A 132,194-nucleotide genomic window follows, 5' to 3' on the forward strand; every position below is an offset into this window, starting at 1 on the left:
ATCTGCTTGAACTTTTTTCCTGCACTTCAGGTAGTTACAGAGTGTCTCTTCCAGGTGGATTCTCTGGTCTCTAGTAAGAGGTGAGCTCACAACAGTTCTTCCTTCAGCTGGGAATCTATACAGACTGTCTCCTTTACTCCCCCCCCCCTTTTTTTTAAAAACCTGTGGAAACAATTATTTGTGTTATTTCTACCATCTGTCAAATTTGGCTGAAATTTAGGTAATGAGCTCAAAAATTATTGTGGGCCTGAGGGGTAGAGAGAAGGAGAGAGAAAGAAACCAAGAAAGCAAGCTGTGCTCCTTCAGGATCCTGGGGCTCAGATGTCTGTTCTGTCACAGGCCAGAGAAGCTTTTCAGATCATTCCTGATCACTAGATGTTTCTACTCCCAATTCCAGCAGTACTAGCTCTCAAAGCAGCTCAAGCAGTTTCTCTGAAGACAGATTTGTTAAAATGTGGATATTATAGTGCAGTGTGCTATGAAGCTGGCTGCTTACTGGGGTTTCGCAGTAATGCAGTTTTAAAGATCCCCTGGGCGAACAGTATTTTGATGTATCTTGAAATTACCAGTGATTAAAAGCAGAAGCAGAGATTTAGGTTAGGTTAGTATGAAGAAATGCTTTAAAAGTTTTATTTTTAGGTAGTAAAAAATGACTAGCAGCAGCTATCAGATCCCCTTTTGCTATCCAGCATGTACCTCAAGCTATGAACCATTAAACTTCACAGGCAATGACAATGCCTTTTTGAAACCGCTAGCCTTGCTAGATATAACTCAGTGCTGAGGTTGAAAAGCTCCATGTCGCACTGGCAGAGCATTGACTCCTACAGCTTTGGAGTGTGCTGGAACTGTAGCAGCAGGATCTGAACTTTTTAACCACTGTTTTCAGATCTGTGCACTATGACTTGTGCAGAACATCAATAAAGGGTTTAAGGCAGTCTGCCTTCTTTTTAGAGCATGTACCTTATAGGGAGTTGTGAGTTTGTGGATCCAGATTGACCACAAAGACATTCCCAAAGAGCTGGACGATTAGATGATGTGAGTTCACTATGAAACTTGAATTGCTTGAAAATCAAAAGGTTTAGAGTTCTTTTTTATAGCAGGACAGACAGGTCCTGGAATTCCAGATGGAAGTGTGAGTTTTGTGATCAATAGACTGGCTTTCAACACCAAGCTGCAATGCCTGTGTGGAAAGGAGAAGGTCAGCATCTCCCTGAAAGAAAAGTAGGGAAAGTGGGATAAATGTATAGGCAGTTACAAAATGCTGCAAAACTCAGGATAAATACACTTCTCTAATTTCATGGACAAGTAAGTAAAACTTTGATGATGTTAGGGCACTTAAAACAAGCTCTTATACTAAGGTGAAGTAGATCTGGGAATAAAAGAGGATCTCTGAGGCCCCAGTCCTTTGCTGCAACATGTTAGACTTTCCTGTCTATCTCTGCACTGGACATTTTGTAGACCAAATGCAAGCCCGCTGATTACCAGTCTCTAGTGTGGACAAATTGTAGCCTTCAATGTGGTGGATTCAAAGGTATGCAACGATGGGATTTCTGGTGTCAAGTCTGCATGAAATGCCAAAACTCATACAGGAGGAAATGTGACCTCAGTGTGGATTCAGTATTCTCTGTCTAGCAGCATTGCTCCTTGCCTAGCGAGTAATAAACCTACAACTACCCTTTCTGAAAAATATAGCAAGTGCTGATATTCAGGTACAGCTACATGGTATTTATGGCATCTACTCACTCTCAGACACTTTATTTCACCAGCACTTCATTCCCTTTCCCTGCCTGCACCTCTCTCTTAGTTGCCTAAGAGACAAGTGTAGTCAAACACATCCAGCTGTTTTACTTCCTTTAATCTGCCAATGGAAGATCATCAGAATGACAACATTCTCCTGCACTTTAGAAAATGTATGTCAAATATGTTTGCAAATGATCCCTCGTATGCACAGATCAAAGCACCAGGCTGGTCAACAAAAGCAGCAAGAGTATCATCCGTGCCAACTGCATCAATGCTGCAGCTGGAATTTTGGCAGAACAAGTCACAAATCCAATGTTTTGGCCCAGATCCTTAGCTGGTGCAGTGTAAACCGGACTGTAAATCGGTAGATCTGTGCCAGCTCCCTTTAGCTGGTAGTCTGAATGTGCAAGTTACAGAAACTACAGTCCCCACTATGAAGAAAGACATGCCTGTCGCTGTTCATCCCCTGCAAGGCTTCAGTAGGCTGCCTCAGGGTCTCAGAAGAGAGTGTCCAGGACTGGAAATACACCCCCAGCAGCTCCAGCAAAAGCTGGAAAGGAGAAATCTCACCTAAGACCTGGACTGATGCAGAGTTATTTGGCATGGCCTTTCGTACCTCTGGAGATCCATTTTCTTCATTTTGGTGCTTCCCAATTAAAATATGGCTTCATGATGAGCTAATAAACCTTATCCATTTGAGTCTGTCTTGCTGAACAGGATTTCTTGATGTGGCAGCAGAGAAAGAGGCAGAGGGAAAGAATATTTATTGTGGTCTTTGTTAACACTCCAGTAAGTTGCTTTAATATTTCTTTGAACTAGTTGCCCATGTCCTGCAGGTGGGAAGCTACTTCACCCTAATGGAAAAGGTTCAGATTATTAGACTCAAAAGAATCGGTTTTCTTCAGGTCTTTGACACTGACACCACTAAATCCATTTCTTCGCATGGTGAAATAGAGATATTTTTTTCTTACCGTACAGGTGAGACTTAAATCATTGTTTGTGAGTTGTGTGGACAAACACCATAGAGAGTATACCAGCAAGATGCATGAAATACTGTTTATATTTGATGTTTTAATACAGGGTCTAAAAAGTCTCCCCCAGGCTAAACTCTTAACTGCTTATATGTCCTCATTTGTATTACTAAATATGTCAAAGAGTTAAAACAGCAATGATATTTTATATGTTTGCTGCTTCTTCATTTAAGCTTCTGCATTTCTGACTTTGGGCAATACAAATAGATTGGTCATATTTACCTTGAATGAGACTGATTTCCCCCCCCCCTTCATGAAGTATATGTTCAGTAACTGTTTTACTGTAGAGAATGTTTAGTAAGAGTGTTCTAAAACCTGCATTTTGGGTTCATTTTAATATTGTACTGTCTGTTTAACTGCAGTATGCCGAATAAAACTTGATGTAGTTGTCAGAAGCAAAGCTGGCAAACTATTTACAAGAAGGGCAGGGCTTGAAGGCTACAGAACTGATTACAGAATTGTAATTCTAACAAGTCCAAATATAACCCTAGCTGATTATCCCTGAAAGTTTTAAGTGCTTGAGGTTGTCGAATGGTCTTTGCAAAACACTACAATGCTGTCAGTCCAAGGGTGCCTCCTTTGCTCAAAACTGTGCCATATCTGTTAAAAGAAACAAATGAAAAGACAAAAATGAAATAGGCCATAGAACCAGGATTACTCCTAGACTTTGGACCTTTTGGATCAGGATTGAGACAAAGCAGAGAAGCATCAAGTGGTGAATGGCTGCTGCCCACGCTGCATGAATTTTGTGCCAAATCAAAGTTTTTTATTTTCAAGGTCGGTTGGCAGGCACAGGACTTAAATCATAACATATAGTATCTACTATTAAGCTTGCAAATGTTCTGAGGAGCTGCTTTTGTGCAGCAGAGTGATTTCTAGTTTCTGTGATCCTCAGTGTTTTTAGAGGGGAGACAACAATGTAGATTTGTAAGTGCATTCTCTGATTAGCCCAGCAGCTTCCCTGGGATTTTAAGGGTTGTGAGGTGCCGGCCTTAAAGGTAGTGCAAGTACATAGCCAAGCGCAGCTATGCAGCAAATGTTATTTCCAAGGTTGGAATTTTGAAATTTTAAAACATTAAAAGATATTTCATTTACAAGAATCTGAAAGTACAGTGCAGTAATTTTAAAGCATCCCCAGGGAAGCAGAAGCCTGGAGATCCTGGAAGCCTTGGGATCGGGGTGCCGCAGCGTCCTGAGGGCACACCTGACAATGCAGTGCTTGAGGCTTTTACAACTTCGTAATGGAGATGTACAACCACTTAATGGAGACCAACTTAGACTGCAGTGAAACCACAGAAATACAAGCACTGCACTACAAGTAAAAGGGAAAATTACAAAATTCACATTTTTAGACAGAGAAGGTGAAGTATGTTACAATCTTTCAATTTGGAGGAGTTCATTAAGGGATCAGAAGAGATCAGATCATGACTGGAAAGTGAAACAAGAAACTGACACTACAAACACTGCAATTAATTCTTGATAAAAACTGTTAGACTTTGTGAAGCAGAAGCAGTCCTCCAGCTCACAGAGGCTCCTGCAGAATGGCCAAGGCTATGACATCATGGACATAACGGAGAATCCAAAATACAAAAAGAAAAGAAGGCTTGCAAAACCAATGAAGAAGCTGCAGAAAAACACAGTGGTTTCTCATGCTGCAGCAAACAGCCCAAGCCAATACTCAGCATTTTGAAAAAGATGCAAAAATTGCAACAGATTGTACAGCTGTACAAGTTTCCTAATGCCAGCACTGCGTGCACAGACAATGACAGCAGCATTGCTAGCATAAAGAAATTCTTTATGGGAAAAGGATTAGTGGGCCCTGTTGCGACAAATGAAGTACGTGGTCCTCATGAGAACACATTGGCTACTAACGGCTGGTAAACATGGACGTGAGTCACACAGTGAAAGCTGAAAAACTAATGGGACTGTGTTTATGTTGGAAACTGGCATCCGATTGTCTGGATGTCAGTTAGAGCCAGATGTGGCAGAGTGGAAAAACCCTGGTGTTCTGGAGTTCTGGGACCTGTCACTTCTTTGGCACCGTCTATGTGCCAAATACATAAATACACACATACTAGGAGATAACAGTCTGAACGGTAGCAACGTCGCAACAGGTGGCCCCACTGTCAGGTGAGCTTGTTGCCATGAGTGGAAATAAGCTAACCAAAAAGGTGATGTTTTCAAGTCCCACGTGGATGACAGCCCATTTTGCCCACAGAGTCAGAATTCCCACCATCTCCCTCGATGAAGTTGGCATCTTTCTCGTCAAGCTGGCCATCGTTCAGTTCCAGGCACGCAGTCCCCACAAGCCCTCACTGAGCACTTTCAGAAGAGGCTGTTTGGCTCTTCAGGGACAGATCTCTTTGACTGTAAACATAGAAAGAAGGGAACGTGAACTGTCAAGGGGGCATAACTCAGTATCGCATTTGTGACGCCAGGTATTGTGACACTACAGACGCTGTTAGTCATTATCAGACGGCGAGAAAGGAGTGTCTCGGTACCGCGCTCCCAGCCTCCAGGATATGACAAAATGGCACTGATTCTTTGTATTCCATTCGCTTTTGTATGCACAACCATGTCAGGGACAATTTTCCAGGGCGCTGAGGTAAATTACTTAATTGTTGTTTATCCAAGCTGATTTCAGGCCTCCCAAACCACATTTACTTTAAAAAGCATTGAAACATTTCCCAATGTCTGTAATAAATTAATCTGCTGTTGGAACTTACAGGAAGGCGGTACTAGAGGCAAACTAGAGAGCAGTTTCTGGAGGTTCATACTGAAAGCAGAAATGGGCATAGTGCACCCTTTCAGTGGGTGAAGCTGCTATCTTTTGCTTCAGAACAAAGAGATTTGAACAGACACTAGCAATATAGTACTTTCCAAAAAGGGAAACAGCATGCTGAGAAATGAGTTAGTTTTGTGCAGAAGACACAGAGGCATTTATTGCTCCACTTGGTGTTGGGGTGGCCTCAGTGGAAGGATGGTGTCTAACTCTAGATACCATGTTTCAAGAGAGATAGAGACAAAATAGAGAGAGTCTAGAGGAAACGATGAGGTTAAGAATGAGAAAAACTGACCTGTGAGGAGGCAGTAAAGGTACAAGAAACGTCGTTTAATCAGGAAAAGAGAAGGCGTGGAGACAAAATTTTAATGTTCTAATATAAAAGTTTGTTGAAAAAGAGGACAGAGAGTGATTATTCACTATGTCTAGTAGGAAAGAACTGCATAACCACCTGATCACAGTTTACAAGGAAGTTTTAACTAGTATCTGCCTCTATTTTTTTAAACTGCCTAGCAACGTTTAAAATTTCTATGAAATACTGAAGCAAAAGAAATGTGCTCAGATGTAACCTGTGTATCTTAGAAGTTCAATTATTGTTGAAGATGAGTGAAAACATGTTTTTATTTACTTATTTAGTTTGCTGGTATACAGAAATGTCTTTAAAGAAAGCTGTTCTTACCAGCAATCCAAAAACAGTGTATGAAAAGTTTTTAGTGAAATTAAGGTTATATTTTTTTTCTTTGGCTTTTAATCCTTTCATCAAAATTTGATGGTTCTCAAAATTAAAAATGATAAAAAGTTCATTTTGCAAAGGGAACATGAAGAACTCACCTCACTGATGAGGAGGAAATAACCTTATACAATTCACCCGTTGGGTAGACATGTACTTCTGATACAGTAATGATCCACTTGATAAATATCATGCTAGTATTACCAAAAAGTATAGATTTCAGCAATCACAGGAGCTCTATCCTGTGTTTAATCCATTAATGGTCTGTTCTACCCCACAGGCATTGCTTTGTGAAAGCTTTCTATTACATAAAGTATGAGCAAAAAGCTAAAACAAAGGTTCCCTGATTTCCGCAGTCGTAGGCCTCAGCACGCATTCCTCAGGCTCCTTTCACTTCAAGGGGTGTGTTGAGCATGCACAGGGTTCCCAGGCAGACCACTTGGCCAGAAACATGGTTTCACAAAATGAAAAGGTTTGAAAAGGTTTAGTAAGTGCTGTTTTGATCTCGTTTTGGAAGTTCCCTTGGTGATTTTCATGGACTGTACCCATCTTAATCAGCTTAGTTGAATGACAATTCCACAGGATAAGGAAGCCTGTAATAAAACCATGGTGTTACTCAACTGGGATGGAGTTTCTTCCAGTTCTCTCTCCTGCAAACAAGCACAACCATACTGAAATCAGTAAAAATGCTTTTAATTCCTTTTTTTCCTTTTAAGTCTCATTCCATGGTACTACCACTTTCTCTTTGATTTAGCAGCTTGAAGCTGGTATTTCTGTCTATGGGGACTGCAAGTACTTAGTCATGGTGAAGGGCTATGCTAATAATATAGAAAAAAACACTGGCAACAACAAAAGCTTTTCTGCACTCAGTTTAAAGCTGTATTTGCTTTAGCTTGGTGAGCTGGTGGTCACTTTGAACCTGGATATGTGTTAGCTTATTAAAATGTAAAAGGTAATCTTTTTTAAAAAAAAACACACACATTCTACATTAATGGGACACAAGCATGGTGTAAAGTTTAAGAAGGTGGTTTTTACTACATCTTTTCTAAAGTTACTGTAACAGGTAGCTGGAAACTCTAGGAGCACCACTGTGGACTGTAGACATGCATCTGTTTACACTTCAGTCCTAAACAAATCACATTTATAATGGATCTATTTCCGGATGAAAGTGATGAAGCATGTTCTGTTTCAAACCCATTCTGCACTAGCCTGTGTTCATTCATACTTGTCAGTCTGACACACAGGCACTTCTTCACTGATTCCCAAACAAGTTCAGGTACTACTGGAAGGACTGGGCCTAGCATGTCTTCTGTTGATTTTCTGATGATTGTATTTTATTACACTTAATTTACATGTATAACCCGTGTTTTTTTTTCTTTTACAGAGCTTCCTGTTGGCAGTGTAATATTGCGTGAATGGCATATAATCTTGACTTCTTTTGCAATATCGTGTGGTCCAATGCCAACTTTTTGTTTAAAAAGGGTGTGAAAGGATTTGGCCTATGAGAGAATGATGCTAAACATTAGCTGTGACGTCATTTGAGCACCTGACTCATGAATAACCCCGGATATTCTCACAGATGCAGAGCAGAATTGAAACTTAATTTAATATTGTCTGCCATAAAATCACATGTCCTTTCTGCCTTTAGTTACTAACTTAAGTTTTGTTCTTGTTCTATGAACAAAGAAAGAAAAGGAATTTTTAGCTGATACTGAGTACCTAATTACTGTAAACTGTACACTCTGGACAAAAGCCAACAACTGTGATAATCATATTTTGCTTTAGTAAACCTCTAATTCATTTCATAAACTGTTTAACATGACTATCTTAATCTCCCATCTCCGGTTGTTGTGCAGTGTTGCTAGGTTCTGTTAAACACTCAGGATTCATCTCTACTCAGCTGATTTTGTGTTTTCCTCTGAGTATAAAAAGCTTTAAAACTATATAGATTGTGTTACAACAATGAACAAATCATAACAAAATTAAGAGTGCAGATGTTTTGCAGATGATAATGAGTATGTAGCAGATTTTGCCCAAAAGTTTATTCTCCAATTTCCCCAACCTTCTGCCTTGGAATGAGTGTTTATTTAAATAAAAAAGTCAATAGCCATGAGTGCTTCAACGTTTTAGCATGTGAAGCGCTGCATGAAAAATGGGACAGAATTAAAAGTGACTTAGTTGTGTACTTACTGTCAAGTTCTCTCAGGAGCTGTCTTCTTGTGGAATACACAAAATAAGATGTAATTATTTGGCTCCACTGCTAATTTTTTGTAAAAGCCTTAGGTCTTCAGGTAAGGTCTCAATGTGAAAAGCTCTGCATTTTCCAACCAGACATTATCACACAGATTTGCTGTAAGTGTTTCTTTCTGTACAGCTGATGGGGAGAAAGAGAATTGCATCCGACAGTGCAATTTTTTCCAGTTGCTTTTAAAATAAGACACCTCATATATGACACTCATTCATAACAAACTGAATTAAAGACAGAACTAATGGAACTGAAAATATACTATGGGGAGTGGGGTAGAAAATTCTAATTACATCTTGTCATATTCAGTCACTGGAGACAGGGCTGGGGAGCTCAATAGTCAAAAGGCACACCAAAACTGTTGTTCATAACTGAAAGTTAATTTTTCTGTGTTTCAAAATAAACAGAAACTCCAGTAGTGGAACTGCCCTCTTTGAAAACAGCTTCCATCCCCAGTTACTCTGGACAGTGTGGTCAAAATTAACTTCAACTGTGAGAAGGTCTCTGTCATACTCTGTCAAAGAGACTGAGGAAGGTGGCCCCTAATCAAGACCATCTGAGCTTCACTCACTTGAAATGAGAAGTAGGAGCCATTTTAGAAGACAGCACCTTTTCTGTCGGGATAACAGCTCTCGAAACCAATGGAGTTACTTTTGAAAAGTAACTTGTAATGCTATTCCTCAGATGATATTTATTTTTTGATCTTCACTGACATATAATCTTTGTATTATGAAATTACAGGATCATTAATTTTATGGGGTTTTTTTGATAAACTCTTCATTGCACTAGGTACATTCCACAAAGAAGGACTAAGAAAGAAGCGGAAGACTTAAGAAAAAGCCATGCCTAGGTGAATACGGGGTAGTAGAAAGGGATGTGTGTTTGTGTATGTGTGTGTGAGGTTATGCATTTGGTTTATGTGTGCGTAGAGACATGTACAGGTAGAAGGGACTGTAGAAGAAACTGATGGAAGGACAGCAAGATAGCTGTGCACAGAATAAGGCATCGGGAAGAACAGAAAAACACAAAAGGTAGCAGAAAGCTGACATATGGGCAGTAGAGCTGACCTTCACTGGACATGTGTGCTACCTTGGCTGTACCAAGTATCTCTGAAAACTATTTGATTCTTCAGTGTGCTACGGCTGCTTTAAGATGCTCTGGAGTGCATCAAAGCTAATATAACCATATTTATAACTGAAGTTACAGCATGAGATGGCAAAATGGCAGAGATTTAAATCATTTTCATGCTCAAATTATGTATTTTCTGTATCTCTAATGTGCTGGATTTTCATTAACCTTCTAAATTTCCTAGGTTTACCGTGTTTAGTTTAAGATATAAGTGATAATAAGAATATCACTCAAAAATCATCTGGAAAAAAAACTGTCTGCATTTTGCTCTACCTTATGAAATCCATTTTAAAGTAGTTTTGTCCAGGAATATAATTCCTAGCACTGGTTTAAATGGTTCTGGCGGAAAATTAGATTTTTATTAAATACACATTTTTAGACGAAAAGCCTGTTTTCTGGGGAAAAACTTGTTTTCTTTTAAATTAACTAATCAAATACTCAGAACTATTTTTTTTAGCCAAAAGCTGAAAAGTTTCACTTTGGAAATACTCCCACCTTTTCCCATAGGAGTTGTAGCTCAAACAACTTGTTGTCCTCTGTTAGGACTTGGTCACTCTAATGAGACTACAACTCCAAGGAGGCACTGCAGGCAATCAACAAAACAGGACACTGACAGACACAGTCACAAGCCAAACTGGTATTCTGCATTACAGCTGCCAGGATCCATCAGGCTGATATTTTCTAGACTTAAACTTCTGGATTTTGGCTGAAGGTCTTAGGGAATAGCTGGAAATGTGACTTCCCGTTGTGTTCCAAGATTCAAAACTTTCTGTAACATAAAATTTCCGAGAGCAGTGGAAAACAATCACCTTGTCTTCTGCCTTGCTCCCTAGAAAATACAGTCACTTACAATGAGATTGTAAGTGGCCTCTACCACTATTCATATATTTGAACACGGGAATCATACATAGTTTTGATGTGGTGAGCCTTTGGCACCTCGCAGTACTAGTCCCAGTATCTTCCAGAACTGGCAGCTGACAGTTGATTTAAAATATTTTATATCCAGTGTCTGAAGTTTGAGTATACCGATTAGCATTTACATAGCCCTTAACAATATTGCAAAAAGTTCATCCACAGAATACCCATCACCATACAGCCTTATCTCCATTTGCATTAGGTTTCCTGTCTTTCCCATCCGAAATATGGTTTCATTTTGAAAGAGCAGACTTACAGTAAACTGTATCATAATTGCTACACTGGCACATGCTGTAATTCGTAACAGCACATCTGTTTGAGGAAGATTTCCCATACTCAGTGAATGTTTAAGGGCTTTTAAAAATAATAATTTTATTTATACATTTCTACCTTGCATAATGTATATGGGAAGAGAAATGAGGATTCTTACCCATCTCTCCAAGAATTTTAGGTTTTCATTTATTTTACAAGTCCAGGCTGACATTTGGAGAGAGAACAGAGGCGTCAAGCTCAGGATCCTTTGTACTTAGAGGCAAATGGATTCTTAATTCTACCTCAGTCCCCCTGGGTTTGCTACTCTTGTAATCTGGTATATTAGATGTTCTGAATAGCATAATTTACATTTTTGAAATGCAAGTGTAGTGGGATCACCAGATCCCACAATAGGAGCTGGAAGTTTTCTGAAAACCTACTGGCCCAGATCCCAGATGAAGACTTGGGCCTGCCCATATGAAGCATTTTGCCTGGAGGTCAGCCGAGCTGCAGGAGTGACACATGCCATTTAAGCTTCTGAGGTTCCTAGTGATTTTTTCCCCTTTCTTCCTTTCCTGACTCAGCAAAGCTACACATCCCAGTCACACAGATGATTAACAGGTGAAGAAATCAGTTTATACTTAAGAGTCTGCAGGAAGAAACTCCTGGCTCCTTCACTAGGAACTGCTCAGTATGCAGACCTGCTCCTGGAGCTTCTGCTCAAGTGCTAACTCGAAGCAACATTTCAACTCCAAGTCTGACCCTACTGAAAAGATACAATCCAGGAAACAACCTAATCATCAACAAAATAAAATCTACATGTAATCAGGCTTTGTCAGTTCTGCCTTTTGAAGAGCAACTTGAGTAACAAATTCCTCACCCAAGGAAGCAAGCTGGCCTGGGATACGTACTCCTGAAAGACAGACACTTCTGTTATCATGACCAATAGTGAAGATCAGCATTGAATACTGACTTTGAAACCTACAGAGAATAATGTAAACAACCCACTGAGATGATGAGGACAAGTTCACCCTCCTAGTGTTATTGTTTTGAGCTGGCTGTGGACTGAGAAAGTTGACACACTTGGTTAATCTCTCCATGATTTCCTTTGCAATCGTAAGAATGGTAATTTTTTTTTCCTTTTTTTTCTAGTAGATTTTACAGTAGTTTATAGTTTCTGTAGCAAATTCTACAGCATCAAAATTGCAATATATTTGAATAGATGAGTAAAAGTTACATGTTTAGTTGGGGAACACACCACTGAGTGTTAAGTGCATCTCTGCTTTTCACTTTGCAGTGCACAATGAAAACTAGCTTCAAAGGACTAGCAATTTAGAGGATCATGTAAAAAGGTCGCATGAATGAACAGGTCTTTGTAAACTGAGTAAACTTATAACTCATAACTTTAAGTAAACTTAAACTTATAACCTTTTTTTTCCCTTACTCTAGGAACTTTCATTTATTCCATTTGGAAATTTATGACTCCTTTGGCCAGTGACAGCTGGATTATGGTTCCTCATTCCATGCACAGCCAAACTTCTCTCTCAACTTTTAGCCAGAGGATCAGACATCCAATGAATGAGGTTCAGTCTTGTGACAGTCATTTGTTGCAGCAATACTGTCTTTAGTTGATCAACTGAGCTTCCTCACTGTTCTTTCCTGTTTAGCTGCCACCTGTATAACCTGTATCTGATGCAAATTTATTGCTTGTACAAGTGAGGAACAATCTTTCTGTCAGGCCAGCTTCATCAAATTCTTTTTAGCGGGTAAGTAGCCCCATTGAGACTAATGCCCATATTCATATGCTTGAAATACATTCTACATCTTATAAAGCCCAGGCATGGTGCCTTTCAGGACTAAGATCACAGTTCTGTAAGACTGTACCATGAGAAATGGAAAACAAACATTTTGGCCATTGAAATACAGCACAAGTCAGTAAGACAGAACTTATCCTCCAAACAAGATATTTAAGGCACAGATTAAGGAATACCTAAACATTCCTAGAATAAGCAAATAAAGAGAAGGGAACAGTTATATTTGCCTTCTTTAAATATGTCATTTTGCTGGGTTTTCACCAAAAATATTTGCTTAAAATTTTGATCATGTTTCCTGAAAGTTTTGCAAATCCATGCTGGTGTTTTGTGCCTTTGCTTTTTTTCATCGTCTTGGATTTCAGTATCAATTGTTCCCATGGTTATGTTCAACACTGTTCTCTAAACACAGCCTGATTTTGCCTGAAGAATGTTTTGACACAATGAGTTTAGTTAAGAGAAGTAGGTTTGAGTTGTTTTGTTTTTGTCTTCTACATAGTTAAGATAATGCGCTGTGGCTGCAGCTTATTACACAAATTATTTCACAGACAATCATAATTGTCTCTTTTACTTTGTATTACCAAACTCTGTTTGTTTCTGCTGTCTACAAGCACACTAAGCAGGGGCCATCTTGTCTCTGTATGTACATGATGATTATGTCAAGGAGGTCCTGACTCACTTCTGAAACTTTTCATGTCAAATACAAAATTAACATGATAAAAATAATATTACATCTATTACTTAAACTTTTGATCAAGACAGATGCTGTCAGTAACCCCATGCGACATCTATGTTAAATGATGAAGTGGAACTAATTAAAATCCTGCTTGTCCTTAGGACGTACTCTTTGCTGTTGTGTTGGTAACAGCATACTGGCTTTTCAGTTTGGTGGCCAAACTAAACAAATGAAAAATAATTTTGGTTTGGGAAGAACTGAAAACATTTTATTCAAGCCAAAAAAAAAGAAGCATTTAGTTTGATTTCTGCTTATGCATCCCCTGGAAAATCAAATTTAAAATGAAAATGTAAACTAAAAGTTTTGTTCAGAGATTGCAGCAACAACACACATCGACCTTTCTGTACTATTTTCAGTTTTCAAACAAACTTTACCATCAAATTTGACGTGAATTTGCTAATAGTTTAGACATTCTGAAAGAAATGTTTTTCAGCAGATCTAGTATTTGCTAAAAATAGGACTCCCTGCTCTGTTGTGAATATGGATCAACAAGTTTTCTGTTGCTTTGAAAGGATACTGGACTCCAGGAGGGGAGAAGCAATTTAATATTCCTCCCTGCACAAACAGGAGCTCCCTGGAGCTCTACTTACTGTCTTCGGGTGAGGGGATTATTTTTTAAAGCCATTTGGATTGCTCTGCCCTTCCCTGCAGCTCCCCCCCGCTTCAAAGGAGCCTTGTGAGGCGGGGCAGCCACGTTCAAACCGGCCACGGGTGGGCTTCCCCCAGCTTAAAACTGACGCCAGCTGCTGGGTGTGCCAGCTTAACTGCAGGAACGGCCTTCCCCGCCTCCTCCCAGGCCGCTCGGCCTAGCTCAGCGCCCGCCCGTGGCGACCTCGTCGGTAACCGCTACCGCTCCGGCAGCGGGGCGGGCCCGGCCCAGCTCCCGGCGCCCCGCACGCCGACAAGATGGCGGCAGCCGCACGCAGGCTTTCTCCGCGGAGCAGACTAGCCTTGATCTCTTCTGCCACACAGTGGCTACTGCGGGGAACAGCCGGAAAACCATACGGCAGGCGGCGGCTGCACGGGGAGATGTGAGGGGGGTTGTTCTTAGCGAGGCCGTTCGGAGCGTGACGCGCCCGCCCGTCCCCCAGCCCCGCCGCGTCCCCGCGCCCGGGCCCCAGAGCCCGCTCCTCCTGCCCGGGCTGCTCCCAAACTCCTCGGGTGTCCTCTCCCTTTGAGGGGAAAAAGCAGTAGGCGGTTTCATTAATTCTAACCCCGTTTTTATCTGGTAAACGGACCGTTTGAAAACCGGTTAGCAGCCGCAACGCAGCCCGCCCTGCTCTGTGCAGCTGGTGGCTGCCGCGCGGGCGACCCTGTGCTAACCTTTCTCCGAGGGGAGAGGACAGATATCTCCACAAAAAAGCTCAGTACACGGGACTGTTTAGCCCGTTTCCACACTAAGGGGGTTGTGTGGCTCCTGGGATCCGAGCTGGTGTGTCTGAACAGTTTTCCATGCCAGTTTGCCCATTAGCTTCTTAAACAGGATCATACACTGAATCGCATAGACCTGCCTCGGCACTGCCAACGCTGAAATCAAAGACAACCACTATTAAGGAGTTGCTGACTGAAGAAAGCAGTGCTAGTAGATAAATAAGTAGCACTATAGCCTCTCATTTAAAGGGAAGTAGATCTTCTCAAATTAGCTTGGCCATTCCAGCAGGGCGTCCTGCCGTCAGTGGGATGAGGGAAGCTGCTCTCCTCATTGCAGCGGGGGTCAGAGGAGCTGCTGGCATTGAGCCCCTTTCAGGTCGTAATTCACAGAAGCGGATTTACGGCGTCCACAGGGCCGTTGGTAAGGAGCACAGTGAAGTAAGGAGCCACCTGATGCATTTGCCTGGTGAGCTGGAAACACACGGGTTTTGCCACAACGCTGACCCACCTCAGAATGGACAGAGATGGGGAAGTAGCTCTCTTTACCAGCCCAACTTAACTCCTAAAGGAGCTAGACAGAGAAACTGCATTAGATTACATCAGATTTTCCCCTAGTGGTCAGCACCCCCCCCCCAGGGTTGTGTCTCAGGCCCTTGCTGGTAATACTTGGCAGAATTCCTGATTTTCCTTGAAAAGGACGACTGCATTTAAGGTTACAAAATGTATGGTCAGATGGAGTTACTTTTCATTTGCACTGTTCAAGAAAATTTTGGTTTGAAAATATGGCTTTGTTACACCATTTCCTTTGCTGAAAATTTTGAATTTCCGCATTATTCAAAAAGGAAAAATGATGGCCCTGTGCAGCTTCCAACACAATTCAGTTCATGCTTGCACACATGCAAAACAGCTGTTTTCTGGGTTGGCTGTTTGACCACTCCATCTCTCTAGGATACAGAATGACAAGAGAAACTCATCATTTTCATCCTTATGGTCAACATGCATAACCTGTAGGACCCTGTCTTCAGGTGTTACTCCCTGAGCATTATTATTTATATGTATTTATGCAAGGTCTGATTCATTGTCCATTGAAGCCAATGGCAAATTCTCCTTTGACTGACCCACTGGTCACAGATGAGTGCCGGCAGGGAGCAGGCCTCTGTTCGGCCAAATTTCAGCCAAAGACACAAAAAAAGGCAGCACCTTTCCCAGAGAACTTACAATCTAAATATAAGATAAAAGGTAATAGTAGTCTGCCATTGCTCTCTGTTCCTAGCAAACAACTTGAGTGCTCATATATTTCACAGATTCACTGCAAAAAATTCTGCAGGTTTAACATAACTGTGCCAGTATAGTTTGTCTGGGACATCCTGAAAGTTTTCTTTCCTCCATCTGCTGATTGACATTCCTGAGTTAGTTGCACTAAGTTATTAGCACTAGAATGAACTTCTGAAAAAATTTCTTTTTAAATCAATGCACTCGGCCAAGCACTTTCTGTATTGCCTCTGCTAATTCTGGAGCTAAGTGTATTTGAATAGAAATGTGTCTCCTTAACCTTTGTTTTCTCAGTTGGCTGATTCTACAGTGATCCTATGTTCTATGTTTGCAAAATGAGATTTGCTGCTACAGCTTTACTGCAGGGTCAAGTATGATGAAAAAGTATGTTGAGAGAGAGCCAAAGCCTTGTTTAAACACAGATGTTTTAAACATTACAGATGTCTTCCATGTTTAGCAAATAGGATAGGGGGCTGGATGGGACTGATGATGAGCGAACCTTTCACTGTTAAATCTCCAGTCCCAAACAAGCACAGAACACAGAGAGTTACTAATTACATGTTTGTATCTGATTATTTGAAATAGGTCACAATGAACAAATGCTCAATTCTTAAAAACCTACAACAACAGGAGAACTCATTGTTTTATCACATATACCAACTAGTAAGAACCCTTTTTTTTGTCAGCAGCAGATCCTTTAAATTAGGATTGGGAGGGAAGCATGTGTTGCGCTTTCTTATGCTGCACCTCTTCCGCTGCTAAAGAGTTCAGGCCTCAGGAATGTAAAGAGAGCACATAACAGTAGCAAGAAATTTAGAAAATAAAAAGTCAACCAAAACTAGTTTATGGAAACATAGGGAGAACAGAGACAGGGACACCATTGACCTTTAGATATTTTGTGATGGGAAGGGAGTGTGCTATTTACAGTAAGTATTTGGAAAGCTTTCTCAGTTTCTTTGAGACTAAGAGAAATGAGCTTGGCAGTATGGACTGCACTACAACCTTTTTATCCTTCCCAGTAATTGCTCTTTTTTCATGATTGACTTTCTGATGAGAACTGAACTTAGCAGAATTTTATTACACCTAGTGATTTCTTTATATGGATTAAAATTCTCTTCTTCAGTATGAGCCTTCATTTCTGTTTTTTTTTTTCCTCTTCAAAGATTTATTTTAAACAGTAATTGCAATTACTAAATACAACTTTCCACTGCTTGTTTTAATCATCTTGTTTCACTGGCTTGTCATTGCTTTTGCCCCCACAATGCTTGGCAGCTATTGCTCTCCTACACTGATAACTTGTTGCTGTCCTTATGGTAAGATATTTTTAAGATCTCATTTTTAAGAGACTGATCCAAAGGCTTCTGTAATACATAGAATTCTTTATACTGATTATGGTGTGCTTTGGATCAGTACTGGATATCAAAGCTGACATACTGAGATCAAGAGTCTTTTTCTGGCTATGTCAGAGACATTTTTAGATGCCTTAGGGACAACACTGTTCACCAGCAAGTCTTATTTTCACCATCTGCTGTGTGATTGAGCCAGTTTCTGTCTCAGGCCTGTTGGAAATCAGCTTGCTGGCATTTTTTTACTTTAATATCTTTGCAAGTGCAAAAAATTATTTATAATTCTATGAGCTGAGTATTGTAATATCTAGATGTTTTGTTCTAATGTTTATATCGCATGATAAGTTAGACTGTAAAAGACTTGTTGCTGTTATCTGTTGCCACTTTCACAATCCTACTGATTTAAGGGGCTGTTCAGATGCTTTATATATATATTCTTGTATGTAGCTATGTGTATATATTAATATGCATAAGGCATATATAGGCTATGTAGGGCAGTAATGGCCCTGAAAAAGAGCAGTACTGTTTTTATTTCTTCAGTCAAGTTTGCTTCCATCTGTTGAACTTCTTCATTTTTTCAGTTTGCTCCAGTGGACATTTGCCTTGAATTATCAACCATTCTCTTTTATTATTACCTGTTATTTGAAGTTCTCTCCTCTGAGGTTTGGGGATCAGGCTTTACTATGGTTTTGCCTTTGGCCAGCAAATAAAACTGCCTACAATCATGTCTACATTATATTGCTGCACAACTGTTTATGGCACAACAGCTTGTATCCATGCGCATTTCCGTGTGTGTTTATTCCATAAGAGTGGGGAGAAAAGGAGAAGCATTCAGAGCTGTGAGATCAGCTGATACCTTATCACCTGGATTGATGCTGTGACCTTTATTCACTGTCTGTAGAAGGACAAATACAGATACTTGTGAGAGAAATGACATCTTTAAAAAACAGGGACGTTAGCTATTCTCTTTAGATTTTGCTCTTAGCCATGTCTGCTCTGGTCTGGGGTATAAGGAGTCTGTGGCAGGCAGGCCAGAGGAATCATGCAGCTCATGCCAATGGTCAGCTGATCCCACGTAGCTGTGTGAGGGCTGGTTCGGATGCTCCTGATCCCTGCCTGCAAGTGCAGTAACTGCAATGTGTTTGCAATGTGAAGTAAAATATGCTAATCCACGTGAAACCAGAATTTCCTCTTGGTTGTAGCTCTGGCTGTCAAACTGCTAAAGGAAAAACCAAATAGCTACCGCTGGTCTGTACCGGCTAAGAAGTGAAATGGAGGTGAGCCTGAGCTCTCTGGCAACTGAAGCCATTGAGACAGGAAAGCTGTCCGGAGGGTGAAAGGCAGCAAAGATCACAGCCCCTGGTTTCGCTGTCAGGCGGCACCTCCTTCCCTGGCGCTCAGGGAAGGCGCAGGCAGGCGCCTGCCGGAGGAGACAGTTGGAAACACCAACGACCAACGGTCGCCTCCAGAAGCCTCCGGGTGCCCCAAGCTGAGGAACTGCAGCTGCTAACTGCCAGCAGAGCAGTGCCCGGGGAAATGCGGGTGGAGAGGTCTGCCCAGGTAGGGTGGGGAAAGGGAATAATCTCTCTTCCGCTGGGCGCGTTACAACTGCACATGAAGGAAGTGCAGAATACAGGGGGAAAAACAGGAATAAAGCTGGAGAAGTGAGACACACAGAGAAAAGAAACAGGTATGTAAAGGAGGAATCATCAAAGGAGAGAGTGCATCAGACTTTACATTTGTACAGTGCCTTCTCACCTAGACCTCAAAGTACTTTATAAGTAAAAGCTTTCCTGGTGCCTCCTGAGGTGGATGTGGAGCATCTGATACACAGAGAGTGAATTAACTTGTCCACAGCTACACAGAGGCAGTCGAACGCAGACTGAATCCTCACTCCTCTGCTCTATCAGCGACCACTTCCTCCCCTCTCCTCGTCTCACTGTTATTATGTGGTGTTGCGAGGCAGGGCCAGATAGACAACATAAACTGCATTTAAGTATAGAAGCTGACTGACTTGCTCGCAGTCAGCAAGATGTCTAAGGTAAAAATCTCAAGCAGAATCCAGAAGTCCTCCATTTCAGTAAAAGGTGTTGTGAAATATCCTTATTTCTTGTAGAGCTGGTAGAAACTCTTTCATATTAGATTGTTAGACTGTAAACTCTGGGAGATTTCTTTTATTTTAACAGATGGGATCATTGATTTTGTGTATCACAGCTGCAACAATTTTAAAGATGTTTCCTCTCTCTTCGGGAGACGCACATTTTGTGAAAGGCAAGTTGACCTTATTATTGAGTGGTCAGTTCTGATAACTTGTTGATTAGCCACACAAGTGGTAGTTACAGAATCACTTTGGAGACATAATATTTAAATTTAACCTTCCCCTTCAAGCGTTTCATTTTAAAAATGTTTTGGAACACTGCGGGTAAAACATGACTTACAAACTACTTTATAATAAAATGGTGGGCAACATATGATTTTTATATGCATGAGGACAGTTCTTTCTCTTGCTCACTCCAGTTTGATTTACCTTTCTCATGCTGGTTCCTAGTTCCTTGCTGTTCCCCAAGGCTCATGTCCCTTGCCTATGTCATGGCAGGCACTGGAGGTGCTTCATCATCTGAGCAAGATGCAAGTGCCTGCTATTCTGATGCTAGAGTCGTTTCCAGTCCTGTGATGGTGTTATGATAGGCTCTTCAGCAATACGCTGAGAGTCAAATGTATGTCCTTTCATGTTGATTGACAGCCAGCTGGTCATTTGTAAGATGTTCCTTCCAGCCCTCTTTTTTTGTGAGTTTTTCCTGGTTTTTTTTTTCATTAGAACATCTGGAAATAATCTGTTTTCTTCCTTGGGGAAGCAGATGAGCAGAAACTAGACAGATTACAAATATAACCTGCTAATGTAGGTTGTTTGAAAGGTATTTTGAAAATGATATAGTGAGGTTTTTTCAACCTTTCAAATTCTGAATTTGAGCTTTGGCTTGTTCAGTATCATCATGGGACTTGGAGTTCCACACCATTAGGATCTATATTAAAATCCTGTTCTTCAAACCAAGCAGGTAAGTTTTCTAGGGAGATAAAGAGTAGAACCTAATCTGAATGCCTGTTACAAACAGAACCATATCTAACAACACACATCAGTCAGTCGTCTGGATGGATGAATGATGCGATGGATGGACTGAAGGATAAAAGGAGCTATAAAATGCATTCTAGCATAAATGAGAGAGTCAGCAGGAAGTTTGCATTCATATTAAGGAACTAGATCTTCAGAAATTTCTTTAATAATCACAGGAAAATTTCCTGATGCACAAGGGTGATTTTCTTTCTTAAGGTGCTATTTAATCTGGGTTAATGTATTACATGTTTCTTTCGCAAAATTAGTATTTGTCTTATAGATATTTTTGCAAGAGGTATTTCAGTAACTAAAATGTATTTGTTACCTCTCCCACTGAAAGGTAATTTAAGCTTCTCATGCTTATCGAACAAAATGGATGATGAGAAAGCAAGGTTTAAAGCAATCAAATTGTACCTAGATTCACAAAATCTGGTAAGTTCCTAGTTATGGGTTTGCATGTATTAGTTGCAATTTGTTCACTTCATGTAGATAGAAACACATATTGTGGTTTATTACCTTATATTGTATTAGGAAGATTTTTCTAGAGATGGAATAATGGATTAACCTAGTATGTAAATGATGATAATTTGGATTTCCTTTATATGCTCGTTCTTTATTGGAGTAATATTATTAATAAAGATTCATTTAGTCTATTGAGAGGAGTTACCTAAAAAAACAGTTTGTGTTCTATAATTTACAAAGTGTTTGAACTGAGGAATGCAATTCATTGAACTGAACAGAATCACTGAATTAAATGTCAGTCATTGTTAACAAGTGACCTTAAAATTTGCACACATTAATGCATTTCACAAATGGTATTTCTTTGAAAAATATACCTGGGAACCTGTGGAAACATGTACTTGGTGTTGACCGTCAAAAGGTTTTGGGCACATTTTGAACATGCTTTCAGCTTGTCACCATAAAAGACTGCATTCCAGTTTCTTTTCTGTACCAGGAGCAAGCTCAGAAGCTATCATAGTCTTGCAGCCAGATTTTGATTCTGAAACTTATATCTCCACTTTGTAAATGCATATTTGGCACCTTCAGTTAATTGCAACCTATCACTTCAAATCTGATTGTTTTCTGACACAACTGGATGATCCTAAATATTCTCCACGCATAAGTTTCTCTTCATGCATAAAATACATTGCTTCGAGTCTAACATTAATATATGCAAGTTATGATGCATGCAAAGTTCTTTTTGTTAAAATAAAAAAATACCGTAACGTTGCACAAATTCAGGGTTTGAATTAATTAATTGTAAATATCTCTATCAGCTGACCTCATTCTGCTGTTAGTATTTGCAACCACTGCAAGTGACAAGAGCAATATTTATAAAACAAGAGGCTCTCACTCTCCAAAATTGGCAGGGATGCAATATGCATTATAATGATAACTCAGAACCCTCTATGATCCTGAACTTATTGCAAGATATCTGCTTTCAAGGACAAATAGTGTGGGCAAACCAATTCAATGAATTTTTTGTCTATAGTAGTCTGGTAAGTGTTTGACTAGCTTAATAATTGCAATGGAAAGGATAGCAGAAGATTTCTTAAGTTAAAACATTTATTTTTCCTTCCTTTTCAAAGAAAATCAGCTGTTATTTATATGATGTAGAGGGGGAAAATAGTTTGGAAGCAAGAAAGAAGTTTCTACTGACATATAACTCCGCAGGGCTTGCTCCCACCATTGAGATCTTCAACAGCACCTATTCTCAGTTCTTCTATTTCAAAATGAAACTGGTAACATTTCGTTTTTCCCAGTACATGTTTGGTTAGCATGAGTTATAAAGTAGTGTCAATGACAATACTAACCCAATTGTTTCATTAATTCTCTGTGTTGTCGCAGAACCTGTGAGACCCGCAGTCATGATTAGGAGTAGGTAGATACCCTACCTGTTCTTTATTCTTTTTCTTGTCTACTAGGCAGCTGGGTTAGCTTTGCAATTCTTCAGAATTAGAGTCCAATACAAGAGAAACATGTTTAAATAAGGCTAAATGCACTTTGATTCATTCATTGCTGATAAAGTATTATGAAGTTCAGAGCTAAAATAGGGAACTTGATGCTTAATGAAAGGTCAGGTAAGTAGTAGCAGGTGGTGGCTGTTACAACAGAGATGAGTTGCAGAATTTGAAGAAATAGTGGGTGGCAAGTTGGAAGCTAGAACTTCCAGATGGAAGTACTGAATCTCCTTTGCCCAGAAAAGGAGGAGTGGTATAAGCACTGAAGGTTTCATGATCTTCTTCATATATCGTTTTAGCTGAATGGAGGAATTAAATACAGAACAAACATGGAATTTAAGTTTGGGTTGTTCAAGTAGCTCTCCAGATTTTCTTTAAGCTTCAAACAGATCTCAAAGCAGTCTTGACTTCAGTTGAGGGTAAGATATCTAAATTTCAAGAAACTTCTTCCACGTCATCACAAAATTGCATAAGAATCTGAAATTTAGTCTTAGCTCCAATATATCTTCAAGACACATCTGGTGCTGTAACTGAGGCCTGTGCACACCTGGATGCTTTGCTGCTTTATTGACCCTGGTATCATTACAGTAGTACAAACACCCTCAGGTAATGAAGTTTATTCTTCAAAAGCACATTATACTGCTATAACTGTTCTCATACAGAGAGAAGTTATTCTAATATGGATCACCTTCTGAGTAGCACAGTTGTATCCCCATCAGTGTTGAACTGGTCTAATTGTTTTTACAAGTGATATATTAGCTAAACCTAAAGGTTAGGCTAAAATTTCACTGTATGTTAAAGGACTGGTGAAGGTAGTGTGATGTCAGATCTATCAGCACAAGCTGTTTAAAAAAGAAAAAAAAGAAAAAAAACAATTTTTATCCAAGTGCTCAAGAGAATATATCCAAAGGAAGGTATTTCTCTGATCAGCTAAACAAAGGCTTGGTATGCAGTCAGGGTTTAATGGGACAGATACAAAAGCATAAATGACTCCAAGAGTTCTGTGAATCAGCTGAGTCCTGGCATATCCTTATTGGCTTCAGCCAGAGGTAATTTGAAGGAATTTGCTCCAAGGAATTTTTCATCCAGCAGCTCTTACCCTCAGCCTTGTACCCTGTAATGGTGCAGTGGGTCATGGGCAATTAGGCACATAATCTGGGAAAGGGGGTGTTTTTAGATATGGTCTTTGCAAGAAAGTTTTATAATCTCTTCTAAATACTGTTTTTTCCTTTCTAAAGCAAACTGAAGGCAGTGCAAGTACTTGGAACATTGATATCCCCAGAGTAAACATTACATATAATACTGGTAAGAATTTTAAAATCATACTTCATACCAGCACATTTTTCTTTGGATTCAGTTGAGCTTTTTCTGGATCTTTGATGTTGTCCCATAGTTAATTAACTTTCCTGTGTGTTCTGCTGTGTTAAATACTGTTTAATTTTTGCTGCTACTCAAATATTGCAATTTTTTTTCCTCTTACAATGCTATTGTACCCATTCTATAGGTGGTTGGTTTTGCTAAACTTCCTTAAAATATAGTATTATCAGTGTATTTCCTTTCATTTTTTGTTATTTTCCAAGATTTTGCTGGTAGGAATGCAGTTATTTATTGATGGATAAAGGCATTCGTTGCTTACTATAGCAGAAATGACTGGAGTTCAGTCTTAAAGAAAGTCTTTTTTAATAACAGCTCTCCCCACTTGAGAGTTCATATCTACAGTCACAGTGGCATATTTGGTTTCAGACTCCTGGGCTTTGTTCATTAACACCCTGTTTCTTTCAGTATCCTTGCTGTTCGTGTTTGTCTCTTATAATATACCTGGTTTTCATATTACTTTTTGTGTAGATTGTCTTTAACTTTCCTTGATTCAATCCTTGATAAAGAAGTCCTTTAGATGCTTTCTCTGTGCTCCTTTATGCCTGCAATCTCTCCTAATTTAGTATCTGGTCACTTTAACACTTTGCTGAGTCCTGCTTCCCTGACATTATTGCAGATGTTAAAGAAATCCACATGGCACTGATCACTGATGTTGCATTAAACATCCTCACAGTCTAAGCTGTTGTCAGCTTACTCCAGAGAAGTGGTTTTCTGTGTCTATTGCTGTGCTAATGCTAGTACACTGCCATTAGGGTTAGAAGGAGTGGGACTACAAATGCAGACAAGTTTCTGAAAATCTTTGTCACTATGCARTTGTGAAAATGCGCAGTTGATTTGGAGATCTTGATACTAGTCTTCTGCCTGAACTAATCCTCAGTAGTGTGACAGGAGTCATTTTGCATAAAACTGGGCATTCATATCTCAAAACCGTTGGTGTCCCAAACACTGTAGTTTGTCACCTTCCTTACCTGATACTCTTTTACCTAACTTTTAGCTGATGCAGCCAAGACGTTTCCAGTGAATATTGAGAGTAAGGAAACACTAGCTTTTATGTGTAAAATATCCAGGTATATGACTTCTTATATTTGTCATATTCAGCTAACTTGTTATATGAACTGTTTAGCTCTGTGTTTTTTCTAGCCAGCTCCTGGTGTCCTTGCTCAGTAATCAGTGGTTACTAAAAAAGGCTCAGTGAAGAAAGTCCCTTCTGTGAGTATTGTTCTTCTACAGTATTTCATAAAACTGAAAGATATCATTAATATTCATTTCATGTTCAAGCAGATGTTGCTCCAATAGAGGAATGGTTTGTAAAATTCAGAATGCATCATGGACTAAATATGTTTACCACTGAAGGAACGTTACTGGATATTCTCAGAGGTGAGAATAAGAGAAGCCCCATTTCTGTTATGTTGAAATGGAGACTGAATTCAGAATACTATCCCAAACATCTTTCCATTGAAACCTAGTCCCAGCCACAGGAGACTTGCAGCTGGATTTCAGATCCTGCCGCTCTTAAGCCTAATTTTGCAGTCTTCATAGTGTTCTTTTCAATACAGGGGCATGTAAAACATAATTTAAGAAATAATAATTAAAAAAAAAACTCTCTTAAACTTTACACAGATCTTTTTGTCACAGTACATATACTAAATACTTTCGCACAAATGTGTTTAATAAATTTTAGTTCTTCATGTTAAAAGCATAGTCTTATTTTTCAGTGATATTTTCTTTCTTAAAATGTGTCTGTTCATGAATGTATTCTTCCTTTTGTACTAGAGGTAAAGCTATCTAATCAATTTATTTTCTTACATGCTTACTATGCTTAACCTCCTGTCTGTTATATTTGTCGTCTTAGTCCCCAAATCTGTAATGCCTGAAGACTGTTTCATATGCATACAGTTTATTTATGCTTTATCTGTGTTAAGCAGCTAGACTTTTCTCTTCCACAGAACCAATTCTTCAATGGGAACTTGGTGAAAAAATATCTGCTGAACGTCTTGATGCTGTGATACCTCATGTAATAAATATCACATTGTCAAAATCTCCTTGTGCTGATGATGTGGCAGTTATTGCTCTCATCTGTAATGCTACAGCTCAAGGTAGGTATAGATCTCTGGGCTTTCACAAATGCAGAGTGACTTTGACAGGTGAAAAGCAGTGAACGTGAAAGAAGCAATATTTTCTGAATTAGTAATAATTTCTCAAATTGCCTTCTGCAATCAGCTGTGTTCTTCTTCTAAAATGAATTTAGCCAATGAAACAGTCTGGTATAATGCTTTAAATAAAATTCAGGCATAGCCAGAGATTAAATAGAAGTATATTTGCTGTATTTCTATATATTTTATATTTTATTGATATATTCTCACCCTGCCTATTGAGTTTTATTCCTTTGTTTGGGGGGGGGGGGGGAAAAAGGCAGAGCATAAAGAAAAAAGATCTATAAAGGCTAGATGAAATGATCTGAACCAGAAAAGGACATTCAGAAATCTAGGAATGTTTAATTTAGAAATAAATAAAGGAGGAAAAATTGGATATTTCTATAAAACAACAAAATTGCCCAGGAAAGGCCTTTTAAGCATATGCTTCCAGAATGAGGGCTCTCAGTGAAGAGCTTTTTCTTTTGTTTTAAGGCAGGTTGTAAATACTTAGACATCAGTATCTCATTATGTGTTGGAACAAAGAGTAATCTGGTTTTCAAAAGGTCTGTGTGGCTTTTTATACAGACAACAGACCTGATCTCTGTTGTTCTTATATCCTTAATGGGACTCATCTCTCTCGATTTGGTTATGTACAATGTGGGCATTATTTCTTGCTTTGTTGCCTAAACTCCTTTTATAGTCAAGAGAGAGAAATAAGCCTTTTTAGGGTGCAAAGTTCATCTCACCTAACTGTAGATGGATGGCAGATAATTCACATGCTGACATTGCTTCTCTCATAAAGGAAATCTAGACAATTGGTTCAGGTGAAAATACTTACATGGTAGATATTTAGGGTTAGATGAGAGAAATTCCACCCCATCTCATGTCCGGATGAAATGTTGACTTCTCTCTCCAACATTCCTCCCACGCTTAAAATGATTTAAAAAATTCTCCTAACCTCCTCACCTGCTTCTCCCCAGATCTCCTTGCAACTTCCTTTCTCATTTAGACAGCACCTGCCACTGTCCTGTACCTCGTATTTTACTTTGTCCTGCAAGATATCTGCATTTTTTTTTCTGCTAATGTCACAAGATTCAGCTTTTCCTACCCTTTCACAGCATCAGAAGTCTCATCACCTACCTTCTCTTGGTTATTACATCTTCTGTATTAGGCAAGGCCAGAGGAATCTTACATTTTCACATACATTCAGAATGCTGCCACACAATTTTTTTTTTTACATTTCCTTGCATCTCTCTGTTAACTCCGTTACTGTTACTCCAAACATAAGCTGTTTTTCTTTAGTATAAAAGCTCTCACAATAGCCTCTCCTTATTCCACCTTTTCTCATTAAGGGTTTATGATATACCTATGATGCCCCTGTCTCCCACAGGGTTGTTGAATTTTCTGCTGCACACTTTTTTGTTATTTTTCCAATGCTGCCCCTCACTCTTGGAAGAATTTGCCAATACTTTCAGACCTGTCTTCTTATTGTTCTTCAAATCTGTCCTCAAGGCAGTCTGCCAAGCACCAACAGCTCTAAAATTCAGAGTGTATTTAGATTGCTGCTATGAGAAACCATTGCCTCTTATGCTGAACAATATCTCATTGTTTCCTATCTGCAGGTATTCATTGTGTCTCTTGCTTAGTAAAACAGGGACCATTTTACATTTTTGTTCTGTGTTTATACAGCACAAATCGAAAGGGGACATCCCGGTCCTTTATTAGGATTCCTATACACTGTGGTAGTACAAATAATCCATTACACCAATACTGAAATTATGAGAGTTACTAATAATACTTAGCATTTTTCATAGCACTTTCCAAAAGTGCATAAGTGCTCTTTTCCTCATTTTCCAGATAGGCACCTGAGGCACTGAGCAGTGATATACCTGGCTTCAGTTATTCAGTATGTTGATGGATTTTTATTCCAGTATCTAACAAGTGGTCCCTGCCTCAGACTTTGTGTTGATCATTATCCAGGTCCAGGAAAAAGTCACACTGCACAACAAGTATTATGCAACTGACGACTAAAGGCTTTAAAATGTCCTGTGAAAGTGGATGTGATGAGCTATTACTGGAGATAAAGGTTATGCTAGATAGTCAGTTGACAAGTAGAATGGTTGAATGAACCACAAGTCATAATGTTTTTAAGGGTGATCTTTTAGTCTTACCTGTACACAGGCTATGGAGTTTTCCAGCATTACTTCTAGAGAAAAGTAATAGTCACATTATCTCTGTGTCTCTCCATACTAGTTTTTCCAGGCATTGGTGAGTTCAGCCATGCCATGCAGACCAGTGGAGCCTAAAAGACATTATGTTTCTATGAGTTTTAGAAAATAAATGGCTGGGTAAAAAAATTCATGTGCCAGTGAGGAAGAAGTAGCAACCTGTGCTCATCCTTTAATAGACACCACACAGGAGGCCCTCAACATAAGTTTTCTATCTCATGGAACTACTTATTTGCTGTAACACGGTGTGTTCTTTAGAGGCAAATCTTTTACATGTCTTATTAACATGAACAATTTCAATATTTAGCAAACTAGTCTTACATACCCTTCTATGTTCTGCTGAAACAGACTTTACAATGATATACAGGCTCTAGGGTCGGCAAGGCCAATAAAAGTGACTGCTCCCATCTAATGGCAAATGAAAGAACAGCAGAAAAATAAAAGTAAATGTAGTTTCTGCTTTTTTACAGCAATAATTATAGACATGTAAGAAGGCATGTTCCTAGATCCAGAGAGTTCCAAAATAAGACCAAAATAGGCCAGCAAGGGGAAAGGTAACATGAAGATAAAACTACTAAATCATTTTAAAATATTTTTAACATGCTATCTAACATTACAACAGTACAATTTTAAATAAATATTGACCAAACTTTTCATCCAGTTTTTATTCAAGTTGGCTTTGAACAGAGCTTTGACCACACAGCAATTTTAGGATTTGACTGGTTCTATTAAAATGGTAGTATGTGCTGAACAAAATGTGCTCAGAAGAGAAATGCAAAAGAGGGTAGGTATATGGCACAGTATAATCAGGTATGGAAACTATTCAGTCATCACAGTGATAGAAAATAAGAGGCTTCATGAGATGGCAAAGTCAAATCTTCTTCCAAATTTACTTTTTAGTCTTCCTTTTAGTAGTTTCCTTGTTGCCTTTTGGCTACAAAAAGTAGAAATCACATGACAGATATCATTTAATATTACTAGTCCAGACCCAGATGATTTATCAGAACTGCCATACGTTCTGTTAAAATTTACACTGTGTTTTTCAGAATTATTTTACAATTTCTTACACGCTAGTTGCAATGAAACATTGTATTATAAAACATCGGGGTAGAAACCCAGCCAAAAGCAGTTGATAGGAATTCTTGTTGAAAATTCCCTGAGAACTTTTCGACTTTTCATTACAAAACCTGACACATTCACATGGAAAAATAGCATCTCATAGATATGAAGGCAAAACTGGCTTGTGAGGGACCAGCATTTGATCATTAAACTCAAGAAACTTAGGGCCAACTAAAAGTGTGTGTCTGCTTACACCTTCAAATTTCATTTTTTAGATATCTATCTATATCTATCATCTCCTTCATTTGTCCCTCCCTCTTCTGTTTCTGTGCTAATATTCTTTACAACTTCTTTGCTTTAAAGTTCCATTTCCAAACTTTCTGAAAAAGTATGTGGTGAGTAAAACCCTTTAAAACAAGCCCCCAGAGCAGGATGCTCACAGCTCTTTAAACTGAATATTGCTCAGGATGTTACTGTGAACTGTATTTGAAGTGAGAACCATCTTTCCTTTTTTCTTGTACAGTGTTAAGCATGGACAGTTTACACTAGATAATAATCAGAAGATCCTAAAGAAGAAGGATAGGAGGAACTTCCTCAGTGAAATTCCTGAAGAAAGACTCAGGCTTGACATCAGTTGTTATTCCAGTTGCAAAATAATTCTGGAGCCTACTGATAGTTTTGTATCAGAACAATTGATGTTGATATATTTAGGTAACAAAAATCAACCTGCAGATTTGTTTGTAGATGTTAAACACAATAATCACAACAGCTAAGACACAGGAGTTTCAAATGAGCTTCATTTTTATTCCAGTTGTCCCAACCAGCTTTCATTTGGATCTCACATAGGCAATAATTCTATGAAGGAAGCAACAGAAGTCATAGAATTTCCAGACCTCACTTCTAATTTATTCTTTTGATGTTAATAGTATTTTTACCTGAATAGAGAATGTTCTGTCTGTTCTGTGCCAGAAAATATATTTCCTAGACAGGTCTAACAAGAGAGGACAGATTTTAAAATAATTTTCCCTTTCATTTCTATGTAAATGTTGGGTTTTCACTTTTCAGGTGTGTATGTAGGCGTTACCTACTCTGGATTTGCATATGACAAAACAAAGTGGTTCAATATGACAAACAACCTGTGTCCCGATCAGGAGGATGGTAAATTTGGCTTCTCAGTGGTTTAGTAATGCAAATCACATAGGGAGAAAGATGACATTTATTATGCTAAACTTATAGTATTGGGGGGAAGAAAAAAATATATATATGTGTGTGTGTGTGTGTGTATTTTGGAATACATAAACCTCCACATGTGAAACAAAAGTAATACAACTTTAAGCCAAGTATAACCTGAGAACAGTTGTTCTAACTCTAACCAATTTTGTTTAATGATTATGAGAATTCAAAAAAGAAGAAGAAGAAAAAAAGGTACTTTCCGCCTGTGAAAGCAAAGGGTCAGCAAAAATGAGCTGTGAGGAAAACTGTCATGCATTATCAAAACAATAGCCATAATTTGAAGTGTCAAGTAGAGTTGTGAATATTAGCTCCCAGATGCTCCTTCTAAATGTATTTTGTATGTCTCCTTTCAGAATCAGGACTAAAGATCAGCAAGTAAGGGATTGTACTCAGTGTTAACTGAATAGTCATATTTTTATTGTCTGTCTTAGTTTATTTGGTCAGTAGTGGTTGTTTGATTTCATCCACATTGTTTGCATGATAGCATCTGGGTCATTGCATGAAGAATATTGTATTCTGTATACATACCCAGAGTTTGATGATTCAGCTGATGATTTTGATGATTCAGTTGCAGTTGTGCAGAAATTTTACATTTATTGCTCAGTATAGTCTTGGTTTTTGGGGGGGAGTGTCGATCTAAAAGAAGTTTGCTTCTGATTTCGAGGCTGGGATGTTATTTAAAGACTATGTACATGTAAAGACTGTGTGTAAGAAGGGGAATTCTTTGACATAGGCTAGGGGGAGCAATTTAGTCTGGATGCTTAAAAACTGTAGTAAGCTCTATTTTAGACATGGATCTTACCATTTGTGTCAAGCATTTGCAGTTCTTATAGGGCAGTTGGCTGCAAGGACAGTATGATCCTAAATCTGCCTAGCTGACCCCATGCAGGTGTCCCTGCATGCCAGGCAGCATACAGTGCGCAAATACTGCGCAGTTTGGAATGTGGGTTACTCTGCAGGTTGGCTATCTGCATGAACCTTGCCTCTGGTTTTGGGGGGAACACCTGGGGGGGGTTGTGTGAATACTCTGGGATAGACTGTAGCAATGTCAAATTATACAAGAATGGAGCAAAGCAACAATTCTTCACCATGTTCATTTTTCTCCCTCCTAAGTCTGTGATGACCTGTCACTTCTGAATATAGTCTTAACGAATCACCGTTTAATAGCCCTCACAACAATGGGCTTATTTATCAGTGAAGACCTGTGCCGTCCTACTGGAAAAATCCTAAGAGTATGTGAGTTTGTTTAAACATGAAGTAGCTTTTTAATCCAGTTTTGTGAAATTTTAGCTGAATAGCAAATGAGAAATTGTAACTATTTTCTAGAGAAATACTCTGAAAATATGACACTGTACATATTCAGTTTTCTGTTCTGTTTTCTTTCCGTGAGAGATTACTTTTTGAAGCTCTCAGTAAGAGTTTACGAAACCAAAAATAGTGAATAAAGACAATGAATGGAGTGCTCATCTTTTTTTTTTAAGTTCATAGCTGTTCTCTAATAACATAAATTCTGTACATGAAATTATCATATCACTGAAATATTTTTGAAGGAAGGGTGACACCAGCAGTCACTTATTTGTTATTACCTATTTATTTTGGTCCTTTTATAGAAGTAAATCTTGCACTGGATATGATGTACCATTTTATTAATTTCAAGCTGTCCCAACAGTCAAGTTTTCAAAGGATTTTGTTAATCTGAGTGATTTGAAATCCAGTTAGCTAGGCTGATTAGTTCTTCTTCATTTTGAAGATCTTTATTCTATTTGATATATAATCAGCATCTTTTAATCTGCATTTTAGGGTATATAACTAATTAGAAGTAGTGCAAAAGATTAGGCTCTGCTGTAAATGCATGGCTCTTGCATCTAACGTGATTTTTGAGTTATGTTCTTCATTGTGTTTATTTCCTTTTAATTATTGACATATGTTTCCTTTTACATTGTAGACATTTCCTTGCAAATTAGCCCTGTCTTGAATTTTTATTTTCTTGACAGATCATTCTGTGTACAGAACTGGTTGTTCTATGTACAGAATGGGCAACCAAATTTGTCAATTGAGGCACAGAATGTTGCAAATCCTCCTAGTGGGTCTTTATGGGTGCTGCTGATGTTACTGAGGCAGGATTTAGAAGCAGAGTTAATAAGGTCACCCAAAGAGGGGTTAAGTTATTTGGACTAATAAAAGATAGACTTTCCATAAAAATAGCCTGCTTATGTTCTTAAACTCTTACAGGTACAGTAACAGAGCTGCTACGGCGAAATTAACAGAGAGTTGTTTTGCACCATAGCACAACACTTACATTCTCCACTGTGCTTTAGTGACTTTGTCACAACTACCACAACTGCTATTCAAACTGTCATTTTGCCTTCCATGCTGCCTGTACCCAGCAAAAGCAGCTGAGGACAGAGGAGAGTCCAGAAAAACATTATCGATGCAGCAAGGTGTATTGCATTTCCATTTCCATATTTCAGTACTGCATTACTGTTGAAACTGAGGAAGTCTTTGCAATGTATAAAAAAACCTGGTATTTTTAGAAAGGCTAAATTTTGTTGGATTGTCATGGGGTTGCAAAAAACCTCAGCCTTCATGCAAAGATCATCTTTCTGCCAAAGTTCAACCCTTTCTGAAAGCATGATGCCACAGGAGCAACTCCATAGAAGGTCACTAGATTTTTATTTTATTTTATTTTTTACAGAAGTAGGACAAAACTGTATTTTTTTCCCGGCTCTGTCCTTAGAGATAGATGACTATTTTAGCTAATAACTTCCAAATTTTGGAAATGTCAGCCTGGGACAGAAAGCTTGCAAGGAGAATTTCACTCCCAAGGAGCTGGTTTGGCAAAATTATGAATTGTTCTGTTTCCCATTAGAAGACTCCATACTGAGCTATCTTAATAATGAACAATGCTACTAGATCTGCTTTTACTGTGACTTCCATGATGGCATCTTTCTGGAATTAAAAGACCCTGTGTGAAGTATCCGTCTACCATCAGTTCTCTAAACTGCATATGTGCAATTTTATTAACACATAAATAATGATTATACAATGTACAGCTATCAGATGTATAATCACAAATTTAATTCATTAAAATGAATTAAATATTCTTAAGAGTGAAATATTTGTGTACAGGAGGAGCAAGACTAGATCCACAATATAATGCCTCATTAAAGTATAACATTCCATTGCTGTATCCAATGCCAATATTGCCACATGATCCAATGATAAAAAAAAATAGATAAAAGAAGGAAAAAAGAGCAAGAAAAATTGTAGCTACACCAGCAAATCTTTTACTATCATTACAATTTGTGTGCTGTCTGTATTGTGTGCTCTCTTTATCCTTCTTCATTCTTTTTTCCCTAGTTCACTAATGTGACCTTTTGTGGCTTCGAAATGGTAAGAAACCTGGAAATACAGTCTATTTTCAATGTTCGTATTTGCAAATCTCTTTACATGAGTGAATATTTATTTGAAAGTATTTCAACTCTTTGGGATAAAACAGATCAAATGTTTAACATCTTAACATGGAGTCATTTTGGGGTAAGCTGAGATGTTAGAAAAATGCAACATTGGATTGAAACTGTGGAGTGTTTAGTGGCAGCTATTGAATTTGGCTGGGATGTTACCAGAGGATATTCTTGTCAGATATGCACAGGGGTGTTTATAAAGAGTTTGATCAAACAGAGTTTTGATTTTCTGTATAATCAAAATAGTTAGGTCTCCAGTGGGTGGTATCTCTGCTCTTCTTTGTTTATGTTCAGACGCTTTTTTTTCTTGACTAGCAGAATAATCCATGTGTTATTTCCTTGGAGGTCTTTCACAGTATTGACCAGACCAGTCTGGCTTATCTTGAGATTAGTCAAGTTTTAAGTGACCTGGCTACATCCAAATACAATGAATCATTCATTTCCCCTGCTTATTATTGAAAGTAAACTGTGGTGTTATTTATAGATTTATTTATATGTCAAAGGAGATACAACCACTTTACTTATTTCTGTCTTTTTATTTCTCATAGCATGATTATTTCAGTGCAAATATATGGTATAATACCCAGTGTCTAGCTAACAGAGAAACCTATGAAGGTAAAATATTCAGATTTTAAATTTACAAGAGAAAGAGAAAAAAATCATAAAAATTATAAAGCACTTTTTGTAAAGTGAATTGAGTTCAGCTAACTAACCTCAGATTTGTGAAAGAATTCATATTCCACTAAACTTGCATGGAACTTGGGGACCAATCTTCCCTAGTTCATGTGAACATATCATTCTTAATTGCCAAATATCTCTTTAATTTTAGAGCTCTTTAATATCTTTAATTTTGTCCTGCTTCTAATATTCTTCCACAACTCATTATATCGGGCAAAAGGGACAGAAACCTATGATTTTGACATGTCGGTGCAGATTATGGAAAGGCTGTATGGAAAGAATCCTGGGCCTCCTCTGTGCCCCTTGGCACAGCTCTGTAAAGCAATCCCGTATCTTGTTCTCCTGCAGTTACCTGTTAGGCAGCTTGTTGATAAGACCACCACCTAGCGCACAGAGTGCAGAAAGCACTTACACTGGTTACAGTCAACACTGCTAAGTGACCCTTGAGAAACTTTGCATTACTGAGATGAGGATTCTTTCTTGGCTAGTGCATGTAACACTCACGTAAAATGAAGTTATTCGGGTCTTGAAAAAAATTTAGCCTGTGGACAATTCAATACAGATTTAAAATATTTTAAAAGATATATATAGTTATAGATATATAAAACACATTTTACATAAGCAAGGGAAGAAAATTTCAAACACATGTGTGTATTTTCTGGCTCTTAATATTGTTTTCCATATTTATTTGAATACAAAACAGCTACTTTTGCTATACAGATTGGAAACAACATTTGAAAAATCCAGATCACAAGTTCTTTTAAAAAGTATCATGACGTCTACTGAGATATCCCATATCCAGAGGTTGGTGTGTATATGTCCATGCAGTATAGAGTTAGCTGAAGGGAAGTATTCTTATGCCAGAATTATTTTTTGTGAATACACCACCATTTCTTGTCTCATAAAAGAGATGACTAGGAAAGGACTCAACTCATGACCAGTGCAGAAAAGGGTCTAGGGAATTTCTCATGGTACAAGAAGGAAGGTACACCAGACAATTAATAGGCAGGAGATTTAAAACAAATGAAGGGAAATGCTTCAGAAAACGTAAGGAAAACAAATTCATAAATTGCTGTTGAACAGGATGATCTACATGCACTCTCTGGTCTAGAGAAGTCCCTCAACCACAAATCTGTAAAGACTATACAGGAGATTATTCTATACATGTCCAAGTTCTTGTTGTTTTTCCCCATGCCCAAATATTAGACTAGATAGACCATATCTCACTTTAAATGGCTATTATCTTATGTACTGAAGTATGCTTTTCATATCTTTAAAATCATTTTTATTATTTCACTACACTGAAAAAAATACTGCACAAGCAATAATGTTCCTTCTAAGCTGCCCAGAAATATACCCAAAGGAACATCCATTTTGTGTGCAGTGCAGAGTCTGTATATTTAATATTTGTGAATGTATAAAATCAATCAATTATATAAACTGGTATAGACCCTGTTTTAAAATTACTTAGCAAATAATCTGCAATTTTTTAAAGAGATGATAGATTAATGAAGATTTCATTTATTCTAGAGGATGTTGTTAGTGTCACATTCAACAGAGAGAAGTCATGGAGCCTGGTAAGAAAATGGAAGTTTTGCGTTGACTTCAACGGTATGCTGCATGTTACAAGTCTGTCTGATGGTTTAATAATTTTAAGATTCCTATTTTGTGACCGTTTCTCTGCCTGAGTATTTTGAGCTTTAATATCACTACTCCATAAATGCTGGCATATTCTATCCCAGGATTAAAAATTTAAAATTGCTGTTTAAAATTTTTTCCATACTTTTTTATCCGATAACTTCTAGTTCATACTATACCCTAATAATCTTACTGTTAGATTGGTAACCTCTGGCCCATTTAGAAACAAAAAGGCACCAGATAGTTGTAAGTGGCTGTCTGCATGGATTTAGATGGACATCCAGGCACCAAAATTTGAAATTCTTTATCTGAAAGAATTTATTCCAGCTATAGAAAAACTTGCTTAACTTTCACCTCCCAAGTTTTCCATTTGCTGATACCAGTGGAATGATTAAAGTTTGTCTTGGTTTCAAATGAATGGTAGTTTCTATTCTAGTAAATGTCAGGACCTGAATAAATCTAAGTACTGCTGAAGAGTTTTGTAGGAAGACATTCCACTCTGATACTCCTAAGCCTTTTATATCAACGACACTGAGCTACTTTATGCTGAGAATCTGACTTTAACTTTAGCAAACCGAATCAGAGCAAACTCAAACAAGCCCCTTCATAATGCCAAAATGCAGAATTTATTAACTGTCCATTTTCCTTCTCTCAGTTGTCAACCTGCTTTTATAGTTATGATCCCTTCCATGAATGGTCAAGTTGCCTTCCTCAAAGATTCTATGGCAGAAAGAGATTTTCCAAAAGACCGGTAGCATTTCTGGTGGATTATCAGCAGAATACAGGAATCAGTATTTTTAGGACTCAGGTATGTTGTGGAACCAGTGACAGTGTCTCTTGCTTTGCTTATGCATATGATGTTTATAAATTAGATTAAATTGATTATTCTTCCTTGTCACACTAACCTATTTGAACAAAGAAGGCTGAATGGTGTGGGTCAGTAGTTTAGGCTAGACACTTCAGCCCAGGAGATTTTGATGCTGTTCTCAACACCTTCACCGTCTCCCTAGTCAGGCAAATTGCTTTGTTTGTCTGTGTTTTTCTACTTGTGAATTGGGGCAATTTACAATACCTGAGGATTTATTCACTGTGTGAAATCCACTCTGAAGAGATTAAGAGGAGGTTTACAGAGTGCAAATGCTTCTCTGGTTTGTATTGTACTTCTGTCTGACAGAAAATTTCTCTTAAGAGTTTGATAACTCTGCTTTGGATGCACTAAAATTGCAAAATAGGAATGACATTTTTCTCTTTCATTTCTGTGCTATTTCCTTCTTCTGGTCTACAGTATCAAAAAACTTTTCAGTGAGCGCAATTATTTTGATGAATGAGTTTTTATATTTAGCTGGAAATACAAGCTACTTCTCCAGGCTTCCCACAGATTCAGCTACAGTTCCTTTGGTTTAGATACAGCTCCTTTCCCTTGACTTAACAAACTTTTCATCCTCTAAATATGGGGGGAAAAATCCTTTCTTGTGTACTACAAGTGACTGTGGAGGGTTTGTATTATTTGACATTTGGAAATAGACATTTGAAGTCAGATTCATAATATTCACTGCTTTCTTTCTCCAGCATATGTGTACTACTTGCTCTCTCCTGACTTAAAATTCGTTACCAGCTTAAGCGTACTGTCTAGTCTTCTTTTTTTTGGTAGTCTATATAGTAAGAATATAAAGACTATGCAATTATCTTAGTTGTTGATACTTATTTTGTTGTTTCGCTCCAGAAAAAGTCAGTGGTTGCTGTTTACAATATAAGAAATCGCAGACTGCAAAAGAAAACAAAATTTCCAGTGTTTGAATTTCCAAACACTGGGTTTTTGCCATATGGAATGTTTTTCCACCCAGAGACTCATTTTCTGTATGTTTATGGAAATGAGGTATGTATACAAAGAAAGTAATATCGAAGTTCAGTATAATGTAAATTATTATTTTTGGTGGAATTAAATGGTCCAAACTTGTTGTTAGGACTGTTTCTGCAAGTTCTTGCTGATTTCAGTGGAATCAAGCTCAAAATCATTAGATTTTCATGCATTTTCCAATTATTGGACTCGCTTGTGTTGCAGGGTTTGAGTTGTCTGTTAGATTTAAATTGCTGTGAGACTTTATGAAATGACTTATTAGTTATTCAGCATCTGTAGCATTGTCAGAAATGGGTCTTTAGTGAGGAAATACTTTATTTTAGTTTTCTGGTGAGTACTCAAGAAGCTATCCATAAACAGCTTTTGATTATGGGGAAATCCTGAATCAACAGAAAGAAGTTATTTATTATAAACAAAATTCTGTGTTCTGGCAGTTTGGTCTCTTCACAGTACTTATATACATTACTGAATACATTAATAAAATAGATTGCATTTTTACACTTGCTGGAATACACATGTATCATTTTCAGAAAATATTAATTAAGTAATAAACAATCTTTGTAGAGGCTTGTAACTCAGCAGTGACTATTATCTCTTTCATAGGTTTGGTTATCCAGTGATGGAGGCAATTCTTTTCACTTATTAATCAGTCTGGAAAATGAAAAAATTGTAAAAACAAACACATGTGTGTACACTCATTCAGTTGCATTTGTGAGTGATAAGGGAAGCATTTTCTTCAGTAAGGCGGGTGAGGAATTTAAACCTACTTCTGCAGTGAAATGAGGCATGACAACTACATGAAAAGACTGCTTCATTAACCACTCATCATGCACGTCTTGTTAATGCTATTCCACAGTAAAAAGTTTGAAGGGTTACAGAAAGTCTTTGAAACTCTACAGTCATATTAATACTTTACGTTAGTAAGTTCTGAGTGAATTGCCAGGTTAGAATAGTTAAAGCAGAGACAAGATTTGTACAAAGAAGTAATGTTATATTAGTTGTATAGTTGGAAGAATGAACCTTGTAAGCACACAGTCCTTCTCCTAGTTTGAAGAGTAGCAGGCTTCAGGCAAAGTATTATACTGATGTCAACATACAAAGTCAAACAAGGAAAGTGTAGTATGTGATTGTGCTAAGCATGAGGAATCATGCTTCACTAAATGCTGAGAGGCTGTTAAAGGACACAGTGAGCTAGTCAGTCATATACCATATTTTCCTTGTTCATCTGCTGCAGGATGCAGATGGCTGTAATTGAGTAGCTCCTGTATTGTCATTGTACAGACTGCATCTTAATAGGCAGACTTGTCATTTCTCCTTTTCCATTTGTGGCAGTGTGCGATGTATAGCATACTAAGATAAAATTGGTTTATATAGATGGTATCAGGAAAGTATAGATGTAATTTAGCTGCCTTTTAATTCAGCTTTTCACTTGAAAATGAGAGCACCTATAAGAAGATAACTTTTCACATGTCACTTTTGGTGACATAACAGTGATTCAGTAACCTAAGAGCTGCTGTTTTTAGTTGAATGTTTTTGTACTATACTTTGCCATGAAGGAGGAGAAAATGTGACATTATTTTTGCCTAGTGGAATCCAAATCCAGCTTGTTCATCGCTCCACTAATATAGAAAGAAACCTATTAAGATGGATATGCTTACACAGATTTCACTGGAGGATGAATATACTGATGTTTGTTTTATCAAGAAGTAAACCATGTATGAAAAATTTTGAAAATCAGTAGGAATTTTGCCAATTTTTTTTTCCCATAGTTCAGGTTGAGCCCTAGGATTTCTAATCCTATAACGAGCTGCATGTACATGAAGCCCTCTTTTCTTGTAGAACTTCCTTGAATATATTAGACATAAGTATCCACCCCACTGACCAGTGCAGGATAATGCACATGATATCTTTTGAGGTATCTTAGGAGAAAAAATTCCATTCTGCTTGCTTGTCAATTTGTTTTAAGGAGGTTTTTCCCCATTAATATACTGTGAGAATGTTTCTTTAGAGATATATCAAAGCAAGAGATCTGACTGGAACTACTGAACCTTATAACTACCACTTTATCAGCTTAAGAAGCATGACTTTTGCCTTTTCCTCATATGCATTATCTTCTTTTAACTTATTGCCTGTATTTCTCCTCTGTAGGTTTGGAAACATATACCAGGTCTGTGACTTCAACAAGAAGTGTTTTCAGTTTATACTGTGACCACTTGGGAGCTTTGCATCTAATTAATTTTAATAAGTCAAATTTTGACAGGCTGCACATAAGAAAGCTAGATGTTTTAACATCAGTGGAGGTCAGCTGTCAAAAAATTTAACTAACTAACTGTTGCAAAACATACTTAAAATCTGTAAGGAGGAGTTTGTCTCTCACTGTGCACAAGTGCAAGAAGATTGAGTTTGTGCAAGAAATAGAATCAATTATATCCTTATGGTATGGAGAATGCCAGCCTATAGCACATGTATGGCTATACATACATTTTAAGTGTATAACCTGGACTATGTTGCAGCTGTTCAGCATTCAGAATAGATAGCTATGAATCCTTTAGTGCCAGTCTCCACTCTACCACAAACAGAGTGAACTGAGCTCTATTTTTAGAGCCACTCTACAGCTCCCTCCAAAGGGAGCATGCTTGACCCTAGCTGGGGTTGCCAGGCTGCACTTGCCTGGTGGAGAGGGTTTGAGCTTGCCCTTTGCCCTTGGAGCACAGCTGGATCACCAGTGCTGCTGCATAGGCAGTCATTACTTTATATGGAAAATAAGGATTGCCTTTTCTGATACATATAACTTTTCATTTATCCACACTGAATTTTACCAGAACTTTTACGATCAGTCCCACGATACCATGACGTCCCTCTGCAACTCTTCATAGTCAGACCTTATCTGTACTACCCTTAGTAGCAATGGTGACATTCATCACTTTTCCAGTTCAGTTTTGAATAAATCAAACGCTAATATGCCGAACACAAAGACCGTGTGGAACTCCACCAGTAACCTCCCTCCCCACAAGAACTGACCATTTACCCTTTGTAAGAAGGATCTCCTCTCTGTAGGACTACCAATTTTTCAATTGCTTATTTATCCATGAAAGGGTCTCTCCTCTACTACTATGGCTACTTCTTTTCCCTAAAAGCATTTATAGTGACCTCACTGAAAGCCTTTTGGAAATCCAGGTAGACTGTATCAACTGGATCTCCCTTGTGAGAGAACTCCAGAAACTGAGTCAATAAACCATCAGCTCTTCCCCAGTATTTTCTATTTGTCAGTATGTCCAGGAATTCTGACTTTTTTTTTTCTTCTATTCTTTCTTTCCACTAGTTTGTCTAGGGTTAGCATCAGTCTTACTGCTCAGTAGTTCCCTGAAGTTTCCTTGATGCTCTTTTTAAAAACTGTTGGCAGTTAGTCAGCTTCCATAGTCTGCTGCTAAGGCAGTTTTAAGTGACAAGTTACATATCACAGTTAGTAATTCATCTGTTTCACTCTTGAATCCCTTTAGAATTCCTGGGTGAAACCATCCAGCCGGTGGGTTTGTTCCTGTCCTCCAGTCTCAGCTATTGATGCTGCAGTTTGAAGCAGCCTCTACGCAGAAGGTTCCACAGTGGGAACTTCCCCAGCTTCTCCACAGCTGACATAGCTACCAAAAATTCACTTAGTTTTTCTGCTATGGTCCTGTGAGGTTTTTTTGGGTTTTTTTAGTATTTCTATACTTTAATTGGTCCTACAAACTATCTGGCAATTTTCCTGTTCCTGATGTGTTTGAAAAATAATTTTGCACCATCTCTGTCCCTTTTGTAAGCTTTTCCTCAAACTTTTTGTGGCTTGTCTTCTGTGTTTATACCCTCAACCAGCCAAAAGTTACAATATCATCTAGTATCATCTCCAGTTTTTGAAGGACACCTTTTACTTCTAATAGCATTTCTCCCCCAGTGTTTAATCTAAGTACACCATGGACCTATGTAACAGTCAGGAGCAAGTCAAGAGTTGCTTCGCCTCCTGTGGATTCCCTAACCAGCTATTCCATGAAGCAGTCAGTGACAGAATCTAAACATTAGGTTTTGGTATTGCATCTTGATGGGACATTTAACCAATATTCAGTCCCAATTAGTGGGATAACAAATTTCCCATTATTACTATATTCCTTACCTTCACATCCTGCTTGATCACTCCCAGCACATCCCAGGTGCTCTTACTATGCTGGTCTGGCAGTGAGTAACAGTCCTTCCACTGCATTTTTCCTATTCAGTCTCCAGATTTCAGAGTTCCTGATGGTACTGGTTGGCAGAGATAGCTTGATAATTGGATTTGACTCTAAACTTTCCTTGCCATATAGTGCCACTAACTGTACTGGCACAGCTAGCTCCTCCTTTTATACTTTGTACCTGTTACTGTTCTACTGATAATGGCATAATCAGAATGTTATACCTGCTAAACCAATATAAGTACTACCAATCATCATTCAGTGATATAATCCTACTATCATTTATTATTCCTTTTTCATGATACTATAAATCAGTACAAAAATGGTCTAAAGGAATACGTTGATTGCTGTTTAGACATTTTTGACAATAATCACACAGTTCAGCTAGTACAGGTTTTCCTTTGCTATAAAAAAGAAATAATAGTGGTATTACAGATTCTACTATTTTGAGACCAAATAAATGTAACTTTTAAAATGATAGTTATTCTATGGACAAGATATCCATCACAAGGAAAATAAACAGCCTCTTTTATAGGAATTAATAATTTTCATTGAATCCATTTCACAATAGTTTTTAGACTGGATTATGGGGCATCAAAATAAGTTTATATTCTATCAATCATATTAGATAAGGTATAACTAAAAAGATGACCACCTTCTTTTCTCTGATATTTTAGGAGGTAAACAAATTATTTGACCATGCATTGTCCCCGCAATATATCACAGAACAGCAAATGATATTCTTTGAGCATAATTCACCCAGCAGAAGGAAGGGGAGTATCAAGAGCTCAAGTATTCATTACCTGCATAAAGGTCAAGTTATACAATATTGGTAAGATAATAATGATAATATATTAAGACTTAATAAGTCAGAGTATTTAATTCTTTCAAATGTTAACTAGCAAAAGGGCATTGGCAAAATATGTTATAGTTCATATTTTGATTTTTTTGATATGCTATTTTAGAAATTTAGTAATAAATGGCAAAATGTTTTACCAACTGTCAAGTTTCATAATTTGGTTGCGGAAGTATGGGTGGCATTTTTTTGTCAATTATTACTTTTTTCACTCTTCAAAAATAGATCCACTCTTGTAGTTTTGGTTCAAACCAAAAGCTGAAACTCTGTGAATTCTCAGAGACTGTTAAAAAGTTATTATTTGTCAGTTAACAGCAAAGATTAGAAATATTACCTCTCTTGCCTTTTAGTTGATTGCTGGAATGACATAAGCAGCAAATAATCTAGTTAAAATAACAGCCATTTGAGAGAGTCACAGTTAATATTTATTAGAAGCCTGCTGAGTCCAGTATGTAAGGCTGCTGTATCTGATCCTTAAAATACAATGTTGTAGTTTTTATAAAACCTGGGTTTATTGTGACTTCTTACTTGTTTTCTTCCCATGTGCTAATATTATGTGTTGAATCAGCACTTTACTGGTGCAACACACTTCAGTAGACTCTAGTAGGGACCAACAAGAGTGGACCAAGCCTTATTTTCAGCTGACCCTTAAGTATTTGTAGTTATATCAGTATTTAAATTTTGTAAATCAATGTAATGCTCATTAAAACAGCATACTAATACAATGGGTTACATTTATAGTGCCAAAGGTATCCAGTCCACAATGCACGTATTGGACTCTGGGCCAAGTAGTCCAGTATGGCTTACATTCACACTCCTCAGGGGTATTTGAGGCTTTATTCAATCTACAAAGGATTTGGAGTGTCCTCTGGCTTGGTATATATCCCACAGGCCTTTGCCTCTGTTTACTGGCATGTCTCAGGTTTGAATATTGGACATACCACCCGACCACACTCAGGATATGGCTTTTTTTTTTTTTTTTTAATTAAGTTGTTGCTTGGACTAATGAGAGGATGGCTTTGCTGCCTGCTAGATTATTGTTTATTCAGCATGTTTGCCATGCCTGGCATGTGGCATGAGGGCATGTGTAGACACGTGTAAAGACAAGATCTGCACAGTTAGTGTTGGAGGATCATGCAGGGCTAGCCTTGTAGTCTCATCCATACTGTTTATATGGAGCTTGTCCTGGAGCAAGCTAGCTCACAGATCGCATCCAGGTTTTATCTCAGAGGGAGCTAGTTGGTTGGTTTCTGAAAGGATCCCAAGAGCAAATAGTAGATATGTAGGGTAAGACAATCAAGGTACCAGCCCAGGAGTGAAAAGCTTTAAGGTTAAATTCTACATTCTAATGGCTGTTTCTAGTGAAAGATACCCTTCTGTTACAAGCCAATAACATAGTGTACAAGTACATTCTCATTTAACTTGGAATGCTTATCTGTATGTTACATTTCTAACCAATGGACTGGAGACCAGACTGTCTCAGTCACTAGTGTTTATTGACGTGCACCTGAACCCCCTGTGCCCTTGAGACTTCTAGCCTCCATCTTTAAAGGAAGCAGAATGGCCATCAAATCACTTATTTTTTCACAGCCAGAGCTGTAGGACAGGGCAGAGCTGTCAGAATGCATCTCCTGCTTTTGTTTCCAGTTTGTCTTATTGTAAATGATGGTAGGCAGAAGGGATTCTCTTTAAATTGTTGTAGGATAACAGAGTTCAGTTAATTAGAGTAGATTTTAGTTGTGTTGAATTCTTCATATTTGTTTACACAATGCAAGAAGGTGCCCTTAGAGCCAGCTAAAAATATCTCCTGATTTCAGGTCTTGTTTTCCAAGTGAGGCTGTACTCCTCAGCAACAGGTTCTCAAAGTGTTTGTTCTTCACAGAGGCACAAAAGAGAGAAAATTGTTTCTGTTCTTTTTCTAAAACAACTGAAAAGACTCAAGATGTTAGAAGTAATTTCCTGAATCTATGGGGCCTGTCTCATACACCTGTAACAGAATATATGAAGCTCTGAACAGCCCTCCATTGAAAGTACTTGGTAGTTCTTCTTCTAACATGGTGTATGAGACATCTTATTCAGCCCCCAACTATTTATTTGGCAGTCAGTCTGAGAGGACAGATCCTTGTGTTACTTCTCTAAGGACCACAAGAATGGATTTCTTGTTAAAGGAAGCTGAAATCTATGCTTGATTATTCTGGTGTCTGTAAAGAACTGTCCTTCAGAGCAGCAGTACCAATTACTTCCTCATATTTGCATACACAGTCTGCAGTACAAAGCAGGTATTCTGCACAGATGCTCGAAATCTCTGCTTTGACTAGAACAAGTTCTGAAAGCAAGGGCACAATCTATTCGGCACAACTTATTGGGTCTGCCTTTAGCTGGGTACTGATGCCATCAATATTGCAATTTCCAATACCAAAGATTCATAGATTCCTGAGTCCCTTGCATGACTCTCATTTCCCAGAAGTCTGGAATAGTTAGGAGATCCTTCCCTTGATGATCTCAAAAACTAATAGGTGTTACATACCTCAAAGATTTGAGTCAGTATTTTCCTTTTTGAGTATTGATACAACTCAGTCCAAGACGAAACAGTTCTGTTATCAAACCTAAACATGTCTTTTCTTATTATTACCTTAACAGAAGTTTTCAGAAACAGCCAAAGAGAAACAGAGTTTACATAGCATCAGTGAGCATGGTAGATTATTAGCAGCAGCAATACCTGAGAAGAAGATTTCTTAGATTACCACTGCTTCTAATAATCTATTGTACTCACTGACACAATCAGTTTGACAGTCACTATAAGAGATGTCAGTCAGTCACAAAAGATGTGTATCCTTAGCCACCTCCATCTAGGAAATAATTTGTACTATTCCCAGAATCTGCATAATAGTACAAATTCCAATCCACAGGCATAAGAATGTTTAAATGTTATTGCTTTCCATTTTTGTGTCTGTCTTTAAGTTTAAATAGGCAGGTGTGAGGGGGGATTCAATCCCATACTGCATTTAATATAATCCTTCATTTATGTGCAAATCTGCAGACTAAAAGCTTTATGGTGTCTCAACACCACTTCCCCACCATATTCTGTTTTCCATAAAGTTTACATCTGTACCACAACCTAAGGTGGTTTTTTTTTTTGAAATTTCTAAGGGGTTGGGTTTTTTAAGAATTTGTGTCATATTAAAGTAACAAATTCCCATCTCTATTGCCCCAAACCACAAAATTCGGAAGAAATGATTGCTCTGCACATTTTAGATGTCACAATATAGGAAGTTTCTTACACTCTTCACTGTCTTTATTGACCTATCTAAGGATCAGGGAATTTCAATTCAAGTATGTGCCAGCTTGTATGAAGACATGCTCCAAGATAGCTCATTTAGAACCCACAAGGCATATTACTATGCATTTTAGCAGAGAAAAAGCAATTTCTTCTACTTCTTATGAGTATTCCCATAACACATAGGGATTATAGAAACTGTGCTCTGTGTGTGTGTATGTATGTATGTGTGTATATATGTAGTTTAACTCCTCTGAAGACTATAAGTAATTTTGGTGTAGTATCTCAGTTTGAATCTGGTAAAGCTTTGTTTCGGTCACTGAATAACCTGGCTCAGAGCACCTTCTTCTAGTAACTAATTCTGTGTCAACAGCCACAGAGTACATATGGACACGGCTGCATGAACTCTGTTTACTGAAAGAAAGGTAAGTAATTGCTCTTTGGGTTTTTTTTTTTTCAGCAGACAGGCAAAGGGCTATACAATCTAAGAATCCAAACCTATCCCATCAGTTAGTAGCATTATGAGGACTTTCTTTTAAATATCCTTTCATCTTTGCCGGTCCCCTGACTTCCACATCTGATATTTGCCAGTTTGCTTTGACTCTGGAAAACAATTTCTCTTCGGAATTTGTAGAAATAGCATGAAATGTATATGCTGTTTACCTGGGGAATTATCCAACACAATAAGGAAACTTATACTTCCTGTCATTATAGGCCAGTCGGAGCAGCTCTGGTAGTCAGTGATTTCCCACTGGAATATTCTCCACGTTATTTGTCCTCTGTCATTGTAAACGTTCTGGAGAAGTTCCCCATTGAATCTGAAGGAAGCAGTCCCTGCATTAAATATACATTAACTGTTATGAAGGGCTTAAATGACAATAACATAACACTCCACATTTCTAATCCTGGTAAGTTGCAGATGTAGTCAGTCAAGTGTCATTGATTCTTTACAGTAAAAGGGATCTTCATATACATTCCCTCTTATTTGAAGTCCTGAACTGCAGTCCTGTGTTGCAATACCACTGTTCCCTATTCTAAATAGGCACACCACTTTTTTGCGGGCAAAAAGCTCCACTTGAAATACAAGTACCAAGAACAGCCTAGCTCAAAAGCCATTGCCTTTGGCAGGTGTGAAATACCACTGGATGAGAGATATTTTACCTTTGTGACAATTAGCAGCAGCTCCCAGATCACAGCCCCTGAGTTCTGAACTCAGCAGGAGTCAAAAGATCCTACATGCAGACCATGGAGGCAAAATTCTCTTCTGGGCACCTGAAATACCAAAGCCTATGCTGAGTCCCGAAGTCAGTGAGGGGTTGGTGGCCATTGCATTGATGGAGGTAAGGCCTTGCCATTCTTGAGCAGCAGTAATAGTTGGCTTACAGGAGCCCTTGCTGCATCCTCTCACTACAAACCCCAGCATGCTATGAGCAGCCAGGTCTTGTGAGTAGCAAGGGATGCCAGGAGCTGTTGCTTCTCTGAGTAGCAGCTCCTGGCTTTCATTCCTGTTGAGTTCATAACCTAAGGTTTTAACCTCATAACCTAAACATTTTCTGCTTATTTCAAGCATTGCATATGCACATGCGTATAGGTGCCTGTGTATGTAATTAGGTTCTTAAATATTCTTTTCATTTTAGTTGTGGTGTGCTAGGAACATAGTTATACAATCATTTTAGAAATTGCTATTATCTATAAAGATGTTATCATTTACCAGCTGATTGCTAGCACTCCAAAACTTGTTGTTGTCCTCTCACAACTAAGTCACTTTAAGAGCTTGTGGGAGCAAAATCCACTACAGTGCAAAGTCAGCTGCCAGCATTCTGATCACCTTCAGCAGTGTGGCGGAGTGCTTTACACATGCTACTGTGGTAAGATGAGGAAGTGGAAGAATCATTGCTCCATCCATCTGCTCCATCTCTCCAGCTGAGCTGGCTGTGGTACAGGTCACTCAATAGGCTGCAAATCAGTTCTGGATGAGAATGTGATGACTTTAGATAAAGATAACCCAAAAGTCAAAACTGCATTATCTTTCTTTCTGATGTATGCTAAATTTAGTATGCATATTAGTTCAACTAAGAATAAATTGGTGGTTGAAGTCAGGTATTTGATTACAAACATATGTTCTTTGAATGCAGGAGGCATGAAATGTGTGTGTGTTTTGTTTTGTTTTTCTGAAAAAGCCACTTTCAGCCACTGCTCGGGCCAAGAAGCGTTGTCTCTTTCCTTTTCGCTAGTGTTTATTCTGCTGTTTCTTGGCTTTCTGCTCCTTTGTCTGTCATTTTCTGTGTTTTTTCCCCACTCCTTCCACTTCACCCTCACTGAGACAACACTCCCTTTCAACCAGTCTTTGTGCTCCAGTTTTCCACATGACTTTGAGGCAGACACCCCTCAGATTTCATCTCTTTCATAAAGGAACTCAGACTCTGCATTTCTCCAAATCAAAGGCAGTTGTTATACCCAACAGTGGCACAAGTCTAGTAGAACTCATCTTTTTTCAACATATGGTCCTGATGAGGTTTAAAAGGCCTAATCAGAAGTTTTAAAATAGTGACACAAACTCAAGTCTTTGTCGCTTGAGTGACATAGTACAGTGAGCTGACACCTATATCAGTTGCTTCTTTTCAATTTTTCTTACTATGTCCAAAAATGTGTCACTATATTGTTCTGAGGAAAGAGTACTGCCTCCCAAAGTGCCTCTCTTTGCCTAATGAGTTTGTAAGCGCACCCAAAGATCATATCATTATCTACCCTATAGGAAGCTTTAAGCTGATCTCTATTTTCTCAGTAGCTTGTAAGACCTTTTCTCTGTTTGTTACTGGGAAATAGTGAGGTGACTGCTTAAAAGGTCAGCTTCCCATCCAGAATGGTCTTGGACCAGATGACCATTTATGTCTTTGTTGACTGAATGTTAACCAGAAAATTTCTGATTCCATTGCATTAATTTCTGATACAGCTTTGCACCGGACAAATCCAAAAGAAATTCCAGAAGCTTCCCTTCCTCCCTTTCTTATCTGCACAGCAGTTACTAGACTTGCTAGTTAAGATTAAGCATTTGTAGTCCCCCTTGCACTATCTGTTATTTGTTGAAAACATTCAGCACAGCAACAGGGATCTGTTTGGCTTCTGAGTATCAAGAAAGTCTAAAGCTAAAACACCTCAGAAATCTCAGTCATAAAACTAGATTTAAGTAATCCCCTTTTTAATTTAAAATCAAAAGATTTTAAATTTAAATCAAAAGATACTGCATCAGGTAACCACTCTCAGGGTTTCTGCCCTGGCACAGGAGAACATTTCCACTATAAAGCAGTTGATCTCCCTAATGCACCCGTAGCCTGAGTCATCAAGATCCTCCTCCTGAGACTATTTCATGACTATTTATAGCAAAATCCTGATAAAGCTGCTTCAGGACAACTGTTCAGGTGCACAGTCTTATCCTGCAATAAATACGAGGTAATACGTGGACACTTATCTCACAATGAAAGGAGCATAAACTACCCATTGATCACAGAGTAAGAGCAGCTAGATTTCAGGAGGTCATGCACTAAGCTAATCCTGCAGTAGCATACAGAACGCACCTGCTGGTGTACTTCTGTGCATGGGCACACAGACAGACACGCTTTCACAGGTGAACAGTCCATAAAAGTCCCTGCCTACACATGCCCAGCATATGTCTTTTGGAAGTTTTATAGATTCTGGATGGAGGTTGCCATTGGTTCAGTTCTCTAATACTAAAAAGACCTCAATCATTTCTTTAATAATTTAGGAAGGACAGCTGTTGTATCCACCAGTTTCAAAAGGACTTAATCCTATCCAAACAATATTTTAACAACTTCAAAAAATTTTTTCGCTTCCTGACTGTTGTAAATTATTACTGAGAAGATTAGTATTTATTGTCATGTTTTGAGAGTGTCCAGAGAATGGACACATGAAAGCAGAAAAACACATGTAAAGCTAGGTGGGTTCTGAAGAAGTAAGAAAAGTAATTTGAACTGTGAACAAGGAGAGGGTGATCAGCAAAACCTTTTGAGACCTGAGCTGTTTGCATACTTCCCGATTCCTTTAAATGACCAGAAAGGGATACTACAACCAGCGTCAACGTCTTTGAAAAGCCAGTGTGCGCTAAGCCTGAACTGTCTTTCCTTTCATGGAGTGTATGTATGTCCCCAATTCCTGAACTTTAGCATTGCCCAATTAAAAAAAACAACCTTCATTGGGTTTTTTTTGGTAGCACTATTTTTAAATAGTTTGTTTTAAAAGATCAAACTGGTGTAAATTTCCAAGACAAGAAGCAGCTATGTCATTCTTAAATTTTGTCGTAAGGATGCATAAATTGATTCTGCCTGGTTCCCTTAACAGCAAGTTCTATGCTACACCGAAATTTATTTTTGGTGTAGCTGTTGAAACATAAAAATTCAGAGACATAGATGTGGCTTCTGCTGCAGTGCACAAAGCAGAGTTTCAAGTTACCTTGCAAGGAATGATAAAGGCCCAGAAAAGCAGTTTCTATGTCATTTCTTGCTTGTGTATTGGTCAGAAAGGTAGGCAAAGCTGAAAAAAACTGTGGTTAGCTAGGGAGCTTCTATGTCTATCCCATCTCTAGCTACATTAATGGTATTGGATGGGTGCTTTGGGGGAAGGTGATTACCACAAATGTTTTTAAATGAATTATGGTATAAATGTTATAATCACATGACCTTATGTGTCATGTTAAAATGAAGTGCTGATCATGTCACAGATTCTACCTGTAAGAGTGAGATTGCTGTAGCTAACATGAATTCATCAATCAATGTGGAATTCTACTCAGAAAGTTTTGTTTACGAACATTTTTAACTGAAATTATGGGGCAGATTGTTTTGCTATGTGGTCTTTCAAACGGCAGAAATGAGGAATTATTCAAAATGAAGGTCATCATTTAGGAACAGATCTACAATGCTAAAAATTAACAAAGTTTAACTCTTTGCTTTGCTTTTGTTAGGTAAAAATGGATTTAGAATCACTGATGTGGAAAAGACAGTGGTGATTCCAGGGAGCAGCAGCTTCCTAATCACGGCCATTCTGGACAATCAGACTGCGATAGCAGAGCCCACCATGCCTAACAAGGTGCCTTTCAACGTAAGCTTTCCATCCAAGCAATGGTTCATGCACAACTTTGGTACTGTAAATGGAAAAAAATGGGACTTGAAGTTAGACACGTGCAGATATTCAATACAAGAGTATAATCATATAGCAAAGAATGTCATTAAATACTTGGATCTGGACACAACTTACAATTTCACATTCAGAGTAACCCCTCAATATACAGGTAAGAGACTTGGCATTTAGTCCTTTTTTAAGTGTATAATTTGTATGCAGTGCATGCAATGGCCTTTAGCTGGTTTGGATGACTTTATGCAGCCCAACGATCTCAGCAAAGATAAACCTGGAGTTTCTCTACTAAAATCTCTATCCTTATTTTCAAACACTGTTTTGTGGAAAATTTATTCTAAATGCTTGTTTTCAGCCAAAAGTGAATTTTATCAGATTCTCTCTCTTCTTTCCCACTCAGAAGTAAAAGCACTTTACTTTGGCTGTTACAAAATCTTTTAAGTCTCTTTCAATTTGGTAGTGTCCACACACACATTGTCTTTATTCTTATAACTTAGCACCAGGTTAATTTAAAAGCTGAAACTAGCTGTAAATATAGGGTCTATAGGTACATTTGTAACTTTGATTCAATGTCTCAAAGTTAATTTGGAAAGTGGCACCTTTCCATTGATTCAAATGAGCTACACATATGACCCTTTGTTTTCATTAAAGAAAAATGGCTTTTGACAATTTTCAAATGAAAAAATGTGTACATAAATATAGTTGATGACATTTAAAATAAAGCTGAATGTTTTATTTTAAAAAGTATTTATTCATTTTCTATTGTATATGAACATATACATATATGCCCTTCACTCCCAGACCCCACTTTTTAAGTAGCTGGCCCTTAATAGATTATTGAATAAATCAGATTAATAAAATAGAAACAAAATTATTTTATTTATGTGAAAAATACTGTGGATTATGGTAACGTTTGTCTTGTAAAGCAAATTATTTCTATTGGTAAAAGTTTGCATGGGGGAGCTGTTTAAGAGGAGATTATCATAATCACTAATATAAACATCTCTCATCCAGACTTGAGAAGGGTATTTCTGCAGTAACTGGTATTGACTAGTTGAAGTTGGAGCTCACCCTGATGGACAATTCACTGAAAATATAAGCATATGGTAGTGTCATTGGTGCTGTTCAAATCACTAAGAAAAACAGCCCCTAGATAAGTCTTTAATATTCCAAATTAGGAGGACAAAACATCCAAAGACACATTTTCTAAAGATTACAGCATTTATGAATTCAGGTCCATTTGGAAATTAAAGACACTTGTGCTCCTAAACCCCCAAGGCACATGTGAAAACGCCAACTCTGACTTACAGAAAGGAGGTCAAGTCCTGACCTGTGCATCTGATACGACCCGAGCAACACCCAGCTACCTGGGGAGGCAGGGAGGAATTCAAGGGATGGGCACTGCTCTGGACACAGCAGTACTTTTTCCTAGGCTGAGCAAGCACTCAGCTAATACCAAAGAGTAATACCAGGATTTATAGCTGATTTTGCTGGGAGTAGGTGACCTGTCAAGATGCCTTCCTTGCCCATGGTTCCATAAGGAAACTCTTGTGGAAAAAGCACGTGCACCCTCCAGGAATGCTAAAATCTTGATAGTCAAATTATTACTTTTGGTCCCAGTTAATAGTTTCAGTGCTACCTGTCTGACCTTTCTGCCTGTTAAAGGATAAAAAACAACTCTGCTGCTGCCAATGCTGCTGCTGCCACTGATGCTTGTGTGCACTGCAAATGTAGTGAGGATCTTGCTCTGATTGCCATGGCCTGAACTGCCCCCTCCTATTGCTGCCAAGTGAGTCTGCCCTCTGTGTATAAACCCTCCATTCCGGGTTCTTGCTCACTGCACAATGACTTTGCATCTTAGTGGTTGCACTCTAGTCTCTGATCTTAAGACTATCGTTATCAGTCACTGGATTAATAAATCAAAACCCATTGCGGCCATCAGCCAGGAACTTAGGACTCTCCCTTCCCCCCTGCAGTGCTAACTATCAGGTTAAACCATCATGCTCCCCCATGCATGCTCTGTTTCTGGCTTCATTAACCCTGCGTACATGGCTACACAACAGGCATTTCAACAATAGGAAAGATGTAGACAGCAACTTACTCACCCAGCCCTATAGGCTAGTAGTTAGCTTCTCTTGAGAGAAGGATTTGGACTCTCACACTGTGGAGGATGTTGAACAAGGGGCTTGTACTTTATGGGTGACCGCTCTAACCAGTAGACTATGCTGCCAAAGGTCAGCATCCCTAGCAACAGCTGATTTCATAAAACTAGAGTAGCTCCATATATATTTTAGAACTGAAGATGAACACAGAAGATTTCTTTTAACCTGACTCAACAAGCCAACTGGATCGAGCTCCTTAGGAAATTTGGATGCCGCTTATATTAACTTATGTGAGAGCTAGATTCTTACTTGTATAGGTCAGAGCAGCCTGGTGATGCTCAGAAACAATGTTGAAAGAACACAAGGACAAGAGACAACGGGCACAAACTGAAATACAGGAAATTCCATTTAAACATAAGAAAAAACTTTTTATTGTGAGGGAGGTCAGACCCTGGTTGTGGAGTCTCCATCCTTGGAGATACTTAAAACCATACTGGACAAGATCCTGAGCAACCTGTTTTAGTTGATTCTGCTTTGAGCCTGGGATTTGGACTAGACAATCTCCAGAGGTCCCTTCCTACCTCAACCATTCTGTGATTCTGTGAGCGCTGGGAATTTGCAGGCCAAGTAGAAAGGCAAAGTCAGCCTTCAGACTTAGCCTTCATCTGAGCATGGTTTTATCAGATAATTTTAGCTTGGGTGCTTGAAACACAGAGAAATCCTGTTTTAAACACCTAAATCCTCACTGAGATCTAAACAAAGAAAACCAGTCAGGAAGAAAACTCCTTCCTTTACACTTGCGTGCATTTTCTTTTGTGCATTAACATGGATAAACTTAAAAATAAGCATTTTTTTTCTTAAAAAAAAAAACTATGTGGAGGACAAGAAGACAGTTTATATTCTAAGCCTAAGTAGCAGCATGGAAAGTATGTAAAGACTGAAGTGTCCCAAAGTTGCATTGCTAAGGGTAAGAATATTGCTACAGCAGAAGCTGACAGCTGAGATCTGTTATGTGGTTATGTGGAGTACTGGAGATGGGAAGGAGCTGACTTCTAAGAAAAGACTAAGCCCAAGGATCAGAGAGCTCAAAGCAGTGGAGGGTAGAGAGAAAATATTAACATCAGCACTTTCTACAGATTTTAAAGCATGAGGTAAGTGCAGATGGAAAGGCTAAAGACAAAAACTTACTTTCATTGTCTTCAGCTACAGTATGATAAAGGATAGGTTGGCCAGTCAGCCAAACTGGCARAGAAACAGTTACTGGTATTGTGGAGGGAAAACACACAGAGTTATGATGAAGAAAGATTTTCCCTATTCCTTTCACATACCAACTGATCCTTTCAATGGATCTGTGAAACTGAGTTCTAGAGTTTGAATTTATTTTTTTTCTTTGGGGATTTTCTTTAACTATAGAGAATGGAGTACTGAATACATGTCTTCAATTTTTTTGCTTGATTTCACAGCCTATCCAATGTTTCAAATGCGACTAATAAACCTCATCATTGGCAATCCATCACTACTGGAAGTGACTACAAGAGAGTACTGGGATGAAATTGATAGTTACATACTGGAATTCTCTGTTTACAACAAATTTTACAAGCAAGTAAGGGAAGACAAGTCATCCTTGCTTCCACAGTGGAGCTTTCTTTCATTCTGAATAGCTTTAGTAATGTGAGGGTTATCTTTAGACTGAGAGAATCTGAAAAGTTACAGATTAATTTATGTAGTGTAAAAAATAATTGTGCAAAATTTTATTGAAATTTCCAGTTCATCTTTTGTCAGTCCTTGGATAGAGCATTCCATAATGAACATTGTTCAAGAATATATTATGATATGATATGAAACTTCAAGTAACAGTATTCCTATTTTTTGTTTTTGATTCATTTTTGTATTACTTCTTGCAGTTCTTTTATAGCATCCTTTAAATTAGGGACAGTTTCTTTCTGAGCTTTCTCATTTCAGAGTCCTTTTCCTATTTAGTCATATATAGTTGTGCATTTGATTATAAATATTGCACATGAGATATAATAGGGAAAGACTAAAGGAGGTCAGACTATAGGCATTGGGTGAGATTAGTCTTTGTGAGAATGTCTTCTGAAGGAATGGGACTACCATGATATGGAAGGGAAATCTTAAATTGGTATTAGGAGACTTCAAGAACAGGGTAGTGATCTGAAAACTGTCTTACACTGATTTGTCATTAGAAAAGGCTGTAGAACAAATCAATTAAAGAAATAGCAAATGACTGCCAGGACAGAGACTGTTCATCCAAGAATTTTAAATAGGAAATTCCTCACTAGCTAACTGGTATCATTTCAATCAGTCAAAAGAGCAGAAAAAGACAAACATGCCACCCATTTTTAAAAAAGACTCCAGGGGTGATCTGAGGAATTGCAGTGACCAAAGTCTGACTTTTATGGGTGGGAAACTGATTGAAATTATTGTAAAATAGAATTAGTAGACACTTGCATAAAACAAAATATGAGGCAAGAATCAATGTGAACTTTAACAAAGGAAATCATGTCTGGCATATGTAGCAATTGAAAGAGGTTGAGCTAGCGATTATAGTATATTTGGATTTATAAAAAGCTTTGAGCAAGGTCCCTTTTTAAATTCTCTCAAAGAAACTAAGCTGTCATGGAATAGGATGGAAGGTCATCCATCAACTAACAACTGGATGGGAACAGGAGATCCAACTAAATGGTCGTTTTTTACAAATAATGAAGGAAATAGCTAGTGGGTACCACAGGATCTCTATACCTTCTGTACAAGCTATTCACAAATTACATTGAAAAGGAAGTGAATACTGAAGTGGAAAAGTTTGGAGACAACACAAAATTATGCAGCAAAGTCACAACTAATGACAACAAAGAGTTGCAGAAAGATTTAATCAGTGCAGGGCAACAAGGCAGTAAAACATCTGGTAAAATTCATGGTTAACAAATGCGTTTGGAAGAAAATTACAAAACAAGGAGCTCTAACTTAGCTGTTACTACTCATAAAGGGGATTTGGATAGGCAGCTCCATGCTCCATGGCAAGAAAATTCAAACTGAATATTACAATTATTTTCTTATGAAATGAATAGAGCAAAAAATAGGAAATCATCATGATGCTATTGTACAAATCCTGTATCTCAGATACATGCACTTCTGCTCATTCATCTCAAAGGCAGATGTAGTAGCACTAAGTAAGACATAAAGAAGGTGAACAGTAATAATGAGTGACAAAGGATGGGTTCCATACAAGCAAACTGAATAGGACATTCCTGCTTGGAAAAGAGATGATTGAAGGCAGATACGGCAGATGTCTATAAAATCAGTGGTGTGAAGATGACGATTTGTTGTTTCTCAGAAATGCAGAAGCTGTGTAGTAATTTGAGACAAACAAAAGGAAACACTTTTTTACATGCTGCCTAATTGAATTGCTGAACTCATTGCTGCAGGATGCTTTAGAAAACAAAAATTATAGACAAGACTAAAAATGGATTAGACAAATATATGGGGGATATGTCCATCGTTTGCTGTTGAATACAGTGGTCCAAATGCTTTAACAACTAACTGTCAGAAATAAGGACCAATCTGTATTATCCTGTTTCTTATATTCTTTCCTTGAACAGTCACAACTGGTCACTGTACAGATTGCTGGAATAAATGGACCTTTAGTTTGACCAGAGTGGCAGTTCCTATGATCTTGTGACAGACACTTTTTCTTTGAGTGTGTTCAGTGTCATGCTGAGGCAACATCAGTTGAGCAATATGAGAAGTTCAGTATAAAAATAACACCCTTTTCAAAGTATTCTTTCCATTTGTATCTACCATCCCTCTCCACTGTGATAGGCATTGCCAGTAGCTAAAAATACAAGCCCATAAATAACATCAGTGCCAATTATGTGTCACAGTGATCTGCCTGTACCATACTTGTCCACATCATTTCTGTCGATCAGTTTTACCAGCTCATAATTCACAACTGCTTTCCTCAAGTGCTCTGTTAAAAGTATGGCATTGCCACATAAACTGAAAACTAACAAAATTAGGCTTTGTTAGATTAAAAGTAAAACTGTGAATTCTTCAGAACACCTCACTAAGCACATTCTGGAATGAGTTCCTTCCTAACTAAAGAGGGATCACTTTAAATGGTCTCCTGATCATTACTGTGGGAACATAATATAGGGATAAAGCCAACTTTGAAATGAGCAGTTCCAAGATACACTGATTAAAACCAGCCCCTTTATCTCCTTGCACTAGGTTAGCAGGCAGGAGGAGCAAACTTTGCAATGCTGATATATCTACCAGTATAAATAAGATATTTACTACATTCCTTTAAATGGTAATGTTTGTTTTGGGAGTGCTAATTTATTTTCACAATGTAAATATCTACAGGGTAAATCTTCAATAGCTGTGATTATCCCAGAAGCATCATGTATTTGTGAAACATCAGCATTTATTATAACACTGAAGACTGGCTGCTTATATGGGAAATCAATTCATTACATTTCTCCAGTTCCAGTAACTGCTGAACTGTGGCTACAGAAAGCTCCAAAAGATGAAAATGGTTTTCTTATCCTGAAACAACTGCCGGTAAGAAAGCTAAGCAGCCATTAGGTGAATGTTGAAGAATTGGTATAGAAAAGGAAGGACTTCCTACTTTGTGCATTCGTTTTCACAGGAAAACCAAAAGCATGTGTGCTTGTTTAAAGTGAAGAAGTGAATGTCAACAAGGGCCTACCAATTTGTATAGCAGGAATGCATTGTGTAGAAATAAGTTAATGTGCAAAATCAGCCATCACATTTGAAAAAAATGCATGAAATGATTCGATTTTTTGAAGTGTGTTAAAATATGCCTTTAGCTATTTAAGTTGAATAAATTAAAGTACTACTTTCCCTGTAACCCCATGAACCTTTAACGCTTTTATTTTTTAGTAGAGTGTTTTGAGAAAGAAGAAATTTTTCTTGGGAGCCCTAAGTTCTTCCGCTATGAAAGATCTGAACTGAGATAGCTGGAGGCAAGAGACAGCACAGTTCTCAGTTATGATACCATTCACTATACTACTATTAGAAAAGAACCACTTAACTGTCATTCTATAAACATCTCCTGTTTAAATAGCTGAACATTTCATCTCCTACCAAGTTTTTTTTTAATTATGTGAAATGCATGGTCTTGAGTTTAAACTATTATAAAACTGCATAATATGTGCTGTGATTAAAACGCAAGTGATTAACAGAATTTGTCTCATATTAAACTTGTATTTTAGATTTGGTTGCCTAAATAAAATAACTTCATTCTGTATTTGGATCATGGAAAGGAATGTCAGATAGGTGTTTATATGTGTTCCAATATGAACATTCAGACATATACTCTGTTCATCTCTTTTATTTAAACTTAAGCCAAGCCTGTAAAAGTCTTTATTTGTGTAACAGATGCACTGAACATCCTTAGGTTTCAGTCACAGTGGGCTGAAAGCAACTAATCTCCTTTGAACATAGTTTCTGAGCAGCGAAGAGAGTAGAGATGAAAGATCATCTGAAGGTCCTGAGGCTAAAGGACTCAGTCAAGAAATCATGGCCAAATATTGAATCACATAATTCATATGAGTAATAAGACATCTGTTAGCTCACTTGTCACTGCTGAGGCAATGGTTAAAAATGAAAAAAACCAATAATCTGTTTTCTCTGAAGGAGTACCTGGGAACTAAAATGTTAAATATGGATAAATGAATTGCTTTGTTTTGTATCCTTTGGTTTTCATACCTTCCACATTACTTCTGCTTTATTATCCTGACATTGAGAGTAGCTTCTTATCATCCTTTCTACACAGTGAATGTGTATTTAATCTGTGTCCCTCTGTCTTTTGGTGCCTTTATATGCAGGTAAACTACAGACCTCCATCTGTACATGGAATAGCTATTCCAGTCAGTGATAACTTTTATAATGCAGATCCCAGCAAACCAAGAATGAGAAACTATTTTAAGACTTCAAAAGTAAGTCTTCTGTAATCATTTCACTGATGCAGAACATATATTAAAGCTATGAATTCTTTTACCATTATATATTTCACACTCAGTAGTGTTTGTTTTTCTATCACTTACTTTAAATAATCAGTGTTTCGAAAAGCAGACTGTACAGACAGGACATTTCAGTGGTGTGCTTGCTGTAGCCTATTTCCTTTCAGTGTAGACCTTTTGGTTACATACTACTGGAGGATACATATCTTTATAGAAGGCTCTGAAGGATGGGATGGTATAAACTTATGAATATTATATTAACAGAGAGGATGGATAATGGAAAAGAATAAGACCTGAAACATAAAATCAAGTAACTTCAGTGTAAACTTTTAAGTCCTAGTCATTAATGAGGAAAGGACCTGTGCCAGAGTTTCCACTCTAAATCTATTCTCATCACTACTGCCAGAATTACTGATAAGATGTCATGAGTTAAAATAGAAAGGCAAGAGAGAATATCTTTCAACCTAGCACTTCCCCTCTGAAAACGCTGTTGTTAAAATAGGTGGCACAGTGTGCTAGTCATGATCATTCTGAGATTGTAAGACATACAGGGAAAAATAGCTTTTTCATTAAGTTTTCCAAGTCGGAACTTTTAAACAGATCCATTGCTTTCTGTGTTGATAAACACAAGAAATTAACACAGAGATGACACTATACCAAAAAGTGGTAGAAGTTTTGTGGTGCCCCTGTGAAGGTACTAGTTTTTTTGAAATCATACCTACCTCTCCATGTTCCCAGCTTTTGCCTACACTATAAAAGATTTTTAAACTTTAAAGACATCCTCTTTACAGGCACTCCTAGCAACTAAGCATAGGTCCACTTTCTGCTTGTCCCAGAAAAGGGAAATGACAATTAGATGGCTTGTCACCATATTTTGAGTCTAAAGAAATAGGACCTTTGGCAATTAAATAAGCTGAGGCTGACCACAGGAAATCTCAGGTAGGCAGCTGGGTAATTCAGGCAGGACTGGCTTTAGGCATAAGTACAGAAAGCAGTGTCTTAGGCCAGAGACTCATGGGGGCAACACAGCAGTTTCCTCAAGAACCATCTCCCCAGACAGCTCCCTTAGGAACAGCTGACTCTGGTCCCACTGCTTATGCCTTGGCCTCAGTATGCATTTGCCTTTATTCCTGTTTCCATGCTGCTGAAGGGAAAGGCCATGCACGTAGAGGTCCTCTCCTCAGCAGTGAAAAGTGGGAAACTGGCAATACAGGTTTGTATTTCCCCTTGCCTTCCTTTCTCCCTAAATTATGACGGTACCTTAGTTTGAGCAAGAGGAGTTGCATCAGTGCAGGGCTGGTCTTTTTGATTTCCAAAGAGTCCAAAGAATGTCAAACGCGATTCACTTTTTTTCCCTAATGGAACAATTTTCCACTGGAAAATGCTTTCTTGTCAAAGCAAAGAATATTGTCCACAATTTGACAGAAAATTACCAAAATTTTAAAAGGTCAGAGTTTTGGGGTGTTGTAATATTAATGGAAATGATATAGCACACATGAAATTTTTAAATCCTGACAAAATTAAGGTTTGTAAGGTTGAAAAACTTTTTTGGAATATCAGATTCTTTGAAGAATCCCAAGATTTCAATATTTTTCTTGACTAGAAATGAAACCCAGTTCCAGAATCTTGACATTTCCTGTGGGACAGAAATGCTAGATTTTGGCCTGTTCCAGTATCTGACTTGTGACAAATATCATATTTACATTTCAAACTCCCCTACACCATACATGGATAGTTGCACTTGTTTACTCATATCTTCTTCTATAAAGTCTCGTTTTCAGAATTCAGGCAAGAAACTGAGCTAAAATCAGATTTCATGGCCTTTCCACAGGCTTCTGGATTCTACAAGAAGTGTGCTAACAAGTCATCTAGAGCTGAATGCAACTGTACCTTGGCTGAGAAAATGTCTTCACTTTCAGCTTTCTCAGACTGTACAGAGAAGGTAAGAGATAAAATAGAAGTACAGAAATTATTTTCTTTAAGCTAAATTCTGGGACATGGCCAGATGCCCAAACAGTATTTGAGTAAAAATTGCTCAAAGAAAAATATGCTACAGTTGGACTGTAAAGGAGACATTCCAAATCACCATTACACATCTTGAAGGCTTAATGAACATCTAAAAGAACCAGAACAGTTTTTTCCTTTGAATATAGCCATGTAACAACAAATGACTTACATTTCAGGTTCTAAGAATGAGCTATCCAGTTACAAAGCTTCCAATCCATTTCAACCTTAAGCATTCAAGTTCTATTAAAAATCTGTCATTTCCTTATTTTGTCACAATTACCGAAGTCAACCAAAGGACAAACTGGGAAGTCAGAGGTAAGGACATTTTTCAAATTTAAATTATAGAACGGCTTTGACCCAACTGAGTCCATGGCAAAACTCAGTGATTTCAGTGAAACCAGGAATATAATCATGATCCTTAAATATCATTCAGATGTTCAGGGCAAGAATCCAGATTTCATATGCATCTACTTTGTGCTAGGTTCAAGGAGTCCCGATCTTTACTGGGTGCTGCTATAATTTCAGTATAAAATAATTGCAATCTTAGAAAATATTATCCACGCTAGGAACCAGAATGTCATGAAAAAAATACCATTGTGCTGACACCTAATGTTTCTAAAATAATTAATGTACTGAGTGAATAAAGGGAAAAAAAACTATTATTTATTTAGGGGCATATATTTTAATAGAATACCTAGAACCTGTTAGGAGTTGCCTAAACTGGTAGCCCAACAGAGGCAAGGTAGCTGCACCCCATATCCCCAGATCTGGCCAGTAGCAAGGCTAAGCATGTATTCCCTATAGACACACACGCACACATACACACACACACTATATAAATATAAATATTTTTATATATGTATTTATATATACATACATGGCAGGCCAAACGGATCTACAGACAGAAAACACATAGCACTTATGCAAACATGAAGAGCATGAATGGCATGATCTTGCCCCCCGCCTCTAGCTCTCTAGAGAAGGGAATGTAGGTGGGAATCGAGGTGTGTAGGGCCTCACAAGTGTAGAGTTTAGTCCTAGAATAGGGGCATGGTAAAGCAGAGATTCCAAGTAAGCAATGGGTACGAGCAGAATGGCAGGTGAGGACATAACCTAAGCACAAGTCATTTGGCTGTGCTGAAATGAATCAGGAAAAACGCAGTGAAGTTAGAAAGGGGGAGCTTCCATGAGTGACGGAGGGAAATGACCACGACTGGGTCCATGGTTTCCTAGGTGAGTTGCAAGGGGTTTAGTGTGGGTCCATGTGATATATAAAAGGTAACAGGAAAACATAAATTACAATCCCAATGAGTTGGGATTATGAGAAGTGAGAGGCACAGAGGAAATCAGGAAGAGATCAAGGCAGCAGCTTTACAGACTGGAATTAGTCCTGTTTGCCTTTATCTCTCGTTGCCCTAGAATTCTCTCAGGCCTCTAAAGCACTCAGGGATTCTTAGGTGATCAGGGCTCTGGGACAGCAGTGTCTCCAGGTTCAGCGGGCCCCAACAAATGCCTATTTGCAACAGGCAATGCTACTGGCCCCATACACATGCATTAATCTGAAAGGCTGTGGTAAGACATATTTGAAATACTAGAGAATGTCTTGAAATCAGTAAGCCTCAAACACCTATTGAGGCTAATAAAAATCAGAAAACCCTCAAAGTCCAATTTGCAACAACTGGAACTACAGAGAAAATCAGACCCACAGATTTTCCATGTGCTGCTGCAAGAATGTGAAGAATGTGTCTGGCACCTCCTGCTGCTGTTTATACATTATATTTGCCAAATGAGAGAGGGTTTAGTTTGTTTATCCAGCTCACCCTCCAATCCTGGACTCCCTACAGCATGACCCCACACAGCTTTCTTGGCATCCTGAGCCAGCTTCTGACCTCAAGATATGCCCATGGCTACTGAAAGGTCTGGGCAGGACCGACAGTTGCCTGCAAGGAATTTGGACTTGTTCTGTAGCAGGTCTCAGTCTGTCCAGCACTCATGATGCTAGACCAGATTTGAGTTGGACCTCATCAATGATGACTGAGGTATGGACCTTCCCTGGCATATTGGATCTTGTGAAGATTTACTTTATGTATTTGGACAATCTTTCACTATCATAGCTAGCTCTACTGCTATCTTTCAGTGGGCATACAGCTCACCCTACATCAGCTACAAAATATTTATCTTTACAGTTCTGAGCTCTCCAGTACAGACATCTCATTTTATTCTTTATGAAACAATACGCTTTTTAATCTTGTGGGCATAGAAGACATTCATAGAAATGGAACCTCATAAAACTTTATTTTATGAGGATAAAAAATTATCCCTATTAATCTTTCCTCTATAACACTCAAGAAACTCAAGGATAAGCAAGTGATCACCACTGTATTAGAGACAGGATTCCAAGCAACCCCAAACAACTCTGGCAGTGGTGAATGTGTTCTGTCACCTAATGGGAGGGGGTGCTCAGTGCCTCATGGAAAGCAGGTAGAAAAAAGGACTAAACTAATGCTTTTTCTCTCTCTATCTGTGAGAGCCAAAAGCTATAGTGCATTTAATACCTCTGGAGAAAAGAAAAAATTGGAAATATTCTTGAAATGATTTTTTTTTATTTTACAGGTATCAATGAAACATCAGGCATATTAAAAATAAGATTCTATTTAACAAAAAAGCTCCGCACTACTGTGTATAGTCCAGATTCTCTGATCTTAAACTTATATGTAAGTTTTATCATTTCAAATTAAAATAAATATTATGAACAGAAATGGGTAGAAGCTACAGTTCTAGAACTGAACACCATATACCTTTGAGGCAGTTTTGGTATGAACTGAAACATCTTTTCTTTGTAAAACATGTATCCAACCACACATTTATAATTTGGGCCTATTTCTAGATGGGGTGAATTGGGGTTTATATTTTGTGCACATGCTTCATGTTATCTTTAAAGGTACTGGTCCCAGAGATAAGGAAGATAACTTTTGAGGAGTTTTTCATATACAACACTTTTGAATTAGTTATTTTATACCTCTTATTAAAAATCTTGCCTTTTCTAACTAACCAGTCTGTTCTATACACAGTCACCTAGATGTTCTCCCTTGGAAATGTGACTGTGTGTGACTATATCTGACATTTAGGTTTTGGAAGGATAAGTATACCTTATCTGAATGCATTGATCAATGCTAGTTATTTTGAAACCCTTAAAAAGCCTGTCAGGAAACCGTCTTTTCCTAATGCACTGCCTTATGGGAATTGTAGTCTGGTCCTTTATCATCTGTTTTGAGCCAGCCTAAAGGGAGAACTGCATCTAGGGCAAGGTAATGCAGACCTGCTACCCGAATGAGGAAAACGCACTTTTCTTTTGATCTGACTCAAAAAGAAACCTTTCTTATCAATCAAGAAGAAACCAAATATGTAGAGAAAAGAGTGGTCTACCTTTTGGTTTTCTTGATAGCCTTCATCAGACCTTTTGGGAGCAAAGAATGCAAAAAATAGCCACTACTGCACAAAATTGTTAGTCAGCTGGTGGACCCTATTTAAATCTCGCTTGATTGCTTTTAAGAACAGCATAGTTATGTTCCTTCCTAGCTTTACTTTTGCTTAATTTTATCTTCAAAATTAGGCAGTCCTCATGGCACCAACTGAAAATGATGTCAAATTGTTTCTGCCCAGCAAAGCCAACATTTTGTTTAAACGTTTTTTTCTGGAAACAAAAAGCCATCAATGATGATGATGATTTCTTTTAATAGGGATCTGAGCTTTTCCATTTCAAGGTATCAACTGTTCCTGGAGTTTCCCACTGTAACTTATCTGATGAATTTCAGGTACCATAAACAGACAATACTTATAATGATTTAATATTTAATAATTTAACATTTAATAATAACAATCATAGCATTTCATATGAAAAACAAATGAATTATATCAAAAGCTTCACTTGCACAAGTCCAGCTTGACCTCTTTTGTTGAACAGGGTGCTGATCACATATTTGGCCATCTGCAGAATCAGTTTTTCTCAAATATTGCATTATAGTTTTCTAAACATGGTAGGCTGAATCCTTTTTGATCAAATTCAAACTCATTCTAGACTGACCCTGCCAGTCGTACAGAGATCTGGACCCCCTGCAGCTCTGGCCTCATCCCAGTTATCAGCAGGGGCACTGCACATTAACTTCCACTTGGTCTCCAGCCCTCTGCCTACCTGCAAAGAAGTTACTAGTAAAAGGTACTGCTGGCCTGTGACCCTTGTGACCCTGCAGAGATTCATGTGCCTAGGCTCTTCATCAGCACATATAATTCATTAAGATGGTGTTTATTGATAAAATAGAACACAGAATATATAGTACTTTCTAGCCAGAAGTGCTTTAAAAAGGTTATTATCATTATCTTTCTTTTTCAGTTGGAAAATGGTAACACACAAAGACCCAAACCGGGGTTTTAGGGCCTCATGCTTCTACATTTTATTAAAAAAATAGAGGTAGATATAGCCCTTAGCCCAAAATACCTGTAATCAAGGAAAACACATAAAAGGCAGAATAAGGTTGAAATGTATATAATTCTAGGTCAACTTTTTATTTACAAAATATAGCTCCCAAGTTGCCATAACACAATTGATACCTACTACATAAAAACATCTTTCCTGATATTCCATCACTGAAATTGCTTTCCTGTGGTGACCATCCACCTCCTACCTTGCAATCTAGCCATTATTAAAGCAATGACAAAATTTCTGCTGAGCTCAAAGACTGCTTGCTCCAAGAGAAAAAGACCATTTTCTTCTACCTCTGTGCTGAGAACAATTTATTTATATTAGAAATAATAAATTGGAAGAATTACAACTTTGTTACAGAATTTTAGTAATAAAACTGAATAAACAGTAACAGATATTTTAAACGTTTTCTGTTTCAGATTTATGTTGATGATGCTCCACTGGCCTTTCCAGGACAGTATCTTACTAGTGCATTAACAGCTTTATTAATAGGGAGCATTATCTTTGTGGCATTTCTTATACAACTGTATGATATAAACATATGGGATGAAGTAAAACATAAATTTGGACAATTCAACAAAGTATCACCATCACAAACTTCAAATACTGCAACTGCTACTTCTGCCTAGGTGCAGGAGCAATGTTTCTGAATTAGGTACCGGGAGATATCCAAGAGGAAAAGATTTCTTTCACTGCACATTTATTGAATTTGTTACAGATGTTTCATGTAATTTTAAAAGTAGCTTCTGATTTGATAATGATATATTACTAATCTTCTAAGATTTATATTTTTACATATATAACTTCTCTATTAGAATTTAAGTTATCATTTCCAAAGTTTTTTTGAAATCTCCAGAAAATGTATGTTCACAAGATCTTTTGTTATGAAGATTTCAGAAAATCTAAAGAATTCTTTTCTCACCTTATTATTTGTAGTCAGTACTAAACATAAGTAAACAGCTAGAACCGAGGTATACTGCTATTCTTATAGATTCTCTTATGATTATTTTCTCAGACAACTTCCAATACTCATGAAAACTGTAAAATTGCATAAATAAAGCCTTCGTGATAATTAATTTAGACAATTGTGAGTGAATATTTAATAACTGTTAAGTAATTTCTATAAAGTAGTGATGAGCTGCAGTGATGATTAATAAAATCATGTGCACTTCTAATTACACTGGCTACATTCATTCTGGTTTTGGTAGCGATATCCATGTGTGCATTTAAATTCCAAGTCCTATTGGCATGCATCAGTGACAGGCACATTGTAGAGGCCTTAGGGCCCTCTGGCATGTATCACTGTGTTCACACTAAACTTCAACAGTAGCTCACCGGGGTGTGAAAGCTGCCATACACTCTTTGTACCTCACCACTACAGACCTTGCTAGCATGCACACCGTTCCCAACCTTCTTCCTCCTGCACATCTGCTGATAATCCTCACATGCCACTGATGCCTTTGCCGGTTAGTCACAAAAGGTCTCTCTCTAGGAGATCTGCTTTGAGGCCATCCATATTCCCTACAAGGGAGCCTGCTAGTAGACTAGTACACTGTTAATCCTTAACATCAGGGAAATTGTAGCTAACCCAGATGGCAGGCTGCCTAATGCCTTTTTTCATGATTATGGATGGGATAAGGCCAGGCCCAGTAAACCCTGCATCATCTGGTTTCCTGTCTATAAACCATGTTTGGGCAGAGACCCATGACCATATCAACAGCAAGAAATATCATTTGCTTATTCTGCACCTTCTCAACAACCACAGAAGCTTCATGGATACCATGACCAGGTACACTGAATTTATGATGCATATATGTTTGAAAGTCCACTTTCCTTGAATGGAGATAGGCCAGCTGAAAGTCTGCATGGGCTTTATGGGAGAACTGGACAAGCTCTCAGAAGAACAAGTACAATCTAGCACCCTTTTCAGGGTACTAGAGAGAAATATGTGTAGCAGCAGAGTACCCACTTATGCTGTAATTGATTCTACATATCCACAGCAGAATGAACCATGTGAAGATGGCATACTCTAATGGCTAGGCTGGACTTCAGCATCCATGTCACCTTGCAGCAGAGTGTTCCGTCACTTCCTTCAATGAGGTGCAAAGAAAGACCTACTTTTGTTTGTTTTGACCGTGCCACCCACTAGCTGGACCTCTTGCTCCTCAGTTCTTATATTGGAAAAGACAGTAAACAACTAACTCTTGCTGACTTTCTTCATGCCATTCAAGATGCTATAGATACCTACCACATCCTATCTCAGTCATCTCTACTTTAAGCTCAAGAATGCCAGCTTACTTTCATCCATTGTACGGAAGTCATTTCCTGGCTTTTAATCATCCTAATTGCCTTTTTCTGAAGCTCTTCCAGTTTTACTCTGTTCTTCATCTTCTTGAACTGAAGAAATACTAATTCTCAATGCAGTGCAATATGACCTGTGCCATCTCTGTGACTACAGTTTTAAGTTGCTCTTAGGAAATGTTTCTTTTTTCAGAACTGTGACTCTGTGCAGGGTTCCTGCAAATATTCACCAATATCTGAGTTTTATCTTGTGTAAATGACCTCTGAGTACCCTTGGTGGTGGCAGAATGTGAGCCAAAAGGGTTGTCTCATAGACAGAGATGGCTTTTTGTAATGGGATGCCAAAAGTAGAGCACTGGGTGGAGGGTTGGAATGAGGTGCCTGGCAAAAGCCAGGATGTGTCTAGAGGGCTATAAGCAAGCAGAGGAATCAGATCTGGCATCCACAACAAGGAGGGGTGACAGTCAAGACAGCACTAGCTTCTCACCATTGCTTGATTTTCCTTAGAACGGGAGCCATCGGCATGAGCCAGAATGGAGCTGGCTTACAGACAGTATGGAAAATCAGGGTGCCAGGGTGGAAACATACAGTCAGGAGAATTTCAGTGTGACTATTTAGGTATGTCCATTCCAAAACAGTTTGGCATGGTATTTCTAGGTACAAAGTGAAGATAGGAGAAAAAGTTCTTGATTTTGCATTTTGTCTGCTTTAGCTTCACTTTTGGCTAGAGAAGAGATGCCATGTGAAGACAGTAGGCATTGCCCTCTTTAAATGCCTAGCCTATGTTATTGCAGAGCTCACCCACAGATCCAGATTACAGAGCCTGGATGTCAAGTTCTCACCTCTGCTTGGGACTACATGTGCAAAATGTAAGATACCAGAGCATACTTAGATAATCAGTAAAGTCATCTCTTGAGTAGTTGGATGTTCCTGCTATTCACATTACCTAGTCACAACTTGTACCACAGTTGTTCCTGCTCTGTGCAAGTCTTGAATTACTTGCATTTTTAAGGCCACCATTGTCATGAACGCTAAAGTGACTCATAACTTTTAAAACAGAAAAAAATAAGCCCACATTTGAGTTGCTGTCAGTACAATGGCTGATTCTAAAACACTTCCTTCAGAAAGCTCATCTAAATTTCTTGGGGGGGGGGGGGTTTCCAGAACATTTTTTAAGGTTTCTGGTATTTTATTACTTTTGCTTACAAAAGTATTGTTAGGTTTACCAGCTTTCATCCAGGAACTTGACCATTTCTACTTTAAACTTTTGACTGGGACTCAACACAGAAGTTTCTACAAATTTTCTCAGATCCAGTACAGTCCCAATTGATTGCTCTAATAGGTAGCAACCTACTAACAGTTTGTGTATATGGATGGGGCTGGGTGAGTGAGTGTTTATCTGTCTACATCCATGTGCCTCTGTCTTGCTCTGACTCGGACAATGTCCCTTCTCCTCCCCTTTTGGTCCTTCCTCCTTTTGGCTCCAAATCTGCCTGTACATTTCATATTAACATAAAATGGAAACAGCTTTTACAGTTCCCACTCTCATCCCAGGATGAGCCTGAGGTAATAAGGGAGTTATTGTAAATAAGAGACTATGGCCTCAGTTACTAATTTTTGGTTTTTAGGTAATGAGGTAGATACATAATAGGAAATAGGTGACAGCGTTTTCCCTGCTTGATATCTGGTGGACTTTCAAAGATTTTAGAAATGAGATTATGATCTGGGTCTCATACTTCCTGCCTCTCTATCCTCCACTTTCTCAAGGACAACCAACTGCATGGGTCTAAGAGAAGCCTGTTGCAGTCTGAGTTACAGATTAAGTACTGGAAAACTTCTACAAGAAGTAAAAAAGGATACATGAGAGCAAAAACTAGCAATAGGTAGTCTGTCATAAGAAAAGGAATAAAGTATGCAATTATATCTTACTAACCAATTTTAGAAACACAGCGGACAAGCACAGTAATAAATGTAACAAATACCAATATGCATTGTGTAGGGACAGCTAGCATAATTCAGACCTTTCAGAGTTCCCTTCTCAGAAAAAGGGGAAATTTTGGTATCGAATGAATAAATGACTCAGATATGCCCTCTGCATCCAACGGCTTCAGCAGTGCATTGAAATTCTTCACTCTTGGATGATGATGATGAGGCCTACATATTTAGATAAAATGAGGCATTTTCAGAGAGGCATGCCTGAATCCAAAACAAATACAGCCTTTGCATGACTATGCAGTCGCGCAGATTTCTCAATAGGAAGACTAGGGGTTTTCCAGCACTGTGAGAATAAGATAACAAATGGTTGAAAGAAAAGAGATGACCTTTCTGTTGAGGGGGTTCATACGCACTCTACGTAGGAGGAAGAGTCACAGAATTTTAACTGCTGACATATATTGGTTCAGGTTTGTGGTTCAGGTATAAAAACAGGGCTACTGTTTCTGGGGGATCTGTGGCAGGATGTGAAAACTGAGCAGCAGCATCTGAGACATGATTCATAGGGTATGTCTGCAAAACTGTGCATACAGCAGGAATTTGAGATGCTGAAGTGAGCTAGCCCTTGATCTGCAAAAAAAAAAGTTATTGGGGGGGTCCTTTCTGCCCCATTTCAATTTGTCAAAATCTTTTAGCAATGAGGACACCAGAATTATAAAACATTGCATTAAAGCTATATTTCTTTCACAGCTAAATTTCTTCCATAAAGCTAAATTCTTCCACAGCTTGCTGGCTTACAATACACCCGAAAGGTATTAGACCTTTTAGACACAGCATCATGTAAGAAGTTTGTATTGAATTGCTTGTTCGCTACACAGCCCAGCTTCTTTCAGAGGTGCTTTAATTTTTATTCCCATAGGGGTTGTCACGTATTGTGCTATATCTGAATGGTCCCACTTAAGAGGTCTAAGTTAGAACACAACCAGGACATCCCCAGCTGACGGCCCTGCCTCTCTCTCTGGATATCTGTGCTGCTCATCCATCAGCTCTTCAATCAACAGCTCTTCGATCTGAGTTTACAGCTCAGAGTTTTAAGGTAAAGTGTCACTGTTTGCCTTAAAAATGCTGTTACAATCTGGGAGGCACTTCATGAGCTCAAAGACATTTATACAGCCAGAATAAGACAGAAGCAGCTGCCTGTAACCTTCGCAGATGTCCCAGGCTAAGCCTTCCCCTCTCGTCAGCCAGGGCCTTCAATAAACGAACCAGGCTGTTCCTGACCACTCTGTCCTCAGCAATATTTATAACTCTTCCAGTCTCTCACTGTCATACACAATTTTTTATTCAGAGATTTTATATGGACTTTCTAATTATTACTACAAATCCTAAATAGCATCAGTCCTGCTCTTGATTTCTGCACAATTATCTGGAGTCACCTCCACTGAATGATACTTGTTCTGAGACAGGACCTGACCCATGTGGCGTGGGCTTTCTTGATAGCATACAATGCCAACTTTTCAGAAAAATACCTGAGAACTATCCAAGTATATTATATCTGCACCATTACCCTTACAAGCAATTTTGTAATCTAACAAGAAATTAAACAATTTTGAAAGTCCTTTTTCCACAGAGCCACACCAGCTGCTGTTGCTATAGTCTAATCTTATAATTCTTTATTGTGTGTCAGTATTTATTGTTTGTCTGTGATTGATGTCAGATAAATCAGCCCATTATTATCTATCTGTTCCATCTTGTCCTATTTTAATTCTTACAAAGTGTTAGTCTTCATGTCTGGCAGAATTTCCACAATATGTTCAGCTTTTTTAAAAATTAACATGTTTTCACATCTCCTGAGATTGCATATGCAAACTTCTTTAGGACTCCCAAGTTCAAGTTTTTTAGGACTTGCATATTTTAAAATGTTTATCTCTAATGCAAGTTGTTTAGTACCCTTCTTAGTAATGAACAGGAAGGCACTTAGTCATCTTCATATGATACAAACACATCACACATTCTTTCCAATAATAGAAAAAAAAATTAAACAGTTCTACTTTTTGTATCAGTACAAAAAAAAATTTAATAGTGATATAATAGGCCTGTGATACTACTAAGATTTAGAAAAATTGAGCTGTTCCTAAAACTATCAGCCATGCATATTCTGATGTCCTCATTCATTTTTCTATGCTTTATAGCTTTATTTACACTGATGGCTAGATTTGTCTTTTTTCTACTTGTTGTATATATTTATTTCTAAAACTGCTGCGTTCACTTTCCCACTGCACTAGAAATGTATTTTTCTGAATTTGCCATCTTTCTTAATGATAAAATCCTGACTTATATCCTGCTTAATTTCTTCTTTTCAGACACCCCTGCTTTGATAAAATTTTTCTATATAATTTTTCTTCTCAGTCACTCATTTTCCACAGCTTTTTTGGATATAAGCCCTCTAGACATAGCCAGTTCCCTGTGCATGTATAGAGTATGGATTTTAACCTTGTTTTCGCATACTGAATATAGCCATATCAAAATCAGGCAAGCACAGGCTTTGATTCTAGTAACTATTTCATCTTTATCATAATAAAGTCTGAAATTGTTAATTTCTCTAATATGAATTTTTTGTCAGAAAATCATTAGCTATGTTTTTAGGAGCTCTAATAATGCTTTAGTGCATAGCTCCTAGATATATGACTAGAGTTCCTCCTAACAATGTAATTTTCTTTCCCAAATTACAAGCAGATATTGAAGAAAAAAAGTCATCTTGTTCTTTAGTTTTGACAACTGTGCAGAAGGCCCTCAGTAGTAAACCCCTTCTAGGCTTTATTTGTTCACATATTGATCCATATGCATTTACATATCTATGGATATGAAAAGTTTTAAAACCGTGTTCAATACTCCACTTCCTTATTTATTACTTAGTTCCCAGTGGCCCAAAACCACCGCCAGGACAAGGTCCTCGGTTATTTTCAGGAACTAAGTGAGCCTAACCTTTTCGCTCAGTTAAGGATGACCTCTCAAACTGGGAGAATCCCTGAAGATATTTCCTTTGGGACACACATTCCTTTGTACCTCTGGAAATGGAGAAGAGAAGGAACTGAAATGTTAAGTAGCAAATTTTGTGTTCTAAATCATGACTCTGAGAAAAAAAACAGAGTGTCTTCTTCTTTGGCATCTGCTTTCCATCATGGGAGGAGGCCCTCAATGCCCAACCTTTCTTCTGGTGTCACTGCGGTGGAAACTTTTGAAAAAAATGAAACCCCACACCAAATACAATCAGAATTGGGATAAAACCTGACCAGTGGGCACTACTGTAGGACTGAGCATTATTCAGACTGCTATTAAAATAATACAAAGACAATTAAGAAAAGCTGAACCCAAAATATGCACAAAGCTAACCTTCTATGCAAAGTAAAATCTGATTGAACTTTTTTTGAATTCACCAAAAAAAACCCAAAGAACCAAACCCACAGTGAACTATAGTGTATTGTTAATCCCATGGCCACAAGAGTGTTCAATTAGTAAATGAGGGCAACTGTCCTGCGAGGTTTCTCTAGGTGACATCGGCCTTATTTTGAAGTCACAAAAATCCATCTCCAGAATTGCCCGGAATAAACACCTAAAGGGCACATCCCCACGTCTGTCCCCCCAGGGGCTTCACAGTCCCCAAAATGAAGATGCTGAGTGCCTTCTTGTGTGCGTGCTGCCGCAGGGCCTCCCTTCACCAGGGCCCATAGCCCACAGCTCTCAGAAAACCAAGTCTTTGCAAGCCATTAAGTACATTAGCCAAGGACACCATACTACGAACGACTGCATGCAGTACCCTTTCTGCTATGCTAGCCATGCCTGACCAATACGCTTGAAGATATTTGTAACAAGCCTTAAGACATCACAGTCAGGCCTAAGAGCAGAAGCCAAATAAATGGCCTCATCTGAGCGCATCTGGAAACTGGGTATCAGCTGTGTAGCTGACCACTGTCTTCTGAGTGGGACAAGTAAAATATCAGATGTTATAAGAGGAAAAACATAAAAAACATATGATGTTAAAACGTAAGAGGCAGGAGTGCAGACTGGAGGTTCCCTCATGGTGTGCAACTAACTCTCAGGTGAACCTTGTAGTTTGTGGTTTTGGCTCAGACCAGCCCCAACATAACTCACTTTGATAAACAAATACCAAATACTTCGAAAAATGAATCGATCGAAGTACATAAATTGCAGTGAGCTCCCATGCACATAGCACATCTAATATTCTGAAATGGACTCTAGTGCAGCGATATGCCTGTGGGGTCCAAAACGCACTAGCGTTTTTGCGTGTTTTTTTTAATTGTGATCCACCCTTAAAAGGGAAATCTGTCAAACATATGTTCAGATGTTGGCAGCAGCGGCAAAAGCAGAGACTCAACAGCTTCTGTTTGTTCTTGCGATTGTTAGATCCTCGCTGTCTGTGGAAACCCGACAGCCGCTCGACCAGAAGCTGTTTAACTTTCGGATCACTCAGCAGCGTGCGACGGGGGAAGGAAAAAACACACACACACACACACACCGCTTTTGCAACAGCACTGGCCCACGCAACGAAACAGCAGCGATAACCCGAGGGGCTGCCCCGGGGGCTTCCCCCGCCCGCGCGCGGGAGCCGCCGCGCTGCGGCCGCCCCGTGACTGCGGGACGGCCCCACGGCGCCCCCGGCCGCGCRGGGCCACGCGCGCGCTGGCGGCAGTGTTGCGCGGCGCCGGGGCGCGGCAGGGGCGCCCGCGGCGGGTGCCACGCGTGGGCGCGGGGGGCCGCCGGGCGCGGCGGCGCTGCTGGCCCTTTAAGCGCTGGCGGGCGGCCCGTGCCGCCGCTGGCTGGGAGACCCCGCGCCTCCAGTGAGAGGTGAAACCAAGATGGCGGCCGCGCAGTGACTGAGGCGGAGACGGAGGTGGTAGGAGCCGGACTGGACGGACCGCGCCGCACCGCTGCCGCTCGCCCCTTCGGCAGGGCAGAGCGCCCGGCTGCCGGCCGCGCCGCGGAGTGCCTGGAGCGCAGCCACGCCGCGGGGCGCGCGGAGGGGCCGCGACCGAGCCGCCGCAGCAGCACCGGCAGGAGGAGGAGGAGGAGGAAGAAGAAGAATATGGCGGCGGAGTCGGGCTGGGAGTGATCCGCCGCCTGCGACGGGAGCCCATGGGGGAGACGGGGCGCTGAGCCCGGCCGCGCGCTTCGTCCCGCCGCGGGACAGGCGGTGCCCGCCGGCCCCGCGCGAGCCCCGCCGGGCGCGGAGGGCGGCTCCTGGGAGCCCGCGCGGGCGGACGCCGAGCCAGGGGCGCCAGGCCTGGGCAGCTGCCGCACAATAGAGCCGAGCGCGGGCCGGGGCGAGCGGCGCCGCCGCCGCCTGCCTCCCCCTCGCCTGCCCGCTGCCGCCGCCGGCCTCGCTCCTGCCTGCCGCGCCGAGCCCCGCGCCGGGGCCCCGGCCGCCCCCTGCCTCGCCCGCGCCTGTCACCGCGGGCCGCCCGCCCGCCCGCCGCCGCCCGTGCCATCTGCTGTCCCCCGCCGCTTCCAGCCCTGCGGATCCACTTCTACTCCAGGATCGCTCCCCGGCCACCGCTCCTGCCTGCCCTTCGCCCCGCGGAGAGCCTCTCCGCGGCTCCCCGGCCTAGGCTTGGTCGCCTTTTGTGCAGCACCCAACTGCCCGCGGAGCAGCCCGCCTTTCGCCGCCTCGCCCCCTTTCCTGCCCCCCGTCCATCCCCTCGGTTACTGCCGATAATGAGGAGCCTGCTGGAGCACTGAAGAGGAGCGAGAAGAGCTCGCCCGGCGTGCCCGTGTGGGGCTGCTCCCCTCCTTCCCGCTCCCCTCCTGGGAGGGGGGCCGAGCGCCCCGCCAGCCTCCTGCTGCTTCAGGCCTTGCAAGCCAGGGTGGTGGCTGTGGTGTGGCGAGCGGCAGGATGACGGACACCCGGCGGAGGGTGAAGGTGTACACGCTAAATGAGGACCGCCAGTGGGACGATCGAGGCACAGGGCATGTGTCCTCCTGCTACGTGGAGAGGCTGAAGGGCATGTCCCTGCTAGTCAGGGCAGAGAGCGATGGTAAGTAAGTGTGTATGTGTGAAGTTGTTCGAGCCTTTCCTCGTCCTGCTCAAAAAAGGAGCTGGGGTTGGCGTTATGTGTCTCTTGCCTTAACGTTTTGCTGCATGATTAAAATGTAATTCCTGAAAGCAAGTAGGCATCAGCCATAGTTCATTCTTGTTAGGCCAAGAGAAAGAAATGAAAGATTGCCATCAAATGCAAACATTGTAGTAGGCACTTGGTTCATAGCAGATGCACAGTGCTGCACACCAAATATATTCAAGTCTCGTTGCAAGTCTTGTACCCAATCTGCTCCAGACCCAAAACTGATCGTTGTGAATGCTTCCTTAGACGTTTCTGGAAGCAATCCCCTCGTGAAAGGAGTTGCTTAAAACTTAGACCACTTTTAGAGTGATTAAAAAAAAAAAGTCATTGGGTAGTTGGATGGCTAACATCCTTTTTTCTTTTCTTTTTTTTCCCCCTTATTTTCTTTGGTAGTAAGATTGTACAGGACACTAACAGCTAACAGTAATTATCAATGTGCAGTTGTAGTAGTAAGGACAGTACAATGGACAGAATAGCATTTTCAGAGATGCTTTATTTTTTTTCTTGAAACAGTATTTCTCAGTCCTTCAGCAGTTTTAGATCTGCCTTTAAATAAACTTCAAATGATGCATTATCAACTTCCTTCACATTTTTGACAAAACCTACTACAGTTTAAGCAGTAGTATTGTCTACCCAAATAGCTACATGTTTGGACTAGTCTTGATTATTGGATGAGCGAGTTCTTGACAGCTGTGGTCAGAACAGATTTTAAACAGTGTATCTTGCAATACCTAGTGTGATTTTACTAGTAAAGTCTGTCAATGCATGACTTAGTCCTTCATTAAATATATAACCACTCTATCTAGTGACTTATAGATCTAGTCGTGGCTTGTGCCTGACAATAGACCTTTTGATTTTTTTTGTTGTTGTTGTTTGGCTTTTTCATTATAGAAAGTAGGATGGAAAGCAGCTCTAGAATCATTAATTCTCGCTGTCTGAGAAAGTTCTGACAAACTGTACAGCAGTTTCTACAGTAAAGAAATCATAAGCTGATATGGAGGAATCAAATTTGCATCTGAGCAGGATTTTGATAATTGAGCTTCTGATAAGCTTGAATCTCAGGACTTTGTAGTTTGTTAATTATTCTTTAAAGTCTTAAATTAGTACTTGTTTTTTAGTTTTCTTTTACTAAAGAAGTTGTGTTCTTTATTTTGGTTTGACCAACTTCCTAGTGTAAGACAAAACATTCAAAATGGAATTAGACTTAGTTTAATTTCAACATGAGTGAGGGAGGTTAAAAAGAGGAGGAAGGTCATCACTAAACTTTTAAGCTAATCTTGTGTTCCAGTATAGTTTACTATGGAGACAGGCCTTGCTGTCTGCATGGCTCCTGTGCTCAGGAGACTCTCTTAGCTAGTGTTTAAAAACTGTCATGTTCTGTTTTTATATTCTAATCAAGTTTCCGATTTTTTTAATATAAGAAAGCAAAAGTACTGCAGTCGGTAACTTGGTTGTCAAGAAATTGTCCATCCAAACTAAAATACAGTTTTAGTGACTTTCAGTGGGATATGTGTGTTTAAAACTGATTTGAACCTGAGTTGGACTGTTGTGGCCAGCTTGCTTATTGTAAATGAAGTTCTGTAAAAAAGAAAATATAAACTGGTATAAGTGATCTCAGAACAAACCTGAACTCATTACTTTGTGCTCAAACACTAAAATAATCAAGCAGAAGGTGCTCAAACTTAATAACAGCAGCTAATACACAGAAGTATACTTGATAGGATACACACATTAGACTTTTCTCAAACAGCATATACTTCAACAGTATTGAATAATATACAGAGTTAAAAGTTCTTAATTTAGTAGGTAGTATCAGTCCTGGGCAAATGTGCACTCTATTAATAGGCATAGTTTTTCTAACTTGCTTGTATAAACACCTCCTAAAATTTGATTTATATTTTGTTTACTCTGTGTTAATTGTTTTGTAAGCTAATTTTGAAGGCAGATGCAGTCATTTATAAATGTAGGCAAATGATTTGAAAAAAGATGATGCCAGACTTGTGTTTTAGATGCTATGCAATTTGTTGTATTCCGTAGCTCTTTCTTTTTTTCTCCTAAATGAAATAGTTGACTATCATTTTCCTGGTTACCAAAGCATACTAGTACTAGGAACCTGACCAATATATCACTTGCTTCAGTGTTCCCATTTGGTTCTTGCATTTTCTTTGTCGGTTCCTCCTCTTTCCACAACAACAGTTCTTCCTTCCTCCTTTTCTAAACTAGCTTTTCCTAGAGTTTGAACTGAGATTCATCCTGTGCTTATTGGCCTGTTCTTATTGATTTACTCCAGGAAGCTGACTGAAAACTTCGGGAACTGCCTGGAGTTTGGGGGCTCTTGTTTCCTGAGTGGAGGAAGTCATGGGGGATGTTCGTAGTAGTTCCCATCTGTGTATTGGAAATTCCCACTCCTGTTAAAGGGCCGGTTCAGCTGTGCACAGAGCAGCAGCAGGACTGTTACCGTTTGTTTGGCTTACTGTGTAGACTGGCACATAGTTCTGTCTTTTTTAATTGCCAAGCTGTAACTTGCTGTGGTGCAGTGGCAGCTTTACAAGCAGTTGAGTTTATATGGTAGGGTTGGGGTGTTTAGATAAGGAAGCTGGGATCATTCTTCCAAGTCCAAGGTGAGCTATCATCTGGATTGAGAGCAATTAAAAAAAAAAGAGTGCTCCAACACCTCTTATGCTGTTCTTATCTCTAGGTTGGTGGGGGTTTGTTTTTTGGTTTTTTTTTAAACACATGCTTAAAATGAAATAATTTAGAGCTAATGAGTGATTTGTGTTGGTATCTGGTATGCCTTTAATGCTCCCTGGCACTAAGCTTTGAGTCAATGCAGGGAATTTGGAGTGATCTATTATCATAGAGAAATATCTTAAAACTGTTTTCAGATCAGATATATTATGTTTTGAAGTAGAGGGACTTGCATTTTCTACACTTAAATGGCTCTTTTTTTTTCTTTTTAACTCAAAACTTTAAAAGCTTTCTATGTGATTTCCAGTTGCAGTGTGTTCTACTTGTTGAAGTGCAGTCGTGAAATTTTTCCTTACAAATGACTGATTTCCATGTGACTTTGTGTATTATCAGGAGCCTTTGATTTCTTATCTCTTTCTCACGTGGTATTTTAGACTGCTTTGGCCTATCTCATTCTCAAAATCACTCTATGCTTTTATATTTTCCCTCCTTGCTTTCAGATCATTTTATTGTTTTTCTTCTGAGACCAAATGACTGAAGTGACCCCTAAAATGAACCTTTCTGTGCAACAAACTTATTTGTTAAAAATTTAAGCCTTCAAATAAATGCTTACCAGTCCTCTGACTAAACTTCTTGACAGGCCAAAACTGAACTCCCCCTTTGGAGGCCCTGCTGCCTAATCACCTTTAGGCAATATCTAGTCACGCCTGGTCTGCCGCTTCTAGCATCTTTATTTTAGTGACTTCTCTGACACTCCTACAACAGATAACAGGATAGGCACCCGCCTCCTTGCTGTTTCTTCAGGCTTGGTATCAGTAACCCCATAATAATGGCAGAAGGCCTTGCCAGAATTTGGCTTAGGTTTGCTTTCCCTCGCACAGACTCAAAGGCTTAATTGTTTTTAAGGAAAGCTAAAGATCACACAGAAGTTGCTGACACATGCCCAGCAGTATCTTATGCTTTTCCTGGAAAGAATTTTTTTTTTCTTATTTTATATTAGTCTACTGCTAGCACGACTGTTCTAATGCCGTGTACTAAGCCAGTAGGGCTAGCGTGTGGCAAGGACCTCCTTGGGGAGTTTTTCAGGGAAGCAACTGAATTGGCAAACAGGAGTCTGTTGAAACAACCCTTTCGTGGAAATGTATATGACTTTTAAAGAGTTCTGGGCCAAGAAAAAAATATGGGAAAGGATATGACTTCATTAACCTTTGTCCATTTCTTGCAAAACTGTTCTCTTGAATCAAAGTTTTCATTTAAACATAAGAAATGTCTACTCTGGTGAGGGGAAATGAGAGAAATAAACTACAGCTTTTTTCCTTTTGAGGAAATATGCACCTAACAGTGTTATGGGAGAGGAGCAGTATTCCATATCAGCAGCTCTCCTCTATATGCATATATGTAAACAACTCAGCGGATTTGTTGTCTGAGGCTCCTGTATTGGGAGATTTTATATTCTCTAAATATCTTTAAAATAGCATTGTAGATCTGTATTTAATTGTTTTTCAGCAAGAATTCCCCCATAAACAAAGCCTTCTCGCAGCACAGAATGGTTTTATTGCACAAAAAAGCCCAGATGTGCCATATTTCTTTAGAGTCACAAATAACAGAATTCTGCAAATCAATACTTTCCTCTTTACAGGTGGTTTCAGATGTTACTTTCTGACACCAAAGTTGTTCAGTTACCTTTGCAAATTAATTTGAGGTTGTAAATTAGAAAATAACTAGATCTGCTTTTTTTTTTTTTTTTTTGGCTTATTAAAAACAGAGTTTGTGTTTAGGTGAGTTTGGGGGTTTTATGTGACTCTGAATAGAGCCAATGAAGATGAAATTCTATTGTGTATTTTTACGAAGTAGGCTGCATAATCTTAATATGTTCTAGGACAGTACCAAGAGACAAATACGTATATAGAAAGCAATTGTTTGTGACAAATGAAAGAACAAATATCTTGATTTGTATTCCGAAATCAACACTGATCTTGACTATGAGTGGAGAAGAGCGTTATTTGTGGTATATTACATATCTGTAGCCTTTTTCTAAAGAACATGTTTGTGTTATAGGCATCTTACTGTTGCCTGGTTCCTAGAAGCATGTAACAGCAACCTAAGACTGGTTCCTACCACAAAAGCTCCTGGTCCTGTAAAACCTACTGTATGAAAATAAACTCACTGAACTAACTACTAGAATAGTCACTGATTTTTAGTAACAGTCTGAGTTGTTGAACCCGTTGTGGGGGAACTGTGCACAAATGGAGTATCAGATCTTTCAGGGGGATGGAAATGGGGCAGGTCAGGGTTACAGAGCACAGTTTACACTTCAGTACATTTCTGTCTCTGAATTCATATTTTCTTGTAGTTATTGTCCTGAATGGTGAGGAATAAGTTGAATCATGTGGCAATAAGAAGCAACTGAAGCCTAATAAGGTTTGATTTGACTTTACTGCAGGCATCAGGTTTAATAGGGAAGAAATGATCTTTTGTTCAAGTCTAGTAAAGAGGTCATCCTCTAGTGTCCACTTCTAGGCTGGAAGATGAACTGTCCGTATTCAGTTGTTCTCAAAATTATTTTTGAATACTGTTTTGTCAAAAATGGAATTCAAGTTTTATGATATTCTGCTAATTTCTTATTTCAGAATTTCCATGTCTGTAGATCTCTGTTCAGTAGTTAAATTACATAATGTAGAAATTCTTTTTTTTTTTTAAATTCATATGAGGTACTATTTCATACTTTCTGCTATTAAATATTTCTGGACGGTGAAGACTTTATAGAAGTTAGCCAACAAAATTAATAGCACAAAATAACACCCTCAAACTTCGTGTAGGTGAAGCTGATGTTTTGAAAGTGAAAGTAAGATCGCAGTAAATTACTTATTGCCTATAACTGATAGTGAGAAAAGGGAATGCTGTTTCTAGAAGTTCACTCGGCAAACCCAAATTCCAAACTGAAAACTACGGCCTAAGAACTATAGTGTATTGGCCTCATCACCAAAGCTTAGCCTGGAAGTTCTCATTCCCTGTCCTTCTGCAGTCCTGCTCTATAGTTCGTTATTTTATTTTAGTTACGCTGTCACATAGTTCAGCTCTGTTAGCAAAGCAGTTTACTCACTTGAGTGATATGGATTAAAAAATTGAAGAACTCTGAAAAAGAAATAGGAGTATGTGGTTTGTTTTATTTTTTTTTTCTTGAGGGCTATATAACTCAATTTTATTGTTGGATTATATCTGAGTTTGTAAACAGCTCTGTTTGCAAGAGCAGCAGTGAGACAGGGTGGTAGCTTCTCAAGCCAGCTTCATTACTGAAGGCTGCCTCTTGTAGCACAACAGTCTTAGGAATTAGGAAGAAGCACCCATCGCAGGTAAGTTACTGTTTAAAAATACATGAATTAGATCTGATTTTTACAATTATGTGTGCATTGTAAGCTATTTAATATCAGAATCCTTATTAAAAATTCTAAATTCATGAAGTAATAGCCTTTCTTATCCTATGGAGAGAGAAACATTGATATTTATGTGATTTTTTCAGTGATGCACTCTTTCAACAAGTGAAGTACTGTGGTCTGATTCTTCAATCCATCTCCTCCCTTGCCTCACCCAATCTAACATCTTCTGTTAGTCAGTAGAAATTTTTCAGGAAGGGAGTGTATTTTTGAATGTATAAGTCATGAGATTGAGTACGATGACGTTCGGTAAACAAACGTTGGTTTGGGGTGCTTTAGCTGTGGATTTTGTAATTTATATACTTTTAAGGAATTGGAAATTTATTATTCATAATCAGTTCAGCAAGGTGATTCTACTGTGAGATTTGGAATTACAATTTTCAGTTCCAAATATGTTTTTTAAATCTAAGTGATATATATATATTTTTTTTTGTCAAGCCATCGAATTCTCAGGCTTCTCTACTTGAGGTGTTTAAAGTGGTTTTATTTTTCTTTAATGCGTATTTTGTAAGAGAATTTAACACTGTGTTTAAGTATAGTTAATTTGTCAAATGTTCTGGTACCATAAGTACAAGACCACCTTAAAACTGTAGTTATGAAACTAGGAAACTAAGAATTTGGATTTAAAGAATAAGTTTGAGCAGGTAAATGAATGGAGAAGCACCTCCTTAAGGGATGTTTGCAATCTTATCTTTTCAACTGTATAAGTTAATTTATCAATTCTTTCTCATAAATGTTGAGTGAAGCTCTGCAGATGCATAAGCTGAAGTCATGGCTGTCAGGGTCCCTCACATGTACAGGTATTTATGCAGCTGAGCAGTAAGTTTGGATGAGGGGAGTGATCTGGCCAAAAGTAAAAACAGTTTTAAGGGTTGTTTTCAGCTAGATCAACTCTGAACCATCTTAGTGTGACATATATTAGTGCAAATGCTTATGCAAAAGGAAGAGGAAGAAAACGGAGATATGGGAATGAAACTGATGCAACTCTGTCTTAAATGTGTATAAGCTGCTATGAAGCCACAGTTCCTGAGTTTGTCTCGTGTCTAAAGTTTCTGGTACTGGCAGTCACAGTGCCAGTAATAAGTGCCACGATAAGCATTCGTTTCTTAATGTGCTTTTCAGCAAGCTAAAATAAGTGTTTTAGCTAAGTTTTAAGAACCAGTAGCACATGACTAGCAGATTTTGTGCAAAACAACAGTAGGTGCCCTACAGAATGTATTTGTGGAATTAGTGCTGACTTTTGCTGATTTGATCAATTCTGAACATTTTTCTATTGGAAAGTCACCTACTAAGAATAAGAGGTTAAAACTCCAGTCTCCAAAATACTCTAGAATGTCCTTTGCTATTTGAGCAATAACTTTGAGGAAAAATGAAATATGAAGTTCTGTAGAATATGGCTTGAATTCTGTGTGTTTTTGGGAGGAAAGGTGTGTTAATACCTACTTGAGGAATGAATTATCAAAAAATTCATGTCGAGATTTGAAACTGCAGTACAAATGTAAGTAAGTGGATCTTTTTTCTTCTAGGTTCTCTTCTTTTGGAGTCCAAAATTAACCCGAACACTGCATACCAGAAACAACAGGTAAATATACTGGGKTTTTTTTTCTCATTTTTAAAGGCAGGTTCTTTACTTCAGGAATATTGTAAACTCTTCTGCCTCTATTGCAAATTATATTTTAGGTTCTTGTACCAGGAGGCAAAACAGGTGGTGGTGTGGTGGAGTTTTTTGTTTTTGTTTTTCCAATTTCACGGTACCTGTGTGATTTCACTGCTTTCTTTGTAACATCTATCCTACTGGCACTTCTATCTTATACAAGCCAAAAAATGCTGTGGGAGAGAAAAGCAAAGCATAGTTGTGAACGTCACAAATTATCTGAGGTTCCTGCAGATTACAGTATCTGAAACTTAATAGAATCTGATTTTTCTTCTTTAGATTTCCACTACTACAACTTTCAGTGTATTTTATTTAAAAGAGAAGACTAGATGGCTTTAAAGCTTTTTGTCTTTGTCTTTGTTTGGCTCTTACTTGGAAGGTGGATGTGGGTTACTACTGCTTCAGAGCTTTCTATATACATAACAGCTTCTCAACTCTAAGTCCACACCTCACTTAAGTCTTGCATTGTGAGCCCTCAAAGAATGCTGCTCTGGGAAAGGAGGAGTGAACCGTTGCTGTTCTTATCTCATAGACAGTGAGAAATGCCCTAGAGGCTGAGAAATGCTGAACCAGATCGTATTTTGATGCCTGTCTGGTCAGCTCTGACTTGCTAAAATCCTGTCAGATAAATAGTTTAAACACATTGAGTGTAAGCTGAAGACTGAAGAGTGTTTTATTACAAACATAGGCCTACTGTAGTGCTGCTCACAGGCAGTCCCAGCAGTTCTGTGAATGCAGCTGTTTATAGGGCTACATGTTGAACTGAATGGTGAGAATCAATCTGGGTTAAAAATATCCTTTCTTGGCAATATCTGAATTTAACCTGTATCTGCTCCTTGATGTAATTCATCATGCACTGTATAAACCGTTGTACTGAACAACTCGTGAGGTTAGTGCTGAGGTAGAGAATCAATTGCAGGGAATAAGAAAGGAGAATTGTTTATCCTGACTAGCAGAAATGCTAAGTAAACCAGCTGCTAGTTGTTATCCTTGCTAGCTTGAGATCATGGTTGCATAATAAGTAACTCAAGCTTTAGGACTACTAAAATGATGTCAGATATTTCAGATGTATGGCATAAAGTGCTGATCTAGCATAAACTTGCTTTGCCAGTTCAAATGTGTTCAAAAGTATTGAGGGGCTAGCTTTGTATTGACAGGCTTTATGCCAGATCAAGTATCAAGCAGCCTCAAAATAAGCATAAAATCATAAAGTCAGTGCAAACAGCAATTCAGTTGTGTGCTCATTGCTGATCTGGGTCCAGCATGTATTGTAATCCAGCAGAGCACAAATCAGATACTGGTGATTATGAAAACATGGTTAGAAACACAAAATATTAAGCATGAATCTGTCCTATTAGAACAGCACTCTATATGCTTTCTGTGCTGGAGAAGGAAAAATGCTGCTGTCAGAGCTTTCAAATGCTGTGTGGACAGAAATTTATATTTGCAGGTGGATAATTTGTATTTTCTAAGCAAAGCAGTCTCTAATATAGGCTCTATGTAGACCTCTGCTGTGTGCCCTTAAGAATTCAGCATCTTTCCAGTGTGCTGAAAGATTTTAATCCTATTTTACAACACTGTTACCTTGCAGGTGATGTCTACTTATCCTTTCCCTCAGTAAAAGGCAAATTCTTAGGTTAAACTTAATTCCATATGAGTTAAGGTTGGAGCTTAGCTACTGAAAGGGGGAGTTCCTTATTTCCCCCTCCTTATCTTGTGCCAGCTCTGCTTATCAGAACTCTGAACTGCCTTAACTCACTAAAAGAGAAGAAAGCCAGCTTGGCACTGCAAAACCCTCCTCAAAAAACAGTAACTCTCTACCTCAGCAGAAGTCTAAAGCCAGCTCCTACAAGATCCACTTGTGGAACTGTGGGATGGAAGAGTGGGTGTGATCTTTCCCTTTTGGCTGCAGGATGCCACTTATTTCACTAGTAGTTAAGGTGATACTTTAGCCAGTGGTCAACAAAGACTTGCTTCTGAGTTAGTCTGCAGTTGTCAGTTGCTGTCTTAAAATTTCAATAAAAATCTTCTAGAGTCTTAAGGCTTACAATTTAAGAGTAACTTTGCAGTGTGATGTTCTTGTCAGCCTTTTATCTCAAAATTTGGGGGGGAGGAGGGGAGGAAACATCCTTTCAGTTTTAAAGGGGTACACAGTGGTGCGCTGGAGCTGTTTTTACTGTGACATACTTTGCATGTGGCTAAGAGCGCCTTGGATATCTAATGGAATGAGTGGTTGAGTTCTGACATTCATCTAGGTTGATGTGAGGTTTGTAAGGAGAAACAATCTTTTATTGGACCAGCTGATCTGGTTTGGGGTAGGAAGGAAGGAGAGATGCGTAACAGATAAGCTTTTGGGGAGCTTGCTATGCTGGTTGCTTTGGGTTCAACAAGCCTATAAGTACCTTTGTGATAAACAGTGAACTTATTCCACTGGTGAATTAATGGCAACTGTTGGCTGGAATAGGTTCTTTCAAAAAAAACAAGCAAAAAACCCCCATGCCTTGTTCTGCCTATTCAGCAATACTAGTGCCAGTGTCAAACAAATTGTCTTATTAATTGCTGATACCACAAATTATGCCATCTTAGGGTATAGTTATGTTTTAGTGATGACTATCGCAGCTCAGATCATTATTTGTCAGTATGATAGTATGCAGACCTGAGTACAAGTTTGTCTTGCTTTCTCTGATCTCTTCGTCTCTGAAACATCTGTGGAGATTACAAAAAAAAAAAACCCTGTGAATCAAATTTTCTACTTTAGAGTGTGGGGGGGTTTTTGTTTTGTTGTTTGTTTGTTTATTTGTTTTAGGATTGAAAGCAAAGCTGGCTGTTTATTTTGGATTAATCAGATCTCTATGTGCATAGACATTGATCTCATGGGTGGTAGATATAACTGTCCACTCTTCCACTTGGAGGGGAAGAATACTTAGCAGATCTTGTAATACCTGCCTGGGGACATGTTTTTCATACATTGAAGCAGTCCTGAGTAACTTCAGCTATGACAATCTATTTCCCAGTTGTCCCAGACTTACCTCCCATCTAGATGCTTCATGTAATTCTTTAGGGCAAGAAGCACATAGGCATTTTTTAACTGCCTTTCACTAGTCAGATGAAGAAAGTAGTATAATCTTTCTGTCACAGTGAAGAGTTATTTTCTGCTGTGCATTAAAAGAGATAGACATGCTGTAACACAGAATTACTACTTGTGGAAGTTTTTGGATGCTCTAAACAGTGTACTTCCTAGCAAACTCATCTTTACTTAGTGCTTTAACTAGAAGAAAGGAATCCGTGCGAGGAGAATGTGCAAGTAAGGAAACAACTTGAGAAACTAATCTCCCCTAAACTCCTATGGCACAGTAAAGGGACTAATTTCCTATGTTAAGGTAATATTTGCAGGCAGAAGATTTCTTCTAATAAAGCATAATGTGAGTCAGTATGACGACTTGGCCCTCTGTCTTGTATTCCTGTTCAGGGCTATATGTTAAGTTTTATTGGTATTTGTATTTTAAAATGTTATAATGATGGTACTATAATTTAGGTATGGAATATACTGCATTTAGTTGTGGGTAAGTAGTGTACAGTTTAAAACTAAATTCTATTTAGTAAATGTAATTTAACTATGTGGTGCTGGACCACATGTATAGAAAACAGTTTTCTTCTTCCATTGTTGATTGTTTTCTTAATATACTAGTAAACGTAGAAGATTAATTGTAATGTCCTGATGCATATGACACTGAAGAAGTCAATTTACACATTTCAATCCAGGCTCTGATTATTTTTGAAGACATTATAATGAGACAATTGCAGAATCCTAGGAATAGAGGTGCTGTTATTAAGAACAGATAATCATTATTCCAGAAGTCAACAATTGCAGTAGTATTTTAGGACATCACACCTCTTATATAACCTTAAAGGATAAAAAATAACTCTGTGTATATAGAGTTAATTTAGGGAGAAAGCTGATCTGGGTGTGAACTCTGGAATATACTTTTTCAAATGGTGTTTTGACAATGCTGCAGCAGTAGAACAGTAAACACTTATATCCTCAACTTTATTTTAGATACATCCTGTAATCCAGTGGTGAAGTATGCATTACATCCCATTTTGTGCCTGAAACAAGGAAGACTTGAGTTGTTTACATCTTTCAGCTACAAAGTCTTGCCTCTGCACTAAAAACTTCAGTGTTTCATGTCCTCTGCTTTAGCAGTCGCTTTTTTTTTTTTTCCAGTTCCTCACGAGAACACAATGCTTAAATTCATCCTCAGTGCCATCTACTAGCTCAGTAGCTCAAAGGTATCTATCCTTGAACGGTGAAAAGCAGACTTGTTAATAACACAGCTAAAATATGAAAATGTCCAAACAGATACTGGCAGAACGTTCAGAGAAGATAAACTTCCTGCATTTGCTATCAGGATGTGTGTGCCAACACTGAAGCTATTACAATAAAATTTGTGCCTATTGTAGCTAAGACAGTAAGGAAAAGGGTATATGTGGGGGGAACGAGGGGAGTGACTACTTCTGGGTGTGTGTGTGTGTGTTCTCTTGTTTAGTAGGTGGCCAAAGGATTCCTTTTTTTTCTTGACCTGAATTTTCCTGTGAAATCTTTCTTTTCTGCTGTTTCTGGATATGGTCATTGAGCCAGTGAGTTGAGGTTCTATTTTAGAATTAATAAATGGATTTTCATCTGTGGGATCTACTGAAATGCAGCACTGAGAAGTCAAGTGTGATCGTTGAGCTTCCAAAGAAACTAATAGAATACATTCTACTAAAAGACCGAGTACATCTTTAACATTACTCAATTTTGGGGGTAACTTATTAGCACATCTAAATATACAGGTTCTAGGTGAACAGCTGCACAGAACCAAAATCAGAATTGAAACTTTATATTACACTATAAGGGCAGCTGTCTTTAACCTGAAGATTCTGCTGAAACCCACCACAATAACTTTGTATGCTTCACTTAATAAAGTACTGGTGCTATCAAAGAACACTTTGTAAGTAGAAACCCAGTGATTTTACTTTCCATTGTAAATAATATGCCAGCAAGATTCTGAAAGGTAGTTGGACATGTCCAGGGAAGTGTCTGTAAATGTAAGCAGCATAAAGGCTTAGCAGATGAGGAAGGCTGGTGGTCGGGACAGTCCGAGATGGGAAGAGACAGCCTTACTTAGTTAAACTTACAGTGCAGGAGGGGGAAGTGTCAGGGTCTAAATCACTTGAGGACTAGTAGGAAGGGATATTTCACTCTGAAGACGGAAACAGCTTCTTGAAAGCAGGATTTTGTGAAAGACCCATCTATTTTAAGGGATCAAAACTTTGACTTCTTGGGAGTAGCTTGAATCTTACAGGAACGCTGAAAGAATATTTTGGAATTTAGTAAGTTGTCCTGCAGTATGCTGATAAGCTATCAAAATACTTTATGCTAGAGAATCCTTCAGGTAATAGATGATTATGAATAATGTCAGTTTTGTTTTGGAATTTTTTTCTGGGCTGACAATAAATGCCTGCAGGGAAGAGTAGTATTCTCTCTAGATGCCAGCACCAATGAGAAGAGACTGTTAAACAGTATCAGTTCTCTTAATTTTATCCCATTAGGAAAGAAATATTAAATCAATTCTACTGCAGAATCAAATCCTGATGTACTGGTTGCTTTAAATTTCCCTTTATGAAATTCAAGGGCTTGCTTTTGAGATCATAGAAATGTTGTACAACATGCCTGCTGCTCGGCTTGCTAATAAGTTAAATAAAACTGGTTTAATATCCAATAAAATGTGTGACTGCTGGTGAGCTTTATGGGGAGAGACTGATGTTTGAGACCGATAGTATACATCCAACAACCTTTCTATTAAGGGGAATAAGCCTTTTGGGAAATTGTTTAAAAAGTGAGGAGAAACTGTTTGGTAGATACCATTGATAAACTAAACCCTGTCCACCTAAGTACCTCTGCCACTGCTTGCTGGCTTAATCTGTTGCAGCAGTATTTTTTACAATTAGTTTCTTAGGAATGAAATCTCGGACAAAGCTATGACACGCAGTAATGGTTCCTTGAAATCCAGCAGTCTGCTCCTCTAAATAACCAGGACTTGCTCCATGTGGACACGAGACAGCAAACAATCAAACAAGCAGCAAAGAAAAGGTTGATTGTACTCTGAAAAAGTTTCAGCTCAGGCTGTGTGTTTACAAAGATAAAATAAGGGTGCAAAAAATTAACTTCCACCAGATGATGAGATAAATACCTAAGTTCTCTAGGAAGAGGGCATGCTCAGAATTCTTGCTAAAATTAAGAACTCCCAATTATTTCTGAGCAGTCATTATGAAAGGAGACACTTACATCGACTACCTCAGGGAAACAGCACAATTTCTATAGGATAAGGTAATGTTAACACATCCAGTTGGCACTATTGTCAAAATATTTTTGCAAAGCAGCAAATGATTTTCCTACTCAAAGTAAGAAAGTGAGCTGTATATTAGTAGTTTTCTGATTGTCATCTTTGTGTTTAAAAAAGATCTTGCCAAGAACTCTAACGCATCTTGAAAAATATGAGGACCTAGAATGCAAGGATTCCTGTAGACAGTATAAAATAAAAAATACATATATTATTAAAATATATATATATATATAAAATCCTTCACTGATGAAACATTTGTCCATGTTTTTGACTTAGTTCATGCAGTGTAGCTCTGAATTAACATTTACTGCTGCAGTTTCACACATCAAAAGCAGTCAACAAACAAAGCAGTATTACAGGTTCATTTTGGAAAAATCTCCCTTTAGTAAAAGATAGGTAAAAAAGCCACATGATTTTTATTGGGTTTAAGGACAAGCTAGGTGAGAGCAAATTTTAGATCTTCATTTTAGTCCATCCATTCAGTTCCTTATTTGGAGACTAATATTTTGTCTGTAGTGCAGAAAAATGGATAATTTTTTTCACCAAACGGAGCCAGAGCTGCATCTATGAGAGATCTAGGAAGGAAGAATATAGGGACAATGTGCAAGACTCATCTCCATACCTCTCTAACCTATAGCTAATATTAATAAGCACATATATGCACACTCTTATTTCCTCTGGGATTGGAGGAAGCAGTCTGAGAAAATTAAATTGTGTTTTTGAAGGCTTGGCATTTGGAAACAAGAGATAGTCCTATTCCGTAGCTGAGAGATCCAGAGTAGTTCCTGGATTCAAATTAAACCGTTCCGTGATGCAGATCAAACACATAGAAAGATTCCTTTAAGTAAAACAAGCAGAAGCCAGGCTTTTATTCTTGTGTTTTATCTCTAAGTACCTCTAGAATTTCTTTCAATCTCATCTCCCTGAAAAACACATACAAGTTTTGTACTCCTTTTTGAGAATTAGAAAAACCTTTGTAAGATTAAGAAAGTGATATTGCACTAATAACTGTGTACATTTAACAGTGAATTTAAACTTTAACTGAAGAGTGTATTATGCAACAGAGTGAAGTGTTTTTCTCCCCTTGTTTCACTCTCTCTTTTTAAATGCCCTTTGAGGCCAGAGGGATATACAAACAAATACTCTCTTACTGAAGGTCCAGAGAGCAGCAATGGCCAGATTTCTATTGAGGTACTGACATGAATGTATAGTATGAAATCCATCTGTAATAATGAGACAGATGGATAACATTCATACTTTCAAATTGTTCATGTTGGCTGTTGGAAAATACTTTTCTAATATTAATGAAGTGAACTTGAAAATTATTGTTCTGTCATTCAAAATATTTAAAGTCTTTCAGCAACTTTTTGTTTTGCTTTCCAAAGTAGGAACAATTAAAAAAAATCAGTACTTGTAAAGATGAAAAAATAATCTCTGAGCTTCCATGTATGACAGTGGATTATCTCGTTCACAAGAACAGTTGGCCAAACATACTTTATACATCTGTGACTATAATTTGCAAAAGCAGCTTTACCTTTGAGTCTTCCCTTTCATCTCTCTTGTGCCTTTCTTCCTCCCTACATCGCCCTCTTCCCCAGAGGAAGAAAGAAAGAAAAAGAAAGAAAGACTGACCTGTGTTGGTCAAATGCTAAATCTTACTCAGAGATAGACTTGGGGGTGTTGTTTATTTAACTTACAGCAGTTAATGTAAATAACACTGTCATTATTTGCGTTCTTTTAGTCATTTCTCTATTTGTTAGTCGTGTTCTTGATACAGAAGAAAATATGTTTTGATCTTCTTTTGGAAATGGCTTGCTCAGAAACCTACCAACTTTCACTGTAGGTAGGAATTTGGTAGATAGGAATGTCGCAAGTACTGCTAGAGATCTTGCCTACTTTAAATTTATTTATTTATTTATTTTAAATGACAAAACATGGCTCAGCGGGAAGCTGATCAGACAATGGCTTTAAAAATTACTGCAGTATAAATACTAACAACAGAGATTCATTATAAATTATTAGATTTTGACCCTGGTGAATACAATGCATATTGCAGTAAAATATATGGTTATATAATGGTTACAAAAAAATGCAAGCTGAAGACACATCAGTATTTAGTGACTGATGCAGCTTCAGTTTTATTCTCATTCCTTTAGTAGTTTTTAACTTCTGGTTCTTTTTTCCTTTGGGCCTTCCCTTTCAGAATTATTGTAAACTGCTGTTTTTCTTCCTGGATAGGTTTCAGCAGTACTAGGTGCTGTCAATCTGTTATTACCAGAGTATTTGCACAGTGATCTGTTTTGTAGGGGATACAGTATTAATTGTGACTTTTTTCTTCCTTTTGTATTTTGGAGGTGGTCTTCCTAAATCCCTTTCTTCTGTGTACCACCTCTTCCTCAACCCTTTGGAAAAGGAAAAGGTAAACTATTTGCCATTTGCAAGGTAAACCCCTGAGTGCATCTGAAGCGGTATAGCTGCTCTGGTAATGGCAAATTGATTATGTTGTATTGCTTGACTGACTCCTCATGGAGCTAGGTGGATCATGCTTTTTACATTATAGGTTAGTTTAAGGTGTTTTCTGGTAAGTGCATATTGAAATCTAAATATTAGATTTCTCTTTATTGTCAGTGCTCATTTTAATATTTGAAGTAAATTCAGCCTAATTAATATTAAACTGTTTTAAGTTTGATAAAGGTCCAGCAAGTTACAGTGCTTTTGCAGTTATTTTAAATGAACTCCTCTAGGAATAATCACTATAAGCAAAATCTATATTTAATGAAGCACAGATATTCTATTTTATGGTTCTCAGTGAAATAGAAGTAGAAAAAATTTCACATCTTTTTTGTACTAGTGATTAAATGCATGTTGTAGCATTTAACTGAAATAATACTCTTTCATTTGGCTATGTATATTTAGTGTGGCTCATATTTCCACTAGCTCTTACAGGAGGAGAAAAGACTTTTAAAATAAAACTTGATTCACTATTTAAATAATGCAGATTATATTTTCCTCTCTAGGTCATTTTGTGATTCTTTGTTTTCATTCTATCAGTAATTACGATTTAGTAACCTGTTTGTAAACTACTGCATCAGATACCTTACCAATGTGCTGTACTGTCTTTGCAGTATCAGCTTCCACTTCTATGTATCATTTTTGGATGCAATATGAGGACTCTCATAAACTCTTGAACTATTCTAACAAGTAGATGAGAGCTTAAGTTTCTGGGTAGTAAACATAACTAAGCACTGTTTTAACTAACTACTCAAAATCTAGAGTGAAAATTATATCCTTTCAGAATTGCAGTTTGGAATGAGTAAAAAAAGATGTGCATGGTTCAGTATAAAAGGTATGCATATTCTGAGGCAGTTAACCGTATGCATATTGAAGGACCTGTTCTTGTTTAAAGTTTGTAGGCACCTTGATGCATCTTTTTAAGCAGGTGTTCTGTGCGTTACCACAGTGTTTTGAGGCCTACCGAAAAATTAAGAAAGTGATTGTAACTTTTATCCTGCAAAAGATTGATTATGTAGTTATATGTGCTCCATTTGAAATAGATTTAAAAAAAACCCAACAGCCTGTTTCCTTTGTTACTGTGTTTTATCAGAGGATGCAGTGAGGTAAAAGTACATGTTGTAAACACAGCTTTTGACGTTTACAAATTTATGGTCATGTAAATTGAGACTGAAAATACTTTCTTTAACTTGTTTATTCTGGTTTATGTTGAAGTGTGGTTTTTTTCACTCCTAAGGATATCAGAGCTTATAAAATCTTTCAAAGTATGATGATTACATTTGACTTGTAGCACTGTCCTGTGTCAGAGCTGTCTTTATTTTAAAATAACTCGTGTACCAGTCTTTAAACACTATTCAAGTATGTAAAATCTAAAATACATTGCCTGAAAATACTTTTTTTTTCTTTAAAGGATACCTTGATTGTGTGGTCTGAAGCTGAAAATTATGATTTGGCACTTAGCTTTCAAGAAAAAGCAGGATGTGATGAAATATGGGAAAAAATATGTCAGGTAAGTTTGATGCATGGAAGATCAAGACACCCAATAATCTTAATCTTTGTGTTCATGAGTTTTGAACCATCTTTAGTGAATTTGAGACAAAGTAAAAACAAAACAACCCCCCACCCCCCAAATTTTGCATTTTTGCATTTGAAAACTTTTCCCTTCCCCTGCAAATCTAGTATGAAGTTCTACTCTGATTTTCACAGAGCATTTTCAGGTCTTTTTTACTTAACATAACTTTTTAGATTCATTTTCTCCCAAGGAATTTAGCTCTAAAACAAGTGCTCAAAACGTTTTGTAATTAATCGGTATTCATAAATAACTTTTTTCTGGTTGACCAGAAGGGTAGAGTTTATCTTTCCAAAGTTTTTATTGTAGAGAGAAGAATATATAGGAGCTCTTTCTTAAATGATATCTATAAGGTGTTAACTAACACCCAGAAGAGTTTAATCAGTATATCATATCACTGATTTTAGTTCAATCTGTTAATTATTTTTTTCATTCCAAGCATTACAACTTTTCTTACTTTATTTGCTAAATTATGTGGGATTTCTCTTTAGATTTATCTAATAATTCTTTCCCTGTGCACTCTCTCTTCTTGCTCTTAATAAAGATGTACTTCTCTCCACTGTCTTCTGTATTTTGTTCTCACTGATGTCAGAAGTGAAGCAAAATAAATGTGGTTTCATTCCTCAGGCTCTGCTTAAAGAGGTAGTATTTTTTGCAAGAATTTAGAGTTTTTACATCCTGTTTTGAGACCATGCTATTGTTTTTTTTGTCTAGTGTACTTTAAACATTTTAAGCTTTCACAGACATTAAAGCTTTCTTTTAAAAGAAAATCTCTGATACCACTTGATAGTAGATGTGGTTGCTGATAGGAAACAGTAAATGGATTTAAAAGCATTCTAGATTTTAATCTGTATGCATATAGAATTTGTATTGTCCGTGAAGAATTATTTCTCCCAGATTTTTTGGTTAATTTTCAAGATTAAAAAGAGCTGTGCCTTCTGCCCTTCTATTCAGCAGCGCCTTTCTAGATTTGGTGCATCAGAGTCCAAACAAATACCACAGTTAAGATGTAATTAAGGCTGAAACACCGGTGCCCGAACATCTTTGTTCATTTTTTTCACTAATTTGTGCTTTCTGCAGCTTCCTGGTTGTATCTCTAGAGAGATCTCTACAGATCCTGTGCCTTGTTTTTCTGACAGTTTCACATTTCCTCTACTCTTTGTTAATGTTGGGTTTGGGAACAGCTTGTCTGTTCTTAAGAACTTTGTAGACTTTGCTGTGGATTCTGTGCCTCCATTGAGTATTTAGAAAGTACACCATAATGCGTTTAGACTTGTAGCTCTCCAGAGCTGAAGAACAATAAAATCAACAAGACTAGCCTCTTTATTCTGCTTAAGCTTGCACAGAAGGTTTGAGGAGCATCAAGAGCTGTTAAACAGCCTGTTATAAACGTTAAAAGCTATCACTGCAATAATGTAGTACTGGTTTGCGTTTGGAAATTTATGTACAGATAATAAGGGCTAGAAACAAATAGCTTAGGTCAGTACTCTGCTAAAGCCTTGTGGTCACTACTAGTAATTGTGAATTTCCCGTTTTATGTGAAGTATTCCAAAAAATTATCTTTTACTTCATTCTTTTTTATTCTGTGTTGCTAGTTTTCCTTTTTATAGAGAATAACTATAATTAAATATCTAATATAGAAATATTTTTTTTTTATTTTAAAAGTGTTCTTTCTGAAGAAATGGTTTGAGTATCTCATATCTTTTAAACCAGCAAATCTCAATGTCAAACTTATATTTGCACTTCTATTTTGGCCTTAAAAGGCAAAAAACATATGACAGTTGAAATGGTGTTTTAATAAAACTATTAAAAGACCAGTAAACATTAAAACTCTGCTTTTTTGAAAACATCTTGTTTTATAGGTTCAAGGCAAAGACCCTTCTGTCGATATTACTCAGGACCTTGTGGATGAATCTGAGGAAGAACGTTTTGATGATATGTCATCACCAGGTCTAGAATTGCCATCTTGTGAATTAAGTCGACTAGAAGAAATTGCAGAACTTGTGGCATCTTCACTGCCTTCACCATTACGTCGTGAAAAACTCGCACTAGCACTGGAAAATGAGGGCTATATTAAGAAGCTCTTAGAAATTTTTCATGTGTGTGAGGACTTGGAGAATATTGAAGGACTACACCACTTATATGAAATTATCAAGGGAATCTTCCTTTTGAACAGAACTGCACTTTTTGAAGTCATGTTTTCTGAGGAATGTATAATGGACGTAATTGGATGCCTAGAATATGATCCATCTTTATCACAGTCACGGAAACACAGGGAATTTCTGACTAAAACAGCAAAATTTAAAGAAGTGATTCCTATATCTGACCCAGAGCTGAAGCAAAAAATACATCAGACATACAGAGTACAATATATTCAAGATATGGTCCTACCCACTCCCTCAGTATTTGAGGAAAATATGCTATCAACACTTCATTCTTTCATTTTTTTTAATAAAGTGGAAATAGTTGGTATGTTACAGGTAAGTTTGAGAATTTCACAGTCTTTTAATTTGAGTTTGGGCAAAGAATATTGGATAATATTTCTTGGAAAGATTGAGGTGCTACCTTGGAGCCTTCACTTCAAAATGACTTCCAGCTTCATAGAAGTAGTATATAAAAAAGAGATATGAAATTTGAGTACTGAACTGTTAAATTGATTATCATAAATACATTCTAGATTTCGGACTAGATTCTCTATAACTGATGATTTAAAGTGCACAAACATATGTGGAATCCTCAGCAGAGCAAGGCTGGTTAAAATGAGTGGTACTCCTTGCATTTTGAAGGGTTGTTTCTGTTAGGATTTTTCCTCTATTCTGGGACTTTTTAGGTGCTACAATTAAGGATGAATTTAGAATGACAAAACAAAGTCAAATCTTTTCACCTCAGTTTTATATATACCATCTTATACCAGCATGTAAGTGTTTCTAAGTTTGATATAAATTAGGAAAATTTGGAAAGTACAGGTTCAGAACATAACGTTGCTTTAGGTGCTTGAACATTTCCTTAGTTCTCTTATCTTGTAAGTCCCTAAATAATACTTCTTGGAGTTGTCAGTTTTTCCTGATGTATGTCTTACTGAAAATGTAAGGAGATTATATGCAACTGATGCTTTAGATTTCTTATCTGCATGTCTTAAGTATTCTACACCAACCCTATGAATTTCCTGAACTGTGTAGAAGTAAGTGGCACATCTGTGTAATGGGAGCTTCCTAAAGCTTTCGACAGACTCTGCAGATTGGAAAAGCACATGTATTTTAGTTTGTAGAAATCAATTACCATTGTCTTAACTCTTCTAACTTTTAAGAAATGAATAGCCACTGCCTTCCTAGGGTCTGTCTGGTCTGGAGAAATGGATGAAATGCTAGATGCTGCTGATAAAGTTCAGCATTTTAATCTTCACTTGAACCTCAGAGTGCACCATTTTTAATTTCATGGAAAATATGGCAAGGAAGAATGTAAATTCCTTGCACAAGCTCGTATGGGAAATCAGTATTAAAACTAGGCCGTCTGACTTTTCATCCACAACACTCAGTTGATCAGAATACTGATATAAGCGAGCCCTGTCACTCAGGACTCTAATCCGTTGCCCACACTTGTAGCATTTTATAAGCAGTAGGGTACACAAGACATCCACATGCACCTGTCCTGACCATGGACACATGACTCGTGGAAGCCACTGGAGGCCAGGTAGAACACCGAGGGCCTCTTGAATGGTACTAGATCCCAATATATGGTCAACTGAATCAAACCCTTCTTACCTATATGCATGTCCTTGATAAACAAGGTCACAGCATATGTATCCTGAACAGTCAGAAGGCCTTAATCACCATGAAGTAACCAGTTTGGGAAACCTTGCAAGCCTGACTTTGAGAGAGTGTTGAAAAACATTCAAGTAAGGTATCTCGAGTATCTGGGATGACTAGTCTCTCTAAAATATCTTGGCCTCTTTGCAGTTGTTGCTACAAGTAGAGTTGTGAGGATGGTAGATGCTGTCTTGAGAGGCAGAGGGAAGAGTTATTCAGTAATCTTGGTGTCAGTGGCTGATACTGGGAGGGATCTTGAACTTGGGTAGATTTGGAAAGGAAACTGAGCAAGTAGAAAGAGGACCTAATACTGCAAAATCATTAAGAGCGCATTTGCCAGAAACCGTGAGGGTAATTTGATAAAGAACTAGTGGCTGATTAGCTTCCTTTTGTTTTTTGTCTCTTATAAACTGTGTTAGATTGGTACACGTAGGGTAAGTTGAGTGACGATRTCATTGCTTAGTATGGTCGCAAAGCTTGTTAGTTGCAGTTTACAGATGAACTAGAGGCTCAGAACTTGTGTGATCCTAAGTTTCTGAACCTTACCTTCACTTCTGCTGCTGTTGCCTGTGACTCTTTGGGAATGACGTATAGTCCCTGTGCAGTGGAGCCAGAAGAATTAACATTGCCTAACTTTCAAAGTAAGGTAAATATTTCAACTTGTTGAAGTGCTTTGTACAGGTTTAAGGACCGAAGAGCAGTACCGCACAAGCGAGATGATACATGCTGTGCTATACTGTAATTCCTAGGCCTTTCACAGGGCAACTCTATAGCGTGGAGGGCGAATGCCCTGAGTTTCTAGATAACATTCTGTTGGGAATTATTTAACAGAAATATTGATGATCATTTCTTGTCTTTGAGGGAATTAAAGGAGGATCTGGCAAATCATATGCTCATTGCATTTATGAGATTAAAAGGCTTGATTAATTTATTTTTCAAATTCTCGTAGTGTAGCTCAAAGCGAAGATTTAAACTACTTATCTGGAGTTTATTAATTTATTTATACAGCAGTATTTCAGATTGCACTTGTCTATATTCTCCGCCCTCTAAAGTCACATTCTCCCCTTTTCTTTCTCCCCCCATTCCTGCTATCCATAAATAAAATGTATGAAAATGTTCTCATTTCTTTATGCAGAATAAATAATATTCTGAGATCAAAATTGAAAGACTGCTTTTTTTATTTCACTTCTATGACTAGTTCTTAATGTAGTTCTTCCTTTAGTGTGGTTTGATCCTCATTTTTGTAGTTGGTCATATCACAGTACTTTCTTCTGGACTTATTTCATGAAATATTTAAAATGACCGTAACCACACTCCAGTGAGGGGAGTCCCTGGTATTCATTATTTTTAGCCTTACCAGGTCCTGGTGCTCACTAACCTTACTTGTGTATTTACAAAACAGTTTCTTTTTTAAGTCGTTATTAACTGAAGAGTTTTGGGATGCATCATGGTAGTTTATTGGGAGCCACGGATGGGTCTCAAGTCATTTCTTTCTGCAGTAAATGTGTAATATAGGCTGTTGTGCTTTTGTGGTTAACCTTAGATTGTCTCTCCCAGACTGGTTAGGCTACAATAGAAGAGTTAGGTTTTTAGTGAGTTTTACATCTCAGAAAGGTTAAAGTAAACTCTTCTCTGTGAGCAGCTGGTATCCTATGATGTACTGCAACTATTGTGCCTACAGTTCTGTTGTTTTGTATGACTCTGGCTCTGAGGAGGAAGAGAAGAAAATCTGTTCCCTGCATGATAAAAAGATGAGCTCCAAAAGACCCCTTCTTGTGTCAGACTGAAGTGAAACCCTGCAACAGCTTCACCTCAGGTTAACTCAGCCATACCTTGGTTAGAGAAAAGTGACCAGAAATCTGTACAAGAATGGTTGTTCACGGCTGCCTAGTTGTGCTGTGCAGCTTGTACCCTATGCTTTTGGACAGGCCAGTTGACTTTACCTGAAATTACCGCTGTGTTCTATTGAAGGCATTTTGTGTCCAGGTAGTACTCCATTTAAAGTCAACTTTTCAATTATAACTAGTTAATTCTGTAAATTGGACAAACCTTTGCATGGAGGCAAGACTAGGGAATTGACGTATATGCTGATTCTTAGGAATTCTGGCTTTCAAAAAGGTTATTAGGAGAGATGTTGGACCTTTTGAAGAAAGAAAAATTTCTGTAGGCATGGAAGATACCCGCTTCCCTGATTTTGCTTTGTTTAGTACAGAAGTAGTTTTTGCCTCTTCTGTGGTAAAAGCAAGAATAGAAAGTGGGTCACCTTTGGCACTTTAGATTTATGAACTGTATTCATCCCTCTTACTTCATTAAGTTTAGATTTCCCATAGCCTTTTTAAAAATGCTTACACTGGTTGCTTTTCTGTGAAATGGAGTTGAGTTTATTTGCGATATAATTGTCTAAGGCCTGTCATTTTAAGTCAGTTCATCAAGCTCTCGCTATGCTAGGTATTGTTGGTCACGACAGATAATAAACCCATGATAGCAGCATTCCCATTCTTCAGAATTAACTACTGTAGAAACCTGCTCAGTTACAGGTTTTATGATTGGCTTGTACAGAAGGTACAAAAGAGATATATGCCTTTTTTTTCCAATTTCAGCCCTTCCTAATATGCTCTCAGTGCTTGGGGTCCAGCCCATTCTAGTCTTGTGATGTGGTAGCCACCAAGGAGCCTTACTGAGACATGGAGCTCGCCAAGCTTTGAGAGTGGGGGTGGGACAGGTAAGTAGTGTTTCTTACTTTATATGACGCTTTTTTGCAATTTAAAAAATAAATACTAATGTTCACACTGGAGGCCACCAGTTCTTTCCCTTTGTATTACAAACTAGTTCTTTAAAAAAACAAAAACTTGCAAAACTGCGCCATAGAGTGAGCAAACACTGTTTCCTTCAATTCTCTACCCCCTCTCTCATTGGCGTGTTCTTTTTGCCAGCAAGATCCTGTGGTGTTTATAACTTCTAGAATATAGATTATTGTTAGGATTACTTCAGAGTTTGTTATCTTGTGTTTTCAGGAAACTGGAGAGTGGAAAGGGAAAGGGAAATATATATTTAAGTAATTAGTGCTTAGTGGAACAGTGATCACATGGCATTGCTATACTTGTAAATCAGCTTTTTTTTAAATACAGAATTTATTTTACTGATAGTCCCTCTCACCTTTTTTAATAAATGCAAATTTGTAGGCATTTAGGTACATATGTACATTTTGCTGGATATAGGTATAATAGTATGCTATTCTTCATTTTAAATGTGGAATTGCGTTTTACAGATAGTAACTTATTCTTAACAGAGCCCCTTGAAGGTAAATGTGAATTATCCTTAGGGGTTTTTGAGTAAGAGTTGTGTCAGTGCATGTAAGCAGTTTTGCCCAAATATAAGAGGATTAGGACATCTCCAGCGGGTCAGCTGTTTTGTGGTAGTTGGCTCAGGAATAACTCTACTTGAGATTTATTTTACAGTATAATTTACCTTGCAGTGAAGTGTAGAAGAACACTTTCTGTGGGAAAGTGCTTGATGAAAGAAGTTTACAAGTGTTGCATGCTGATGATTTCTGAATTAATTTCCTCGTTGTAAAAAGTGATTTTGATGTGCTGCTGCTATTTCAGTATGTTGTCTGAAGTGGAAATAGCTCATTGATAGCGAATGAAAGGCATGTGTAGGAAGACAGTATGAGATACAGGAGATCAAAGCCTTTTAAACTATGAAATCTTTTATTGCTGTTGTGGAAAGGAATGTATGTTTGAAACTGTAGTTCTGTGTTTGCTGGTAACATTTTATAAAACATTCACTTTCTGGGCTGAAATATCCATAAATGATAGCCTGAAATGAATATGCAGGTAGAAAATAGGATGGAAACTATTCTCTTTTTCCATCTTAGTTTTCACCGAGTTTCTTGAATTTTTTTGAGAAAGAGATTTTTTTCCTCATTTATATACAATCACACATGTGCAGTGTCCGATAGCTGAAAGTTAACAATATTCAGTGGAGAGAGACCTACTTTTAAAGAGTGCTTTTAAGTGCCTTTTGGGAGGAGGAGGAGTGCTTTGAAAGTTGGTTCACAAATGTAAAAAGTATATTTTTATGTGATCCTCCTTTGTCTATGGGTTTTCTTGTTTTTAAACTTAGAAATGATTGAGTGAGAGGAGAACCTGGCTTAATTCCATCTTCATGAACTGTGAAAGATGTTCAAACCATAGGAGCATCTGCTTAGATCTTGCAGAACCATAAATGAGTATACTTAATGTTTGGCACGTGCATAGTTTGGGTATTGCACATTTTAATAATTTCTAGCATGGAGAAAACATATAGCTTAATTCTAAGATTATTCTCTAAGCTATCTTTAGCAGTTTTGTTCTTTCCTGGAAAACATTTATGACCTTCACAGCTTCTGGGGTATATCCAAAGGGGTACAGACACCTGTCTGCATTGAGAGGCCAGATATTACAAAGAATTATGCATTTACTCTGAATCTATTTCACAGGCATAATTTTTTTTAGATTTTTCCAAGTTGCAAAAAACCAGAGAACATTTAAGCTTGGATAATTCTAGTGTTCAGTGTTGGTGCTTTGTAACTTCTAAAATACATGAACTCTGCTCTCTTGTACTGTGCATTTCCCTAGATTCTGGTAGTATAGGTCAAGAATGTATCTTTAAATATAATATCACGTCAGTAATTTTACAGCCTTGTATATATAGATACAGATAAATACATAGAATCTTGTATTTAGAATTTTCATTGCATTCACAGGTTTTCTGTAGATGGGAGAGACCTTTTTATATCAGTAACAACCTGTCTGCCTTTCGTTAAGCATCTGGAACAAGGCTGTCCTGAAACATATTTCAGGACTAAGACAGAGCAATGAAGTTAGTAATAGGGAGCCTACATTTCCCTGTTGTTTTTATTTTCTTGGAATAACTGCCATTTACTGCATCTTTTCCATGAAAGGAATTTCTTGTGGGAGTTATTTTGGATCATTTGGTTCCATCTTAGCTCTACTGATTTTAAATGGCATCAAGGTGTGCTAAGGACTAGAGATTTCAGTAAATACTGTTAATTTAAAAATACAATGTATTTAACAGAATTTGGGAGAAGAGATGATAATGGTGTTGAAAATCTTTCAGTATTATATTTAGAAAAATTTCGTAAAATACCATATTGTATTACACACTTGGAGGGTTGAAAACCAGTTACATACACAACTTTTGCAAATTCTTCCTGAAACCTTAAGTGTCAACATTGAATTCTTCATCAATTCCAATGTGATGAGTCCCCTGCAGCAGTTCCAAACGTTGGCAAGCACAGTAACGGGGAGCGGGCTGGCCTCCGCTGCGGCTGGCCGGCTCCTGACCAGGGCAGGGGCTGAGGCAGCCGGGCCAGAGCAGGGAGCTGGTCCTGCCGTGCTCGGCAGTGTCCTTCTGCAAGGTGCCGCGTCCCCAGGGGGCTCCAGTGGGTCATAAATGAGGCCCACATATCACCAGCAGTAAATGTCGTGTGTGGGGTGGGGAAAAGGGGATATTAGGGGTGGTTTTTTGCTTCTCTCCCTCTTCTCCTGTTCTTCCACGTTTTAACTTAAAAAAATTTGGGGGGGGGGGGGATACTTTGGGTAATAGTGTGTTCCTTTTCGAGCAGAAGCACACTAGTCACGGCTCGAACATACTTCAGTGCTGAACCTTCCATTATTTTTCCCAGTGATTATTCTGAGATGTTTCTGTGTTACTGACTTGAACTTATGTTCAGGCCTTATAAAAGAGGCGAAAACCCTCTTTCACAGAGTAACTAGTCTCACTACCCAGTGGGGAATAAGCATACAGTTTTTCGCTAGTTTTGTTAGATTAGATTGCTTTCATTTCTCTTTTTCCTGGTTTCATCTAGATATAACATCAAGCATTTTAGTCTATTCCTGTTAATCATGCTACTATTAATCATGGAGAGTAACTTGCATGTTCTTTGAAAGAACTGTTTTTGTGTTTAGAGGTTGCCATCTATAATTTTTTGTATTTGAGTAAACAAGCGTATCAGTATCTCTCCTGTGTGTTAGTTATGTTACCTGTAATGTCTAATGAGCTGAATATTAGAACTGAAAACTTACTAATCCATATGAACAGCTGGATAGCAGGTAGTCATACATCCTTATATTCTTTCATCACAGCTTAAGTATCCTAAAATCAAAATCCTTAATTTTTAGTTTTGAACATAGACTCAGTTGAAATCTGAAAGTCAAACTTTGGATTTCCAGTGCTTGATTCTCCAGAGTGAGTTTTCGTAAACTTCAGATGAGGCCTCTGCTCTCTCTTTTGTTTTTGAAGAAGTTGTCACGCAAATAGCATCTGAAACTGTGTTCAGCAATAATTCTTTGTTCATTGTAACTGAATTGTTGGGTCAGGTTAGGAGTAAAGCACAGCATGAAGACAAGAGGAAGCATGTGGCATTCCCTAAATATAGGATTTACCATACAGTGCGGTGAAATGCCTTGTAGAGTTACTGACTGCTGCCAACCTATTTGGGGTTTATCTATGCTGTGCAGTGCCATCCAGGGCTCCTGGATTGGGTGGTGAAAGCGTTATGGCTGTGTTAGCATGGTGTGCCATCTGGGCCAAGGTACTCAATTTCTCAGCAAGGCTGAAAGGTGAGCCGGGGGGATGTACCTAGATGACCTGCAATATAAGAAAGTTTATTTGGAGGTACCTGTAGTGCCTGCACGATTCTGCATTATGCTGTGTAGACATAAGCAAGGCAACTTGGGTTTTTAGCACTGTGGTTTTTGGATGGGGGGATGTTGCTTGCGGTGTTACTGACTTCACTAGAAATCCATTGCAGCTTAACATTCTGGCACCTTTTTGAAAAATCTGTTCATCTTTGGCATACAAGTATCTTTTTAAAGCAAGTGCTATATAATATTTGGGAGAGGATGGGGAAGAGTTTGCTTCTGTTTCTTAATCTTCTAGCCGTTAGGATAGTAAAGATTAGGGGAGGTTAAGTGTTGTTTTTTGTTCAAGCCTGAAGATATGTATCTGTAATGTTTTGGCCGCTGTTTGTGGTTTTGCTAAGCTACAGCAGCATGAAAAATAACTAAATGGTTTTTAATTGCTGCCAGCCAGAACGCTCAATGAACACTGTAGTTAGTAGGAGCAGTTATTTTAATTTGGTTTCCAGGGCCCCCCTTTCGCAACAGGGGGGAGATGGAATCTCACCTCATTACTCCCTTCCTAGCTTGTGTTTTTCCTTCTGTTGCGAAGCTCTCATAGTGTTACAAAGATGAGTACACGTGGATAGGGCTGAGTTGGGAGAACATGCTTTTCAAAATACAGAAATGTTTGAAGCAAAGGTATTGTAGTGTGATTTAGGGGGAAGGACATGTAATAAGGGGGAAGGGAGCTAAAGAAGAAGGCATAGGCAAAAAGGTGAGGATGGCAATAGAAAGAGGACAAACAAAAGATAATACAAGATACGTCATAACTGAGAACGAAACTTGAGTGGGGAGGGGGGAAATGAGCTGATCATAATAAAAGCTCCAAAACAAGATTTGTATTAATTTGCTTGAAAATGGAATTAGACAGCTGATGCTCTTATGATTAAATGCAGTACACAACAGCATTTTCTCTCTTAATTGCAGGAGACATGGCTTAGAAGAACTTTATATTGTACTTGGATGCCTTTTGGTATTATCAAATAAACAAATGGTATTGTTTTGCCTTTGTAGGAAGATGAAAAATTTCTGACAGACTTGTTTGCACAACTAACAGATGAAGCCACAGATGAGGAGAAAAGACAGGAATTGGTAAGAAATCTATAAAATATACATGAAAGGGACAGTTACAAGTGATACTTGCATCCTTTTTTTCATCGCTAACGAATATGTTAATCTTGTATTTCAGGTAAATTTTCTTAAAGAGTTTTGTGCATTCTCTCAAACATTGCAACCTCAAAACAGAGATGCATTTTTCAAAACTTTGTCAAATATGGGCATCCTGCCGGCACTAGAAGTCATATTGGTAAGTCAGCTCACTTTTGTTTGTGGTAGCAATTTTATTTCTCTCTAGAGAATTGTTTAAAAAGTAAGCAAGCCAAACTTCAGTCACTTGGTTTTCAGAAGTATTTACTTCATTTGTCTTGTCTTAACTTAAGATTTCCCATATTTATGTACTCCTTGGTGTACAATTGAGTAAGAAAATAAGGAAACAGACCAAAGGACAGGGAAACTATAAAATTTATTTTACCCAACAGCTTCCAAATATACAAAAAACAAGTTAGAGTCAATTCAGTTTTAGAATTCAGTTTTAGTAATATTTAGGTGTGACTTGTAAATAGGAATTCAAAGGTATGGGAGTTCTGTTTTTCATTCCTTTTTAAGACTTTCATTTTAAGGAAACATAAATGATTTTACTTGACTTTTCTAGGGTATGGATGATGCACAAGTACGAAGTGCAGCCACTGACATATTCTCATATTTGGTTGAATACAACCCATCCATGGTACGAGAGTTTGTCATGCAGGAAGCGCAGCAGAATGATGATGTAAGTAGAAGGTCTCCAGATAAAGTATGTATTGTTGTTTTTTTCAGTTACTATTTCATATTTACAATTTTGTTAGTGGTAGATAAATCTTATTTTCCTGTGCTGTATTTGAAGTTTTATATTGGAAGGGTCTTTTTAGATTTTTAAGATATATTATTTGGGAGTATTTTTAGTATTTGCTGCTACAATAAATAATATTGACAAAACAGTTTTGTCATGTGATAGCTGAAATAAGACTGACCTTAATCTTACAAGAGTAAAAAATATGAATATAACCATGTTCACAACTGCAGTTTTCTGGAAGCAGAATTATAATTCAAGCTGGAATAAAATTATAAGAGGATAAAAAGAGCAATTTTGATTTAAAAGTGAACCATACTCTGTTTTTTCAAAAAATATATAATTTTATTTGGTTTTTATGTCTTTCACCTTTATTTCTACAAACATGCATTTTTTAAAAATGCACTGACATTAAAAAGCATTCTACTTCATAAGTCCATGGGTATTTTAGGTAGTTTTCAGAATAGCTTTGTTTTGTTTGTTCTAATATATTAATATCTTAGTAGGAAAATGTATATATTTAACAACCGTAAAAATAGCAAATGTTTAGATCCATTTTAGAAGCCCACATCTACTTTTTAGTTGTAAGAAACCAAAACAAAAGGTTTTCAATGATGGCCTCCTTGAAACATGATATACAAAATATAAATTTTAATCTTGATCTTAGCATGGACATGTGTTTTTAATTTACTGAACCTACTGTGTTCTGTTTGCTATCACGTATGTAGAAAGTGATAGCGAACGTGTCTGAAGAAGTGTCTGAAGTTTTTGAAGAACTGGGTCTCTCTGACTCGTTGACAAAAGTTTTACATTTCCCAGAGATCCTCTATAACTGATTAATAAAAAAAAAACACTAGCAGTAAGGTAAGGATTACGAGAAAGTACATATACCGCTAGTACTAAGAAAGGTATTTCCAAGTAGTAGTTGGTAGGGAAAAAAAAAAAGTTGAGATGCCTTTTCTGTAGAGGAGTGAGAGTTATTTTTTCTCTTGTATCTGCCAAAAGTATGGCAGAGGCCAGGAAGCTGCTGGTGCTGCTACTTCCGTGCTGGAAGTGGAAGGAAGGGGCAGCTGGGGCACTGCCTGCTGCACATGCAGCTGGTACGGGGGATATGGCTCTTGGTCCCCCCCACCTGCGTCAGATGACCCCTCTCTTTTACGGGGGACAGTGTGACTGAGCAAGTTCAGTGTAGAGAATATTATTTGCATTTAGGAATCTCTATTTTTACATGTTATTCTTGTTTTCTACAAATACGTGGCTGGAGTAATTCTTAGTGAGGATAACCTCCTTGAGTCCAGTTGCATTATTCAGGCCTGTAACTTTTGCTGTTGTGTGTTTGCAGAAATATGATGTTGGTACGTATTCTAAAGGAGGATGCAGATTAAAACTTCTGTACTATGAAAAGATTTCCACAAACTAGGTCAATTATGAGACTGTTAAGCCTCTCCCTTTGTACAATGTATATTTTTGATTTTTGGTTCAGACTGAAGTCTAAAGTTTCTTAATTTAAGAATTGTTTTTAGTTGCTTTGAAAGATTCTTGGTGACTGCTTGCTTCCTTACTGTTGAACAACTAGCTGCAGAATTTGTCATTGGCATGCAAAATTAATTTGTTTCTGTTAGGGTTTTTGTTTTTGTTTATTTTGATATAGTACCATTTTTGACCAGGCAACATCCCTTTTAGAAGAGATTTTCAGATTTTGGGCAAGGGGGTGCCATTAGAATTGATTTTTGCTTCTTTTCTTTTTCCTGTTAGGATATACTACTCATTAACCTCATTATAGAACACATGATTTGTGACACAGATCCAGAACTTGGAGGGGCAGTGCTACTCATGGGTTTGCTTCGTACTTTGGTTGATCCAGAAAATATGCTTGCCACTGCCAACGTAAGTAAATACCTTCAAATGGAATTACAGTTGGATTTCTGGAGTGCTTGATGATGTATGTTACATATGTAATATTAATATTAAGCTTCTTTTTAATTCTTCAGAAAACAGAAAAGACAGAGTTCTTGGGTTTCTTCTATAAACATTGTATGCATGTTCTCACAGCCCCATTATTGGCCAATACTACAGAGGACAAGCCTAGCAAAGGTAATACTGCTCTGGATGTTGGACGCATCAGACACTGTTGAATATCAATACTTAAAATGGAATAACTGTCAAAGGATTTTTAAAAAGGTTGAATCTAACCTATTTTTAATTTTTCTTTTCTCTCCCTACTTAAAAGGAGGGCTAGAGTGGCTTTTTTATATGTATTGATATAATTATATCCCAGAATTATTAAAAGAACCTGAACCTTTTGGTTTCTTGCACAGTACTTTTGTTAAAAGCCGTAATGGGTAATATTACTGATGCAAACATAGTCAGGATACTGTGTATCGGGCCATATTTTGTGATACGTACAGACAGGCAGGCATCAGAATAAGATTTGGTCAAGCAAGCCTTGACAGTTTGTGTTAGTGTAAGCACTTTACTTTCTGAACATTTAGACACCGATTTAACAAAGACAAAACATTTTTCATGTATAACTGTTTCTATTTTTTAAGAGTGTTGTCATATCTGTATGAATAGAAAACATCCAGTCCCTAACAGGCTTATCTGATTTCTATTTTAAACATTAACCTTCCAGCGTATTTCCTAAACTAGCTGTGGGAATGCACAAGAACTTGAAAGTGTTTACCAGACTGCACTTGCATATTTGAAGTTAGTTTCTGAAGATCATATTCTAAAATATGTTTAATTGTTTTGGTTTTGTTTTTATTACAGATGATTTTCAGACAGCCCAGCTCTTGGCATTAATACTGGAATTGCTGACTTTCTGTGTAGAGCATCATACTTATCATATAAAGAACTACATTATTAACAAAGATATCCTGCGAAGGGTACTCGTTCTCATGGCCTCAAAGCATGCTTTCCTGGCATTGTGTAAGTTTGAAAGCTAAAGACTAAACTGGTATTTTGTGAAAATGAATTATTATGTATCTTTATTCTACTGGAAGAAAACTGTTCACAAATCATGACAAATTTTGACTAATTACAGAAATTCTACCATTATACTGTATCTTGTGTTTTTCATACCATTTTATAGATGTCAGTTAGAATTAGCAAATAATTTTGGATTTACAAATGGCTTTTCTAAATGCGTAAGGTTTTTTTTGTAGTATAGAGGTGAATTGAAAAGATGATATCTCAATATTGAATATCCTAAGAGAACCCTCATAAGTTTTTGATGTTTTTTTGAGTAGAAATTGTCAGAGGTGTTTAATTAGAGATGCAGTTAGCTAACTACATTAAACATAGCAGAGATGTTCAGTGTACTGCTCTTCAAACTCTGATAGTTTCTTTACCATTATCAGGACAGTATTAGCAAAGCAGTGTGACTTAAATCTGCAGGTAAATGTCAGTTGCAAATTTCAAGTAAAAATTAACATTGCTTTATTCTTAAAAACTTAAAGCCCTTGCAAACCATTTTTCTAAATATAGATTTCCCAAGATCCACTTCTGCGCATAGAATAAAACAAAGCTTAAAGTTGTCTGAGAAGTACCATACAGTAAGAGATACCTTTTTTAATTTGTTACTGAGTCACCTGAGATTTTGGGTTTGGAGCCCTTCAATAATCACGTTTCATGTATACACTAGCTGCTAACCGAAATGTACTTACCTTGAGAGAGGATACTCTGCCTTCTGTATGTGCATGGACATTCACAAACGTGGGTGTGCTCAAGAGTATCAGAAAGAGCTTTATAAAGGATGAAAATCAAGTCTTTGCTTTACTGTGTTTATGAAGAAAATGCCGTTTGCCATTTTTAAAATGAGATAGTTTGCATCCTAATCAAGCAGGACTTAATTAAATGTAATCAAACACACTCGAATAAGCAAATTTCCCAGGTCTCCCACTGAGGAAAAGTCTTCCTTTATCATAGATCTTTTCAAAAATAAAAAAACAAGTAACACACCTCTGTGTTAGTAGTAATATAGTTAAACAATAGTATGTTACTTCTTTAGTGATCAGAGGTTGTCTGTCTTGCAGAATTGTGATGGAGGATTTATGATAAAATGGATAATTAAACTTTAGCAGTATAGTCTAGATATTTTTGAAGCAGAGAATATCTGAACATATTACCTATTCCTAATTATGTAGTTTTCTGTAAAAACTGAGATTGCAAATTTTCCTAAATAATACTGAGTCATTTCTGAGTTTTTTTTCTTTTACATTTAAAAAGCATAGCTTTTAAAACCATTTCTGTTTCAGGTGCCCTTCGTTTCAAGAGAAAGATTATTGGGCTAAAGGATGAATTCTACAACCGTTACATAATGAAAAGTTTTTTGTTTGAACCGGTGGTCAAAGCATTTCTAAATAATGGTTCCCGTTATAATCTGATGAACTCTGCCATAATAGAGATGTTTGAATTTATCAGAGTGGTGAGTGCTGTTATATGCTAAAGATAATTAGCGTATTGTTTAAACTTGTAGTTCAAACAGACTTTTATTTTGGTTTGTGTCCTAAATTAAGCTATAATGAAGATGTGATCTTACAATATCCGTATTTAAATGAAGTTGATTTTGTACCACGGTTACTTCTTTCTTATGTTCAAACTATACCATGATTTGAAAATTAAATTCAGTTGATACTCAGTGTTGCATGTGTACTCAGAGTACCCAGATTTGAAAAGCAGTCCTAATCAGGTTTCATAATGCAGATTGGATGGTCCTGTTAAGATAGGAATGTCATTTGAAACTACTGCTACAAAATCTTCAAATTTAGTTTTGTCCTGTAATGACTTCAATTCTACAGAATATGGAAACATACAGGAGAGAGATCCATCTTTTCTGATCATATTAATGAAGTACTACAAAATTCCCTCCATGGGGAGCCTTTTAAAATAAGGCTTGGCTGTCTATACAGTGCTGGTTCCTCACTGTCATCTTCATCTAGGTCCTGACAAGATGCTGTACAGACCGTAAATGTGATACGGAGGGGGCCAAGCTAGGGTGCTAGAGTGTGGGCAGGTTGTGGAGGAGTAAGTGGATGGGGAAAAATAAGGCTTTTTCACCTATTGAAGTCTTCCATGCTGAGGACCTCCTTCCTCTTCAAGCTGGGGCTCCCGAGGTAAATCAAGACTGAGATAAACTGATCATACTGGAAGAGTTGGTGAGAAAAGGTTTTGAAGCTAAAAAAAAAGAAAAAAAGTCAGTCCATATAGGTGGCCGTGACTTTTGTGCCATGATCTTTCAGTAATCTGAGGGATAGGGAACTGATTCTACATTTTGTTTTAATGTGAAAATGTCATGTTTTATTTTCTCATCCTCTTTTTCACTTACATACCCAGACTGCATTTCCAGAATACTTTTGTGTATCTGTAAATAATTTTTGTCAATTTTTATTTCCTCCGTGGTTATTTTTAAGGAGAGCAAATTAAAAAAATCTGTCCTTTTATTGTTAGTGATGTATTATCATTCGTAAGAGGTGACCTTTGAGCAAGCAACCAAAAAAGAAAACAATCAGTACATTGATTCATGTTGCTTTGCTTGTCCCTAGTAGAGGGCAATTCCCGGCTGTAGTCTCCAGGGCGCTCCGGCAACTGTGCCGTGCTGAGGAAGCCGAACCCCGGGCAAGAGCAGCTCTCTTGCCCCTGGCCGCAGACCTGTGCTGCTCTCAGCTGTCCAGCAGTGGCTTTGGGCAGCCACAACACTCCGCTCAAACAGCAAAAGAGTTGGGAGCTTTTTGGAAAGGGCCTTGACTGTGTGTGACCTGCATGGTCACAATGGAAAAACTTAATATTCATTTCTGATGAAAAGTACCTTTCCTGTTCTCATCCTAACATAATATATTGAATGATTGTTTCTTCGTTCATAAGAATATCATTCATATTCGTATGTGCAATGAGAAAAGAATGCGAATGCTAAGTGTGTCTCCTAAACATGTTTTTTAATTTACCTATTACAACATACAAAAACAAATCTATCAAGATAAAAATATTTATGATCTACAGTGGGAAATACCTTCTAGAATCGTTTTTTGTATCATTTTCTATTGGCATTTTTGATTTTATTTATATATGTTGAAGGATATATGACTAGAAAATTACTACTGTTATGCCTGTTTCTCTAATCATGTATTTGAAGCTCTGGATTTTTACCTACTCCTGTATGTATAATAGTAATTTTTGCTTGAGATAATTACCTTTGGAACATTTTAAAAATAATCCATCATTTCAGTTACGGCGTGATATAACTTCTTATATTGTATTAACAAATAAATTCATTTGAACTAAAATAAATCACTTTATGGTTGTTTCTTCCTATAGGAAGATATAAAATCATTAACTGCTCATGTAATTGAAAATTACTGGAAAGCACTGGAAGATGTAGATTATGTGCAGACATTCAAAGGACTGAAACTACGATTTGAGCAACAAAGGGAAAGACAGGATAATCCAAAACTTGACAGGTAAAATGCACTTATATGCTCTGATTAGTATTTCAGTGCTGAAATTCTATTTTGGGAGTATTGGTGGATTTTTGTGTGATCACGGGAAGTGTAAATAATGCTGACTCTGCTTGCATGTCAGGCATTGTTGAATTAGTTTGATTAATAGTGTGATTTGTTGCTTCAAACTCTTGATCAGCTTTCAGCTAACAGTCATTGAAGAATGTTGTTCCTCCCCTCCCCGCTTCTCCAGTAATAATGCCAAGTTACAGTATCCTAAACTTACGTGCACTGTTGTAATGAGGCTGGAAGCCTATCAGTATCTGAAGGTCATTTGCTAAATATCAGATTCCCACCATTTGATTTGAAAGATTGTTCTTTCATGAATTTTTGTGTGGATTTTTCTTTCAAAAATTCACGTGCCAAGTTTCTTTTCATCTTAGTTAGTTATAGAAGTAGACATGCAGATATTTAGATAACCTCTACTTAAAGTCACTGAGAAATAGAATTCGCAAAGAAATTTTCAGTGATACTTTTTTGTCGCTGTTACACTTTCTGACAGAGTATAACATAACGTGCTATCACACTTAAATCATTCCTTCTGTTGTGCCAGAGCAAAAGTTCCCTTCCACAGTATGCAGTTACCCAAAGCTAAAAAGGTAGGGTGTAAAAAAGTAAAAAGTTTAGGACTGTATAACTGTATTTATTTTTGGCAAATGGTTTTACTTTGTGCGTAACTCCATTCAAACAAAATGGACTACTTATGTGAGTAAATGTATTATTCCTCATAATTGTTAACATGATCTAATCTTATTCTGTTATTTTGAATTGCATTGCAAACACATTAAAAAAAATAATTCTGATTAGCCATGCTAGGACACGATGCAATTTCAAACTTCTAGGTTATTATATTTCATGCCACAGGTTTTATTAAGCAATATTTAAAAATGAGATCTACAGAATTAAAATGAGAGTATAATCATAAATTTGGTTTAAAGTATTGAACCACTTCTAAGAGTATGTGCCAGATCTGCAGTTTTGAATACTGATGTGTTACAGGTTAGATGTTACTATTTTGGCTTGTGTCAGCTAAGCTTATCACTGAAACAGCAGTGAAATTCAAGCCCTATGATTCCGATATTAGTGCATGTGTTAGAATGTCCAGCGACTTTCTTGAGTAATTTCAGTCTAGTATAAGTAAAACGTTAGGGTCTTTTCTTGGTATAAGTTAAGTGATTGTGTATAGTTTTACCAACTGAGTGTATGAAAAAAATAATAGTTTCAAGAGGTTTATATCTGGTCTAGCTTTTTTTCTTCTTCCTACATGTTACAAAGTGGCTGTGCAAGCCATGTCACAGTCTGGGTCCTAAGCGAAGAAACAGAAATAAGAAAAATGTAAAAATAACAAGAATCTGTTCACATGTTTTAATGAAGAATACTTCAGTCAGGAAAGAGGCCAACAATTTTGATGACATGGGCCAAAAGAGTATTCAGAAGAATGCTGCTTAATTAGTAGTTTTGCACTGTTAGCAGAACTTCAGTTTAAATCCAATTTGAAATGATGTGGGCTATATAGATCCAGATGATGGTACTGGCAACCAAATTATTCAGAGTTAGATTTATTTTAAAAAATATGTTTAGCATTATTTTTTACCTTGCAGTTTCTTAATTTTTACCTTCTGGCTTTTTTTCTGCAGTCAGTAGTGCAAGACCCTTTCCTTAAATAGAATGAACTCAGATTGTCATATTAGTATCTTTGTTCCAATAACAGGGGCTTTATGAAAAACATTGAATTTGAGATTTACACTATTTCCAGTAAATTTTGAAGAAATGTTACAAAGAATTTATCAAGGGTTTTCATGTCTTTATTCAAAATTGTTCGAATCAACATTTAGCAATCAAAACAGTTTTTTCAGCTCCCCTTCCACTTCTGCTCTCCTGTTTCTCCAGCTTGCACATCACTGTCCCTCTCTTCCCAGATCATGATGCTGCTTCTCTGAGGAGAAAGGAAGCTAGAGCTGAGATAGACCAAAAGTAATAATAAAGAGATCTTATGGGAACAAGAAGTAGCACTTGCTGTCCAGGGTCCAGAAGAATGAAAAATACCATTCTAAAAAAATCTGACTTTTTTGGTCGTGATCCAAATGAAAATGATCCAAAAAATTCCCCCAAAATTGAGCAAAAATTGTAACTGGTGGATGTGGGAGGAAGAGATAGCTGTATTTTTAACATATCAATTTTAAACGAGAGTCCTGTGTAAGTTAGATTTTCTTGTTTTTTAAACACATTGGACCCCAAATACTGATGACTTATGAAATATAATTAGAAAACTAAATTTGTAGTTTCTGAACTTTTTTTTTTTACAACTTTTTATTTACCTGTGCAAACTACTGTACCACGCCTGAAAGAAACACCTAAGTGACATTTATGAAAGTGACATTTAATACTGCTGTTAGTAATGTACAAAACTTTTGGACAGATATAATAGTATGAATGTGCTTCTGCAGAGACACTTTAAAAAAGTGCTTTAAAAAGAAAAAAGTTGTTAGTCATTTGCATTGAAAATGTAAAGATGCACATTTCATAATGATTTACTATATTAAAGATGCTGATACTTTTATTGTTTTACAATATTTGTATCTCTAATGGGTCAGCGTAAATGTCAAGTAGGAATGTTATTAACATGAGGGAGTTGTTGGATCAAAAGTTTTTAAATCTCTTGTTTTCAGTATGCGCTCCATTTTGAGAAACCACCGATACCGAAGGGACGCTAGAACCCTGGAGGATGAGGAGGAAATGTGGTTTAATACTGATGAAGATGATATGGAAGATGGAGAGGCAGTGGTGCCCCCTTCTGACAAAACTAAAAATGATGAAGATATTATGGACCCTATCAGTAAATTCATGGAGAGGAAAAAACGTAAGTGATGAGAAAAAGAATGCCATGTGGCTTATGCAGAAGACACAGCTTGTACTTTTTAGTCTTACTGAATTAAGGATTTGCTTGTATTGGTATTTAAATTCTTAGATATTGAAACTGTGGACAGTTTCTGTGGACAACACAGTGGAACAAAATAATGTTTATTTCTTAAAGCATTTAAATGACAATCTTAGCTGGCAGTCAAGTTTTATTGGGGTTTATAATTCATTATTTTATGTATAAATGTTCAGGTCATACCATTGATAGAGTGGTATGGTAGTATGAAAAAAATTCTATGACTACTCGCTTTATCAAGTTGTAAGTAAAGTATTAAGCATTTTCCCACACAGCAAAATGATTTGTAATTAAATATTTTGCTCACTAATGTTGCTTTGTTTTTTGCTTTTTGCCCCCGCAGTAAAAGAGAGTGAAGAAAAGGAAGTTCTTCTGAAGACTAATCTTTCAGGTCGTCAGAGCCCAAGTTTCAAGCTTTCCTTTTCCAGTGGTACAAAATCCAACCTTACCAGCCAGTCATCTGCAAGTAATTTGCCCGGATCTCCAGGGTCTCCCGGATCCCCAGGATCACCTGGGTCTCCGGGATCTGTTTCTAAAAGCACATCTCAGATGGCAGCTATTACAACAAAGGTAATTTTGAACAGACATAGGGTGGCTTTATTGTTACAGTTTGGCATTTTGCTTTAGCATTTCAAATTTGCATGAATTCTGATGTGTTAAGCTGTAATTCACTGTTTATTATATTTGTGCATACTTTCTGTTTGGTCTTTAGAATTTTTAAGGCGATCGACATTTATATGAATAGCCGAAAAATATAGGTTCTTCTTATGCCCAAACTCTTAAATAATTGTTTAAAAAGCACGAAACATTCAACTAATGTGTACTAGCTACCATTTGCAAAGATTCTTACTATGAAATCCAGACAGCACTTTACTTTTGTTAAGTTGCATAGGGATGTTTGGCAGGCAGAAATTTTGTAGAAACGTTGCTGAATTTTACCAGACTCCACCAGGTCCCCCCACCCCCACAGACAGTTTTTACTGTTACCATTTTTAACATTGTTCAGATTTATATAACTGATGCATGTGCAAGAAATAAGTTGTATTGTGGAGTTGTATTATGGTTGCTGAAAGCAATAACATAAGCAATTTATAATATCTCAGTTTTTTGTTTGTTTTTTGGGGGGGGGTTAGCCTTTTGAAATAACACATTTTTTGGTTGGAACACATTGATGTAGAATAAAAAAGCACATTCGAAAGAGTCAGTATTAGTTGCACTGAATATCCTAACCCAGCATTTTAAAATTCAGCAGCATCCTAAAATGTATTTAACCAGATTTTTGGCTACAACTTTATCTGAACCATATCAGGGTTTACTCTCAATAGAGTGGTGTCTTCACAGCAGTGGGGGCAGGTACTGTAGTGTCAGTACAGCACAGTTCGGATAATGAGAATCTGCTTTTGTAGTGAGTGTTTTTATTTCGGAAGCGTCAGGTTTGTATCTCAGCTCTCAGGTATTCTTTTGGAACCTTGAAATAACTCTGATTCATCTTTATTTTTTAATGCCACCTTACTGCTTGTTGACCTAACTTCTAGCCAAGGCAAATGTAATTTTAGGTCTTTTTCTCTGATAGTCACACATGGTTTAAGGGTTTGTTGTTGGCGTTACCGTCTGTTGAGAGCACCTGGATGAGGAGACCTTGGTTGACAGGAGATTTTAAGTGATACTTCCTCTAAATTCTTGTGTGGAGGAAGGGGAAGCAGATTTTTCATCTATGAAAAAAATATAGTAGTTAAGTGCTAAAAGCCGTAAAGTTGGCTCAGAATTTAGGTAAGTCTATTCTGTATTCAGACTGGAGACTTTCCTCTCTCAGACAGTATAATTCCCTGAATCTGAAGTGGAATCTTTACATACGGAGCATATTGCGTACAGTGTTAGCTTCAAATTTTCAAGTATTTGGTTTTATAAGAAAAATATTCGAGTAACACTTAATGTGCAGTGCACTGAAAAACAATTAATGGATTCAGGCATAAGCTGCTTTCTTTCAGTGTTAACATATCCAGGGTTTATAAAACATGCAGCATTCACAAACTAAAAATAGTGTTGAAATTGGGTTTTTCAGTAATTATTTGATCACATTATTTTATATGTAATATACCCAGTGTTATGCTGTGTGTGACTATACACAATGTATGTAATTGTTTAGAATTGCATCTCAGTATACAGTTGGCTGAAATTTTCTATTTTAATGTCTCTCATTAGATACCTACATAAGTGATACTGTCCTTGAGTCAAGTATCAGCAACGGCCATTGTAGTCAAATGCTGGTTAAGTTTCACAAATTGCAATGTACTGTAGTTAGAGGAAGCTTTGAAAATTACACCACTTCCTCATGGGTCTAGAGCTGCCTAATCTTAAATTTTGTTGTTGTTGGCAATACAGGGGAGTTTTAATATTACTAGAGATTCTTTTATTTTTGATTTGCCAAATCATTTAAATTTTGTAACCCTTACACCTCAGTCATGAATTACTTAAATTACTGAACATTTAAACTTAAGTTTTTTGATGAGAGACTGTGTTATAAAAGTATGCTAATTGAAAATTCAATTGGAAGGATGTTCCATATCTGTTTCTGAAGTGCTGCCAGATCCCTCTTTGCCGCAGTCATCTGTGCTGGGTGAAGGAAATTTATATCTTTGTACAGATAGAGCTGCAGTGACACTTAGCAAAACTAGGTAGTTTTTTGATTTTCTTTTAATTTCAACTGGAAATATTGTCTCTAGTAGGTCTGTTGGATAGGTAAAGCTCCATTTTGGATTTATTCCTTTAAATATTTTTCAGGCAATGTCATTTTTACTCATACTGAAGGATTTTTTCATTTTCATTTTTTTTCAAAACTTCATATAACAATATCCTTATGGCAGTATGCTGTGCAAACAACATTTTCCAATACCTTGGAAAAAGCAATGTGCAATACATTTTCTTAATTATAGTAATTGTGTCTGTCTGTCTTTGTAGGGAGGCCTTGTGGGGCTTGTAGATTATCCTGATGATGATGAAGAGGATGATGAAGATGAAGATAAGGAGGAAACTTTACCTTTGTCAAAGAAAGCAAAGCTTGAATCATCATAATGGCAACTGCTGAAGAACATTACTAGTTGGGGGAAGAATATTTTGTCCAAAAAACAAAACCACAACAAAGCAGCAATCTTTTGTGAATTACTGTGTGTGACACAGATCAACATATACAAATGGATTTCTGCCAATCAAGTGCCAATTCAAAGGAGCAGAAGAAGGGGAAATACTTCATTTAGGGGAAAGACTTACGCCTTTGAGCTCTCCAGCTTGGACCACATGTTGCCCTTTTCTCAGGGAAGGAAATGGAAAAAGAAAAAGCCAACAGGGCAGGAGTTTTGTTAGTGGAACTCTGGATTGGCTGGTCAGTTGCTACAATCGGAATATGCTTTCTTGGACCATGTATGAGACTTCTGAAGAAAAGGCGTTTTTTGCCATAATTCTTCACTAGTTAAGAATGCCAGCAGTTTCTTTGTATAAAAGAGACCTGCCTTTGAAATCGTACATTCTGAACATTTTAGTCAAGCTACAACAGGTTTTAAAAACCTCTGTGGGGGAGGGCTGAATATAAAGTTTCCTCTTTTTTTTTTTAATCTGTTCCCTTTGCCCTTTAAACTGCAGATTTTTTTTTTTTTTTTTTGGAGGTGGGGGATTTGTCTGTCCCTTCTTGATTAAAGATTGAGTGGAATTCTAGATGTGGTCACTTTTGTGTCATAATTTTTTTTCCCCCCCCCCGAGTGTATGCTTAGTTGTTGAGTATATATTTGGGACCATTAAAATTTTTTGATGTAATATAATCTCACTGTTGTGCTGGTACCTGTTTCACCCTGTGTAATTTTGTTTTGCATCACAGTTCCTAATATGTTTAGGATTTTATGGAAGATGGTATAGTTTTTATTGGAAAAAAAATAATCTTGCCACAATGTGCATAAAAAGCAATACTATTTTGTGACTAAATATTTTATATTAAATTTTACAGCAACTGTCTTGAAAAACAATTCAGGGAAATAGGATGGAATTAAAAAAAAATGAAACCTGCAAATATGAAATAAGTATTCCAAAGAGACTTTGAAATTTCGCAACTGAGAACAATGATGGTAGACTAACTCATCAAAATACAAGATGGATGATTTAGGAATACCAGTATATTGACTCATTTGACTTACAAAAATAAAAAAGGAGTAATTAATGCTGAAGGAAAACGGCATTAGTGGTATTTTTTTAAAACTCTGATTCCCTTTGGAATACCAGTGAATCAAGGATGGTTGCAGACTAACTTCTTTACAAGGGTACCATCTTTCGAAATTTATTCTAACACTTGGTTGAGAAACAGCAATTAAACTTTAGGTCTAACTCAATGACTATATTCTTTCCACTTTTTCCAAAATCTAAATAATATTAGTTATTAATTAAAATTAAATGTTACATGCTGCTTCCTTACTGCTTTTACAGATGACTTTGGAGGACAGTGCTTCCTAAGAATAGAAATTTCCTCAATTCCTTTGCAAACAAGAGATCCCTTCTTACATATATTTTCAAAAATTGACTCCCTTTTGGACATTCAAACCACCAAAGTTGCAACAACCGGTAGTTACAAGCAGGATTGCGCCACTTAACAGTAGAAATTAGATAAGTGAGAATCCAGGACTGGGTCATAGGTGTCCACACACAAGCACAGACTATTATTCTGTTTCTGAAGATTGTGTGTTGCGTGGCAGATTTTATGCTAACTACAAATGTCAAAGCCTTTGTGATCAAACTTTATTAATACTTATATTAATAATTCCATAATTAAATAAGAAAACGTATTAGGGAAAAATAATTAGCCATTCTCTCCTTAAAAAGTTTATTTGAAATCACTTTTTGAGTTTTTGTACTGTATTGGGAGTGTCTGTGACAGGACATTTCTAGGCAAGAAATGTTAGAGTTGAGCAACTGGTCACTGAAAGACTAGATACAATCTTCTGCTGCAGTGTAAGTGTCCCCATGCTGTCTCAATGACCTGCCTGAAACTTGATTTTTGCCACTCTGGTGTCAGAGCAGTAGTCATGATAGGGAAATCTATAATTTTGCAGTTTTTTTTAATTAGCTTGAATTTAAATTCTTCCCATCTGTCAGACTTTACTTGAGCATAAAGCCCTAAAATTTTGTCCCTGTAGTTTTCTTCATGACCTCTAAGTTATATCACATGAAGTTCTTCTGAGCAGTAGTTCATAAAAGGAACTTTTTTGATTTTATTTTTTTTAATGTGTTCCTTTAGCTTTTCAGTGCTTCATCTGGTGATGATTGATGCTTCAGTATTTTAAGCTCTCAGGTACTTTTGTAATGTTTGTAGGGATCTTGGATCATTGCATTTAACAGAGGAAATATCATCCTTAAACCATTGGATTTTGTCTAAATAATGGGAGTAGAAATATTTTCAAATTTTTGTAAAGCTCTAAAGGACTGATGAAATATTAAGCTGCACATCTATTAATGTCTAACCTGTAGTTAGACGGTAAGTTGTCTTTCCCATAAGCTAACACTTGTGGCCTGACAAGACATGTCTACATTTATATTCAGTTTGGAGTAGTCAAGAAGTAGGTGATTTGGGGATGGTGCTGGTATGGTCTCGCCCAGTGATTTTCACTTTGATATTCATGAAAGACTTGAAAACGAAATACTTTTCAGAAAAAATAAATAGTTGGATTGTGAGAAGTGATGGGTATATAAAACAGTGAGTATTAATTAACAGGTGGTCAAAAGTAATGTTAAGAAACAATGTTCTGTTCTAAATCTCTCTTTAGGATGATTTTTCTTTTATTCTTAGTTTTAATAGAATTTGCCCACGTTCCCAAGAGAGCTGCTTATATATTGTATTAAATATGACTCAGTCCTAATTGCTCAGTCATATTTTAACTGTATCCATAAATACAGTTTACAGGGTAAACCCCTAAAGTATCTCACAGGCTATTTTGCAAGTATTTTACAGGGTAAACCATTAGGTATTTTGGCCGAACACAAATGAGATGCAGAGGAAGGTTTAATGGTATATTTAACAGTTATTCAAGGAGTATTGTCTGAAGTAACAGAAGTAACTGAAACTAATGTCTTTTGTGGGATACCTAGAAAGTTAAGTGTATTTGATATTTTGGAGAAAGTGTGTGTGTGTGTGTTCCTGAATGATAAAAGAATGGAAAATAACTTTTCTTCCAGTACATACACAATTACATTTATATTGCAAATGCCCTTGTGACACAGTATTTGATCCTGGAGACTTGCTCTGAGGGTACCTATAGGGGTTGTTTGCACCTCACCCTCCTTCATGCATCATTGGGGATATACTTGGCAGTGTTCTTGCAATCTTTCCTTAGCTGTCCTATGCTGAAGATGAAGCAGACCTGTTCTCTTTACGTGGTTTGCCTTTCCTGTTTGGAATTCTTCTGCGTTGAGAATATTTTAAGGTACTCTTAAGCCCCATGGGTGGAAAGCTTCTCATTGCAAGACACAGAAGGTGCCTGAATCATCAGTACATGTCCCTGTATTCCTTCAGTGGTTGAAGGACTTGATGCCAGTTACTGTGATGTACACTTCCTAGCTTTGAGCCTAGATTTTGTCAGGGATGCCAGAACAAAAGGTATTTTCTGCTCTGTGACCTCAAAGGCTTTGTCCTTTCACTCTGATCTAAATCAATGATTATCTTCTTACCATGAGGTTTTCCAGCTCCTTCAGTTCCCTAGTGGAAACATCTGAGGATGAAACCATACTACCTGCTAGTAGTATGCTACCTGCTATGAAACCATGCTACTAAATTATAGATGACTTCCACTGTTTAGTAAGGAGCTTTGCTCAATCTCTTGAAATTCCCCTAGAAATTTGTGAAAGATCACGTCCTGATAAACAGGGTTATAGCACGTTCAGCATTCCTAAACTCCCTGGTTCAGAAAACAAAAATACTGAGGATCCTCACTGTGGTGGCCATCTCTGCCATTTATGGACAGCCTAGATGTCTTTAGATGTGAGGACAAATGTGCTTCCTAACTGGGGAGGATGCTGACCTTCTCTGTCTTTGCATCAGTCCCTACCAGGTTCTTCTGTGTGTACATTTCAGGAGGAAGTGAGATCAGTAGTCACAGCTACTGCTCTACCTTTTTTTCAGAATAAAGCATCAGGATAATGAATGCTTCCACAAATCTAACTTCCTAGCCCCACCTCTGTCTGTACCCACTTTTTCATCCATTTCTGAAAATGTTAAAGATTTTCTCCTTAGCAGTGCTTTTCCTTTTCCCTAACCAATTCATCCAATCAGTATAAGCCTGTTTTACTCCAAGCCAGCATTGATACTCAGACCACTGCAGGCAAGAGACCGCTAGATAGGCTGAAACACTGATGTATTGCCCAGTTTAGCCTCCTCTTGCCCACCGTACCCTGTCCCTTTGCAGGAATCGTTCCCAAGATGGTTTGGAAGGAGATTGCCTATTTGCTGACTACAAAATGCTGGAACTGAATTCGTAACTGCTGTTTGTTTTACAACAAGTTTTTCCTAATACCACAGAGGATAACGACTATTTCTAGACTTGGGAGTATATGAATTTACTCAGTTTTAAGTTCAGGATAGCAATACTACCATAATCCACTTGGGAGAGTGAGATTTACGTTTCTTGACCTTCCAGACATTATTTCCACATTGTCATTAAATATCTGCTCAAAAATACCTTCAGTTCACTGTTGAAGGGAATCCTCACCCCAGTATCCCTGTTCAGTCTTTCAATGGCATGCTGTTTCTCCAAGATTTTAGCAGTGGCTACTAACTGTAATAGAAATGATGGTTGCCCTTTAGCTCAATTTGGACAAATGTTCCTGTCGATACTTACTTTGACAACTGTTCAGATGATCTCTGGTTGATGCTGAGTCCGCAGTGCCTTGGTTCTTGTGGAATTTTGAAAGTTCCCCATGATTCCAGATCAGAGACTGAACTTCACTAGTGTAACCCGGGATTTTCCCTGCCAACACGCATATCCTGCAGGCTTGCCTCTAGATAATGAAATGAGCTCTTGGTATAGTTGGAAGCCATCCTGCCATAATTACTGCTACTTTGGGGATTTGTGGTCACGCATACCAATATGTGATGCTGCTTAGCAAAGTCCATTGCTTGCAGACATGGCTATGGTGTATATATTCCTGGGGAGATGCCACCTAGGTTTAGTTCTTCTATTAGTTTTTTTTCTGTACAGTGATGATTAGACCTATTCATGGTCAGCCACAGAGGTATTCTGTTTCAGTTTCTTCCTCTGTCCAGGCCTGTCATATCAAATGCTTTCCTTAAGGTTAGAGAAGTTTCCTGGATGGCCTGCAAATACAAAGTATCTGGTCTCCCAAGGAAGCATCGCTTTACACTAATATAAGAAATTCCTAGTAATCTGGATTATTTCCGGATGTTCTTTCACTGTACACAGAGGATGGCTGTTTTCAGGCAGTAGCGCTCATCACCAAAAAACACATCTATGTCAGGAGGGTGGCAGTGTCTGAAAACTCGTATTTCTAACAATGAGTTCCTTCTAAAATACACCTGACTGTAAAATACCTACTTGATAAACAACATCAGCCTGTTTATCTCTCTCATGGCCTACGTGGATCAGTTGCCACGGATTTAAGTGTCAGGTAGGCCCATCCTTTTAACATATCAAGGATGAAACTATTTAGATCGTTTTTGGCTGGTTTCGCATCTCAGGAAATTTCAGAAACCGTTTAGTTAGGTAACTGACCATCAAAAGACATCTCTGTCAAAAGACAAGTTACCTTTGTATCATAAGGCAGTCATCTAGCCTCTATGCCATGTGCTGCTAACTTCTTTAAATACTGCAAGATCTCTTGGTTCTAATCATAGACATCAGAACAGTGGCAGAAATTCTACAGAGGTTTGCAGGGATTTTAGCCATTAGTCAGACATTTGAAAGATAGCACAATGTAGCCCACCTCTTAGTTGCCAGTTGACTGGTACACCCTTCCCTCTGAGCAGCAAGTCTTCCTCTACTACAGCAATACTCTATGGCTGTTTTAGCGTTGTGCTAACACCAAAATGTCTGGCAGCTTGCAGTATCGTACAAACCTTTGTCAAATACCATCCTTAGCGAAGACTGGCTAGATCTGATGTCAATTTTGGAACATCTGTCAGAGGTGAAAATCTTCACACCCTGTGTGTCAGCTAGCTGAAGAAATAATTGAAGAAAAAGAATAGTACATAAATATAAAATATATTTGAGAAGTTGTAGTGATTGCAAATACCTTGTCTGATCTGTCTATGCTTTTTGGACACTTCAGCTACCATAACATGAAACAGTGAGGGAACTGAGGGAGGCTGACTGTTAACCTGCTTACAGGACTTGCATATGACTATGAGGACAAGCACGAGGCATGTATAGCCAAGGAAGATAATGGCTTTTGAACAGTAGTCTCACCAAAGTGGAGTACACACATGCTCTACAGTGAGTTTTAGAGTGACTACAACATCTGTGAAATACAGGTGATATAATGTAAGTAATGATTCTTTCACATATCCAAAACTGAAAAATGATCTCACTTCTAAATGGTGTTTGTCAAGCTTTTATGATTTAAAGTCAGTTTCTGTTCACGCTAACCTCCTTTAAATAATAATAAACTTTTACACCTCAACTAGAATCAAAGCCACTTTCTGTGTTCAAGCAAATTAAGTCAGTGCAAATGATGCGTAAACCACTGTTTATCATATTCTTGTAAAAGGGCTATCCATAACCCCTTCTTTGGCATTATCATTGGACACGCTAGGTTTTGTGACTTCTGCTACAGCATTTCAAAGTGGGGGTCTTTGATTTTATTAGTTTATCAAATTCTTAAAACTTGCTTCCTATGTCTCTCTGGTTCTTCCACACAGAATTTAATTCAAGGTGCTGTTTGACCAGCTAGTGCAGACATAAATTTCCCCACATTGTTCACTGCTTGGTAGATATCCGGGATGGTGGTCCTAGCCCTAGTATCATGTACCTACCTACCTAGGCTTTGTTAATGTCTCTTTCCTGTAGTTTACTCCTTATACAAGAATTTACACTTTTGTTCAACTCTAGCCAGCTAATCTATGTACTTTCCAAAGCTGCTTATAAAACCTCTCGTTGTTCTTGCCTGTTATTTTTACTTAGACCACATCAATGCTATCAATACAGATATTGTTATCTTCTTTAATAAGTAAAATTCCAAAAGAAGAGTCTGAAGAACGACCATTTCCTTAAAGCACTGGATCTTCAAAATTGTGTTCTGTTTTTATAAGGACATTTTCTGGCAATGACTGATATGACACCCAGTCAACTGCTTCGATTCTGTTCTGTGCTTTGATGAGAAGCCCAGCTTTTGAAGAACACCCCCAAGCCATTAATTTGGTCCTTGCCTCTTCAGTAATCACCTTCTCAATAAGATGAGGACCTGTTGTACCTTTAAAACATACAAAACATGTCCCCCACTCTGCTACTGCCACAAATCACATCTTTTCACAATTTGCTGGATGTTTAGTTCACACACACTGGTACACTAGCTCACCACTACCAGCTTCTCTTTCTATCACCATTTTGGCTCACAAGAGCTCCTCTGCTGCTGTGGCATTTGTTGCTTCTCTGAAAGTTCAAGTCAAGGAGGTTAAGCCATCACCCCTATCTTTGCCTTGGATGTGAGTACTCCTTTGTTGCTTTCAAGTTCTTGCAAAGGGATATAAATCACTATTGTTCCTTCATCTTCCCCCTTATCTTTTGCTTGGTACTATTTTTACAGGTTGCCTTGTATATTTGTCTCTATATTTATTTTCTATGGACTCAGATGTTTATGAGAGATTCTTCCCAAAGTGTCTTTTCTAGTATTTCAGCTTCTATATTATGTTAATCTTGTAAGAAGACTATGCAGCTTGCCTAAGTTTCAGCACCAAATAAAGGGGGAATTTGCTTGACATCCAGCCCTATATCAAGGGTTAATGCTGAGTTTTCTGGGAGTCTCTCTGAATGTTTTCTTCCAGATACCAATCACAATCACATTCCTTTTCAGAGAATCAGTTAATCCCTCACTCCTGATTAAGACTGATCTAAGGCACAGAGGCAACTATATCTATGTTTTTATGTTTCTATACATTTTCATAACCTATATTGCTCTGCTTCTTTTTATTTTCATTTGAATTTCTCTTACATCTTCTTTACCACCTTTGTCCAAACAAAATGAAAAATACTGAAAATAGCATTTCAGAATCAGATATTGTAAGGAGCAAAGCTATCTTCTGACCAGCCTCTTTTTTTTCTGGCACCCAGTGTTTACAGCTACAGAGTCCATTGAAAGTAAACCTGCATCGTAGCTGAGAAGTTGGTTGATGAACAGTAGAGTCATATTTACAAGAAAGCTACTTAATGACAGTCCCAAGCAAAGGAAGAGAAAAAGCCCTTTTCTGATTACCATGAGTTTAACTCTTGTATTGTAACCTTGTAAATTCTGTTATTCCCATCTCTCAGCAACTTTCACTTCAGACAGCACATGAATGGTGGAGCTTTGTTGATGGTTGTAATCGTTGCTAGGGGACAGTTTGAAAGAGGTGAATCATGCCATTTACAGTCAGCCTAAAGGAACATTTGGAAATGCTTGAGCTTAGAAATTTCCTTCTGTGGTCTGTATTGCTGAGAGCTGAGTGCTTTGTGGCCATGAAGAGTGCTTAGAAATGCACATAATAATAACAGAGGCATTAATAATTTTGGTGTCTTTAGTTGCTTGTGCTCTTGTTGTTTTAAAATGTTGCTCTGGTGCTTCTTACTTCTTTGATAATTTTGTTTTTAGTTAAAAGCTGACTATGTGCAAATGGCAAGACATGAATAGAAGTTGTTACAAATCACTTTAAAATTAAATAATACAAATGCACAGAATATTTTCCTCATTTCTTTATTGTAAGTAGTAGTTTACAAATACAATTGCATGCACATATCTGGATCTGAACTTACTCAAATATATTCACAGGCATTTGTTTTACTTCTTCTGTGAAGGCAGCAGCTCTAGCTACTACCAGAGATGACGTCTCAGCCTGTAGTATGTAAGTTAGGTATTATAAGTTAAGTTTTTGGTGAAACAGAAGGTAAATAAAAAAGTGCTTATACTATAAATGCTAAATCACAGTATGGAGAAAACATGGAGGGAAGCAGTACAGGCATAGGTGGGGATGACAGCTAGGACACAGAATTACTGAGGGAAGGAAACGTGTTGGAATTTGGGGTCTAATAGCAAGGGTATGTTTTATTCATAGGGCAGTCTGTCTGACCTCCTCGAATTTGCCAGTATTCCAGGGCTGTGCTTGGTCTGGTGCCTCTTGAGGGCAGTAGGGTTTTTTACCTTTGACTTCCAGAGGAGCAGGATTCAGGCACTACGTGGCACTCTTGAAGAGACYGCTTGAAGACTGTGGCCCAGGAGAGCAGTTAGAGTTGGGAACTTTAAAAGATTAAGTCATGATTCAGTATTTCTAAGCATGCCTCTAACAGCCCTTTGGCTCTTTACTTTTCAGCTGAGAACTGTAAACTCTTGCAGCTGTTCAGTTCTCCCTTGTCACGTGCGTTCAAGGAACTTACCAACATTTCATATATTACATCAGTGGTACTGCTTTTTAAAGTGAGGTGAAGAAAGCAAGAAAAAATGTTATTTTCCAGTGTGACTTTCATTTTAGTATCACACTTCAGAATGCAAATATTTTTCAAAGCATATTCCCTCCCTTTTACCTTTGTGTCCCGTGAGGTTAGCTTTGACACAACGTGGGCAGCTGGTTGACAATGCGCTTGCAGTACCTGTGGTTTCCAGGAGATGGAACCCATCTCCTAACGATAGAGGCAAACGACGAGGTGAAATCCCGACCCCGTTTAACTTCATTTGAGTTTAGTTATTGACTAAGTAAGCCTGAATTTCATCTACAGGGTATGCTACCGCGAGAGGCCAAATATTTTCTGTAATATATGCAATATCCTTAAATAAAATGCGAGCTGGCAGAATTTGGCACCTAATAGCAATCCAACATTGTTTTCAGGCTGACCCACTGGGTAAGAAGTTTGTTTCTCTATAATTGTGATCTACACTGCATCCTCCTTTTCAGTTATCTCACAACTGGTAACACCAAAGTCTGACTATACAAATATTGTTTTATTTCAGGAGACATATTGTAGCAACATACTCCTACAAAGGAGTTATATTCAAGTTGTGAAAAGCAGAAAAATATTCTTGCATCTGTATTGTCTTCTCTGAAGGACAGTATATATTTTTCAGATATTATTAAGATTTCTTTTGGTTCTAATCATTAACCACTAGATGTGAGTAGCTCAACACACATTCATCCTCTGTTCTAAGTACTGCAGTAACTGTTTTAAAATTTTATTTAATGAACACATTTGTTCACAAAACACGAGATCGCAAGGCTTCAGTAAGTTACATTATGGTAGTCCATGTCTCTGAAGTTTTGAGAAATTATTAACCATCCTTCTTTTTCTCTCCATTCCTGAACAGGAGTTGTTATGCCCAAAACCATACCTAGTTCTCCCTCCAACTACAACAGCTGGTTTCCCTACAAACCTTCCGTCTTTTCACATTCAGTAATGCCTCAACTCCATGCATTCACACAATAAAGTTTAATTTAACTATTCATAGCCTGCTGGTACATTCCTGTCAAGCAACCTAGGGAAACTAGGGCTGTACTGGGTTGTAGACAAGTGGCAGTTCACATAGGCCAGATCCATCTAGCAACCAAGAGTTATTGTGCATCAGTCTACAACTGCAAGGATCCTAATTAAGTAGCATGCCTTTATTACCTGGCTCACTGGATAATTTAGGGCCATTCCTGTGTAATGATGAGATCTATCCAAATACAATCTGAAGCTTGAGGCTTGGGCTACTCTTGATTTTTAATAAGAACATAGACATTTACCTCCATGAATGTTTTCCCTGTGGGGCTGATCGAACGAAGTATATACTGAGCAAGGGTTGTGCAAACAGGAAGTTATCCTACGCTACATTGACCTGGCCTTGAAATGACTGATGAGGAAGGCCGATCGACTCCAGGTTATCTCAGCACTCTCTAACGTGGGGAGCATTTTCCTTTTTCCTGTTCTATTAGGAAAGTCTGTCAGATGCAGATATGAGGTCTAACGTATCGGGGAGACTATTGCTACCAAAGTGCAGGGTCCTTGAGAGCAGCTGCCTAAAATAAGGATCCTCATGAAGTGTAACATTAATCCCAGCTTCAGTGGGACAAATGGCCACTGCAATCAACAACAGTATCTATCACTTAGTAATAGATTGCTTACAAACTATTCAGTTGTTGTAGCCAAAAAAAGAGATGTCTCTCTTTCAACCAATATAAAACAGACACACACATATACCCACACCCCTCTTCAAAAATAGGTGTGGAAGATTAAGTGGTTAATAATAAAACAGAATTTCAGATACAGTAGACCTGAACTTGTAACATCCAAAATATTTTTTGTGAGTTTCGTGTGATCGAACAAGATATAGGCAAAATGAATTAAGAAGTGGCTGATGGAAAGACTGATAAATACTTGAGATAAAAGACTATGCAAGGCATGAAAAATGGAGCTAACCATGAAACACAAACCTAGGAAAACAAAACCTACATATGTAACATCATGTATGTAATGGTTCAACTTCATCACAAAATTATGTTTCATGAAAACCTGGGAGCGGGATGCAGTAATCACCCAGACACAACTGAAAAACATAAATAGAGCCCATTAAGCATTACAGGAGCACATCAGTTTATCTGGGATTTTTTTTGCAAATAAAGATAGAATAAACTCTGCCCAAAGGAAAATAATCCACATCCTAGTGGCAAGACTGTTTAACTGTGACTGTTTGCAATCACAGCCTAGGCTCACCAGTTATTAACCGAGACCCCCCCCTGCACTTAGAGCCGCACAGGCACACAATAAACACTGCCCCTCCGCAAAGTGCTTACAACACGTAGCTCGGCACCAGCACCCCGTAACAAACACTTGATGGTATTGCACCTTTGGAAAACAGCACTTTGCAGCATTTCATTTAAAAAGTGCAGGCAATAGTTTATGCATCTTTTCTCTTACTTTTTCCTCTTTATATTTTCATGCCGTAATAGGCGATTTATACTGCACATTTTGAAGCATCGTTAAACAAATTGTTCTTGCCCACTTAACTACTTTGTGGGTAGTTCCGTGCTTGCCAAAGCATAACTTTTAAAACTTTTTTTTTGTTTTTTTTTTTTTCACTGGCACTGTTTTCCAGCAGCGGATGGAGAAGCAGCCGATGGCAACGCTCCACGCACGCAGCCTGATGCCCGGCCGCAACCCCAGGCCGGGCGGGACCCCGGACGCACCGAGGCCGAGGGCTCCTGCCCTTGACTGCAGCGCCTCCCGGGGAGGTCGCGGCCAGCGGAGAGGCGCAGGCCGGCGGCTCCCGGCCCGCGGGGCAGCGGCCGTTGCGCCGGCCCCGGCCCCCTCTCGAACTTTCCGCCGCGGGACCCCGCTGAGGCGGCGGCTGGCGCAACAGGCGGGCGACGCCAGCGGCGGCTCAGCAACGGCCGCCGC

The 132,194-nt window shown here is 38.0% G+C and overlaps 2 protein-coding genes across 3 annotated transcripts; both read left to right on the plus strand.

Annotated features, from left to right (window-relative positions):
* The first annotated feature begins 20,843 nt into the window (after nucleotides 1-20,843).
* On the plus strand, nucleotides 20,844-66,802 carry CATSPERB (cation channel sperm associated auxiliary subunit beta). Its single transcript, XM_026079457.1, has 19 exons — nucleotides 20,844-20,903; nucleotides 23,671-23,737; nucleotides 25,091-25,186; nucleotides 25,756-25,905; nucleotides 30,297-30,389; nucleotides 31,578-31,696; nucleotides 33,825-33,857; nucleotides 36,900-37,052; nucleotides 37,968-38,120; nucleotides 38,706-38,850; nucleotides 51,413-51,739; nucleotides 55,148-55,287; nucleotides 58,065-58,262; nucleotides 59,552-59,662; nucleotides 61,518-61,628; nucleotides 61,870-62,008; nucleotides 64,307-64,407; nucleotides 65,434-65,508; nucleotides 66,593-66,802. Exons 1-19 carry the CDS (start codon nucleotides 20,844-20,846, stop codon nucleotides 66,800-66,802), a joined length of 2,481 nt encoding a protein of 826 aa, XP_025935242.1.
* Nucleotides 66,803-75,858: 9,056 nt separating this feature from the next.
* On the plus strand, nucleotides 75,859-120,968 carry PPP4R3A (protein phosphatase 4 regulatory subunit 3A). 2 transcript variants are annotated; one of them, XM_026079326.1, is made up of 15 exons: nucleotides 75,859-76,459; nucleotides 84,192-84,247; nucleotides 94,628-94,726; nucleotides 96,649-97,266; nucleotides 106,293-106,370; nucleotides 106,468-106,584; nucleotides 106,990-107,106; nucleotides 108,922-109,053; nucleotides 109,158-109,260; nucleotides 109,936-110,094; nucleotides 111,423-111,592; nucleotides 113,479-113,621; nucleotides 116,330-116,520; nucleotides 116,939-117,165; nucleotides 119,554-120,968. In XM_026079326.1, exons 1-15 carry the CDS (start codon nucleotides 76,318-76,320, stop codon nucleotides 119,665-119,667), a joined length of 2,466 nt encoding a protein of 821 aa, XP_025935111.1. In that variant the 5' UTR covers nucleotides 75,859-76,317; the 3' UTR covers nucleotides 119,668-120,968. The 2 variants fall into 2 exon arrangements, with proteins under 2 accessions (XP_025935111.1, XP_025935112.1); XM_026079327.1 differs by lacking the exon at nucleotides 84,192-84,247 and having other exon boundaries at nucleotides 76,437-76,459.
* Nucleotides 120,969-132,194: the final 11,226 nt, after the last annotated feature.

This window comes from Apteryx rowi, unplaced genomic scaffold (genome assembly GCF_003343035.1).
Source record: "Apteryx rowi isolate R43461 unplaced genomic scaffold, aptRow1 scaffold_5, whole genome shotgun sequence".
NCBI classification, from domain to species: domain Eukaryota; kingdom Metazoa; phylum Chordata; class Aves; order Apterygiformes; family Apterygidae; genus Apteryx; species Apteryx rowi.

Bases quoted from the DNA above. Each gene is read 5' to 3' on its own strand.
- CATSPERB (XM_026079457.1), top strand. From the start codon at position 20,844: ATGGATGATGAGAAAGCAAGGTTTAAAGCAATCAAATTGTACCTAGAT. The intron at 31,697-33,824 runs GTATGTGAGTTT...TTTTTTCCCTAG, and splicing joins CTACTGGAAAAATCCTAAGA to TTCACTAATGTGACCTTTTG. The intron at 61,629-61,869 runs GTAAGAGATAAA...CTTACATTTCAG, and splicing joins TCTCAGACTGTACAGAGAAG to GTTCTAAGAATGAGCTATCC.
- PPP4R3A (XM_026079326.1), top strand. From the start codon at position 76,318: ATGACGGACACCCGGCGGAGGGTGAAGGTGTACACGCTAAATGAGGAC. The intron at 111,593-113,478 runs GTGAGTGCTGTT...TTCTTCCTATAG, and splicing joins TGTTTGAATTTATCAGAGTG to GAAGATATAAAATCATTAAC. The intron at 113,622-116,329 runs GTAAAATGCACT...TCTTGTTTTCAG, and splicing joins GATAATCCAAAACTTGACAG to TATGCGCTCCATTTTGAGAA.